Genomic DNA, 144,179 nt, shown 5'->3' with positions numbered 1-144,179 from the left:
TTCAAACACAGTAAATTATTAAAGATGTCAAATCCCTTAATCGTTTCTCCATATGTTTATCTCATCTCATTCAATATTTCTTATTTCTTTTCTCTAACTACAATATCCATATTGATCCAACTGTTTTGTGAAGACAGAAACAAAACCTTCATTGAGAACTGTACCCATAATTTGCAGTTCCACACATTCACAATAATATTGGTCTCCAACAGGACCTTCTCTTTCCTTGGTTATTCTCTTGATTTTTATATTTTTAGAAAAACACACTTTTTCTGATTGTACTTACTGATATTTTCTCAAGCACTCACTTTGGCTATTTTTTATTTCAGTTACCAATGTTGCTGTAAATTTTTATGCTTCTCCAAGCATTCTCTAACAGCGAGTCCTCAGCATCTGACATAAACTTCCTATTTCAAATTTCAAGAATCCGCAAATTTTATTTTTCATTTCTCATTTTTCTAAGCAGGAACATAACTGCTCTGAGCTTTCACTATCTCATTGAATGTCTAACTTTGATTTTGACACTGATCAGTCATTAAAAAGCAGTTTTGCAGTACATTTCTGTAGAAAGACATCTTGGCTTGGCTTGTTCCCAACTGGGAACTTTTACTCCTGGCCCATCTTTGTCTTTTTCCTTAGTTATAGCAATCTAACTGAACCACCACCAAAATAGGGTCCCACTTATAGAAACATAGAAAATAGGTGCAGGAGTAGGCCATTCGGCCCTTCGAGCCTGCACCTCCATTCATTATGATCATGGCTGATCATCCAACTCAGAACCCCGCCCCAGCCTTCCCTCCATACCCCCTGACCCCCATAGCCACAAGGGCCATATCTAACTCCCTCTTAAATATAGCCAATGAACTGGCCTCAACTGTTTCCTGTGGCACAGAATTCCACAGATTCACCACTCTCTGTGTGAAGAAGTTTTTCCTAATCTCGGTCCTAAAAGGCTTCCCCTCTATCCTCAAACTGTGGCCCCTCGTTCTGGACTTCCCCAACATCGGGAACAATCTTCCTGCATCTAGCCTGTCCAATCCCTTTAGGATCTTATACGTTTCAATCAGATTCCCCCTCAATCTTCTAAATTCCAACGAGTACAAGCCCAGTTCATCCAGTTTCTCTTCATATGAAAGTCCTGCCATCCCAGGAACCAACCTGGTGAACCTTCTTTGTACTCCCTCTATGGCAAGGATGTCTTTCCTCAGATTAGGGGACCAAAACTGCACACAATACTCCAGGTGTGGTCTCACCAAGGCCTTGTACAACTGCAGTAGTACCTCCCTGCTCCTGTACTCGAATCCTCTCGCTATAAATGCCAGCATACCATTCGCCTTTTTCACCGCCTGCTGTACCTGCATGCCCACTTTCAATGACTGGTGTATAATGACACCCAGGTCTCGTTGCACCTCCCCTTTTCCTAATCGGCCACCATTCAGATAATAATCTGTTTTCCTATTTTTGCCACCAAAGTGGATAACTTCACATTTATCCACATTAAATTGCATCTGCCATGAATTTGCCCACTCACCCAACCTATCCAAGTCACCCTGCATCCTCTTAGCATCCTCCTCACAGCTAACACTGCCACCCAGCTTCGTGTCATCCGCAAACTTGGAGATGCTGCATTTAATTCCCTCATCCAAGTCATTAATATATATTGTAAACAACTGAGGTCCCAGCACTGAGCCTTGCGGTACCCCACTAGTCACCGCCTGCCATTCTGAAAAGGTCCCGTTTATTCCCACTCTTTGCTTCCTGTCTGCTAACCAACTCTCCACCCACACCAATACCTTACCCCCAATACCGTGTGCTTTAAGTTTGCACACTAATCTCCTGTGTGGGACCTTGTCAAAAGCATTCTGAAAATCCAAATATACCACATCCACTGGTTCTCCCCTATCCACTCTACTAGTTACATCCTCAAAAAATTCTATGAGATTCGTCAGACATGATTTTCCTTTCACAAATCCATGCTGACTTTGTTCGATCATTTCACCGCTTTCCAAATGTGTTGTTATCACATCCTTGATAACTGACTCCAGCAGTTTCCCCACCACCGACGTTAGGCTAAACGGTCTATAATTCCCGGTTTCTCCCTCCCTCCTTTTTTAAAAAGTGGAGTTACATTAGCCACCCTCCAATCCTCAGGAACTAGTCCAGAATCTAACGAGTTTTGAAAAATTATCACTAATGCATCCACTATTTCTTGGGCTACTTCCTTAAGCACCCTGGGATGCAGACCATCTGGCCCTGGGGATTTACCTGCCTTCAATCCCTTCAATTTACCTAACACCACTTCCCTACTAACATGTATTTCGCTCAGTTCCTCCATCTTACTGGACCCTCTGTCCCCTACTATTTCTGGAAGATTATTTATGTCCTCCTTAGTGAAGACAGAACCAAAGTAATTATTCAATTGGTCTGCCATGTCCTTGCTCCCCATAATCAATTCACCTGTTTCTGTCTGCAGGGGACCTACAGTCTTTTCCTTTTCACATATCTATAAAAGCTTTTACAGTCCGTTTTTATGTTCCCTGCCAGTTTTCTCTCATAATCTTTTTTCCCCTTCCTAATTAAGCCCTTTGTCCTCCTCTGCTGAACTCTGAATTTCTCCCAGTCCTCAGGTGAGCCACTTTCTCTGGCTAATTTGTATGCTTCTTTCTTGGAATTGATACTATCCCTAATTTCTCTTGTCAGCCACAGGTGCACTACCTTCCTTGATTTATTCTTTTGCCAAACTGGGATGAACAATTGTTGTAGTTCATCCATGCAACCTTTAAATGCTTGCCATTGCATATCCACCATCAATCCTTTAAGTGTCATTTGCCAGTCTATCTTAGCTAATTCACGTCTCATACCTTCAAAGTTACCCCTCTTTAAGTTCAGAACCTTTGTTTCTGAATTAACTATGTCACTCTCCATCTTAATGAAGAATTCCACCATAGTATGGTCACTCTTACGCAAGGGGCCTCTCACGACAAGATTGCTGATTAACCCTACCTCATTGCTCAAAACCCAGTCCAGAATAGCCTGCTCTCTAGTTGGTTCCTCGACATGTTGGTTCAAAAAACCATCCCGCATACATTCCAAGAAATCCTCTTCCTCAGCACCTTTACCAATTTGGTTCACCCAATCTACATGTAGATTGAAGTCACCCATTATAACTGCTGTTCCTTTATTGCACACATTTCTAATTTCCTGTTTAATACCATCTCCGACCTCACTACTACTGTTAGGTGGCCTGTACACAACTCCCACCAGCGTCTTCTGCCCCTTAGTGTTACGCAGCTCTACCCATATCGATTCCACATCTTCCTGGCTTATGTCCTTCCTTTCTATTGCGTTAATATCTTCTTTAACCAGCAACGCCACCCCACCCCCCCTTCCTTCCTGTCTATCCCTCCTGAATATTGAATATCCCTGAACGTTGAGCTCCCATCCCTGGTCACCCTGGAGCCATGTCTCTGTGATCCCAACTATATCATAATCATTAATAACAAACTGCACTTTCAATTCATCCACCTTATTACGAATGCTCCTTGCATTGACACACAAAGCCTTCAGGCGCTCTTTTACAACTCTCTTAGCCCTTATACAATTATGTTGAAAACTGGCCCTTTTTAATGCTTGCCCTGGATTTGTCGGCCTGCCACTTTTACTTTTCTCCCTAGTACTTGTTGCTTCTACCCTCACTTTACACCCCTCTGTCTCTCTGCACTGGTTCCCATCCCCCTGTTGTGAACTAACCTCCTCACGCCTAGCCTCTTTAATTTGATTCCCACCCCCCAACCATTCTAGTTTAAAGTCACCTCAGTAGCCCCCGCTTATGTTCCTTTAACTTGTCCAATTTTGTCTTATAGATCTATAATAATGTGGAAACATGTGAGGTGCATTTCAATCCAGAGGAAGAACATCTGCAGTATTTGTCTGCATTTTGAGAAATTATTTGAAATTGTTTCAATTGGAATCTGAGGTGAAGACATTATGGATATCAGGAGATTGAAGGCTACCTGGACACTTGATTTTGGTGTAGTCAAGTCATTTAAGTTAACCAGCAATAACATTCTGGTTATTAGTCATACAAGCATACTGATTAGCAGAATGAATAGGCCTTGCAACCCTTCATACTGCTCTGCCACTCAATAATTTCAGAGTTAATCTGACTGTAACCCTACCTCTACAATCTTGCATATCCATAGTAAGCTTTCAAATCCTAATTTATCAAAGATCTACCTGTCTCTGGTATAACAACGTTAACTAACTCTGGTCCTACCAGCCTTCGAAGAAGAAAGTTCTAAGTACTGTACCTGATCCTATGATAAAAAGGTTTTGCCTCTTTTCTGCAACCCCTTACTTTTAAACATTCACACACAAGCAGAACCATCTTTTTCACATCCATTTGTCAAGACTCTGTGGGAGTAGCAGTAGAGCAAAGGTTAAAACAGCATCCAGGTGAGGGTGACTGTAGCAGTGTGTAGTCAAACCCACACAAGGGAGATCTTTGAAGTGAGACTGTCACAGTGAACCCTGCCCACTGCAGATGGATAGGCAGGGGTGACTGTGGCAGTATGCACTCAATCCAGACAAGTGAGGCCTCTGTCGTGAGACTTTTCTTGAAAGGTCTTTGTAAAATATGGTGCCCCTTTACACAATAGGGGGTGTTGGAGACAGATGAGATCGGAATAATAGAAGGATATGAAATACACCCAACACTGAAGAGACAATTGCTTTAATAACTACAGAATATCATCGGTTGTCAGTTTGAAATTTCGATTTATTTTTAGTACCTTTGGTGTGAATAGAGATTGATTTTTCAAGTAAGAAATTCAAAAATATTTACCAAGTGGTCAATATCCATATCTGATAAGAGAATTCTGTATAAAAATAGAGCAGTTTTCTGTCCTGACTTGAGAACTGTGTGGGTAACAGGGTCCATGTTGTTCTCCTTGTGCACCAATAGAATAAACAGTGTGTGAGTCATAAGAGTGCGTGTATTCTGGGTCTGGTAATCTTAGTTATTTTATTTTATTATTGGAAATGACGACCCCTCAGGTCATTATGAATTAACAAATTTCTTTTATTTTGAATTCCAGTAGATACAAGATTCAAATATTCAACCTTTCCTCATAAGGCAAACTGTTCAACCCAGCCACAGTATCAGTTTGTTAAAACTCTTCTAAACTGCTTCCAGTTTAGTTACATCCTTCCTTAAGTGAGCACAGTACTGCACACAGTACAAAGATGATAAGTGTCCTATATAAGTGAAGCATAACCACTTGTCAGAGAGAGAAAGGTGCAGCAGTGAGTTAGCAGTTAAAGAAGGCCCATGTGCAGTGCTGGATTCAATTTGGTCTTTGCTGCTATCCAACAGGTGCAAGATACCTGGCATCTCTCTGAATGAGGAGACAGTCGACAGCAAACTTATTGAAGCATATGATACAGGAGGCAAACAAAATGTTCTGTTCACACGCACAATAAAGGCACCTACACTGATGCTAAGCCTTAAGCTAATAAAGGTGTGAGGGAGGAACAGCATGGTTGGTGGGCAGAGAGATTAAACAATAGTAAGAGAAATTTCAAGGGTAGCCTAGGGTAGCAAATACGGGTAAAATAAGCAGTGTGGGTCAGGAAGGAGTTGGAGATTAACATAGGTAAAAGGCACTGGTAATTAGGATAGCACCAAGGAGAAATAGGAAAATGTTAAAGTAAGAGGCAAAGGGGTAGAAATTCAATCTTATTGACTTCTACCAACTGTACCATCTGGTAGGGCCTGGTGCTAGACTCTACTCCAAAATTCAGTTCCAATGAATGGGAGTTCCATTAAACTGACTCCCAGAATTAAGTGATTGTCCTGTGAGGAGGCACTATGTTGTCTCAGCCTATCCTTCCTAGGGTTTAGAAGGAAGAGCTGACCTTTCAAATTACATGCAATTTTTATAGGCCTTGAGAGGAACATTAATCAGGATATGATGCTTAGAATTAAGAGGTCACTGTCAAGGCTTTGGTCACTTAAGACTGAGATGGGTCGAAACTTCTCTGATCAAAATCATTGCACATCTTTTCAGTTTTCTGATTCGCAGGCCTATGATTGTCAGTACTTGAGAAGACTTGGATAAGAACCTGAATGATGGAGCTAAAGGAAAAGCTTGACAGGGAGCCTGGGGTTTCCATAGGCCTGATAGAGGGTTGGATAGTGGAGTTCAGCTACAAACATGCATGTGACCTTGACCACCTCCTGTGCAGCTTTGGGAATGGTGTCTTGCCTACCTTTAACTGTGATGATCTAGGTCTCGGATTCCATTGTAGTAACTGCAGAACCCACCTGTAATACTTGTGTGCTGCATTGAAAGTTCTAAGTCTTGCAATCTAGTCCACCAGTAGGAGACGAACAAGTAAGAGGAAATGAAGGCACACAATCAATTTCGCACTGTCAGCTACAACTTCAGATGCCACTTATAAATAGAGATTAGTTTAGATGTGCGATCTGCGGGCAGAGAGAGAAAGAGAGAGAGTTGTGAGAGAGGCAAGGCAGGAGAAAAGAATAGCGAAGTTGCCAGTTTACTGAAGGGTAATGCCAAATGTAAGTTCTGCTGGAGACACCTTGTATGAGGATGTCAATTAAGTTATCCACAGTAAAAAGCTGCTGTTTGTCTTGACAACCCTGTCATCAAAGCAGACCACCAGAAATCATTGTCAACATGCCTGTTGCCAGGATACGAAGCACTGGGGTCTGTACTGTGAACAGTGTGTGATTTCACATTACAAAGCACTGAGGGCATGTAACCCTTTAGTTTTAGTACATGTGAAAGCTGACATTCAACACTCTCATACTGATATGTAACAGCAGGTAGCTGCCAAGCGGTGTTTGATCGGGGGTTATTATGGTGAAGTTCCATATATTCGACCAGTGGACACCCAAGAGAGGTTTAGACCAGGTGGACCCAAGTGCAGAGGAGACCAAAGATGAGGCTGGGGTTGAACAAGGAATCCTTACTTGTTGATTGGTTACTGGAGAGAGCACGGGCTAGGTAAACTTAAGACTGAGCAAAGACAAAAAAAAAGAGCGCAAAGACAGAGGGAACTTAAACAGATAAACAAAACAAGGCATAGGTGCACTGATAACTAAAACAAAATACAGGTGAAAATAACGAACTAATAATCAGGTGAGGAGGAGTGCCAGAGCCTGAAGGTCTCTGGTGCCACGGTGATCAGACCGTAGTATGACACTGATGTGTGCGTTCCTGAGCAGAAATGGTCTCTTGCTAACAGACCGTCTCCCCATTGCACATTCGTCAGCTTGCAGGGTGAATTCTGTGTGACCCCCGCTCATTCTTCTTCGGTTACATTGCACTCATAGGTGAATACCTACTAATGGACCCATGGCTGGTTTGTGCAGAAGCTATGGAATAAAATCAAAACATCAGTTCCCAGAGAAGCACTCTTAGCAATCCTGAAAAAAGAAACAACTATGGGAAGCACCAAACACTTGCAAAATCCCAGCAGAAGTAAATAAACTAAACCCGCAAGCACTGGATGATCCTTCAAAGTAGGAAACATTCATTCCTGCTGCTTAGGACCCGTTCAACTGCAAGGGATTTATAATTGACCTTAAGCAATATGGCAACACTGGCATCAATTGGACTGATGTCACCATCCGCCTAGTTGCACATCTAAAAAGGCCTTTGTGAATATGATGTGATTTGCCACACACATTTTACAACTGATTCAGCACAAATGTTGCTCAATAACAGGACATCATAGCATCAAATTTTGCAATCTTTTATTCAATGATTCTGATTCAATGAGATATTTACATATAATATTATGAAAGGTTATCTGGAATCATGCTGTCAGACCTTTTACAAGGAACTTCAATTCTTGCTGAACCTGTAACCAGTATTCAATTTATTTATGAATGCAATTTGCCAAGAAGAGAATGAAGATGCTACTAGCCTTCATCAATATAGGGAAGAAATATGAAAGCAACTTTTGGACCAAGCATTAAAAAAATTAAATGCAGAAATCCTGAAAGTGTTGTCAGTAATCCCCTGCACCTTCACAGGGTGCTTTGTTTCCAAGCCTTCTTCAATTAAAGGATGAGATTTTTAGAAAGTGTTTTCAGCGTGAACACTCAGTAAATGAAACACTTTCATGCAAGGGGTGTAAGTGCCTTTTTATGTACACATACACAAAGCCATAATTACTGATTAACAATCCCTCTGGCTCTAAAACACCAAATGTATATGTTTTCATTCCCAGTGGTTATAGGCTCGGAATTTCTGCAGAGGTGCTTACTGTCTGTTGTGACCATATTCCAATCCACCTCCTTCTGCAGCAGACACACTCAGTAAGCCACTGAAATGCTTTGACAATCATTTGTGATTTGGCTCCTGATTGAACCATCTGCTTTTACTGTCAAAATACTTTAATATTTATGAATGCCTGAAAAATTGAAGTTACTACTTTAAAAAAGAAACAAAAACATTGGGAAATGCTTCAATACAAGCATTTAACTTAATTGAATCATGCCAAAAATCTGTTTATTTCCTTAAAAGCTATTCTTTTCCATTGAATTAAGTGGCCTAACCTGAGGTAAGTACATAGTGCAGATTTTCCAATTTAATTAGTGGGAAACTGGAGTAATGCATACCACATATCTGGACTCTATAAGCAGCCAAAACAAAAATAGTGAATTCTACTGTAATGATTAGCTATGAGGAAACTTTGGACTTCAACCAATTCACAGAACCTCTGAATTTTTGCATAACCACAAACCTGAAAGTGTGCAGTTCTGGAACTGTTAGCTTTTTTATTGAAAATTTCAAGCCAGTATTTCAAAATTGCAAGTATTTAAAATAATAAAGAATAAAATGATGTTTTGGCTTAAGCTTTTGTGTTCAAAACGTATTTCAAAATGATTCAAAATCAAAGTAGTTTAACTCCGTGGTTTGCTGAGAGAATTCTTCAGTATGATTGGCTGCTCAGCCTATTTAATGCTATTGGCTCTGTTGGATATACAAAATCCCTTGGGACAGACACCTGACAGCACCAAGTAGTAAAATTAGATAATGCAACTATGTATTATGGTACTTTGAGTAAATCTATTGCTACCACAGGAGTTCACACATCACAATACATTGCAAAAATAAAACTTCAGGCAAAATACAACTTTTTTAATCAAGTGGCAATACATCTGCAATATTTAATAAGCCAGCTGCTATGTGTGAGGCAAAAAAGATCACTTGTTCAATAATTTCAATAGTATTAATAGTCTGAATATTCTTATAACAGTGGGATAAAAGCCGTCCTCATGCCTGGTGCCATGTGCTTTCAGGGTTTTGTATCTCCTGCCAGATGGAAAGGGGGAGAATAAAGAATACTACCCCTTCCCATTTGGCAGAAGATACAAAAGCCTGACAGCACATACGATCAGGCGTAGGTAGGTGGGGGTCTTCAATTATGTTGGCTGCTTTACTGAGACAGTATGAAGTGCAGACAGAGTCCATGGAGGGGAGGCTGGTTTTTGTGATGCTCTGAGCTGCATCAGCTACTCTCTAAGGCTTGTTGTGGTCACACGCGCAGGAGAGATGCCATATCAAGCCATGGGGCATCCATAAAGATCAGTCAAAGTCATGCGAAATTTCTTTGGCCTCCTGAGGAAGTTGAAGCACCAGTGAGCTTTCTTGGCCATGGTGTCTATGTGATGGTGTCTATGACGGGAAAAAGTTTTTGGTGATGTTCAGTCCTAGGAAGTTGAAGCTCATAACCCTCCTGACCTCAGTACCGTTGATGTAGGCAGGGGCATGTGCACTGCTCACATTCCTGAAGTCAATGACCGCGTCTTTTGTTTTGAGGACATTGAGTGATTGATACCCATAAACATTATTATTTCTTGGGCACTGTGCCTTCCCTTGACATAGCGTACAAGGGTCAAATTGATTGAAGACTGGCTTTTCCTTCATGGACAAACAACCAATCATTCTCACTCCTGCACACCTCCTCACCAACATCTGAGAGTTTACTAACAAAGAGGCATCTTCTGTGAATTTACAGATTACATTTGAGCTGTGTTTAGCTACACTGCCATGGGTGTAGGAAGAGTAGAGTGTTGCACTAAGCACATATCCTTGAGGTGTGACTGTGTTGATAGCCGACAAGGAGAAATTTTTTTTTTGATCCATACTAATTGTAGTTTTCTGATGAGGAGGTCAAAGATTGAATTGAATTTATTTAAATTTTACATCCATCCCAAGATGTGAGGGAGTAAAAATCTTTGCATTATGACTCTGTTGCATGTACAGACACATGAATTTATAAGTCTAATGGCTTGCAGAAAGAAGCTGTCCCGAAGCCTTTTGGTCCTGTCTTTAATGCTCGGTACCATTTGCCAGTGGATGCAATCTCACTGGCTCTCAGTTCTGCTTTGGAGTACATAGATAACAGGAAAACAAATGTCAGGCAGCTATTTATCAATTACAGCTTGTTGTTTAATGCTTTCATTCTCTCAGTATTAATTACCAAGTTTCAAAACCTGGGCCGGTTAATGTTCGGGGTGACTAGTGTCCTTGATGATCTTCTGGGCCTCCTTTACACGCTAGTTGCTGCAAATGTCCTCATTGGAGGGAAGTTCACATCTACAGATTTGCTGCATCTGTACCACTCTCTGCAGTATCTAGCAATCAAGTTTGGTGTATTTCCTGTACCAGGTGGTGATACAGCCAGTCAGGATGCTCGCAATGGTGCCCCTGTAGAAGGTCTTGAGGATTTGGGGGCTCATGCTGAACTTCCAATTGCAGGTGGAAGTACAGAGGCTCAGGTTTTGGAGTAAGAAACTACCTCCATAAAGCTTCACCCAGTCTGTTCAGACACTAATCAAAGCCCATCAGACTTCGGCCAATATCTACAGCTTTGAGCCAAGCAATAGATACCATATTCGTGGACTTAAAGCATGTCACCCAACTTTGTAAAATTCATTCTCAGCAGGTTGATAGATGCGGCGGTAGCCCAGAAGAAGAGTGAGGATTGCACCCAAGTACCCGCATCCCACCTCTTGCCCGATGCTCTTCAGTTAGTATGCTGGCTCCCTCATGCGGCCTCAGTTTCCAAAGGCAGGTCTACTTCCTTAAGTTCAGCAGTAGCCTTTCTGCAAACAGTAGCACAGCACTACAAGGAACGATTACATAGCAGGAATGCTTTACAAGGCATTGTTGGATAGAATGTTCCATAGCATAATGCATGTTCACTGTTTTGAATAATGTAATTAATTCATGAAGTTAAAACAAATTACAGATTTCATGTTAGATATAGATCCAAAACTCAGATATGTATGATCAGGTCATCTGAATAGACAAAATATTGAACTGTTTCATTTTCTCTTTTAATCAATAAGATTACCATAAAATTCACTACTTAATGTCTTGTCATGTTAATATTATGCCTGTTGGCTATGTAGAACAGCCCATGTTCCAAGCCGTCCCTGGTAATGCTTGCCAACTCGTCCTCTACTACTTTGAAGACTACATTAACACTGCTTCGTGCACCCATGCTGAGCTCATCAATTTCATCAACTTTGCCTCCAACTTCCAACCTGCCCTAAGGTTCACTTGGTCCACTTCTGACACCTCTCTCACCTTTCTCAATATCTCTGTCTCCATCTCTGGAGCCAAACTGTTGAACAACATCTTTTATAAACTAATTGATTCCTATGATTATCTTGACTATATCTCTTCCCACCATGTCTCTTGCAAAAATGCACAATTCCAAGAATGAATGAAAGAAGACAACTATTCATGGAAATGCTGATGGATTGTCTCGTTTACCCTTGGAATGGAAAATAACTGAAAAATTTACATAAGTGGATACTGCTCTTGACATATTCTCCCTAACACAAATTGAAAGTCTCCCTATTACAGCAGAGATGATCCAAAAGGAAAGCAAAAAAGACCGTACATAGTTTCAACTTTACTTTATTCAACTTTATTCAACTTTATTGTCATTCTGCTGAGTACAGATACAAGCCAATGAAATGCATTTAGCATCTGACCAGAAATGCAAAGAAGTGTTATTCACAAAATAACTGCGAATAAAAAAAGTGCTACAGCACACAAATATAAAAGTACTGAGACAGTACAATATGGGTGCAATACTGCTTAGCGCTGTGATGCAGTATCACAGCCTCAGGGAAAAAGCTCTTCCTGTGCCTGCTGGTGTGGGACTGGAGGCTCCTATAGCACCTACCGGATGGGAGGAGAGTAAAAAGTCCATGGTTAGGGTGAGATGCATCCTTGATAATGCTTTTCTCTCTGCCCAGACGGTGTTTATGGTAGATGTTCTCAATGGTGGGCAATGGGGTGCCGATAATCTGCTGGGCAGTTTTCACCACACGCTTTGCGGTCCAATATGGGACAATTGACATACCACACTGAGATGCAGTTGGTGAGTATGCTCTCAATGGTACAGCGGTAAAAGTCCGTCAGTATCCTGGGACAGAGGTGAACTTCCTTGTTGCTCTGCAGGAAATAAAGGCGCTGTTGCACCTTTTTGATCAGAATGGAGGTTTTCAGGGACCAGGTGAGATCCTCAGAAATGTGGACACCAAGGAACTTGAAGCTTGATACACACTCCATTACAGTTCCGTTGATGTAGATGGGGACATGAGTGTGACTCCTGGCGTGCCTGAAGTCCACAATGATCTCCTTGGTCTTCTGGGTGTTAAGGGCCAGGTTGTTGTCGGCACACCATGCAGCCAGGTGCTGGACCTTGTCCCTGTAGGCCGTCTCGTCATCCCCTCTGATCAGACTAACCATCGTGGTGTCCTCTGCGAACTTGATTATGGAGTTAGAACCATGTACAGGAACGCAGTCATAGGTGAAAAGGGAGCACAGAAGAGGGCTTAGCACACAGCCTTGAGGCATGCCGGTGTTCAGGGTGAGAGTGGAGGAGGAGAGGTTGTCTAACTTAACTGATTGAGGTCTGTTAGTCAGAAAGTCCAAGGTCCAGTCGCAGAGGGATACGCTGATACCAAGCTGGCAAAGTTTGGCGATCATCTTGGAGGGGATCACAGTAATGAATGCCAAACTAAAGTCAATGAACAGCATTCTGACGTAAGAGTCAGGTCTACATGGCTGGAATGTGCGGCAGGAATTCCAGTTCCCCCCTTTTTACCAGCACCAGGATGAACTTACCCTTCACGGAGGTTGCTTTATATGGGGATTGAGAGTTGTTGTGCCATCCAACTTTTTAAGGAGCTAGTCATCAAAATAAAAATGTAGGCTCAAAGCTGGGACTTGTGGCCTGGAATAGATCAATAGATTGAGCAGCTTGCCATGCATTGTTTAAGATGCCAACACATCCAGAAGAAAGGTATCTAAAGCTATCAGAACCACTCCCTACAGTCCTAGAGTCAATTCCTACAACCACCATTGGGGAGGCCTAGGAAGCTAAAGATTGTTTCACAGCCACAAGTTGCACCTGCCAAGCAGAGTGACTTAATGTCAGGAAAGACATTATCTCACAAGAGAATGAAATCCACCACAGTGATGAAATATTTAGGACTGAATGGGACAATTTAAAATTTACTCTGCTGTGGATGTATTGTATTGTACAGTACAATATGCGTGATTATGTATATATAGCTAAGCAGGGAAGAGAGCTGTATATTTAATATTTCAGGAATATTTGAATAATATTGTGACTATATTGTTGATTAAGCACTTGTTTAAATAATTCATTACATGTTCTATGTAAGAGTACGTGAATGGCATACGTCATGACGCCACCACGTCATACGAGAGTGCCTCGGTAAAGGTAAAAACTAAGACATGCATTCCCGGCTCTGTATTTTTGCTTTTAATTAGTTTTAAAGTTTGGAGTTACAAAACATAATAGGGAACAAAACATATCATTTAACATCAGCCATATTTAGGGAAATAAATATAAATAGTAATGAGGTTTACATTGCAACTCTTCGTAGGTACCAATGTACCAGCAAAGCTTGCTAATCATAAACATACCCTACTCATGCTTGAGAAAGGTCATGTTGAGATAATTTGTCAGACGGAATATTTTCTGGAATTAATTATCTATTTATCAGGCATTAAACCGAGCTAATGAAAAATCTTTATCTTGTTTTAATTTCTGTTTGTTTGGCACAGTGCCACTTATCCAGGCACAGTGAGCTTAAGCATACATTATTTAATTGTAGAGGGATATTACTGGTTAGACAAAAGCAAATAACTACTAGTATGGAGGAACTCTTTGTTGGTGAGAAATACTCTTCATATAGTGCAGTCTTCATATACTGTAATGCTTCTCATATTTCTTCATATAATGCTGAAATCTGTTGCCTTGAGGTAGTGATTATGCCTTAAGTTCAGCTTTCAGTTCTTGTATTCTGAGCTGAATGCTGACTTTCGGGTTTACATCATCACTTATTTTATAGCTGTTCCTAAGCTTATCCAAGTTTTGCTGGTTACAATTGTATTGTACAAAAACAAATACAATTAAGAAGCCTTTATTTCTTCCAGGAAAATTGATCCCAGTATACATACTGTCAGTCAGTTAAGGATTTTGTGCTTTTACTTGAACATTTGAAACTTTCTGACTTATGTTGCATCTGATCATTTTATATGTCTTTTGTTTACTGTTGAGTTTAGGTAGTTCAATTTGCCAGGCCTGAGGGTTCAGAAGATTCTGTTCAAAATGCATTCCTCAGCCAATGATCATCTAGTGCTATTCTAAAGAGAGAAGACAATATTTTCCTTCTCAGAATGATGCACCATGAAAAGAGTTGGGACCAACAGCAACCTCAACTTCGGCTGATTATCCAACAAGCCCCACTCCTCCTCCTTGCCACGTGGCCCTGCAATATCCTTCCCTCAGTCCAGTCTCCTCAATAATGTTACTTCTGAATCTGCTTCCATCGTGCTCATTTTCTGATTATTATTTCCCCTATTATCTTGAGCTCACTTGCCGATTAATTTAAATCGGTGTCTTTTGATTATTGATCATTTTGCAGTTGGAAATGATTTATTTGCTCCATCAACGTTTTGAACACTTATTACATCACTATGTATGTAATCCTTCTTGAGGTAAATAGACCAACATTAACTGCACATACTATGTCCTTTGTGTTTGTCACCATGGACTTATCTGGGTTTTCCCTAGAATTTTGGCCAGTATTGCATCCAGGAGATAATCTCTTAAGAATTTCTTCTTCCTCTGCTCTTTGGCTCTTCCACATACCTCCTCTCAGCTTCTCACATTATCCCCCTTTTCACCCTCCCCACCTTTCTACTTTCCCTCTTCTCACCTGATCTCACTGAACACCAACCATGTTGTGCTCCTCCCCTTCCTCCACACTTTTATTCTGGCTCGTGCCCTCTTTCTGTGCAGACCTTATGAAGGGTCAATTGTTCATTTCTTTCCATAGATGTTGCCTGAGGTGTCGAGTTCCTCCAGCATTTTGTGTGCGTTGCTCCGGGTTTCCCACATCTGTAGGCTCTCTTGTGTTACTAAAACAACAGATCATTTGTCTCATAAATAGTTATTAAATTTTGCTTGGCATAATATTAATACTAGCTCCAGAATACAAAATGGTTTGATATTTTATCTCTCTTACAACACCAACTGCACTTTATTATTTCAAATTTTGTGTTGCCTTCATTATTAGTCTGGTCTGCATGTATCTCAAAATTCAGAGTAATTCTTATGATGCATAAAAACATTTACAAAATTTAGTGCATTATTAAAATATACGCCTTCATACCTTCCTGTCAAAGTATCAGATTGCTCCATCATCATCCCTGGGATTGATCTGTATACTGGCGGGTCAGAAATGCTAGAGATGGTATTAGACTGGTACACAATCAAAAGGAATTTCTGTGGGGATCTGCAACCTTGATACCAGATCTCATCAGGTCTTGTAATAGACTGTGAAATACAGCCCTCTGTGCAATCATCTCCCATTCTCCCTTGCCTACTGAATTAGTGTTGAAGATCACTCAGAAAAAAAGGTATAGAATAAGCTTTGAATAGCAGACTTCAGTGTCCCACAGCAAGAATAGGTGGTTGGCAGAATGGACTAAAGCAGGTGGTGAAAACAACACACACCCGCACCTATTCTTACCATTGTGTCCAAACATCTCCCACATCATTTGGCAGAAAACCATTGCCATTATCTCAACAGCACTTCCTACAACCTTTCTCTGTCCACCACATAAATACCTCTGGTAAGTACCTGCAATTCAACAGAACCAGCTTTGCACAATTGCTCCCTTGTATCTGGCAGTGATATATCTTTAGTAAATCCAGGGATACATGTGTCACAAATTAGCAACCTCTACCTTAAAGACAAATGACCCAGGCACAATGGCTCAGACTGGAGCACAGCAAGCCTTCTACATCCATTCAGTGGGAAAATTAAAGAATCACGTCTCTCTGGGATCAATCACATTCTCGGTAATGTCTGGTTCCATTGTATGAAAGCTAAAGTAGGGGCAACTATCTTTAGCCAGATGATTCATCTCTGCCTGCTCATGAGGTCCCTGCCAGTACAAATTCATTCACTCTGCATGATATTAAAAAATGGCTGGCCTCTCCGAACACAGCAAATGTTGAGGATCAGATCACCAATCTGGCTGCAGTGCAAACTCTTTGTGATCCAGAACCTGTTGCACTTCCGGCCGTGCCGGTTTTTCCATTTAGATACAACACTGGGACTTCTCTGAAAAAATAAATGTCCAGCTAATTAAAAAAAATCAAAACCAGACAACTGACAATTTGTAATTAACAAGTGACAGTGAGCTACTTATGGAGTGCAACACACACAAATTTCTGGAGAAACACAGCAGGCCAGGCTACTTACGGAATGCTCAGTTTGTTTTTTAATAGAACCACGTGATTCTATAAAAGCCTCCGATGGAATGTAGAAAGAAGATGAAAGTGATGATCCTGAACATAAAGGCAGCATTTGACTACGTGTGGCTTCAAGGGGTCCCGGTAAATGTTGTTGTTGTTGTTGTTGTTCGTCCATCGTACGTCGATGAGGACCTCGACACCATTATTGATGGTGTCGAGACTAGCGCATGACTTGGATTTAAGTGAGGGAGAGTTGCGCAGCGTCAGCCTCACTCTCTCTTCCCAATTCCCATCCGGATCCAGTGGCAAGACAGAGTCTAGACGGCTGGAAATGGGACTAGGCGCAGTGGATGACCAGGACGTATTCTGTGTCTTGTCCTGCTCTACACGTTCCACGACACTTGCAGAGACCGCCTTCTTGACCGTTGGACCTTCCATTGGTCTCGTCTGCTCAATCCGCCGGAGTCTGTCTTCACATGCTGGGATAGACAACTCCCTATCTCACCGAGGGTTTGAGACCCGTCAGCTACCCTCACCTGGTTTAGCCGGCTTGTTGAAGCCGTTGCCCGGGGTATGGCCGCTGTCGCATGCAAACAGCTACGGGGAGCCACAGGTCAGAGCTGAGTGCCAGGTGGGGACCAAAGGTGGACTAACCGCCTTGAAAAGGACGCGACATGTTACCCCACCAGCGGTGCTACCCCTCCCTGACACCCCATCCCCTGATGTTAGTTGGAAACAATACAGTACTCTCTATCAGTCACTGTACAAAGGTAATGGCTATTGTCTGAGGCCAAGCACTTTAGCAATTATATAGATTAAGTCACTGCAGGAATTCATCAGGGCTGTGTCCTTTGGTTCAACAAGCTCCTCTGTTTCATTAGTGACATTCCTTCTATCATAGGATTGAAATAAGAACGTTTGTTGACAGTTGTCAGTATTCAGCTTTATTTTCAACACCCCAGAAGCATTGCATCTTCACTTGCCTGAATATTATCCAGTGCTTGACTGGAGGCAGCAAATAACATGGACACCACACAAGTAGAAGGCAATGACTCTTTTCAACTTAAAGGCACCTCTGATCATTTCGTCATGGCATTATTAACGCAAATCCCCCATTTAAAACACGCTGGAAGAGATATATCAACCAGAAATTTATCCAGAGCTACACAAATACGTTGGGCCCACGTGCTCAACATTTTATTGAGCTGCTTATCTTATAACTTTTTATCGACCATTTGCAGGCAAAATACTAGATGCATGAAATGCTTACCACTTGCTGGATATGGGTAGCCCCAACAATACTCAGATATATTGAGGAGATCAAGGACAGAACAACTCTTCTAACCATCTATCAATATAATCCTTCACTTCCTCCTTTATAGGAACAATCTGATGTCAGTCCACATCACCTACAACGCCAGTCATTTAAAGCTTTTTGACACCACCTCCTAAAACAGCAAAATTCTAGCACCTGGAGAAATGAAGGCAGCGTGGGAAGTTGCTTCATGGTGATTTCGACAAAATCCTGCAATGTTTATTTAATACACAATGGACTAGAGTAGTTCAAAAATAAGAATACCCCCATCAAATTCTAAAACAGAATTAAGGCTGGACGTTAAATAAATGCTTTCTTACAAGTAATGTGCTAATCCCACAAGAAAGTGTAAAATGTAATTGGTTAGAATACATTTTTCAAGGACATGATAAAATATTAAATTTAGCAAGGAATAATTATTAGTGAGAACAAAACGTACGAATCCACTATTTCTACCAAATTGACACTAGCTATCACAATGGAACAAGTTATATGAATGTAGAAATTGGTTTTCAAAAACAAAGATCTTAGGTAAAATAGCTTCTTTCAAACACGAAAAAAATGGAATATGATTTTAAATATTCCATTAGCAGAAGGATGACATGAGGTACTAAACTAAATTGGCTGAGAACACAATGTAAATGAATTTTAATATTTATCAGATAATAGAGGGAATCAGGAAGAACCCAAGACATATTGGGGCATTAATTGTGGGGACTGAGTTCAAGAACCATGAGTTAATGTTGCAGCTTGATAAAACTCTGGTTAGACCACACTTTGAGTATTGTGTTTCATTCTGGTTGCCTCATTTTAGGAAAGATATGGAAACTTCTGTGACTGTGCAGAGGAGGTTTACCAGGATGCTGCCCAGATGGAGAACATATCTTATGAGGAAAGGTTGTGTAAACTAGGGCTCTTCTCTTTGGAGTGACAGATGATGAGAAGTGACTTGATAACATTGTACAAGATTATGAGAGGCAAAGTGTGGGCAGCCAGTAACTTTTTGCCAGGACAGCAATCGCCAATACTGGAGGACATCCATTTAAGGTGAGTGAAGGAAAGTTTAGGAGGAATGTCAGAGGAAGGCTTTTTACACAGTGGTGTGTTTCAGGAATACACTCCCAGGGGTGGTGGGAGAAGTGATACATAGGAACATTTAGAAGTGAGAAGTTCTCAGTTATTTCTTTATTTGCAGAGTTTATCTTCTTTTACATATTGGTTGCTTGTTCATCTTTGTCTGCTAATATATAGTTTATTCATAAATTCTATTGTATTTCATTTTTTCCTGTAAATGCCTGTAAGAAAATGAATCTCAGGGTAGTATTTGGTAACAATAGTTACTTTGATAATAAAATTACTTTGAACTTTGAAATAATAAATTCTAAAACTTTCAAATGAAATTTCAGAGTGCTGTGAATAATCCAGCAGACAAAACGCAAGGTGATATCAAAAAATCTGTGCTCACTTGGAACTTTATGTAACTAAACAGCACCTCATCCTAGTTACATAAGTGAGCTTATTTCATGTACGTGTCCATGTATCACCGGCTGACGTAATGTGTCTGGCGTATAAATGACGACACTTAACCATCCACTTGCTGACAAAGTTTTCTGTACTGGTATGTTGGACTTTCTCTCAGTTTCAGCCTTGGAAGCATGGCAGAGGAAGAGCTAACTGCACAAGTTTCTCCTTTACAGTGCTGCCCAATACTGATGTGTAGCAGTTATTGCAACACTTCACAGTGCCAATAATCTCTGACTGGGTGTGACAAGTGGCTGTAATGTATGCAACTGTACTAAGTGTGCCCAGAGCAGTTAAATTACATTCATTTTGATATTGAGTACTGAGTAATTGAGATTTTTAATACATTGGCAGTAGAAGTCCAGTGAATGGAAAAGTGGACGAACTACTGGTGCACATTTCAAACATGCTTTTGAAGATCAAACTCACTCAGCTTGAGAATTTGGATCATTAGACTTCTTCCTGTATTGGCTCCACGTCCTTAAAGCTACGCCTCAGAACAAGTTGCTTCCACAACCTGCAGCATACATGTCTGTACGATCATATCTTTCACCATTGCTTGCAGTTTATAGAAGTTTCACTTAGTCTTCTAATGCATTGTCAGAAATCCTTGATGTGTGCTTTGCAGGTCACTGCACGGAATCTACGCCTGCAAAATTTCCTCGAGTTACAATACACTTTCCATTTCAGAGATCTCATTGTCTGTGCATATGAAATGGTTTTCTTTTTACCTTAAATGTTGACAGCCCATTTCTCTCCATAAATGTTGCCTGACCCATCGAGTGCCTTCAGCATTTTGTTTGTTGTATTAAATACACTCACTACATCCAGTCCTTGCAGATGCCTGACAGTGCAGGGAACACTGTTTAGATGAACCAAGCACCTTAAACATCAGGGAGCACTGATTTACCAAACCACTTGCATTGCCATCATTCTGGAGTGTGAGCCTTTCTTCTATTTTCATGTGTGACACTATTTTAACTCCCATCACACACCCCTGCCTCATTTAACCACTGACTTAAAGTGTAAATTATAGCAACAATTCAATTGCCTACTTATTTTAATTATTTAGCCAAGGGAAAACAAACTTATGAAGAATAGATTTTAACAAGTTGATGCTGATACTGATATCTTCTGATAACCAGTGCAGTTAACTTCCTTTAAGTGAAAATACTTTTAAAGTTCAAATTATGATGGTGGAGTTATTATGAATAGATATGATGTCCAGGGAATAATGTTTCCTTCAGTACTTTGTTGCCCAGTCTCTGAATTTTAATTTTTGGCACCAAAAACAATGTAAACTTATAAAATAAAAATAGAAACAGCAATAATTAATTGAATCTCTTTCTGACCACTCTTCCCCTGTTCTAGCACTTCTGAATGGCAAAGTATTTAATGCAATGTTTGCTTTTATGAAACTAATTTCATATTGATGTTTGAGATGTTTAATTATTAAACATGGTCTGGTTATTTTCCATGGAGTGGTATTAAAAAGCTCACATGAATAATTATTTTGGTATAGAAACCTTAAAGCTATAAACCTGGAAAGGTGAATGATTGAATGGAAACCCAGTCAAATGAGAAGATTAAAACAGGAAAAAATGGGGCCATGATTATACCACCAAACATTACTACTGGCAGCACATTTCAAACTATAGACACATTTCATCATCTGAATAAGCCTGCCCAACACACTCCACAATCTACAAATCAAAACTTTGGGCAAACACCATGGGTGGTTTTGAGACACCTGGCTGAAGACCAGAAACTGTCAGTGTTGCTGCTCGAACAGACCTTGCTTTAGACAAAGGCATGGATACCCACAGCAGAAGTTGTTAAACTGGCTTTCTACTTGGCTTGATGTCAAAGAACTCATGGTACTAAAAGAACAAGCGACTTAACCTCAGTGGAGTTGTCTACTGTGTCCTGATTAATCCCTCAATCAACATTATTATAGCCTATTTCCCCCTTACTACCACAATACTATTTGTGGAATCTTTTAAGTATATTTTGACTGACCATATCCTTTAGCTGATTGTCTCAGTTGTATTTCACCATTCAGAGGGTGATTCCAGAATTCTTGAGAGTAACAAGAGATTTTAAGTAAATACATATATTTTTTTTCCCAATTACTTAATAACTGAGTTGCATTCACCTCAGCGGCCCCAATCAAAGAATAAAGACCAGATAGCCAAGACAATTTCTGACATCAAAAAAATAGCTTTCAGGGCAGGAAAACATGATACAAACTAGGCTGGGAAGCTTTTTTCTAGTAGAAATAAATCCTGCTGATACTAATACACCAGCTGAGGTAAACTCATGTGGAAATAAAAGGGTTTCCAATTTGGCACAGTTTGGTTCCATTGTTCAATCTGTGAATGCCCACTCTAAGCAAAAATAAGCTTTGTGAGTGCTTAAAGAACCTATTGAAGAAAATAGAGCCTATTTTGGTTTTCTCCTTCTGTATCAAAGGATGAAAGACTGATGGTACTAGAAAATACTCTTCTCAGTTTTGAATGATAAATGTCATTGTTAAACATTTTTATCACCTCCCTAACGACTTTAGTATTTTTCTACACCAGTGCTAATGTGCAAAGGAAAATGTTCAAGGCTGTTTACATATTTTTACCACAGTTGTTCAACCATTTAAAGTAGATAGTACTTAATGTAAACATGCTAAAAATAGTACATAAGGGAAATTAATGCACAAGTATTCAGCAATTTTGAAACTGTAGGAATTGATCTGATCGAAGTTAAATTTGTATGGCTGCATTTCAGCTGAACATGAAACTAAAGTTGTGGTTTTAAGCAAGATCACCCGATGGAAATGGGAGAAGTGGGAAAGGGCTGTGCAGGTGGGGGCTGATTGTCAAATATTGCTGCAGCTTGAGGGGGGGTGCTGGGATTGTTTCATTCCCATATACTGCCTTGATTCTGATGTTGTAGTAGCCACCAACTGTAGGAAACTGGGGATCAGAAGCTTAATTCAAAGATGAAAATGATGATTTGGTGATCCAGAACTACAATGCAGTTGTATGTTCTATTTGCAGGATGCACAAACCAACTTGGCAAGAGGCAGAGCAATTGTCAAATGAGACTAAGGGGCCAATGAACATTAAATTGTTGGCAGTCTTTACTGAGAGTGTGAAGGGGAAGAATGCTCTTAGTGGCAGCAAGGAACCCTCAGAGGTCTTACTTGTCTTTGTCATTCACTATCTCTAAGGAACAAAACACACAAGAAACAGTGGACCCCCTTCCTCTTCCTGCATTATTTTACCTTATGGTATGAACCTTCCCCTTGGACTAATTTCCAGTTCTCGTTCTGCCAGTGGACCTTGGCACTATTCCTGTCATCAGGGCCAGAGACAGATCTGCGATGGCTAGTAAACCATCACTGGGGTTGTTACCATAGAGATGCCTCTAGGCTGGGAAAGCTGTGTTGCTGAACAATAAGGGGGAAAGACAGCATCTTCCAATACATCCAAAAGGAGATAAGGAGAGTGGCTGTGGGATCCAGCAGTCCGTTAACATATTGACTAGTCTCTGCCAATCCCAGCAATAATCTCCACTCACCGAGTTGATCTGGGTGCAACTCTGATCTCCACTTCTACACTTGCCATCCAATTCCAGTCCTTACAGGTAGCTTCTCTACGTTGAGCCATGGATTCTTCACGGCAGGACGGCTGGCAGACGGCAGGGCTTTGTGCCAGTTTTAAAATACAGCAGCATGGAGCCTAACACAAGTAAAGCCCTACCTTCCTTTAAGTACATCTACAAGAAACACTGGCACAAGAAAGCAGCATCTATCATCAAGGACCCTACTATCCAGCCATGCTCTCTTTTTGCTGCTGCCATCAGGAAGGAGGTCCCACACTACAATTATCCATCAAACATTAGGCTCTAGAACCAGTGTGGATAAATTCACTCACCCCATCACTGATCTAATTCCACAACCCGTGCACTCACTTTCAAGGGAAATACAACTCATGCTCTAAGTATTATTTCTTATTTTTGTATTTGCACAATTTGCCCTCTTTTATGCATTTGTTGTCTGTCAGTCTTTATGTGTAGTGACATTCTTTATAGGTACTTTGCACTTTAAAGCAAAGTGGATGTCTTTAAGTTATAGAGGACACTCGCCTAAGTGTTCAGACTCTTAAAATCAAGAGCGCAATAATGAATCAGTGCTCTACGGGTTGGTCCACAGGGGGATACCAATGCATTAGCAACAAGAGAAAATCTGCAGATGCTGGAAATCTGAGCAACATATATAAAATGCTGGAGGAACTCAGCAGGCCAAGTAGCATCTATGAAAAAGAGTACAGTCGGCTAAGGACTGTCGAAGGATTTCGACCAGAAACGTTGACTGTACTCTTTTCCATAGATGCTGCCTGGCCTGCTGAATTCCTCCAGCATTTTGTGTGCGTTACCAATGCATTAGAGTGGTTTGTGCTGGAACATGTATTACATCTTGGTAAACATACATTTTCCATATGCAATTTGATGTTTTCAGAATGACCCAATTGTTCGGGCATATTTTGGACTAATAGTAAATATTATATTTAGATATATAGCAAATATTAACCACAGCAACCAAACTTTAAACCTGAACATGGATTGTTGATTAAATTTAAAATGCAGCCCCAGACAATAGTTTCCTAGAACTGTGGATATCAGTTAATTAAAAAACCAGACAATGCAGATTAACATTCATTTTGGGTGTTGGAGTGTGGGTGCAAAGAAGAAGGTTTGAAAATTAAATGTAATACAACACATTTGGATACATTGCAACTATAGAATTGTTGTTTGACATTTAGCATATAAAATGTCATGTAATATTGGGTCAATCAGGCCTCTTCCTCCAAAAGGTTATCAATATGATACCTGCCGCTCATTTTTGTTAAATAAAACACTTCTATATCCACTAATTTCAGTGTCTCTCTGGCGTCTTGGTTCACGTTACAACAGCAAGAATAGTTGAATTGGCTCAGAAGTAAGAAAAATTATCAAACTAATGTCAACTACATTTAGAGAATCAGTCATAAATCTTAATTCCACTAATAGTCACACCCTTGCTGCATCAACTTATCAAGTATCAAACCAAACATTCTTCCTTCCACAATAGTTTTAATAGAATAGACAACAATAAAGTGATGCTGCCCTAAAGGGAATTTTAAAACTCCAGCTCTATAACTTTACTTTATGATGATGCATTTTTGTAATGTTACTATTTTAAACTTTTTTCCTTGCTGTTTATTTAGTTCATTCATGCTTGACCAAAATCTGTAATGTCGATAAGGGCTGTATTTTTCACTTGATGAACCAACTTGAGACTTTAAAAGCCAAATATGAAACATAGAAACATAGAAAATAGGTGCAGGAGTAGGCCATTCGGCCCTTCGAGCCTGCACCGCCATTTATTATGATCATGGCTGATCATCCAACTCAGAACCCCGCCCCAGCCTTCCCTCCATACCCCCTGACCCCCGTAGCCACAAGGGCCATATCTAACTCCCTCTTAAATATAGCCAATGAACTGGCCTCAACTGTTTCCTGTGGCAGAGAATTCCACAGATTCACCACTCGCTGTGTGAAGAAGTTTTTCCTAATCTCGGTCCTAAAAGGCTTCCCCTCTATCCTCAAACTGTGGCCCCTCGTTCTGGACTTCCCTAACATCGGGAACAATCTTCCTGCATCTAGCCTGTCCAATCCCTTTAGGATCTTATACGTTTCAATCAGATCCCCCCTCAATCTTCTAAATTCCAACGAGTACAAGCCCAGTTCATCCAGTCTTTCTTCATATGAAAGTCCTGCCATCCCAGGAATCAATCTGGTGAACCTTCTATGTACTCCCTCTATGGCAAGGATGTCTTTCCTCAGATTAGAGGAACTAAACTGCACACAATACTCCAGGTGTGGTCTCACCAAGGCCTTGTACAACTGCAGTAGTACCTCCCTGCTCCTGTACTCGAATCCTCTCGCTATAAATGCCAGCATACCATTCGCCTTTTTCACCGCCTGCTGTACCTGCATGCCCACTTTCAATGACTGGTGTATAATGACACTCAAGTCTCGTTGCACCTCCCCTTTTCCTAATAGGCCACCATTCAGATAATGATCTGTTTTCCTATTTTTGCCACCAAAGTGGATAACTTCACATTTATCCACATTAAATTGCATCTGCCATGAATTTGCCCACTCACCCAACCTATCCAAGTCACCCTGCATCCTCTTAGCATCCTCCTCACAGCTAACACTGCCACCCAGCTTCGTGTCATCCGCAAACTTGGAGATGCTGCATTTAATTCCCTCATCCAAGTTATTAATATATATTGTAAACAACTGGGGTCCCAGCACTGAGCCTTGCGGTACCCCACTAGTCACCGCCTGCCATTCTGAAAAGGTCCCATTTATTCCCACTCTTTGCTTCCTGTCTGCTAACCAATTCTCCACCCACACCAATACCTTACCCCCAATACCGTGTGCTTTAAGTTTGCACACTAATCTCCTGTGTGGGACCTTGTCAAAAGCCTTTTGAAAATCCAAATATACCACATCCACTGGTTCTCCCCTATCCACTCTACTAGTTACATCCTCAAAAAATTCTATGAGATTCGTCAGACATGATTTTCCCTTCACAAATCCATGCTGACTTTGTCCGATCATTTCACCGCTTTCCAAATGTGCTGTTATCACATCCTTGATAACTAACTCCAGCAGTTTCCCCACCACCGACATTAGGCTAACTGGTCTATAATTCCCCGGTTTCTCTCTCCCTCCTTTTTTAAAAAGTGGAGTTACATTAGCCACCCTCCAATCCTCAGGAACTAGTTCAGAATCTAACGAGTTTTGAAAAATTATCACTAATGCATCCACTATTTCTTGGGCTACTTCCTTAAGCACTCTAGGATGCAGACCATCTGGCCCTGGGGATTTATCTGCCTTCAATCCCTTCAATTTACCTAACACCACTTCCCTACTAACATGTATTTCGCTCAGTTCCTCTATCTCACTGGACCCTCTGTCCCCTACTATTTCTGGAAGATTATTTATGTCCTCCTTAGTGAAGACAGAACCAAAGTAATTATTCAATTGGTCTGCCATGTCCTTGCTCCCCATAATCAATTCACCCGTTTCTGTCTGCAGGGGACCTACATTTGTCTTTACCAGTCTTTTCCTTTTTACATATCTATAAAAGCTTTTACAGTCCATTTTTATGTTCCCTGCCAGTTTTCTCTCATAATCTTTTTTCCCCTTCCTAATTAAGCCCTTTGTCCTCCTCTGCTGAACTCTGAATTTCTCCCAGTCCTCAGGTGAGCCACTTTCTCTGGCTAATTTGTATGCTTCTTCTTTGGAATTGATACTATCCCTAATTTCTCTTGTCAGCCACGGGTGCACTACCTTCCTTGATTTATTCTTTTGCCAAACTGGGATGAACAATTGTTGTAGTTCATCCATGCAACCTTTAAATGCTTGCCATTGCATATCCACTGTCAATCCTTTAAGTGTCATTTGCCAGTCTATCTTAGCTAATTCACGTCTCATACCTTCAAAGTTACCCCTCTATTCTATTCCATGTATTCCTCATGGAAGGTTCTCAATCTTGGTGGGACTGCTGCTATCAAACAAGGTTTGTTGAACTTTTCTTTGTACATGCAGTTTAGTGTAGTGGTAGGGTTTGTTAATGTAGGAACAAAAATATATAGAGAGAAAAAGAAAGGATAAAGCTGAGGCAAAATAGAAAAAATAAACAAAAGTGAAGATTGAAAATAGATAACTCATTAGAAAACAGCATAAAATAGAAGTTTTTGAATGCAGACTAAATAGTGAGTACATTTACTAAATTTATAAACAGCATATTATTTCCTGTTCTTTACTATTCTTTGAAATATTGACAAGAAATACTATTTTTTGAACATTTTTCTAATGACTATTTTAACTCATTCCTGTTCAATTACAATTTTTAATGTGACAATATGAAGTACACAAAAATTAATGAACAAAATGCATAATTTAACAGGTCAATGCTTTCAGCAATTCCACGCTTCATAAATATGAGACCTATTTATGGAGACTCAAAAATTAAACATCTTAATGAGCCAATCTCTGACATAGATGCCCAATACTACATTATGTTATTTCAGACTCACTTTTCCTTAACACAGACAAGAGATAATTTGTGTAGCTTGGAAGGTGGTGATAGATCAGTATTATGAAAAGAAAGTATAAAGATCAAGCTTAGCATTCAAATAAGAAAGCCCAATCTTTCTTTGGTAGCTCTTTTGCGCAGGCTAAATTAATAGCTATAATGTTTAATGATTTCAAGTCATTTCAGTGTAAATACTGTATAAATTATACACGCACATTTATTTTTAACATTGTTGAAATAAACTCCACCTCAACTCATCAGCTGATTATCAATGCCAATACTACCACTAGGTGACTATCCTAATGTAGTCATATTCATGGTCATCTTCCTTTATGCTCAGAGACCTGAAATCATGCAAATCTCTGCTGCCCATAACCACGCTTACACCAAGTCCTTTACTGCTGTATTTACAGATCTGCATTATCTCCTAGTTGAACGGAGCTCCATTTTAACAATTCTACTTCTTGGCTGTACCTTCCCTATTGGTGATATTTCTTCTGGCATTATAACCCTCCAGAGATATCAGGATTCCTTCAACTCTGGCTTCATGTTAATTCCCATTTGCAATTGCTTCAGCATTGATGGCTGCAACTTCCTCTGCCATGGCCTTGAAATTTGGAATTCATTTCCTTATCCTTTCCCTCTCTACACCTATTTTTAGGGCTACTACTTTAAGAAAGCCTTTGGCAGCTACTTCCCTTTCAGTTTGGCACAACCTTAATCGCTTTTGTTTGATTGTGTTCTGCCAAGTGCCACAGGATGATTTGTGCATTCTAAAGATGTTCACATAAATTGACAAGCTTCCCAGATCAAAAGGTAACAACAATTTCCACCTACTCTACAAGTTTAACATTGTACTATCACATTTGTGACCATCATACTTAATTCCTAAACACCTCAGAGCAATTGAATCAGAATCAGAATAAATATTTTTTTAAAAACAAAGGTTTATTTGCCAAGACAAATACATCAATGTTGCACTTACACAACATGGAAACTGCATTCACCAATTTAAATATAAACACACTCTCACACGCGCACACACACACACACACGCTCACTCACACACACACACACACACACACACACACAAAGGTATACAAACTTGTTGTTAACAAGTTTATCATTGCAACATCAAATTAGTATATAACTAATGCAACTTCTCCATGCAAACCTCAGTGTCTTTTTAAATCATTGGGGACAGAGATGGTGCTGTTTAATAGAGCAAGAGTAGAATTGTGATCACCTCCATTTAAAGAACAGGAAAATACACTTTTGGCTCTTCTTTAATAAATTTAAAAAGCACAACAAGATATTAAATAAAAAAACTGTAAGATAACCGGAATGTTTCTGAGAGAAAAAAGATACAAAAGACAATAAAGTTTTTAAACTGTAGTACAGTATAACAATATTCAAAGGCAATTATAGAAAATTAACTATATCCCTGTGCTCATTTATTTCCATTGTTTTACAACACAAGAATATCTGTTCATTCTTAGTATTTATCACTGAGATAAAAGAAATGTTAGAAATCTGACACAAAAACAGAAAATTTCATCCTTACAAAAAGTTCTTAATAAAGCTTTAACAACTTAATTTTGGTGTCATTTCCAGTATTTTCATTCACATTTCCCACTGATATCTGCTCTATTACCTATTAAGAAGCAGCACAGTTTTAATTTGTTTTGTTAGATAAAAATACATGGTGTAATTTAGTTTGGGAAAAAGTTTTTAGAAGTATTTTCCTCTTCTGAGCATGTCTAGTGACAACATTTCACTTGCTGCTTTTCTCTGATAGCACCATCTCTTTACCTTGATGCCAACTACAGTCTCTAGTCATAGCTGTGAAAGTTTAACCCCAACCCAAATTTTAATCCTTGTCCCCAAATTACCCCAACAATCAATCTTAACCAGTAACCTTAACTCATATTTTGAGTTTAACATTTATTACTAATCATACAGTCATTTGTATGATGCAGGGCCAGCTGCTTATCAATAATCATTGTGCCATCATTAATGATAATGATTGACCAGATTGTCAATAGCCAATCCATATTATTTTTAAATGCTCCTAATGGTACAAATCTTGGTAGAAATTCTGTTCACCTCCAGTTTCCCAAAAAAAAAAACAAAAAAACAAATGCAGGCATCTTATAAGAAATGGGATCTAGTAAAGGAGAGGAATTGAGATGGAAAAGAGTTGGGACAAGCATAGAAAGGTGAAGTGAGGATCAGAGAGGTAGATGGACCAATGCTTGCTGTGGAAAAGATGTGAAAATATGCTTTGTGATTACTTCAAATGGATTACTGCCTTTATTAAAACAGTGGTGAAAGCTTTTGTCAAAAAACAAATCGCACAGCTTGGCTTCATTTGATGTATTTTCAATAATTTAACTGCATGGTTCACAACACTAATTATCATATTCCTTCAATGTAAATCATTTTCCTAAAAGAGAAATATTACTGCAGTAGACATAACTCCTGTTCATCTGGAATGATCAATTTCTGGTGCTACTAGGTGCAAACAAGGGACTATTCACAGCAAAAGTCAAAACAATTAGAAAATAGGCAACAGGTATGTCTATAGTTACTAAGCAACACTGAGAATAAGTCAGTTCAAAGATGCACTGTACAATTACTCAGTTATGAAAATCATATTAGATTTTCAATAACTAGTAAGGTTATATAAACAATCAAATTTAAGTATGATAAAATTAAAGGTGAAGATTTTGAATTCTAAACTGAATGCTCTAGGGCATCAACAGATATACAGTACGGAGCAAGTGGCCAAGTGGACCTAATATAAAGGATCAACAATGATACGCAAATGTCCTTGAGAAGCCTGCACCTGTTTTACTTCTTCTAATTCGTTGGTTCACCTTAACTATTGGCAGCGCTTCTGTCAGCACTGCCAGCACTTCACCAGCAGCAAGTCCATATTTCCATACATGAGCTGCCAAATATACTGTAGAAGCTGTGGACATACATATTTGGAAAGCCCATTTTGTCAGTTTACTCTCCTGCAGAGGTGGAGACCAGTGGTGCTGTAGTTCTGGGGCATTACACTAAGGAGATTGTATCATCAATCCTGCACCAGGTTAGATCATGTTGCAGTTTCTGAGATTACTTCCATTTCATTGAGGATAAGATCAGGAGGCAACAGGAACAGCAGTTACTTTTGTAAAATTACTTTCTCTTAAGTAATTTTTAACTGTAAGTGATTTTAAGCAGAGTTACTTACTTTTATTTCTTCTGTTCTTGTTTTTAAGTTAACCACTTAATTTTATTTCATTAGTTTTTAAATGTCTCTGAGTAACAAGGGAAGGGACCACACCACTCTAGAATGTTTCAGGCCTGCGACATCGATATTTAACATCCAGACCAGACCAGACCAGTCCATGCATTGGGGGTGGGGGGCAGAGGGCAGAGGGCAAGTCTGGGCAGTGATGTGCAGACAGGCAAGATGTGGCTCATTATATTTGAATAATAAAATCTTTACTCTATCCCTTATGTGTTAGTTGATCTGTTGGCCATTGTGCAACTTAGGTGAAGAGTAAGCAGCAATAAATAGAAAGCTCTCCTAAAAAAATATGAACTGTTTTCTTCAAAAAAAAAGATTATTTTAAAACATGTTGGATCTGACGCTTTTAGAAATAACTACAAACTTCTGACTGTTCTATGAATGTACGCGATTAAAGTGACCATAGCAAGTTGAAAGAATATTGACATTGCAAGCTAGATGGCACAGTGCCACAGTGTACTGGAATAACAAGGGACTGCACCACAAAGTAGCAGGAGAGTTTACACTTGGAATTTCCACTGAGTGAGTTGCAAATCTCTAACATGTTGTTGCATGGAGGGAGATGGGGATGGGGATGGTATATAGTGGAGGTTCTGTACTTACATAGCAGAAGGAATTGAAAATCAAATTGGAGGAAAAACTGGAAAGGCTTCAACTGTACAGACCCTAGTGACTAACTCTGTAGGCACACTAACAGAAGTAGATTGAACAATTAACTCCCCTCCCAACTGTTGGCGGTATACGGAGAACCAGAAATAACAAGGAGGTATTTAAAAATAAATTGGAATGGGTGCAGGTTGGCAGGCTGGCAGGTCAGGGTGCAGAGGAGATGAAACCACAACATTCTTATATTTGTGAACAATACCAGATCACACGTACTGTATGAGAAGATACACAAAGCTTTCAGAATCCATGTACAAGCAAATGACTTACTACATATTTAGCAAATACATATAGTATGTATGAATTCTGCAGTTCTCCTTCCACAGTTGCAGAGGATAGCACATTACTAATCACATGTTAGTCAAAGATCTTGGAACTTAAACACCATATATACAATAATTAAGGGAGGGAGTAAACAATTAATGATCCAATATTTAAAAAATAGACTATCACATATGATTATTTCAGTAAGGGATCTACAAGTTTAGCACAATTGACTAGGAAAAGACCCTCAATAAAGAACTGAACCATGAAACAAAGAACTCCCTAAAAGAATGTGAAAATATCAGGGAATGACTCCTTTGATTGAAAAGGTTCCATACAAACAAAGAGATACAACATCCCAAAGGCATTGCTTGCTGCTTAGAATCAGATTCTTGATGGAGTTTAATGTAGTTAGGTGTTGGATGCTGATTAGTAACCCATTCACACCAAATACCAAAATATTTTTCATTTTAAAATGTTTGCATTGGTACTCAGTTCCAGAGGTGTAATCGTTTGATCAAAATCATACTGTAATTATGAAACATCAGACTTCAATTAATCCTCTGTTCTACATGATTAGCAGAAAATTTAACTGTTCTGTCATCTGATAAGACAATCATATAACATTATAGTTTAGTTTTGGAGATCCATTGGTATAAGTACATTATGTTGGGCATTTTGTGCATACTCATCAGAAATAACGGAGGCTTGAATGCCCAAGCTGGGGTTCTGCATCATAAATGTACAACAGGAAAGTGCTTATCCTATTTGCAGGCAGACAATGTTTTGGCCAATGTGGTTAAGGTAGTATTTTTCTAACTGAAACATCATCGCTACCTCAAAACAGCATTGTTGTCAACAGAAACTGGGGTGTTTCAACAGCACTTTGAATATATCTGGATATAACATTTCCATGTTAGGTAAAAATATTACTATTTGTGGTGCAGAATAATAAATTATTGGTTATACCCTTACAGTAAAATTATAATGAATAGGGTGAAAAAAATGGCTTTCTCTCTGCTTCCCCATTGAAGGAATTTTGCAAAGGGATTAAGGTGGTGTGGATATCTTGAAAATAATCCTCTCCCAAATTCCTACCCTAACCTGTTAAATGTGCTTTCTATACGAAAATTAATGTAAATTTTAAACAAGTGGTATCAAATCAAAAGTGGACCAAAATAAATTGATATCAATTATAATTAGTTGCCACAATTAATTTCATGTGTTTTTCTCTCATTATCACCATCCCTCTGTTTCATAGGTTATATTTCTGGTCTGTCTTCAAATATATAGAATTAGATCTTCATTTCAGTTTCCTTTAAAATATTTCACTTGATAGTGAATAGTTTGTTAAATGTTTGGTATGTTCAAAGTGGTCTTTTGACAGCAGACAATTTGGGAACATATTAGGAAAGCAGCTTCCATTTGATAAGACCACTGAATACACAGGCAAATGTCAAAAATAAAAATGGATGGTTATTATTGTAAGATGAAGGTCATTATAGTTCTATTATAATCGTTCAGACAGAATTTATCAAATGAATTGTTACCATGGTTATGTTTCAAAATTAATGGCAGTACCAGCCAGTCCTTTAAATCTTTATAGATCTGAGACAGCACCAAATGTCAAACAGACTGCTCATCATTAGTACTCAATGATTATACTCTCTCTACTAGATTTTTATTTTTGATTTTACATTCTTAAATATAGTATCAGGAATATACTGATTAATTTGCTTCATGTCTCAACAAATTTCACATTTGCTCAGATTTGCCAAAATTAAGCAAAATTTTCTGGTTTGCTTTGATGCTTGTTAAGGCTTTGGGCATTTCAGACTGTTACCTCCTGACAAGTTGGCAAGTCAGAAAAAATGTCACAGTTATATTTGGAAACAGGATTCATCTGAAGGCCAATCCATCTATATTGTGCTAGTTTTACCTTGGAATGTATAGGACAAAGCTACTTAACTATTCGGCAGTAAATAGCTGGTTACATTGTTATTCAGACTTTGATAGCAATCAATGCACCTATTCGAGTAATTAGGGCAACTTACAGACAAAATAAAAACAACCATGGTTATAAGCAGAGATTAATAAATAATATCTGACACTGGAGAAGATATGGCTGACAAGAACAAAGTTAAGCTGGATCTTCAGTTAGTCTTCTTTCTCCTCAGGTGCAGAAATAAACTGGAAGAAAGGGAGAAAAGGCACGTGAAGATATTTGAACTAGAGAAATTTGATACACTTCATTTAGTAATTGACATTTTTGATAATGCTGCTCTGCTTTTCACTTCTGATCTAGCACTTTTCAAGCACAAATTTGAACAGGCTGAGTAGCAAGTAGCTATAGGGTGTGAATAATGAGCACAGCGCCTTCTCCAGGGCACAAGGTAAATTACACTGACATTGCTACCTGTCATATCCAATGGGTTGAAATGAATAGTAAAGGCAAAAAGTGGCCACTTAAAGACAGCCAAATTATGGTCAAGGAAGAAATTTTGTCAAGTCCATGGGATGAACGCTACCAATCAGATCACTTAAAAGGGAAATCAAGAAAAAAGCCAGCAGGTATGCCACAGAGTTATTTACACTGCAAGTCTTTCTGATCACTTTCATTTTTAACATTCTTCCATCCTGGGTATCTCATTTTTACTCCTGCCAGCCATTGTGCTTACCTTCCTTCCTGATGAGTACTAATTATGGTAAGATGATTGCAATTTGTACCTGCAGGAAATGCCAGTTCAGAAAAAGTAACAAACTGAAGTGAAGAGTCAGAGAAAAGGTGCCTATGTCAACCAAGAATCTGAGATAGAAGGAGCTGTGAGAGGTAAGGTTAGATATGGCCAGATAAAGTACTGTCTTTCCTTCCAAGTTATTATCAGACACTATGCTCTGGTCAACATTACCTTGTTAAGCCTCTAATTTTCTTTATTTTTAAAGACACTGAAAAGATTCTCCCAAATCTACTTTTATACCCTCTTATGCAGGTGTCTTCCCCTTCAATAACCCCAAATTACTCTCCATTGCTCCAGAAAGTCAACTGCCTCCCATTGTTCCTTGTTTTTCAAAATCTCATAACCTCTCACTGCCTCTTTCTTCCACTGCTCCCACCAGAGAAATTCCTATGAAACTTTCCACATTTCATTGCCTCTATTGACTACCCTCACATCAGAAAACCACAGCCACATTTCTTCCATCTTTGACAAGCATAATTGCAGATCTCAGTGCTGCCAGAACTCTTTCCCACTTTGATGGGAAAATCAAAGAATCTTCTCTATGTTACTGACACATCTCAAATTCATAAAATAAGGAACCAAAATAAGAAAGACCGTTAGCCCTTTGTGCCTTCCCCAACATTCAATAATATCATGTCTCATCTTTTACTGCAGTGCTACTGTTCAGCACTAACCCATATCCCTCAATTCCCTTAATACCTAAAGATCTATCTTGAATACTGCCAGTGATTAAGTCCCCACGCTCGCCACGGGTAATTGATTATAAAGACTTCCACCATTAGGGTGATGAAATGCCTTCTTTCTAGCATGAATAGTTAATCCCTTATTTCAGTCTGTGATTACAGGTCCTAGGCATCTGCTTCAAGGGAAACATTAGTTCTCCCACTTCATGTCAAGCCTTTCTATCATCCCTGATAATCACCAGAGCTCCTAACATCAGAGTAAATGGTCCCACTTTATTACTTCTGAGTATTCTCTAGTTCTTTGCAATTAGGAACAATTTCCTTGTCATTCCCTAGAGCAATTTTGCTCAAAGAAAGTACATTTCCAACAAAAATATCAGTCCCTTTTTAATCGAACTTGTCAGAATTATTGGTGCACACCAATGATGCATTAGAAGCTAGGAAATCACACTATATGATAAAAATGATAAATATGTGCCAGCAAACAACCAGAAAATGCTGTTACATGAAACACTTTGGAGGTTGAGCTGATTGCAGGGAAAAATATGTCACATCAGATTCAGAATCTGTGGTAATTAGTGTAAAGCATGCAAAGTTATCATGTATTCCTGTAAAGGTACTCACTTATGATAACGATGATAATGAATGCACATATTGCTCCAAGTATAATCATCATCTGCAAGCATAACAAGAGAGAAATTATTTGCAGTATAAATAAACTGATGGTTCCCTGTAAGGTTATATAAAGCTACATATGGATAATGTGCCTGACTTTCCACATACAACTGTACATAAAATCATTCGTTATTCAGACATACTGATATGACAAGTAAAGCTAAATAACCACGGTTTGAATACTGTTGTGGGCTGGTGAAAAGTCCATTGGTTCCATGTAATCAGAATGTTGCAGTGGTCAGTACAAAGGTGCCAGGTAGCAGGGTAGCAGAAGAGCGCAGTCTGTCTGTTCATGGCCAATAATTTTCTCCCCACTCTAGTTTCATGCAGAAGTAGGCTTTGCTGCTGAGATTGTTGATTATTTATTTATTCAGGTACGGTGCGGATTAGGCTCTTCAGGCCTTTTGAGCCGCACCACCCAGCAACCCCCGATTTAAACCTAATCACTGGACAATTTATAATGATCAATTAACCTACCAGCCTGTAGGCCTTTGGACTGTGGGCGGAAACCAGAGCACCTGGAGGAAACCCATGCAATTACCAGAAGAACTTACAAACTCAGCAACAGCAGGAATTGAACCCCGGTTGCCCGTACGGTAAAGCGTTGTGCTAACCATTGCACTACCATGGGACCCTATGTTATGTTCCACAGAATCCCCTTGATATTCCTCTTAATCTATTCCTGTCTTTGCCTTAAAAGTTAGCCTTACAAACTCCTATTGATGTTGGTAATTTTTTTGTATTGTATGTACTTTACCCTCTGGGTAAAGAAGTGCTCCTAAGTTCTCTCAGATTAATGATCAATTCATTTTTTATGGGGCATTTTTATAGTTCTGTTCTCTTCCAAACGTGAAAACATCTTGATGAACCCCTCATAATCATTATATCATTGATCCCTCACATAATAGGACAAAAATGAACCATAAGCCATCTAGAATTTAATAGGTACATTCCTTTGATTCTTTTATCAACATTTTCTTCACTGCTTCTACATATATTTTGTTTATAATACATCCCAACCCAGCACAATTTCACATCTCCTTTCAAGACTTAAATGACAAACGCTCCACTAACTTCTCAACATTTTCAGTGAAAATTTTAAAAAATGCAGATGCTGAAAATCTGAAATAAGAACTAAAAATGCTGAAAACACAATCTGCAGGTCAGGCAGCTTGTGTGCAAAGAGAAACTGAGTTAACATTTCAGATCAAAGATCCTTCAATGGAACTGGGAAAGAGCAAAACAATTTAGTCTTATATTTTACTGAGGTTATAACCATATATAACATATAACCATATAACAATTACAGCACGGAAACAGGCCATCTTGGCCCTTCTAGTCCGTGCCGAACTCTTACTCTCACCTAGTCCCAGCGACCTGCACTCAGCCCATAACCCTCCATTCCTTTCCTGTCCATATAGTTGTCCAATTTAACTTTAAACGACAACATTGATCCTGCCTCAACCACTTCTGCTGGAAGCTCGTTCCACACAGATACCACTCTCTGAGTAAAGAAGTTCCCCCTCATGTTACCCCTAAACTTTTGCCCTTTAACTCTCAACTCATGTCCTCTTGTTTGAATCTCCCCCACTCTCAATGGAAAAAGCCTATCCACACCAACTCTATCTATCCCCCTCATAATTTTAAATACCTCTATCAAGTTCCCCCCTCAACCTTCTATGTTCCAAAGAATAAAGACCCAACTTGTTCAACCTTTCTCTGTAACTTAGGTGATGAAACCCAGGTAACAGTCTAGCAAATCTTCTCTGTACTCTTTTGTTGACATCTTTCCTATAATTTGGTGACCAAAACTGTACACAATACTCCAAATGTGGCCTCACCAATGCCTAGTACAATTTCAACATTACATCCCAAAGGTTGGAGGAAGAATTAATGGAAAGAAGGAAATTATTCTGATTAGGGGAAACCAAGTTGCCAAGGAGATATATTGTGGATGGTCTTGGTCTGTCAGAGATATTCATATCAATCCCTTCCCGACTTCTCCACAAAGTAAAACTAATTTTGTTTTCTCTTTCCCAGTTCCGATAGTCTTCAACCATGTGTCTTTCCTTTGCTGCTGCCTGACCTGTTGACTCTTTTCCTTTACTGTTCTTACTCCTGAAATATCTGGGTGGACGTAGCATAGTAGTTAGAATAATGCTTTACAGCATCAGTGATTGTTCGGGGTTCAATTCCTGCCCCTGTATGTAAGGAGTTTATACATTCTGAATTGAATTGTATTTACTTTATTTCTTACATCCTTCATTACATGAGGAGTAAAAATCTCCATGTTACGTCTCTGTCTAAATGTGCAATTTACAATTTATAGTATAATAAATAGTACGTACAACCGGACAGTCAACATAGAAATACAATTGTATCAGCATGAATTAATCAGTCTGATGGCCTAGTGGAAGAAGCTGTCCCAGAGCTTGTTGATCCTGGCTTTTATGCTGTGGTACTATTTCCCGGATGTCCTGAATAGTGGGAAGTACGCATCTACAGATGCACTTGTCTGTTCGCACCACTCTCTGCAAAGTCCTGCAATTGAGGGAAGTACAGTTTGCATACCAGGCAGTCATGCAGTCAGTCAGGATGCTCTCAATTGTGCCCTTGTAGAAAGTTCTTAGGATTTGGGGGCCCAAACCAAACTTCTTCAACTGTCTGAGGCGAAAGAGGTGGTGTTTGCCTTTTTCACCACACAGCTGGTACATACAGACCACGTGAGATCCTCGGTGACGTGCATGCCGAGGAACTTAAAGCTGTTCACCCTCTCAACCCCAGATCCATTGATATCAATAGGGGTTAGCCTGTCTCCATCCTCCTGCAATCCACAACCAGCTCCTTTGTTTTTGCGACATTGAGGAAGAGGTTGTTTTCTTGACACCACTGTGTCAGGGTGATGACTTCTTCTCTGTCAACTGCCTCATTGTTGTTAGTGATTAGGCCAATTAATGTAGTTTTGTCAGCAAAGTTAATTAGCAGATTGGAGCTGTGGGTAGTGACACAGTCATGGGTATACAGAGAGAAAATGAGAGGGCTTAGGACACAGCCCTGAGGGTGGAGGGGCAGAGGCGAGGGGGCCCACTCTTACCACCTGCCGGCGATCTGACAGGAAGTCCAGGATCCAGCTACACAACGCAGGGTGAAGGCTGAGGTCTCTGAGCTTCTTTTCAAGCCTGCCGGTAATAATGGTGTTGAATGCTGAACTGTAGTCCAAGAACCGCATTCTTACATAAGCATCCCTCTTCTCCAGATGTGCAAGGACGGTGTGTAGAGCAGCGGCCATTGCGCCATCTGTTGATCGGTTGTGTTGGTAGGCAAATTGTTGTGGGGGGTGGTCCAGTGTGGGTGGTAGCATGCTACAGGTGTAGTCCTTGACCAGCCTCTCAAAGCATTTGCTTATTATTGAGGTGAGTGTGACAGGACGCCAGTTGTTCAGGCATATTAGCTCCCCGTGACCACATGTAGTTCAACTATGTGTTCCGGTTTCCTCTCACTTTCCAAAGGTTAGTATTAGTAAGTTGTGAGTATGTAGTAGTAAGTTGATGCTAGAAACATGGTGACACTTGTGGGCAGCTCCTAGCTCACTGTGTTGGTTCTTGATACCATTGATGCATTTCACTGTATGTTTCAAAGTACATGTGGGAAATGAAGCTAATCTTTATTTTTATCTTTATCTCAGCACCAGAACATTATTCCAGATCAGCTGCTTACTTTCATTGTTTTCTGGATTTTCATAGGGTTCTATACTGCCTTCAAAAGACTAAATAAGGTAGTCAGCATTTAAAATATAACTTGTAAAAAAAAAAGATACAGCGATAACAATTCTTTGTATATTTAATATGTCAAATTCTTTTTAGTCATACTGAATTTTTAGAATTGAGGAGGTATTTTTAGGCACAGGTCTCACCTTCAATTTAAATGTAGTTAAGGGCATGAATAATTTGATCAGATCACAAAGATGACATTTGATCTCTGCTTTAAAGTGCTACATTCTGACATTGTGTAATACAGTGATAGTAAAATAGAGTAGAATTTGCTGTAAAAATATTTTTAATAGTACATAACATGCTGCTATTTTAGACAAGTGTAGATATATAGAAATGTGAAAATCCAGTAGTTTCAAAACAGCATTTTACTATCTGACTTTCCTTTTAAATATATTGAAAAATTTGAAGTTTCTGTATTGATATCTTATATACAGATTAAAGTTGCCAAATATAATTAGGGTTTATACTTTTCTGTCCAAATATTCTTCCGACAGTGTAGGCAGACTCAAATTCTGCCTAAAATGTCTGCCTGATGATTCATATTTAAAAGTGCGATGTCTCATTCCTTCAGGTTTTAAATTTAGCTGGATTTATTGCTAAAAATTTTCATGATCTCTGAATTCATTTTTCCTGTGTACTTATTTTACATATTTCTATTTCCTTATGACACAGGTGGTGGCCATTTATCTTAGTCTTATTTATGTTTATACCTCCTCCTGTGAATACTGTGGTATTTAACTAACAGTTGTTCAGTCTTATTCATTTAAGTATTCTGTTGCTTCACTTAAGTCACGGTACTACTGCAGAAGAAGGCGAATCATATCCATCTCCCATTTCAAGCAGCTTTGTGCAAATGATCAGATATTAAACAAAGAAGGGCAAGATTGATTTTTATTGTAAATTTTGGGAATTTGTTTTGTATAGTTAAATGGCAAATTGGGAACACAGATTAGTTAAAGCCATTGAATCAAAGGAGTTTGCACCTCTGTAGTAAGCCTAAAGAGGAAAAGGACCAAGTAGAACAGAATTATGGATGATGGAATAGAGATACTGAAATTTAGAATCAAAATAAAACAAAATACAATAAAAGGAAGTAAGACTTTGCAGGCAAGAAGCAGGAGTATAATTAAGATCAAAAATTTGTGAACTAAAATTTTAAACATGTTTTTTGAAAACAGTAAGGATGAATGATACTCTTTATCTGACATCATTCTTAACAATATGCTTTCAAACGCATACTGTTGAATTAGAAAAAAATCATGAGCTAGCTTGAAGGTATTTACAGAATTATGCTGATGATATATGTAATCATAATTGTTAAAATGGCCAAAGGTAAACAAAATTCTTATTTACTATATAGTTTTTTTCTAAAACCCCCATATTTTATCTTTGACAGGCTATGGGAAGGTCATCCTATCTCAATGAAACCTTGCTGTTAGCAGAATAAGTAATCACTGTAAACTGAAATTTATAACTATGGCATTGCACAGTTACTGCTTATACAATTTTAGGTTACTCTGGCAGCACATGTAAAATCATTCATTCTGTTGACACTTGATCTTCAGACTTGAAAATGTACAAGACTTTGACCTGGCATTTGAGTGGTGCAATGTTGAAAGTTTTTGCAATTTGAGGATCCAGCTGGTGGAAAATGAGTTTGCACTTGTTTTCAATTACTTCAGAGGTCACAGTTACTTCCAAGCTTCCAGTAACCTCTCTCCAATAGAATCTATTAAAGCACTGCAAGTCAGTAATATATATTTTTTAAATACTTAATAAAACACACCTTAAAAGACAAATCTGAGAAAAAACAGGTTTAAAATGATAAAAATGGAAGTGAAATAAGAGAGAGGGCAAATAGAAGAGGGCAGTAAATATAATTACATTTCTTCCATCTAAAACAAGTTTATAATTCTGTGAATTGTTGCAGAGGGGAAATATCCCCCTAAACTGTAACAGTTTTCTGTTCAATATTACATTGGGTTCTTATTAAAGGTAGTCCTGACATTTGAATAGCATTACTTTAATATTTGTATTGGTATCCACTGACTGGCTTGGGGAGTTTAATAAGATTCTGAAGCGATCATGAGGTTAGCAGTTAGTGAATTATATGTCTCCCCACTCCTTCCAGATGCATAGACTTTATCTGCCATTTATGTTAGCGCTTATGATTTTCATGAACATTTTACCAAAGGCACAGGGACTATTAATTATAATAACTGAGCCTAAAAGAATAAAAAGTGATTGCATGCTAATGCCACTAATATACAACATAGGTGTAATGTGGCACCTTCACAGCTCTATTTCCCATTTCTCATTACTAAAGGCTGATTCTGTGGTTTATGATCATTTAGTTCTTTTAAAAATATAATCCAATTGAAATTTACATCTTCCTAGGTTTAATTATATCAACTTGCCAGTAAGCAGAGAACTATAAAGATAATAATTGAAATTTTAATATTAAATCGCCACCTTAACATTCCACAAGTTTAAAAGCAACAGCTTTTTGGTAGAATTGGTCACAGTCACACTGGCAATTGTCAAGCTCATATATTTTGCTCTCTGGCATTGACCAGATTTATAGCATCCGGTACTCCATTTTATTTACAAAGGCTCACCTTGCAGTTTTTCCACCAATACTTTCTCTTCAGCTTAGCAGCGCTTGTTTCAAATTGTGATGCACCAGCCTGGAGGGCATCAGCACGATCATCCAGCTCTGACAGCTTTTGATCTCGTTCGAGAACTTTGTCCACGTTCACTCGCATGATATCCACCACCTAGGAGAAACAGACTGATGTTATGCATTTCAATTCCTGGCTTTAAACTTTAATCACTTTGAGAAATCCATAGGCAAATATATTTTCTTGATTTAAATTTAATATCTTCTGCATTCTGGATTCTTGATTAAACATAGAACATAGAATAGTACAGCACAGTGCAGGCCCTTCAGTCCACAATGTTGTGCTGACCCTCAAACCCTGCCTCCCGTATAAGTCCCCACCTTAAATTCCTCCATATACCTGTCCAGTAGTCTCTTAAACTTCACTAGTGTATCTGCCTCCACCACTGACTCAGGCAGTGCATTCCATGCACCAACCACTCTCTGAGTAAAAAACCTTCCTCTAATATCCCCCTTGAACTTCCCACCCCTTACCTTAAAGCCATGTCCTCTTGTACTGAGCAGTGGTGCCCTGGGGAAGAGGCGCTGGCTATCCACTCTATCTATTCCTCTTATTATCTTGTACACCTCTATCATATCTCCTCTCATCCTCCTTCTCTCCAAAGAGTAAAGCCCTAGCTCCCTTAATCTCTGATCATAATGCATACTTTCTAAACCAGGCAGCATCCTGGTAAATCTCCTCTGTACCCTTTCCAATGCTTCCACATTCTTCCTATAGTGAGGTGACCAGAACAGGATGCAGTACTCCAAGTGTGGCCTAACCAGAGTTTTATAGAGCTGCATCATTACATTACGACTCTTAAACTCTATCCCTCAACTTATGAAAGCTAACACCCCATAAGCTTTCATAACTACCCTACTCACCTGTAAGGCAACTTTTAGGGATCTGTGGACATGTACCCCCAGATCCCTCTGCTCCTCCACACTACCAAGTATCCTGCCATTTACTTTGTACTCTGCCTTGGAGTTTGTCCTTCCAAAGTGTACCACCTCACACTTCTCCGGGTTGAACTCCATCTGCCATTTCTCAGCCCACTCCTGCATCCTATCAATATCTCTCTGCAATCTTTGACAACACCACCAACCTTTGTGTTGTCTGCAAACTTGCCAATCCATCCTTCTACCCCAACATCCAGGTCGTTAATAAAAATCACGAAAAGTAGAGGTCCCAGGACAGATCCTTGTGGGACACCACTAGTCACAATCCTCCAGTCTGAATATACTCCCTCCACCACCACCCTCTGCCTTCTGCAGGCAAGCCAATTCTGAATCCACCTGGCCAAACTTCCCTGGATCCCATGCCTTCTGACTTTCTGAATAAACCTACCATGTGGAACCTTGTCAAATGCCTTACTAAAATCCATATAGATCACATCCACTGCACTACCCTCATCTATATGCCTGGTCACCTCCTCAAAGGACTCTATCAGGCTTGTTAGACACGATCTACCCTTCACAAAGCCATGCTGACTGTCTCTGATCAGACCATGATTCTCTAAATGCCTATAGATCCTATCTCTAAGAATCTTTTCCAACAGCTTTCCCACCACAGACGTAAGGTTCATTGGTCTATAATTACCCAGACTATCCCTACTACCTTTTTTGAAAAAGGGGACAACATTCGCCTCCCTCCAATCCTCCGGTACCATTCCCGTGGACAACGAGGGCATAAGGATCCTAGCCAAAGGCTCAGCAATCTCTTCCCTCGCCTCGTGGAGCAGCCTGGGGAATATTCCCTCAGGCCCCAGGGACTTATCTGTCCTAATGTATTTTAACAACTCCAACACCTCCTCTCCCTTAATATCAACATGCTCCAGAACATCAACCTCACCATCATCAAGTTCCCTCTCATTGGTGAATACCGAAGAGAAGTATTCATTAAGGACCTCCCTCCACAGCCTCCAGGCACATCTTCCCACCTTTATCTCTAATCGGTCCTACCTTCAACTCCTGTCATCCTTTTTTTCTTCACATAATTGAAGAATGCCTTGGGGTTTTCCTTTACCCTACTCGCCAAGGCCTTCTCATGCCCCCTTCTTGCTCTTCTCAGACCTTTCTTAAGCTCCTTTCTTGCTTCCCTATATTCCTCAATAGACCCATCTGATCCTTGCTTCCTAAACCTCATGTATGCTGCCTTCTTCCACCTGACTAGATATCCTGACCGACAGACCACAGTAAGTGTACTTGCAACACTGTGTATCCGACAGAGTGATCAGCAGCACTGGGGCTCCACAGGGGACTGTCTTGTCTCCCTTTCTCTTCACCATTTACACCTTGGACTTCAACTACTGCACAGAGTCTTGTCATCTTCAGAAGTTTTCAGATGACTCTGTCATAGTTGGATGTATCAGCAAGGGAGATGAGGCTGAGTACAGGGCTACGGTAGGAAACTTTGTCACATGGTGTGAGCAGAATTATCTGCAGCTTAATGTGAAAAAGACTAAGGAGCTGGTGGTAGACCTGAGGAGAGCTAAGGTACCGGTGACCCCTGTTTCCATCCAGGGGGTCAGTGTGGACATGGTGGAGGATTACAAATACCTGGGGATACGAATTGACAATAAACTGGACTGGTCAAAGAACACTGAGGCTGTCTACAAGAAGGGTCAGAGCCGTCTCTATTTCCTGAGGAGACTGAGGTCCTTTAACATCTGCCAGACAATGCTGAGGCTGTTCTATGAGTCTGTGGTGGCCAGTGCTATCATGTTTGCTGTTGTGTGCTGGGGCAGCAGCCTGAAGGTAGCAGAAACCAACAGAATCAACAAACTCATTCGTAAGGCCAGTGATGTTGTGGGGATGGAACTGGACTCTCTCACGGTGGTGTCTGAAAAGGGGATGCCTTCTAAGTTGCATGCCATCTTGGTCAATGTCTCCCATCCACTACATAATGTACTGGGTGGGCACAGGAGTACATTCAGTCAGAGACTCATTCCACCGAGATGCAACACAGAGCGTCATAGGAAGTCATTCCTGCCTGTGGCCATCAGACTTTACAACTCCTCCCTTGGAGGGTCAGACACCCTGAGCCAATAGGCTGGTCCTGGACGTATTTCATAATTTACTGGCATAATTTACATATTACTATTTAACTATTTATGGTTTTATTACTATTTATTATTTATGGTGCAACTGTAACGAAAACCAATTTCCCCGGGATCAATAAAGTATGACTATGACTATTTCCCATTTTGTTTGCAACAGGATATACAGTAAAACTCTGGTAATGTGTTATCCAACAATTTGAAAATCCTATTTCTTATTCCCTTATAAGCTTAACAGGGCCTATAGACAATAGGTGCAGTAGGCCATTCCGCCCTTCGAGCCAGAACCATCATTCACTGTGATCATGGCTGATCATCCACAATCAGCATCCAGTTCCTGGTTTCCCCGTAACCTTTGATTCCACTACCTTTAAGAGCTCTATCCATCTCTTTTTTGAAAGCATCCAGAGACTTGGCCTCCACAGCCTTCTGGGGCAGAGCATTCCATATATCCACCACTCTCTGAGTGAAAAAGTTTTCCCTCAACTCCGTTCTATCCCTTATTCTTAAACTGTGGCCTCTGGTTCTGGACTCACCCATCAGCGGGAACATGTTTCCTGCCTCCAGCGTGTCCAATCCCTTAATAATCTTATATGTTTCAATAAGATCCCCTCTCAGGCTTCTAAATTCCAGAGTATACAAGCCCAGTCGCTCCAATCTTTCGACATATGACAGTCCCGCCATCCCAGGAATTAACCTTGTGAACCTACGCTGCACTCCCTCAATAGCAAGAATGTCCTTCCTCAAATTTGGAACCAAAACTGCACACAGTACTCCAGGTGTGGTCTCACCAGGACCCTGTACACCTGCAGAAGGACCTCTTTGCTCTTATACTCAATTCCCCTTGTTATGAAAGCCAGCATGCCATTAGCTTTCTTCACTGCCTCTTGTACTTGCATGCTTGTTTTCAGTGACTGATGTACAAGAACACCTAGATCTCATTGTGCTTCCCCTTTCCTAACTTGACTCCATTTTGATAATAATCTGCCTTCCCGTTCTTACCACCAAAGTGGATAACCTCACATTCATCCACATTAAACTGCATCTGCTATGCATCTGCCCACTCACTCAGCCTGTCCAAGTCACCCTGTATTCTCATAATATCCTCCTCACATTTCACACTGCCACCCAGCTTTGTGTCATCGGCAAATTTGCTAAAGTTACTTTTAATTCCCTCAGCTAAATCATTAATATATATTGTAAACAGCTGCGGTCCCAGCACTGAACCCTGCGGTACCCCACTGGTCACCGCCTGCCATTCCGAAAGGGACCCATTAATCGCTACTCCTTGTTTTCTGTCAGCCAGCCAATTTTCAATCCATGTCAGTACTCTGCCCCCAATACCATGTGCCCTAATTTTTCCCACTAATCTCCTATGTGGGACTTCATCAAAGGTTTCTGAAAGTCCAGGTACACTACATCCACTGGCTCTCCCTTGTCCATTTTCATAGTTACATCCTCAAAAAATTCCAGAGGATTAGTCAAGCACGATTTCCCCTTCGTAAATCCATGCTGACTCAGACCAATCCTGTTACTGCTATCCAGATGTATCATAACTTCATCTTTTATAATTGACTCCAGCATCTTTCCCACCACCGACGTCAGGCTAACCGGTCTATAATTCCCTGTTTTCTCTCTTTCTCCCTTCTTGAAGAGAGGGATATTAGCCACCCTCCAATCCACAGGAACTGATCCTGAATCTATAGAACATTGGAAAATGATTACCAATGCGTCCATGATTTCTAAAGCCACCTCCATAAGGACCCTGGGAAGCAGACCATCAGGTCCCGGGGACTTATCAGCCTTCAGACCCAACAGCCTATCCAACACCATTTCCTGCCTAATATAAATTTCCTTCAATTCATCTATTACCCTAGGTCCTTTGGCCACGATTACATCTGTGAGATTGTTTGTGTCTTTCCTAGTGAAGACAGATCCAAAGTACCTGTTCAACTCGTCTGCCATTTCCTTGTTCCCCATAATAAATTCACCCGCTTCTATCTTCAAGGGCCCAATTTTGGTCTTAACTATTTTTTTCCTTTTCACATACCTAAAGAAGCTGTTACTATCCTCCTTTATATTCTTGGCTAGTTTACCTTCGTACCTCATTTTTTCTCTGCGTATTGCCTTTTTAGTTACCTTCTGTTGCTCTTTAAAAGTTTCCCAATCCTCCAGCTTCCCACTCGTCTTTGCTATGTTATACTTCTCTTTTATTTTTCTACTGTCCATTACTTCCCTTGTCAGCCACGGCCTCCCCTTAGGATCTTTCTTCCTCTTTGGAATGAACTGATCCCGCACCTTCCGCATTATTCCCAGAAACACTTGCCGTTGCTGTTCCACTGTCATCCCTGCTAGGGTATTGTTCCATTGAACTTTGGCCAGCTCCTCCCTCATAGCACCATAGTTCCCTTTGTTCAACTGTGATACTGACACTTCCCATTTTTCCTTCTCCCTCTCAATTTGTAGATTAAAACTTATCATATTATGGTCACTACCTCCTAATGGCTCCTTTACCTTGAGGTCCCTGATCAAATCCGGTTCATTGCACAACACGTTCTCTCTGGTAGGCTCCAGTACAAGCTGTTCAAGCTGGCCTAGTTCCTCTGCTCCTTATAAAATCATTGGGCCAGTGCCTGTTGTCTTTATAAATTTACTGTTCCCATGTTTTTTTGTAAACTCACCATGGCCCAGATCCCATGCATCACTGGTGTCCTGTTTCTTGTGCTCTCTTTAAAGACACCCCATTCATTGAAAAGGTATTTTATACTCATGTTTAGCATCTACAGATTATGACTTCAAAGAGGGCCAGTGTATTCATAGAAGTTCTGGCAGTCAGTCCAACAGGAGAATGAGTGAGTCAGTGAGTGAGTGAGTGAGTGTGTACACATGTACGTGTGAGGTGGGACAGGCAATAGGATTGTATGTGGTGGGGGGGGAACTTTCATGGAGCCCCGTGTTGTGGTGGGAGGGGCAGATTTCATAGAGCCCCATGTTCTGTTGTAAAGCCCATGGTTTGAATGTACCTGCCACTATATTACTGACCACAGATAGTATTACAAATTTAATAAGGAGTGTGGAAGCTGTTGTGTATTTATTATTTCAATAATATTTGAGTATTCTTTTTACATATATAGTTTAATTAAGCAGTCTTGTTTGTTTCAATAATTATTATATGTAAAAATATACAATTGCACACATCATCACGCTGCCACGTGATATGTGTGCACCTTGCTAAAAGTAAAGATGAAGTTACACCCACATTTCGCACTCCTGTCTTCATTCGAATTAGTCTAATATCTTTGAAGTTACAAAACATAACAGCAGTGAACTTCTAAGGAGCTTGGGAATAAGCTCTTAGTGAGAGAACATGCCCCATTAAGTTTATAAGGAGCCAACTACATAACCAAAGTGGAACAGAATTTTGCCATTCTGAATGAGATAATTGAATCTCTGCTATCCCAGCCCCCTGGTCTGGTGGCTACTCTTGTCTAAATGGTTCCAGTCCATCCCTATATTCCAGGCTATCTGACCTACAGATGAGTTGATAAACAAAGGCTGCACCTGCCTTCTCAGTGGGAACTCTGGGGCATTGAAGTTCAACTGATAACTATTTCTTAACCAACAGTAGTGCAACAGTTTAATGGATCATTTATCTCATGGCTATTTGTGAGACCTGCTGCATCTCATTTATTGCAGCAATGATCTCTCCTTTAACATTTTTGTTTGGACATAAGATACTTCAGAATATCATAAGGTCAAATAATGAATGTTTTTGCTCATACCAAGATTTTTTCTCTCCACCAGGATGCTCAACTGTTGATCTACCTAATACTTGCAAAATACAGCAGTAGAATGTTGAAAGATCCCATCTTTTTTTCATCTGATATAAGTGGGCTTATGTATTTGATGCAACCGTTGCTGGTATCTCACTGCGCTCAAATGGTCTCCCTCTTTCCCTTGATGCTGTCGAGGATGGCCTGTGGTTGTTGGATTGAAGTATAGTTCGATTGGATCCTTTCTATTTTGTGTTTTTTGGGTTTTGTGTTTTCACTTGTTCTTTCTTGATGCTGTTTGTACAATTTGTTTTTTGGCACGTGGGGTGGGGGGGCTTGATGTTCTTGTTGCGGTTTGCACGATTTGTTTTTGGGCATGGGGAGGGGTTGATGTTTTTCCTTGAATGGGTTCCATGGTTTTCTTTGTTTTGTGTCTGTCTGTGGAGAAGATGAATCTCAGGGCTGTATACTACATACATACTTTGATAACGAACGTACTGCCAATTTCTAACTGTGCTACAAGATTATCTGATTGTGTGTGTGCACGCATTCAAATATAATACCTTCAGTCATGTATTCATTACCCTTTTCAATTTTGTCTCTATATGGCCTGACGTTGAATTCTTTTCTTTTTCTGAACTTTTTGTCTTATTCTTTATTCTGGAGACTTCTGTAATCTCTCCTGCACTCCTCTTCCCTTTTACTATACCTTCCCAATCTGTTGAACCCATCCTCCTACTGCTTAGTTTCAAGCCCTATCCCAGCCCTATTTATGAGATTTGCCAGGACCCTGGCCCCAGCATAGCTCAGGTGTAGCACGTTCCATTGTAACAGCTCCCTCCTTCCCCATTATTTGTGCCACTTTCCCACAAATGCAAACCTGCTTCTCACAACAATCTTTTTAAGCCACACATTTAACTCTCCAATCTTATTAGCCCTGTGTCAATTTGCACATGGCTCAGGTAGTAATCCAGAGATTATTACTTTTTTGGTTCTGCATTTCAATGTTGTTCTCTAGCTGCTCAAAATCCCTCAGCAGAACCACTTTCCTTTGTCTTCCTATGTTGTTGATAACCACATGCACCACAACAACTGGATCTCTCTCCTCCCACTCCAAATTCCTCTGCAGGTCAGATGAGATGTCCTGAACTCAGGCACCAGGCAAACAACAGTCTTCAAGACCCTTGAACCTTACAACAGAGAATTGTGTCTATTCCCCTGACTATATCATCTCCAATTACAACCATATTTTTCTTCTCTTCTCCCCCAGCACCCCACCCGTTGAATGGCTCGCTGAACCACAGTGCCTGATTTGGTTGTTCATCCTTCCTCAGCTGCAACGCTCATCTTCTCAAGGAGCGTCAATCTCAAACCTGCTGAGGCTTGTCTGGTATTACCGTTTGAATCCTCCTACCTGCTTCATGTGCAGTCACATCCTCTTAATTATTGCCACAGACCAAATTTGAAGTAGTTAATCCAGTTAGCGTGACTGCCTGCTGAAACACAGCGTCCAGGTAATTGATCCTCTCCCTGGTCCACCAGCTGCAATATCTTGTAGTTACAACACATCACCTGATCCTGACTTTATTTAATTAGTTGTAATTTGATACCTTTTTTTAGTTAGTTGCTAAAAAAAACCCTAGCCGTTCTTACCTGCTGCCTGTCTGTTCCACCTTGTTGAAGCCTCCCAAGTGAAAGGCTTAGACCTCACATTCCTACACAGGGCCACTCACCAGTGGCTGATCCAAAATGGCCTCCAGAACCTTGGCTTTTGCACCTCTTCTTGTCAAAGCCTTTTCAGCCAAAGCCTCAGTTCCCCACTCTAACTCTGCCCACTCACACTGTGGCTGTTCTGTTTAAACCTGGTTTCTTTTTATTGGCCCAAGTGAAACTCACATTCAACGAGAATTGCCCTTTGCATTGGTTTCCACTCATGCACAGATCTCGATCTTGCTACTCCAAAGTGAAATTCACACACAAGGCTTCTGCTTTTCAATAGTTCCCAGTCTTGTATTTGTGTCTCTGTATTTTAGCTGAGGCAGTTCTAAACAGGAATACTCAATCATTCCATTCTCGCTGTTATGAGACTCAATGATTTTTTGTGTGCAGCTGCCATCAGGGGCGGCTTCCTAACACAAGAGGATAGTGTGTATTTGGAATGAGCTGTCAGAAATAGCACGAGGTGACCACATAAGCAACATTTAAAAGTCACCTACATGGAAAGGAGAGGTTTAGAGGGCTATAGCCCAAATACAGACAGATGGGACTAGCTTGCTGGACAACACAATTGGCATTGATGATTTCGGCCAAAGGGACTGTTTCCATTGCTGAATGATGGAGTACAGCGGTTAGAGAGAGTTCAAGTACTGTCAGATAATTTTCAGTTTTTAAGTGAAATTCACACACAACAAGGCTTCTGCTTTTCAACAGTTCCCAGTCTTGTATTTGTGTCTCTGTATTTTAGCTGAGGCAGTTCTAAACAGGAATACTCGATCATTCCATTCTCTCTTTTATGAGACACAATGATTTTTTTGTGTGCAGCTGCCATCAGGGGCAGCTTTTGCGTTCAACACCATCCGCCCTGCTCTGCTGGGGGAGAAGCTGACAGCGATGCAGGTGGATGCTTCCCTGGTATCATGGATTCTTGATTACCTGACTGGCAGACCACAGTACGTGTGCTTGCAACACTGTGTGTCCGACAGAGTGATCAGCAGCACTGGGGCTCCACAGGGGACTGTCTTGTCTCCCTTTCTCTTCACCATTTACACCTCAGACTTCAACTACTGCACAGAGTCTTGTCATCTTCAGAAGTTTTCAGATGACTCTGCCATAGTTGGATGCATCAGCAAGGGAGATGAGGTTGAGTACAGGGCTACGGTAGGAAACTTTGTCACATGGTGTGAGCAGAATTATCTGCAGCTTAATGTGAAAAAGACTAAGGAGCTGGTGGTAGACCTGAGGAGAGCTAAGGTACCGGTGACCCCTGTTTCCATCCAGGGGGTCAGTATGGACATGGTGGAGGATTACAAATACCTGGGGATACGAATTGACAATAAACTGGACTGGTCAAAGAACACTGAGGCTGTCTACAAGAAGGGTCAGAGCCGTCTCTATTTCCTGAGGAGACTAAGGTCCTTTAACATCTGCCGGACGATGCTGAGGATGTTCTACGAGTCTGTGGTGGCCAGTGCTATCATGTTTGCTGTTGTGTGCTGGGGCAGCAGGCTGAGGGTATCAAACACCAACAGAATCAACAAACTCATTCATAGGGCCAGTGATCTTGTGGGGATGGAACTGTACTCTGTCACAGTGGTATCTGAAAAGAGGATGCTGTCCAAGTTGCATGCCATCTTGGACAATGTCTCCCATCCACTACATAATGTGCTGGGTGGGCACAGGAGTACATTCAGCCAGAGACTCATTCCACCAAGATGCAGCACAGAGCGTCATAGGAAGTCATTCCTGCCTGTGGCCATCAAACTTTACAACTCCTCCCTTGGAGGGTCAGACACCCTGAGCCAATAGGCTGGTCCTGGACTTACTTCATAATTTACGGGCATAATTTACATACTACTATTTAGCTATTTATGGTTCTATTACTATTTATTATTTATGGTGCAACTGTAACGAAAACCAATTTCCCCCGGGATCAATAAAGTATGACTATGACTAAGTTATCTGAGTTTATTTAATTTTGTTTCACATTTCCTGGTGTTTTAATGTTTCTTTATATTAATAGCATTCTAAGATTTTAATTATTTTAGAATGTTTATCTTTGCAATATCAGGGTGCTACCAATGCATTCAATTCGCATGACAGCATTGACAGCTGGATCAATCTGAGTCCGTGACTTAACTGCTTATGAAAACATTTCCCTCGGACTTATGACCAGGCCAAAGCTGAAATTCATTCCCTAGGTTCTATCCTGGTGATCAAGTCATGGCACGAGCCAATTTAGTAAACTGGCATGAAGCCAGTCCTCAGGAATTCCCAGGTCCCTGCTATCTAAAGAAGTGTAGGAAAGATATTGTTTTGCTTAAATACGTGCTGGAAGTGAGTACTTTCAAACATTTCAGGAGGAATCTAGATGAGGATTTGAATCTACAAGGCATAGAATCTATTTTATTATTACTGACATATGTCATGAAATTGTTACTTTGAGCAGCAGTACAGTGCAAGCCATAAAAATTACTATATTAGAAATTAATAAAAAATACTATAAAGGAGCAAAAGCTATGAAGGTAGTGTTCATAGGTTCATGGACTGTTCAGAGATTTGACGGTGGAGGAGAAGTTGTTCCTAAAACATTGAGTGTTGGTCTGAAGGCTCCTGAAGATAATAATAAGAGGGTTGGATGATGAGGGTCATTAATGAGGCATCACCTTCTGAAGATATCCTCGATATCTTAAAGATTGTGCTTGTGACTTATCCGGCTGAATCTTCAACTGTCTGCAGCATCTTTAAATCCTATTTATTGGAGCCTCCAATCCAGCTGGTGATGCAACTAATCAGAATGCTCTCCACTGTACATCTATAGAGACTTGCTTGAGTCTGGCTCCATACCAAACCACCTCACGCTCCTAATGAAGGATAGCCACTGGCATGCGTTTTTAACAACTGCATCAATATGTTGGGTGCAGGATAGATCCTTTGAGATGTTGATGCCCAGAAACTTGAAGCTGTTCACCCTTTCCACTGCTGACCCCTCAATAAGCTGTACCTAGCCACACAGTCATAATTGCAGAGAGCAGATCAGTGGCCTAAGCATGCAGCCTTGAGGTGCACCTGCGTTGACTATCAATGAGGAGAGGAAGCTATTACCAAGCTGCACTGACCGTGATGTCCTGATGAGGAAGTCAATGATCCAGTTGTAGAGGAAGGTACAAAGAACCAGGTTCTAAAACTTATTAATATTGAGGGGATGATGGTGTTGATTGCTGAGCTGAAATTGATAAACAGCAGCCTGGGGTATGTATTGCTGAGGCTGAGTGGAGAGCCACCTAGATTGTGTTCTCTGTAGACATGATGTAAAAAATTGCAGCAGGTCTAGGTCCAGGCTAGAGTTAATTCTAGCTATGGACAACTTTGCAGAAACACTTCACATGCAGTGCCTGTGCCTGTACATTTAAGCTATAGTAGTTCTATGCAGGAATACTTGATGATTTCCTTGGGAATTGTACCCAAAAAGTGCTGCTCTCTGGTGCCATCTTCCAAAAACATAGTAGGCTATGGACAAAGTTCCAGTACAATGTAGATAATTGAGGGTCAGCGTAGACAAGATGGCCTGAAGAGTCTATTTCAGTATGTGCGACACTACGGCTGACCATTGTCAGCTTTACCAGCTGAGGAGGAAATGCAAGAAAATCTATTAGTCAACAATGAAAAACACAGGTTTCAGTAGGAAAGACAGCACACTCAGGAGATTTCATCACTCTAAGTACTCCTCATTGTGTATGTAGTGGGCCGCGGGAAACCTGCTTCTCATTTTCATGAGAGATGGAAAGCACACTCAGGATAAAGTTAATTCATTCCTACATTTTAGCAGACATGTTTAGTTTCTAAATTCCATAATCCTTTTTGAAGGGCAAGACAGAATATGTAGAGGGAGGGATGAACCTTTCTCCAAATGTGATGAGGTGACCTATTTCTAAAGTGCACATTAAAAAATTGGGAATGCTCATATTCAAATAATTTCTACAACTTCTCTTTTCTACTGAAGAAAGCAGTCACCTGAGAACATCAATTTTATTTTCCACAAAAGAAACATACTTTCAAGAAACATGTCCCATATTTCCTATCATTTTGATCAAATGCCATTGGGTTTATGCTTTCTTTTCCTGACTTCATACCTCATCAACTTGAGCCTGTGTTTGCTGCAGCCTTCTGTTGCTGGTTGTGTTAACCGGTGGGGCTGGTGCTCCATCTCCAGGTGCCCCAGGAGGTCCTCCTGCAGCAGGAGCAGCAGCTTGGGTTGGGGCTGACCTAAATGCCAAAGTAAAACAAAGAAAAACTTCTATTAACAAAACAAAAACTTGTATTAACAGTATAATGCAGCAGCAAGCATATCAAATGTACATCAAAGTCCCACTTTGCGCACTGCATAGTCCAAAAATGGTGAACATGTGGGATAACTGGGAGGCGCAGTGCAGGTTAGAGTAAGGAGAAAACCTAAAGAGAGAGTTATACCAGTTCCTCTATGATTTCACCTATGTTGGGAAGGATGAGGATGAGGATGGAGGACAGAGGATGAGGAGAAGGAGGAAGTTGTTGGGGGAAGAGAAGAAGAGGGAGGGGGAGGGGTGGAGGAAGAGAGAGGAAAAAGGGTCTTGGCCCAAAATTTCAACTGTTTATTCATTTCTATAGATGATGCCTGACGTGTCGAGTTTCTCCAGTATTTTCTATGTGTTTCAATGGTATTGTAGATATTTTTGCAGTTATTGCTATTATGTGGTTAGAGACATAAAAGTTATTCTTGGAGTCCCACAGTCTTTTTTGTATTAGTGAAATACAACTCACTGACAAAACATGTTTAGACATAAATCAGCTTAAGGATGGAAACACTCGTTTATACAAATCAACTATGTATGAAAAAATAAACTATTCACAGACCTGACTCATCAGTCCGGATTTTGTTATTGGTGGTGGTGTGCTCGATTTGAGACTGATTTGCACATTCCTTTGTGTAAAGAATGTCAGAAGATGATATTTGCTTAATTTTGAGTCTTCAGGGATGTAGAGACCCCTGGCACAACCAACACCTACTGTCTTTCCTTAATTGCCTCTAATTAAAGAGGCAGTGTGGAGACAACCATTTTATTGGATCAGGAACTATTTTTGTGCTAGACAGTATAAAATGGCTGCCTTCCTTCCCTGGTGGTCATTAGTGACAGATGGGTTCTTAATGACAAACAGTAATAATATGATTAGAGTAAGTGTTTCTTTTCAAAATTCTCATTCATTTAATTAGCTGAATTTCAATTCCCCAGCTTTTAATTGCAATTTGAACTCATGTCACTGCATCAATAATCCAGAACTTTGCATGTTAGTTTAATAACTTAACCCCTACATGCATGATGCAAAACTTATGAAACCACCATGGAAGAAAGATTGCTCATTTATTATCAACAATTTTCCCCCCCTCCCACAAAAGAGAGGTAAATATTAGCACCCATTGTGCAGCAGATTGTTTTACGAAATGACATGCTTTAATCATCTCGTTGAGGATTGCAGCATCTCATAAGATTTGGCGCAGAATACAAATTCTGAGCACACTACTCCAGTCCAGAGAGATGCAAAATTAATCTCCTTCTGCTCTATCTAACAATGCAGTAAATCTCAATCCTGAACAACAGCATGAGGCAAGACTGCTGGTTTCAAAAAAACCATATCTCTTAGATGTTTTATCCAATTGTTTCTCCCTTGCAGGCACAGACACTGATGTCATAATTTTTTTTTCTGTTTTCTCAAGCACAGCTCAAATCAAACCAGATCAAATTTCGATCTTTCCACATATCTTAATTTTCACGACTCTGCGTGGTGTTCAACCTGTCATATTATGTCACAACAAAGTGTTATTAGCTGCAGCTAATATTTTGACCAACTAATGGATTAGTGTTTTTTAAAAAATAATACGTAGTTTATAATTAAATTCTCTCTCTCCTATTTTATTTACAGGAGACTGATTTCTCTTAAAACTAACTTTAATTCAGTTGGGATGGATGGACTGAAGATTGTCTCGTGCCTAAATGTCTTTACAAACTCTATGGTAGTTTTACTTCAAATATATGAAAAATATAATACTCCAAATGATCATCATCAGGCACACCACTCGAGGATTCTCTAACATCATGGGGATTCACAGACATACACGGTTCTACAGATGCTGGAAATCTCGAGCAACACACACAACATTCTGGAGGAACTCAGCAGGTCAGGCAACATCTGTGGAAGGAAATAAACAGCTGATGTTTCAGGCCGAGGCCCTTCAGCAAGACTGGAAAGGAAGGGGGCAGATGTCAGAATAAGCAAATGGGGGAAAATGGGGAGCAGTGCAAGTTGGCAGGTGATAGGCAAATCCAGGTGAGGGGAAAAGTGGGCAGGTGGGGGATGATGTTAAAATAGGGAGGTAATAGGTTGAAGAGGGCTGAAGAAGGACAGATTTGGGAGGAGCAGAAATGAGGACCATAGTCCCCCATCTTCTGGCTTCTGACCTCTTCCTTTCCAATCCTTTTCCCACACTATTTATTATAAATTACTATAAACTGCACATTGCATATTTAGATGGAGACATAATGTAAATATTTTTACTCCTTATGTTTATGAAGGATGTAAGAAATAAAGTCAATTCAATTCTATTAGAGTCTCAACCCAAAACATTGGCTATTTATTTCCTTTCATAGATGCTGCCTATTGACTGAGTTCCTCCAGCATTTTGTATGTGTTTCTTATAGAGGCTCGCAATGTGGCACATGGGAATTGGGAATTAAGAGACAGAAAATCATTTGAGCAAGATTACAGAAAACAAGATTTTGTACAAATTGGCTGACCCTTCCTTCAATAATTTTGAATGTTGGTGAAACCATTCCCATTACTATGGCAATCAATAATTTGATTTGCAAATTGTAAAATATCAGTCAAAATATGAAGCTAAATCTGAGGTGCTTTATGTAAAGGATTGATGGTTCTTTCTTTAGGTATCCATTCTGGCAGCAATTCTTGAAATATTCCTCTTAAACCCAGGGACAACATGGATACACAGCAGTTAGCACAACACTTGACAGCGTGCTAGCTGTAAGATCAGATTAGATTTTCTACATTTTCCCTGGGTTTCCCCTGGGTACATTGATTTTCTACCACTTTCCAAACACCAACAGTAAGGCTCAGAGAGCTGTGGGCAAACAATGTTGGCACCGGATATATGCCAACACTTGCATGCTGCCCAGCACAACCCTTGCTGATTTTATTTAACCCAAATTGAAAACACTTCACTGTATGTTTCGAAGTACACATAGCAAATAAAGCCAATCTTTAATCCTTAAATGTTGGCCTCCAAGATTTTCTGGGAACAATTAGAGCAATATAAAGTACACCACCAGAGGTCACTCAAGCCACAAAGTCAGCATTTTAAAATATATTTTTGCTTAATTTATTCAAGATACGAAAACAATCGTGGAGGATACCAAATTCCATTGTAAATTGTTTTCAACAGCTCCATCCAAAATGAGTACTGGAGAATCGACCAGGAGAACAATTATTTATGTTCGCAATCTGTGTTTCTTCTCGGTTGATCATCTTAAAATCTGCATATTTCTTTGGCTTGCCTTTCCCTATGTCTGAACCCTCCTTTGGCTTTCTAACCTTGAGATATCAGTCCTCCTATAACTCTGGCCTCACGGGAATGTTCTAGTTTTACTGCTGCTGATTAGGTTACCTAGGTTAGATGCTCTTTAAATCTTGCCTCCTTACATCTCAAATATTCAATATTCATTATTCAGATATCCAAGATAGTTTATTGTCATTCTTCAGTATACAAGTGTAAAGGGAAATTAAATAAATAATTATTACTCCAGATGTGATGTAGCATAAAAATAAATAAAAACACAAGCAATACAAATATAAAAACAATCTAATAAAACACAATGTACAAGTAACTATTCCATACATAGACTGATTGTATGCACATAGAGTGATGTGGATGCAGTGATGGTGGGGGAGAGAGGTAGGTTAGCAGATGGAGATATTGATCAGCCTAATGATTTGGGGAAGTAACTGTTTTGAGTCCAGGTGTGGATGCCATGTAGCCTCTTACCTGATGGAAGTGGGACAAACAGTCCATAACAGGGTGACAGGGGTCCTTCATGATGTTGCTGCCCTTTCTCTGGCAGCTTTCTGTATGTATGTTCTTGATGGCAGGTAGGCTGGTGCCAGTGATGCATTGGCAGTTTTAGCATCTTGTCAAGGATGGCTCATGTTTAAGCAATGCCTAATTTTAAAATCCTCAACATTTTCAAATTTATGGCCATAGCTTTGACTCTTCCAGGTGTATAACCCCATGAGATACATGAAACTCCCTAATTCTCACCAGTTAGACATTAAGTATAATTGGCCACCAGTGACAGCCTCTACAGCTGTCAGTGTCCTCTGCTCTAGACTTCCTGGACAATATGTCCTTGCCTCACCTTCCTCCTATAGATTGCTACTTTAAACATGTGATTTTGACAAAGCTTTTAATCATACTCCTTCTGTAGCTAAGGCGACAGTTGGTAATTCTTTTGTCCATGGATTCCTTCTCTCCAATATCCCACACAATAGATGTGTAATTTTCCTCAAGGACTTTATGAAAATCTTAAGGAGATAGCCCAACAGCAGTGTAGTGCCCTGTCAATATTTTCGTCCTTTCTAATGTGGCAAAAAAGCGCCCCATATGATGCCTTTTACCAAATGCACAATGATTGCTATTGTGCTCTGTCAATAACTTGAATTCCAATAATTAGCTGTTGACTCACTGACCAAAATATCCTCTCATGTAAATGATCTACTCATGCAAATCCATCTGATCTAATTTACCAGTATTTAACTATCATGCAAAGCAACAGAACTATTTTTGTGAATTACTGGGCAGGCACAGTGGACAGCAAATTTCCTCATTTTCATTTCATTTTCTAGCAAACATTAGTCCAATTCTAATGGTGGAATACATTGGCCATCTGGGCCCCTGCAGGGAATCTCCATCTTTGGACGTTGTTTATATTGTGGGCTCGAGATCAGAAAGATTTGTTCTCCCAGGAAACAGTTGAACAAGTGGTTCGAAGCAACATTTTCTGAGAAGACCCCATTTAGCTATAAAACTTGCTACATTTATCACTACACAAAGGAAGCAACGGTCCTTCAGTTAACAGCCGGTATCTGCTCCCTGCTTGTTCACACCCGCGTGGGGATAACTTAAAAGGATTGTTACACAATTTCAGTACGTGCAACAAGGAAAATAATTATCTGGCTTGGTTATATTTTAGAGTGAGAACATTGCAAATCTCCCCTGCTTGTGGGTTCCAGCAGAAGGTAGTCTCAGAAAAGTGATCCAGTGAAGCTCCACCCACACATTACTTCATGAAAACTGGCACTCCAGATGCTCAAAGCAGCAATGTAGTAAGGAGTGGAAACCAAAGTGAGATTTTAATCTTCATTTATGCCAAAGCCCTTTTTGACAAGCAGGCAGCTGAGGCGATGAAACACTCTCAACCCACACAACACCTTTTCCAGGATATTCCATATTCTTCAAAATGCCCTAATTACCACATCAAGGGCTTGTGGCAGTTTGTTTGGATGAATTAATTAATCTGGAAAATATATTAAAACATTTAAAATATTTCTGCAGTTGGTTACTTTTTTTTTATTAATTTGATTGGCCTTAACACACGTAGCTTTGACAGTGTTGTCATCAGCAAATTTAAATATGGCATTGGAGCTGTGGTTAGCTTCACAGTCACAAGCATTAAGGGAATAGAGCAGGGGGCTTGTGGTGCCCCTGTGCTGATGGTGATTGTGGAGATGTTGTTGCCAATCCAAACTGACTAGGGTCTGCAAGTGAGGAATTCAAGGATCCAGTTGTACAAGCAGGTACTGAGGCCCAGGCCTTGAAGCTGATTGACCTCAGCTGGCTTCTTCCAATTTCTTGTTCAACTGGGGTGGTGGGGGGCCTAGACTGAATACTATGTGGTGAGATGGAATAAAGAACATTCTCCTTAATGACAGAATCTCTGTTAAAGAGTTCTGGAAAATTTGGCTATTTCTGTCACCCCCCCCCACCATCCTCAACCCACTGTAGTCTTGCCACTCATTTCAAGTTTTAGGTATCTGTAGAGTTACTTTATTTCCCCCTTGAGGCATGGTAAAATGGTCATGAATAAATGAATTAGGATCACAGTTAATTAGCTCCTGTATCCCTTGCCTGTTCTTATCAAAACAATAACTGGCGTTTTCCAGTAGTGATATCAAGAGGCTCTCCAAAGGTGCGAGAAATGGTAGTTTCCAATGATGTTCAGTTCCTCTGGATGCACAAAGGCTCCTTTTGGCCTGGAGTTATGAGATTCTCTGTGAGCATTGTCCGAGAAGAGTTTCCTTTTGAGGCCCTTGAGACAGTTGACATTTACTTTTAGAAATATTACTGTTGCAGCCACAGATGGGTGTGCCAGGTTGATGGAGATAACAGAGGTCATTAGGCTGTGACTGGACCAGTGGTCATTTCTATACCAGTCAGGCATGGTGATCTGGGCATCCTTGTGCTCTCTCCTTCAAATGATTATGTAATCTAACAAGTGTCAATGCCCGGGTCAGAGGGATTACAATGACATCTTGTGTGTATGGCAACCCTGTGCTCTCTGTCTCAGAGGTTCACATCAGAGCATCTTTCAAGAGGGTGAACCCTGAACCCTCAAGGCATTGGGGCCCTGATAAGTGTATCTGGTAGAGTACTGAAAACCTGCGCAACCAACCGGCTCGTGTTCAAGGACACCTTCAACCTCTCACTGCTGCTGTGACAAGTTTCCACTTGCTTCAAAAGGGCATCAATTATTACAGTACCCAAAAAGAGTAGGGCCAGCTGCCATCAATGACTATCACCCAGCAGCACTCACATCTACTATGATGAAGGCATGGAAGGTTGTTCATGACTGCCATTAACTCCAGCCTGAGCCAGGGCCTGGGTTTGCTGCAATTTGCCTACCACCACAGTAGGTCTACAGCAGGTCTCACTGGCTCTTCACTTGGTCTTAGACTGACTACATTTATGTGAGTCTGCTGTTTATTGATACAACTTGGCAATCAATGCCATCATCCCCTCAGAACTAATCAACAAGCTTCAAATCCTGGGTCTCTGTACCTCCCTCTGCAAATGGATCCAAGAATTCCTTTTTGGGGAGCACAGTCAGTGCAGATTGGTAATAACATCTCCTCCTCACTGGTTAGTCAACACAGGAGCACCTCAAGGATTCGAACTTAGCCAATGCCCTGCTCTCTCTACACTCATAACTATGTGGCTAGGCACAGCTCAAACTTCATCTACAAATTTGCTGAAAACATCACTGTGTTGACGGAATCTTAGATGGCGATGAGGTGGTGTACAGCAGTGAGATAGGTAGGCTGGTTGAGTTTGAACTCCACATCAGAATTTGTACTCCACGTCAGCAAGACCAAAGAATTGATTGCAGAGGGCTTCTCTTTGCCTTCTGATTGCATTTTCGCTGCACGTTCTTCCTATTTGCTCATCTAGTATGAGGTGGGGCATGGTGGGAGGAGGATGTCCTAGTAAACTTACCCCTGGGGTTTGGCCAAGTTAGCTATCCTTGGGTCCTGGAAACAGACAGCAGAAGGCCCCACCTTGGGCTGACTGTCTGGCAATTTTTTAGAGGCACGTCTGTGTCTAAATAACCATGGTGAAAGTACACAGGTAGCAAGGTGGTGCTCTGGGACTGTTGGACACTGCAAGGGACAAATGGCATCCTACACTCAGTGGCTGCTTTGTCAGGTACACCTGCTCCTTAATGCAGATATTTAATCAGCCAATCATGTGGCAGTAACTCAATGCATGAAAACATGCAGACACTGTCAAAAGGTTCAGACATTTTTCATCAGAACGGGGAAGAAATATGATCTAAGTGACTTTGACTGTGGAACGATTGTTGGTGCCAAATGGGTTGATTTGTGTATCTCGGAAATTTTGGCTCTGCTGGGATCTTAAAGCAGCACAATCTCTAGAGTTTTCAGAGAATGGTGCAAAAACAAGAAAATATCTACTTAGTGGCAGTTCTGTGGGTGAAAATGCCTTGCTAATGAGAGAGGTCAGAGGAGACTAGACAGACTGGTTCAAGCTGATAGGAAGACAGCAGTAACTCAAATAACGTGCATTACAGAAGGTATAGCAAAGGCACTCACATGGGTCCCAGCTATGCCTGCCTGTTTGTTGGGTAAATCAAACAGTCTATGTTCCAAGCCTACACTGCTACCACTGCCCAACTTTTCCTGTGCTACATCACTGACAGCATTGATGCTGCTTCCTGCACTCCTGTGGAGCTCGTCGACTTTGTCTCCAACCTCCACCTTGCCCTCTAATTTACCTGGTCCATTTCCAACACGTCGCTCCCCTTTCTCAATCTCTCTGTCTCTATCCCTGGAGACAGCTTATCTACTGATGACTGTTATAAACTCACTGACTCTCACAGTTACCTGGACTATACCTCTTTCCACCCTGTTACTTGTAAAAATGCCATCCCCTTCTCTCAATTCCTCCGTCTCCGCCACATCTGCCCTCAGGATGAAGTTTTTCATTCCAGAATGGAGCAGATGTCCTCCATCTTCAAAGAAAGGGGCTTCCCTTCCTCCAGCATCAATGTTGTCCTCAACCACATCCCTTCCATTTTGCACAGTTCTTCCCTCAACCCATCCTTCCATCACCCCACAAAGGATAGGGGTCCTCTTGTCCTCACTTACCACTCCACCAGCCTCCACATCCAGCACACAATTCCTCGTAACATCCGCCATCTCCAACGGGATCCCACCACTAAGCACAACTTCCCCTCCCCCCACAACTTTCTCCTTTCTGTAGGGATTGCTCCTCACGTGACTTCCTTGTCCATTCATCCCACCCCACTGATCTCCTTCCTGGCACTTATCCTTGCAAGTGGATCAAGTGCTACACCTGCTCCTACACCTCCTCCCACACTACCATCCAGGGCCCCAAACAGTCCTTCCAGGTGAGGAGACACTTCACCTGTGAGTCTGATAGGGCCATATATTGTATCCGGTGCTCCCAGCGTGGCCTCCTGTATATTGCGGAGACCTGAAACAGATTGGGAGACCGCTTCAATGAGCACCTATGCTCTGACTGTCAGATTACTCCTTTTAATTCCACTTCCCATTTCGACATGTCAGTCCATGGCCTCCTCTACTGTCGTGAAGAGGCCACACTCAGGTTGGAGGAGCAACACCTTATACAGTATTCTGTCTCGGTAGCTTCCAACCTGATGGCATGAACATCGATTTCTCAAACTTCTGGTTATGCCCCCACCCGCACCCATTCCCCTTTACCACTCTCACCTTTTCTCATCTGCCTATCACCCCCCTCCGGTGCTTTTCCCCCTTTTCTTTCTTCCATGGCCTTCTGTCCTCTCCTATTAGATTCCCCCTTCTCCAGTCCTGTATCTCTTTCACCAATCAACCTCCCAGTTCTTTACTTCATCCCTCCCTCCATTTTCTTACTCTGACTCCATCTTTTTTTCTCCAGTCCTCATGAAGGGTCTCAGCCCGAAACCTTGACTGTACTCTTTTCCTTAGATGCTGCCTGGCCTGCTGAGCTCCTCCAGCATTTTGTGTGTGTTGCATTGCAACAGTGGTGTGCAGAAGACCAGCTCTGAACACACAACACATCAAACCTTGAAGAGGATTATTACGGCAGCAGAAGACCATGAACATATAGTATTCTGCGGCCACTGTATTAGGGACCTCGTGTACCTAATAAAGTGGCCACTAAGGGCAGATGAAGATGGGAACATTTTAATTTAGTTCATGTTAGTTATTGTTGTTGTCCTTTGTGTTTTTGTTGTATTGTAATGATGATAGTAGTTAAAATATCATATTTTTGTAAAAAAAAAATTGTGGATTTCAGAAAGGGAAAGTGTGGAGAACACGTACCAGTCCTGATTGAGGGGTCAGCAGTGGAAAGTGTGAGCAGCTGTGAGTTCCTGGGCATCAACTTCTCAGAGGATCTCCCTGGGACTAATATATTGATGCAATCATGAAGAAGGCACACCATTTTCTATACTTCATAAGGAGTTAGGAGATTTGGTTAGTCACCAAAGACTCCAGCAAATTTCTACAGATGTACCAGGTAGAGTATTGTGACTGGTTTCATCACCACCTGATATGGAGCCTCCAATGCACAGGATTGTAGACTCAGCCACTTCCTTCACAGGTACAAGCCTCCCTGTTGTCGAGGATATCTTCAACAGCTAGTGCCTCAAAGTAGCTGGCATCCATCGTTTAGGACCCTCACCGTGCAGGGCATGCCCTCTTCTCATTACCTTCACCAGGTAGGAGGTGCAGAAGCCAAAGGATGCACACTCAAATCTTTTAGGAGCAGTTCCTTCCTCTCCTTTAAAGACACCTTTATGAGAATGAAGAGTATACTGACCAATACTAAACCAGGCATGACAACCCGCCTCAGAGTATTGAAATGTTACGTTTATCCAGTTATGTTATATGGCTCAGAATGTTGGACAATATCTGGTAACATGAGGAAACGAATTGTAGCAGCAGAGATGTGGTTTCTGAGGAAGATGCAAAGAATATTATGGATGAAACGAATATCTAACGAGGATGTCATGAACAGAACAAACACAGAAAGAGAAGTAATGTATGAGTTCATGAAAAGGCAACGTAACTTCATTGGACATGTGATTAGGAAAGAGGAGTTAGAATACATGGTAATTATGGGAAAGATTGAAGGGAAGAAAGCAAGAGAAAGACAAAGACAAATGATGATGGAGATAGCAGCCAGAGAACTGGAAATGAATACCAATGAATTGATCCACTTGACCCGAAACAGGAGTGTGTGGGCCATGGCAGTCAAAGCTCAAACTGGGCACAGCACCTGATGATGATGATGATTCTTCATCTCCACCATCACATTTCTGAACAGTTCATGAACATGTGAACACTGTCTCACTATTCCTCATTTGCAATATTTATTTTAGTTATTATTTTAACTAATAGTTTTTTTAATGTCTTTCACTGCGGCGCTGCCATAAGACAATAAATTTCACGACCTATGTCAGTGATAATAAACTTGATTTTGAGTCCCATCTAATAACCTCTTAAACGCTACTGTTGTATCAGCTTTGATCACCATTCCTGGCAGAGAAGCTCTCACTCTGTGTGTAAGAAAAATATGCCCTGCACGTCCCCTTTAAACTTTCCTTCTCTCACCTTAAATGCACATCGTCTTGCATTTGACTCTTACCTTGTAGTTTCTGGCCTTTGAATGTAAAGCTGCCTATCTGTCATCTTAAAAAATGTATATTTTATTGTGTTACTAAAATTATTTGTGGCAGAAGGAGTTATTTATTTATGGTATTACTTGGTAATGACAGAATAATTTCCAGTTAAAATCTAAGTGAGGCGTAGATAAGATGCAAGGACAGATGGCTGAAGGGGAATCTTGTGCATTAAATCCTATCTAAGAAAATTATTATTTTTTGCCCATTCTGTCCAAACAAAAAGAATCATTGACAAAATTGAATGTGTTATTCACAGTAATAAATAGCACCATCTAATTACCTGTGAATGCTGGTACTTGTGCTTCATAAAACTATTTCATAGGGGAAGAGATTTGCAACATTCTTTTTCTCCCCCTTCTATCTGGATCTTCCCTCAGAGCCAAGTACAACAGCACTTCTGTGGGTTCTGTGAAGGTCAATGTGACCAGAACGGAATCACAGGTGGGGTAGGAGGGTGGGTCCATTTATGAGTCAATGAACTCCTTCAATTGACACTGGCTTCTTTCTGTACCTGATGAAGGGATTCAAGGTTGTCAGCAGCTGCCTGAAAGCTCCTTCTCCATTTCAAGTGGTTGTGGGGCAGTGATCACCAGAACTGGCAAGAATGTTACACTTTTTCCCAAGGAGACTTTGAGAATATGTTTGAATTGTTCCATCTGTCTATGTGGTTACAGTAAGCATGGAGTAGAATGCCTGCTTTGAGAGTCTAGTTTGGGTTACCGGTATTGACTCACTGTGATGTTGGGTATGTTGGCTTATAAGATGCTGCTAATGTTGCTTACATGTTCTGTCAATAGATTTGGAGGATTTTGCAATTGATGATCTCTCTGTGGTACTTTGAGTTGCATATTGCAGATGGTTCAGATCTCAAAAGCAATCAACCTCTACCCGATAGACCATAGGCTTTATGTCAGAGTTAAGGTCTTGACCTTCAAACACTCTGCCTCAGGTGGCAAAGACTGTGCCGGTACCACTGAAGGCAGTGGTGATTCTCCATCACTGAAGTCAAGTCAAGTCACTTTTTATTGTCATTTCGACCATAACAGCTGGTACAGTACACAGTAAAAACGAGACAATGTTTTTCAGGACCATGGTGCTACATGAACAATACAAAAGCTACACTGAACTACATAAAACAACACAAAACTACACTAGACTACAGACCTACCCAGGACTGCATAAACTGCACAAAACAGTGCAGGCATTACAATAAATAATAAACAAGACAATATGCACAGTAGAGGGCAGTAGGTTGGTGTCAGTCCAGGCTCTGGGTATTGAGGAGTCTGATGGCTTGGGGTAAGAAACTGTTACATAGTCTGGTCATGAGAGCCCAAATACTTAGGTGCCTTTTGCCAGATAGCAGTAGAGTTTGTAAGAGGAGTGCGTGGGGTCCTTCATAATGCTGTTTGCTTTGCGGAAGCAGCATGTGGTGTAAATGTCTGTAATGGCGGGAAGAGAGACCCCGATGATCTGCTCAGATGACCTCACTATCCGCTTCAGGGCCTTGTGATCCGAGATGGTGCAATTTCCGAACCAGGCAGTGATGCAGCTGCTCAGGATGCTCTCAATACAACCTCTGTAGAATGTAGTGAGGATGGGGGGTGGGAGATGGGCTTTTCTCAGCCTTCGCAGAAAGTAGAGATGCTGCTGGGCTTTCTTTGCTATGGAGCTGGTCTTGAGGGACCAGGTGAGATTCTCCGCCAGGTGAACACCGAGAAATTTGGTGCTGTTAACGATCTCTATGGAGAAGTCGTCGATGTTCAGTGGAAAGTGGTTGTTCTGTGTCCTCCTGAAGTCAACAACCAACTCTTTTGTTTTGTTCACATTCAGAGACAGGTTGTTGGTTCTGCACCTGTTCGTTAGCTGCTGCACCTCCTCTCTGTATGCTGACTCATCATTCTTGCTGATGAGACCCACCACGGCCGTGTCATCAGCGAACTTGATGACGTGGTTCGAGCTGTGTGTTGCAGCATAGTTGTGGGTCAGCAGAGTGAACAGCAGTGGACTGAGCACACAGCCCTGGGGGACCTCGTGCTCAGTGTGGTGGTGTTGGAGATGCTGCTTCCAATCCGGACTGACTGAGGTCTCCCAGTCAGGAAGTCTAGGATCCAGTTGCAGAGGGGAGGTGTTCGGGCCCAGTAGGCTCAGCTTTCCAATCTGCCTCATTCAGAGATGGTCCCAAGATACGAGAAACAGACTGCATATTCCAGGGTTTTATCATGGACCTTATTAGAGGGCTGGAAGAGGGCTTAGTTTCAGGAATGTTTGGTATCAGCCCATTCTCTTGTTTGCTTAGTGAATGAGTCTTCAGTGACTTGGAGTTCATCCTTTGAAAGTGCATCCGTGCAAGCATCATCTGTGTCCTACAGCTTGAAGACTGTGATTGGAAGAACCCACATTTTGGAGTGGAGGCGGCGGAGACACATTAATTTTATAGATTAGCTTCTTTGAAATGAAAAATTTGTTAGACCATATGACATAGGCGCAGAAATAGGCCATTTGGCCCATTGAATATGCTTCGCTATTCCGTCATGGTTGATTTATTCTCCCTGTCAAACCCTTTCTACTGCATTCTCTCTGTAATTTTCATTTGAATGGGAACTGAAAGGTTGAGTGAAAAGTTACATTTTACTTGATTGTGTTTTCTTTTAATATTTTTCGTCAAAATAGGCCTTCTGCCCATAACCTTTGATGCCTTGACTAATCAGGAACCTATCAACCTCCACTTGAAATATACCCCATTGTCTTGGCCTCCGTAGCTATCTGTGGCTTTGAATTCCACAGATTCCCTACCCTCTGGCTAAAGAAATACCCTACATCTCCTATAGGAAATACCCTCTCCACATTCATTCTATCTTGGCCTTTCAATATTCGATAGGTTTCAATGAGATTTTCCCCCTTGTTCTTCTAAACTCCACCAAGTAACCAAGTACAAGCCCAGAGTGATCAAACACTCCTCATATGTTAATCCTTTCATTCCTAGAATTGTTCCTGTGAACTTCCTCTGGACCCTCTCCAATGCCAGCACATCTTGTCTTAGGTAAGGGGCCACAAAAATATTCATAGTACTCAAATTGTGATCTGTCCAAATTCTTATAAAGCCTCAGAATTACATCCCTGCACTTGGATTCTAGCTCTCTCAAAATTAATGCCAACATTGAATTTGCCTTACTGACTTATTCTGCCATTTAACCTCTATGGAATCCTACACAAGGTCTCCTAAGTCCCTCTGCACCACAGAAAATAGTCTACACTTCTATTCTTTCTTATAAAGTGCATGACCAGACACTTCCCTGCACTATATTCCATCTGACACTTCCTTGCCCATTCTCCCAATCTAAGTTCTTCTGTAGACTCCCTGCTTTCTCAACGCTACGTTCCCCTTCACTCAGCTTTGTATTGTCTAAAAACTTAGCCATAAAGCATTCTATTCCATTAACCAAATTATTGATATATAATGTTAAAAGAAGTGGTCCCAACACAGACCTCTGTGGAATACCACTAGACACTGGCAGTAAATCAAAAATGCCCCCTTTATTCCCATTCTTTGGCTGACTGGCAGGAGGCAGTCTCCTATCCATGCTAGTATCTTTCCTGTAATACCATGGGCTCTTATTTTGTTAATCATCCTCATATGCAGCACCTTGTCAAAGGCCTTCTGAAAATCCAAGTAAACAATATCCACTCACCCTCCTTTGTCTCCTGCTTGTTGTTCCTTCAAAGAATTCCAAAAGATTTATAAGGCAAGATTTCCCCTTAAGGAAACAATGTTGACTTTGGCCTATTTTATCACATGCTTCCAAATATCCTGAAACCTCATGCTTAATAATGGACTCCAACATTTTCCCAACTACTGAAGGCAGGCTAACTGGCCTATAATTTCATTTTTTGTCTTCCCCCTACTTAAAGTGTGGAATGATATTTGCAATATTTTAGTCCTCTGGAATCATTACAGAATCCAGTAATTTCTGAAAGATCATTACTAATGCCTCCACAATCTCTTCAGCTACCCTTTTCAGAACCCTGGGGTGTAGTCCATCTGGTCCAGGTAACTCACATACCTTCAGACCTTTCAGCTCCCCAAGCACTTTCTCCTTGGTAATAGCAACCACACTCATTCTGTCCCCTGACATTCTCAAATTTCTAGCATACTGCTAATGTCTCCCACAGTGAACACAAATGCAAAATATTTATTAAGTTCATCTGCCATTTCTTTGTCCCGCATTACTACCTCTCTAGTGCCATTTTCTAATGGTTCAATATTCACTCCTGCCCCCCTTTCTCTCTTTACATAGATGAAAAACCACTTTTGGTATCCTCTTTTGTATTATTGGCTAGCTTACCTTCATATTTCATCTTTTCCCCTATGGCTTTTTTAGTTGCCTTCTGTTGGTTTTTAAATGCCTCCCAATCCACTAACTTTCTACTAAATTTTGGCTGTATTATATGCCCTCTCTTTTGCTTGTATGCTGTCTTTGACTTTTCTTATCATCCTCCCTTTTGAACACCTCTTCATCTTTAGGATGCATCTATCCTGTGCCTTCCAAGTTGCCCACAGAAACTCCACCATTGCTGTTCTGCCATCATCCCTGATAGTGCCCAATAATTAATTTGGCCAGCTCCTTTCACACCCCTGTAACTCCCTTTACTCTACTGCTAGACTGAAACATCCGTCTTTAGCTTCTCCCTCTCAAACTGCAGGGAGAATTCTATCATATTATGATTATTGTCTAATAAGAGTTCCTTTACCTTAAGCTCGCTTTTCACATCTTGTTTATCACACACACCCAATCCAGAATTGCCTTTCCCCAAGTGGGCTCAACCACTGGCTGCTCTAAAAAGCCATCTCATAGGCATTGTACAAACTCCCTCGTACTCTACCACCAACCTGGTTTTATCAATCTACCCACAGACTGAAATTCCCCACGACTATCATAATATTGCCTTATTTATATGCTTTTTCTATCTCACATTGTAATTTATATCCCATATCCTAGCTATTGTTTGAAGGCCTGCCTACAGAACTGCAAAAACAGTTTGAGTCAGTGTGTGTCTACTGGACCGACATATTGAGAAGAGTGTTGGTGGTTGTGAAGTTTTTGGTCGAGAGGGGACTGGCTGTCTGAGGCTCCAGTGACATGTTTGGCAGGCCTGATAATGGCAACTACATGGGCTCAGATCCACAATGGACAGGCCAGGCTGAGTCATCTTACTCTGATGTCACTTGAAAGTGACCTTGTTCTGAAACTGGATTTTAGTGATCTGATCAAGGGGTTTGCAGCAAAGAAATCCAGAAGAACTAGGTTTTAATTTTGAAAAACAAGCTTTGTAAATATCTAGGTTTGTGTGTCAGTGCTGTTCCTGTTTTTGTGGCAATAGGCTAACAGTTGACTGTTTACAAACCTAGTAAGTAATAAGTGGTCTTTACTCTGCAAGCCGCACAGTACAGCAATAGCAAACATGAGGAAATCTGCAGACGCTGGAAATTCAAGCAACACACAAAGTTGCTGCATTCACCAGCAACTTTGATGTGCAGTACAGCAATAGGTTAGTATGTGCTAGATCTCATTTTTCAAAAAGATTTTTGGAGTACTGTCAAGTTTCCTAGTTTGCCATACTGCCATCTCTCTTGGCCTTTTTGTCTCTCATTTCCATTTTACTTTCTCAGAACACACGGTTGAGAAAAATACCTGGGAAAAAAATGCTTTGGCATTGTTAGAGACATAAGGCCTATGGTATGTGCAGCAATAGCTAAATAAAGATTTAAGATTGGGTACATCATGCTTCGACTCCCTCATAACATTACTAAGACAACTAAGCCTAGATCAATTTTTTAGTGTTTAGATGCTGTCCTTCAAACTAAGAATCTGCATTACTTTCTGTCCTCCTTCTTAAGCTTATAGCCTACATATTGTACTAAACCAATGTCTCGGTCCACAGCTTTGATATTTACTCCAGTACGACCTTTGTTCTTGTTCTTGCCTTTTTTCCCTTGGTACAGCAGCATTTTATGGTGTCAGCAGGGGCCCATCAAAGCCTCCAGCCCAGGGGCCCAGGCCCCACTAAATCTGGCCTTGGATATCAGTATGCATCGGATGTGTTGTAGATCTAGCCATGTTAGAATCACACTTGAATGGCACCTTGCAGATGTTCAATAAGGACAAACATCTGCAGCCCCTAGAGGAGGCTCCTCATAATTTTTACTCAACACACTTGGCCAAGATCTCCCTCAATGCCAATCAATGAATCACCTATGTCCGCCATCTGTCCTGGCAGGAAAGACCCATGCAAACACCATGAAACTTCCACTGATCCCCAGCTATTGGTTATGTGCTTTCCACCTACTGACCCCTTGTCCTCCCACCTCAGATAACAAGCCTCTGTCTCACTACTCTCTATCATTAACCAAAACTGACCAAAAATGTACTTCCTACTTGTATTCTTATCCCTAAACAATGCAAAACACCAGGTTATAAAATCTTTCCTTTTACATCTTCTTATTAATTTTCCAAAATTATGAACAGAATAACATTATTGATACAGAGAGATTGGAATAATCTTATTGTTGATAAACATGTACAAAAAAGACATCAAATAATACAGGTGTAATAGACTTTCAAACTCTTAATATAGTTAATCATAGAGAAAAAAGAAATAAAAAGAAAAAAATAATACAAAGAAAACCCCCCCAAAAAACAAAAAAAAAACTAAATACTAAACCCAAAAAGAAAGCAAACGGAACAAGACAAGGCTAGACCAATATCTTAAATCGAATACATTCAATAATATCATCAACTCTGCTCCTCTATATAAAATCAAACAAATATTTACCGATGTGACATAATACACTTTGCACAAAGGGGATTGTGACTTTTACCATAAATATTTTCACCATCCACAAATCATTGGATATCTTCCCAAAAACTATTAGGATAAAACCTAAACATGGTCTGACATCAGGTCAATATTTAGGACAATTTCTATCATTTTAATGGAGATAAATTTGATTGCTGTTGCTACTAATTTTGAAATATTGCCATGAATTTATCTCAAAGGCATTCTACTTTAATATTAGCAGAAATACAGCTTATTTGTAAGACAATATAATATGGACAAACTTTGCCAGTTTATCTTTAAAATTGATGACATGAAAAAAATCGCAATATCAGTTAATAATTACAGTAGTGAAAATATGCCTGCAATTGACAACTTTAAGGTTCACTCTGATGTCTTTGTAAAATCTGTCACATCTGAAAGCATCTGTCATAAATCCTTAGCAACCTGACAACCAATAACCTGCAGCTAATGGCTCACATGATAGTCTGTTGAGCCAGATGCAATTTACCATCAAAATACAATGATCACTTCTTGTATATGTAAGAAGTGTTTGAAAAATCTGATGTCTGATTGAGCATATGAAGCATTGATCAGTGAAACGCAGAACACATACAGTAGTCTTGTCAGGAAGTAGTTGAAATCTTTCATGTTTGTCCTGGCAAAAGAGTGATTATTCAACCCAGCAGCAAGTCTTCCAGTAATGTAATCCTTTTTGCAGAAAAGAATGATGCTATGATTAGGGCCAGAATAGGCTAACAGGCAGTGATGAACGCCATTTTGACTTTCTCGAGATAATAATGAATAACAAAGGAAGAGTGCATTTTAGTCCATCCTTGCAGACCTGACATGTTAAAATCAAATAAACATTCTTTATTTCCCCATCACAACTCATTAAGGGCTTTCATAGGTTGTGTTAGAGGAAAAATAATCCTTGGTATTAATCTCTTTTGTTCTTTGACTAGGTTCAATTTTGTGTCCTTAGTCTTATTCTCACAATTCAAGTAACTTTCTGGCCTTTTCCATCTTAATCAATTTCTTTATCACCTTTGTTAATTTATCTCACAAATATCACCTTCTCAGTCTGCAAATCCAAAGTTTGTTAGTCCTTTTCATAATCAGACATGTGAGACACAAATGAGCCTGTGGCTTTACTTCCTGAGTTGGAATTTTTCCTCATCTCTTAGCAACCAGAAGTGAGTGCTGAACAGAGGTGACCTCACTAATGAGCTGAACAAATTATTCACAATTTCCTTCAGCTAATGTTTGAGATATGTGGTTAACAAAGATTTTACTGTGTTGGTGTCTGCTACACATTTAGACAGAATACGTTTAACATCAAGCCCTCCCCTCCCCCACCTGGCTCCATCTTACTTTTTGCTGTCTGGCTCCCACATCATCTCCTTGCCTCTGTCTTGCAACTCCACCTATCCTTACCCCACCCCCCACCCCCATCTCACCACACCCCTCTCCTCTCTACACTGGATATCTACCTTTGCCACACAGTCCTTGCAGCACACACAAAATGCTGGTTCAACTCAGCAGGCCAGGCAACATCTATGGAAAAAAGTATAGTCAACGTTTCAGCAGGAGTCTGCTGAAGGGTTTCAGCCGAAAACATCAACTGTACGTTTTTTTTTTCTCCATAGATGCTGCCTGGCCTGCTGAGTTCCTCCAGTATTTTGTGTGTGTTGCTCGGATTTCCAGCAACTAAAGATTTTCTCTTGTTTGTGACCATCAGTTCCTTTCCTCACCACAGAAGCTGCTTGGCCTACATCAGATGCTTACATCAAATTGTAACAGCCATCATTACTTAGACTTACTTTGTAGGATGAATTCTTATTTCCAGGTTCATCAGAAACACTAATGACAGGAACAGGACATTCAATGCCTCTGACTCCTCTGCCACTCATTTGGAGCACTGCTGATTTTTCTTTTTCCCCCACCATTCCTGCACTTCCCTGTACGATATGTACAGAATCCACACAAAGGTTTCTAGCGCTTTTAAAATTATCATCGTGTGCTGTGTTGTATGACGTGGGTGATCACCGTCTTTGACCATGATTGTTCTTGGCAAATTTCTACAGAATTGGTTTGCCACTGCCTTCTTCTGGACAATGTCTTTACAAGACAGGTGACCCCAGCCATTACCAAAACTCTTCAGAGATTGTCTGCCTGGCATTAGTGGTGGCAAATGCACCAGCTGCTCATACGCCATTCATCACCTGCTCCCTGACGTCTTCATGTGACCCTGATCGGGGGCTAAGCGGTGCTACACCTTGCTCAATGGTGACCTGTAGGCTAGTGAAGAGAAGGAACGCCTTATACCTTTTTTGGTAGAGACATATTTCCACTGTGCCACCTGTTTAAAATTATAAATCCTATTAAAAATTTCCCAAACCTCCAGAGAAAGTATGCCTTTGAAATGGAGACAGTAGCACACTGGTATATTTTACCAGAGTTAGGAAATTGTATACATCTCCAGTAGAAGAATGATGAATCTAGCAAGGACTTCTTGAATTGATGAGCATTTTTCTCCACTGACATAAAGTGGCTTATTATTGCTCTGAATGTCTGGTTATAGAGGAACTGTCAGTATGAGAGAAGCTATTGAATGTCACTGAAATGGATATCATAACTTTGAGACATGGAGTTAAAGCAAAACTTAGTTTTTTTTTGTTTTCGAAACAAGATCTACTTGGCACTTCCAATATTGTTTGAAAATTAAATCCTTTGATTGCTGGTACTCTGGTTCAAAGCCTTAAATTGGTCTTGCTTTTTCTAATTACAGAGTACATTGCATAAATTAAGGAGGAAAATAATTAGGTGTTTATTACTGCTTATAAATGCAAATTGTGAATCCATTTTTGTAACAATATAGATGTCAGGCTATGAATTATTTCCTTATGCTTGTACTTGAAGTTTTGCACCTACAAGATATGCATTTATTAAGTAGTGACCTAGTTTTATTTTAAGCTTGTTCCCATAATGCCAGAGTCATCAGTAATCTGCATGTCTGATAAAATGAATAAAATTACTATTGCTGCTTTAATAACTTTTAGGATTGCGATAGAAAAGACAGCAAAATGTCCATAATCATTTGCCTTCATGAAAACATTTCATTCAGGAACCGCTCATTGACCCCATAATACTAAGGTGGCTATGACCAACTGGAACAAAATATACAGTCACCTAGTTTTCCTTTATCTTATATAAAAACATGCAACTATGTGCGTTTCACTGACATTAAGACGCAGATCCAAGTTAAGCTGAATACAGAGATTTGTATACTATCGTATCAGATTTCAGAACGTTATAAACTTTAAAAAAAAAGTTTGAATTGAAAAGAACTGTAGATTGTGTCTGTAGGAATATTGGCTTATTTAAGAATGTTACGTTTTCAAATAAAAGGCTTTAAAGGCAAATATAATCAAATTCCTTTAAAGATTTTGTTTTGATAGAATAAAAATCCTTCTCCTTTCATTGTCATTGGTGGCAATGCTTTGGGCTTTTAAACTGCAATTCTCTTCCTAACTCCATCCAACTTGTTATCAATCTTCATTAACAACTCTAACACGTTGGATCACCAAGCCTGATTTGGTCAGTTTATTTTGCAGCTAGTGTAGCTTGGGTACTTATCCAGTATTACAAGTTCTAGATTCACAATTCAATGCAGCAAGAACCAATTTCCCAGGGGCTGCTTTCACTCTATCGTACTTCCAGAAACTATATTCTGGTGGAGTGAAAGTACAAATAAGAACATGGAATTTCCTTTGTGGTGCTTGTGTCTCTGGTGTTAATCACCAATAAAGGTGACTGTGAACAGCTGCATTAAAAGTTTGGTATTCACACTAACCAAGCTATCAAATCTTTAGCAACACACACAGAATGCCGGATCATTAAATAACTCATAAAGAGCATAGATAGGATGAATGGTTATTGTTATTTTTTCCCCCAGGGAACAGGAATCAAAAAAAAACGTGAGGGCATAGGTTTAAGGCAAGAGGAAGGGGAAATAAAAGAGACCTGAGAGGCAACTTCTCCACATGGAAAGTGGTATATAATATGGTACGAGTTGCCAGAGGATGTGGTTGAGGCAGGCACAATAACAACATTTAAAAGTGGACAGGTTTATGGGTAGGAAAGGATTGAAGGGATATGGGCCAAACACAGGATAATGGGACTAGCTTAGATGAGTATCTTGGTCTCCACGCTGTTTAATTCTATGAGTCACTGGCAGAAAACATCTCCCCCCCCCCCCCCCCCCTTCATCTTGGCTACACCTGGCCACAGAGGGAGAGACAAAATGCAAGATCTCTTAAATTCTAATTTCTATATACAATGATGCAAACAAACTATAATTACACCTTGACTCATCCCTGGAAAACTCAAAAATACCATTAATTTCATTTGCAGAAGGCTAACACAAAGCTTTTTCTTTTACATCAAACTCCTTTAGAGATTTCAAAAATATTAATTGCTTATGAAGTGATTTGATAAACTTGTATTTCACCCTGAAATACTGTTTAAAATAAGAAAATCTGAAAGAATTGGATACTTAATTAAAATAATGTTTCATTGATAATTTCTTCAAAGTATCCATTACCTTGGTTAAAAGGTAGGAGGTTACCTTTGTTACCTTGTATTTTCTTAACTTCCATCTTCGGGTGACGTGCATGTGAAACATGTTTGTAACATGGTGTACTTTCTATGAACATGCACTTTCTTTAAAACTTCTATTAAGACAAGTCTCTGTCATTTAACTGTCTTTACACTGGTACTATTGTTTTAAAGGTCTCTCACACAAAGCACTTAGTGATGCAATTTTTTTTAAGGTCACTCACAATGCTTCCTGTTGTTAGGGCTGTTTTCCTGTGCAAACTCTGCACTGTTACAATGTAAAATAGAAACTTAGAAAGAGGTGACATAGGATAGGAAGATTTAGACTCCTTGTGGGTAGAGTGAAGAAACTGCAAAGGTATAAAGAACCTGATGAAAGTTACACTGAGGCCTCCGAACAGTAGCTAGAATGTGGGGTACAAATTAACTAGGAGATAGAAAAAAGCTTGTAAAAAGGCATGTACAATAGTCCTGGGAAATGTCAATTTGTAGATAGATTGAGAAAAATCAGGTTGGTGCTGGATTGCAAGAGATAGAATAAATGGAATGCCTACAATATGGCTTTTTAGAACAGACTCTGCTTGAGCCCACTGGGTGAAAAGACAATTCTGGATTGGGTTTGTGTGATGGACCAGATGATTAGGGAGCTGAAGGTAAAGGAACACTTAAGAGACAGCAATCAGAATATTATAGTATTCATCCTGCAGTTTGAGCAGGAGATGTTAAAGTCCAATGTAACAGTATTACAGTTGAGTAATGGGGAATACAGAGGCATTACATAGGTGCTACCCAAAGTTTATTCAGAGGAGACACCAGCAGGGATGATGGCGGAAGAGCAATAGCTGGGGTTTCTGGTGGCAAATTGGAAGACACAAAACAGATACATTCCAAAGATGAGGAAGTATTCTAAAGGCAGATTGGGGAAACCATAGCCTACAAGGGAAGTTAAAGTCACCATAATAGCAAAAGAGAGTGTAAATAATATAGCCAAAATTAGTGAGAAGTTAGAGGATTGTGAAGCTTTTAAAAAAACAAGTGAAGACAATTAAAAAAAGCCATAAGGTAAGAAAAGATGAAATATGAAGGTAAGCTAGCCAATAATATAAAAGAGGATACCAACAGTTTTTCTTCAGATAAAATGCACATGCTTGGAGAAACACTGGCAGTTTGAAATGGATTCCAGCACAGTCTGGATTGCCATCATTCATCTGAAAAGGAGACTACACCAGCATGCTGTACCATCATATTTCACACATCAGAATAGCTTGCAATAGGTTTTAGGGTGATGAGATAGTGCACCAATAGATTTAATGACAATGTGATTTGGATAGGTATAAGAAAAAAGATTAATATACCAATGATCCTAACAATTGTCACTGTTGCTCTCTCATGTTGCACTTCTTATCATCCTCTCTGATAAAAAAAAATACATTCTGTCATAGGCTGGTGTGTTCAGGCTTTACCTGATGGAAAATTGGAAATTTATTGCACAAAAGCAGATGCACATAGAAATCAGTAGCATTAAATCAACTATAAAAATCCAGATAGGTAGTATAGCTCCTGCAAGATCTGATAAATGGAAAACTCTGCTCACATATGACTGCATGGCCAAACACCAATAACAATGAAACAGCCTACAGAGAGGACGTGGAAGAGATTGAAGCCTGGTGCCAGGCAAATAACCTCTTCCTCAATGTCAATGTAACAAAGGAGATGGTTATCAACTTAGGGACAGCTTGCACCATTCAAACTCCTCTTTACACCGCTAGCACAGTACAGGAAATTGCGAGCATATTCAAACCTTTGGAAGGGTACATCTTATTCTAACTCTTATGGTTCTAGGACACATACTACACAATCAGGCAAGCTCACCAACATCTCTCTTTTCTGAGGAGGCTGAAGAGAGCTGGACTATGAACACCTTACTCATATCCTTCTACTGATGTGCAGTAGAGGACATCTTAACATGCTGCATCATTGCATGGTAGGAAACTTTTACTGTGGTGGACTGGAAGGGTCTATAATAGGTAATCAAAACTGCCCAATGCATCACTGGCACCAGCTTACTTGCGATCAAGGACTATCAGAGTTCAAAGTTCAAAGAAAAGCGTATTATCAATGTTACTGTATACAACCCTGAGATTCATTTTCTTGTGAGCGTACTCAACAAGACTATAGAATAGTAACTCTATTATAAATAAACAGCGATATATAATGAGAACATGACATGAAGAGTCCTTGGAACTATACACACAGATCAATGGAAAAGGGCTATGAATGATCCCACCCACCATGTTCATGGACTGTTTGTTCCACTCTCATGGGCATAACATCCACACTAGGACCAGACTTATAAAAACAGTTACTTTCCCTTAAGTATTAAAGCTGATCAACACCTCCACCCATTAACCTATCCCTCCACACCTACTTATTTTTGGATAAATATTTATATCACATTCATTTTTGGATAAATATTCAGTAAATTGCTCTGCAGTTGACATGCCATTGATGATAAATTTTGAAGGTGGGAATAGACAAGGGCCATGCAGAGATAACCTATTATTCCAGAGGGGACACATTTTGCAGGGAAGTTAAAAAGATGCATACTACTAAAGGCAATTTATAAAAATATAAGTTTGTAAGAACAAACAGTACAAAATATGTTAACTTAATCATTAGGGAGCACCTTGATAGTTATTGCACCATAGGAATAATTTTAATTAAGTTAACTGCAAGACTTGACATTTGCATCAGCATCTATATCTACATGCTCCAGGCCACCATGTGTCAGACAATCATTTTTTAGCAGTAGGATGTGCTTCTTGAACTAAATGCACTGAGTCATCTCACTTATTACACAAAACTGTTCCAACCTTCCACAACTACAGGGCCAAAATTCTTGGCTAGAGAAACCAATTTCTCTCTTCCATAGAATCAGAAATGTGACTGAGAACTTGATACCTGCTGTACTTGGATTAATTCCTGTTATCAAAGATATATTTTTCCAAATCAAATTGTCAAATGCCAAAAACATATGAAACAAATAAGCCTGCATCCAGAATATTTGCCGCAGTCACAGAAAATGGCTTCACTAATGCAAGACAGGAAATCTTTCAGAGTTGAATAAGATTTGGACTTGCACATTTCTCAGCCACCTACATTTTTTGGTTTTAACAAATTTCCATTACTAGAGAAATATAAGTTCATTCAATATTAATGATACAAAAATTGACTTGATTAAAATTGATTCTGTGAAGGAATTTGAATGATTGAAATAAAGGCTAAAGATGAGTTAGTGTCATGAATGATAGATCAATGTTTGCAGTAGGAAATATTTCTACTAATGAGCCTGGGCTGGTGTGACCTTTAGTGTGGCACTCTTTCAACTTGAATTTGATGCATACAATGCAATCATAGGTTATATTAAACATCATTAGTTTAGCCATTATGAATATGCATTAGAAACAGTATCTATGTGTATTTATAGAGTTAAACACATGGGTTGTTAGTGAGAAACTGGCTGATTTCATCCTGAACAATTTCTCAAGTCCTCTCCCCTCCCTGGTGCTACTGCAGCAATGTTCCCTGCTGTACATCCCTGCAGTTTATATAATCTTGCTACAAACCACTGAAAATTTTTGTTAAGGCATTAGAACATCAATTCCCTTGATCTATTGGAATACTGAACTCTCTGTTTGAGTATGTCAGATGTGCATTTCACAGAATTTTGATGGAGCTGGGAGTTTCAGTACAACTATGTTCAGATATTCTTGCAGCCTGAGCTGGCATGCTTTTTCTCGATGAATGCAGAGAGATGCAAAACAAAGGAATTATGATTACTGCAAGGGTACTGTGTGGCTGCATGGTGCCTCCCTGAAACAATCATCAGGTTATTGAACAAGTACTATTCCGGTTTATATTTTATATTTGATATTTGATACACAATCATAATGATCATATGCCCATCATAAAAGAGAACTTCTACTTTAGAAAGCCACTATTGAAAGCCTTGATTTCATGGGGACAATAATGATGAAAGTGATGCCCTTTGGCAAATCGAGCCCAAGTAATTTATTCTGTGTGTTAGTTCTTGGCTGATTTATTAGTAAGTTTGCTTGTAAAGATAAAACTGCATGCAAACCTGCCTTTATGTGGGTTGGTCCCAATGGTAGATCTCCATTGTTAGTTGACGTAGATGACATTATGTAAATTCAAGACCATCTACTCCACACAGCAAACAAGAGAACCCGATCTCTTTTGCCATTCTTGAGTAAGCATGTCAGAGACTGAAGCTTGACTCTTGGAATGAGGGCAAGAGACGGCCACGTGCCTGAAAGGCACGCACATCCGCTTTTGATACCTTGCCAGAGCTTTTCTTCTCCTTTCAAATCCATCACTGCCATAAGAACTTACATGAAGACTGAAGATGGTTCAAGATTCAGAATAGTATAATGTAATTTAAGACCATAAGATATAGAAGCAGAATTAGGCCATTTGGCCCATTGAGTCTGCTCCACCATTTCATCATGGCTGATCCAATTCTCCTCTTCTCAGTTCCAACCTCCTGCCTTCTCCCTGTATCACTTCATGCCCTGACCAGTGGAGAATCTATCAACCTCTGCCTTAAATATACATAAATACTTGGCCTCCACAGTTGTCTGTGGCAAGGAATTCCACAGATTCACCACACTTTGGCTAAAGAAATTCCTTATCTCCATTCTAAAAGGACATCTCTCTATTCTGAGGCAGTGTCCTCTGGTCTTAGAAACATTCACTCCACATTCACTCTATCAAGGCCTTTCTCTATTCACCATTTGATAGGTTTCAATTATGTCACTCCTCATTCTTCTGAATTCTAGTGAATACAGGCGCAGTGCCATCAGATGCTCTTCATATGACAAACCAATCAATACTGGAATCATTTTCATTTCATTTCCAGTACACAAGTGTAAAGGAGAACAAAGCTATTTTTTCTACTCTGAATCTGATGCAGCACAAAAAACACAATAAGATAAAGAATTCAAAAAATATAAATACATCAGATAGCTTATACTGTATTGATAGATTGATTATTTGTCCACAAAGTGGTAGTAGGCACAGGAAATAATAACGTCGTGGTGGTGGTGGTGGGAAGTGGGGTTGAGTGTGGAGGGCTGGGTTAGTGAAGGTCTTACTGCTTACTGATGGAGGAAAGTAACTGTGGCTAATAAAGTAGCTCTTACTAGACGAGGTAGTGAAGAAAAAGAGCTCTCTGCTGAAGCATTGCTGCAGTGTAAAGCGCACACAGACAAGCACTTTGTGTATTACAGATAATGCAGGTACAGGCACACACAAAAATAATTTGAAAAAACAAGCAAAAGAATGCTAAAGGACCTAGAGAAATCAGAATACTAAAATTCAAGTATTGGCCATTTTTATTAAGTTATCTGGACCACTATTTTTAAAGAAGGCCTTTGTAATATCAGGGGGTAAACTCAACAGTACAACATATTAATTTGTATCGAGTGGGAGGAATGGGATTTGATTTACTGTACATTTAATTATATTACTTTTTAATCTTGTTTAGAGGATGCAGACTTAATTACAAATGAATGAATTGTTGATTTGAGAATATTAGCCTGGGATTTGTTTTTGACATGTATTATCAAGGCAGTCAAGGCAGTTTTGTAGAGGACTTCATAGAATGCATCCGTGATGGCTTACTTGAACAGCATGTTACTGAACCTACGAGGGAATGTGCTATCTTAGATCTGGTCCTGTGCAATGAGGCAGGTAAAATTAGTGATCTTGCAGTTAAGGATCCTCTTGGAAAGAGTGATCACAGTATGACTGAGTTTCTCATACAAATGCAGGGTGCAATAGTTTGTTCTAAAACCAGTGTATTATGCCTAAACAAGGGAGACTACAATGGGATGAGAGGATTTGGCTAGTGTAGACTGGGAACACAGGCCATATGGTGGGACAGATGAGGAGCAGTGGAAAACTTTCAAAGAGATTTTTCACAGTGCTCAACAAAAGTATAATCCAGTTAAAAATAAGGACAGTAAGGGTGGGGAGAGCCAGCCTTGGATAACTAAGGAAATAAAAGAAGGCATCAAACTAAAGCTCATGCATACCAAGTCACCAAGAGTAGTGGGAAACTAAGACTTTAAAAAGCTACAAAGAACCACAAAGCGAGCAATAAAGAAAGGGAAGATAAATTAGGAAAATAAACTAGCACAAAATATAAAAGCGGATCTTAACATTTTTTATAATCATATAAAATGGAAAAGGGTGGCTAAAGTGAATGTAAGTCCCTTGGAGGATGAGAAGGGGGAATTGACATTGGATAGTGAGGAAATGGCAAAGGCTTTGAATGACTATTTTGTGTTGGTCTTCATGGTGGAGTACACATCTAACATGCCAAAGAGTGATGTTATGGATGCGATGGGAGGTGAGGACCCTGATACAACAGCTATCACTAAAGAGGTAGTGTTGAGCAAACTTGTGGGCCTAAAGATAGGCAAGTCCCCTGGGCCAGATGGAATGAATCCCAGGGCATTGAAATAAATGGCAGAAGTTATAGTAGAGGCTTTCATGATAATCTACCAAAATTCCCTGGATTCTGGGCAGGTTGTTGCGGATTGGAAGATGGCGAATGTCACGCCACTGTTCAAAAAAGGATGTAGGCAAAAGGCAGTTAACTATAGGTCAGTTAGTTTAACAGCTGTAGTTGTGAAAATGCTTGAAGCTATCATTAAAGAAGAAATAGCAAAACATCTGGAAAGAAATGGATCCATCATGCAGATGCGGCATGGATTCAGCAAAGAGAAGTCCTGTTTGACAAACTTACTGGAGTTCTTTGAGGATATAACGAGCACAGAGGATAGAGGGGAACAGATGGATTTCCAGAAGGCGTTCGACAAGGTGCCACGTAAAAGACTTATCCATAAGATAAGGATGCATAGAGCTGCGGGTGATGTATTAGCATGGATAGAGGATTGGTTAACTAATAGAAAGCAGAGAGCTGGGATCATGGGTGTTGCTCTGGTTGGCAATCAGTGGTGAGTGGTGTGCCGCGGGGTCATGCTGGGCCTGCAACTGTTCACAATATACATTAACAATCTGGAAGAGGGGACCAAGTGTAGTGTATCTAAGTTTGCTCATGATACTAAATTGAGTGGAAAAGCAAATTGTTCAAAAGATATAGACAGTCTTCAGAGATATAGATAGGTTAAGTGAGTGGGCAAGGGTCTGGCAGATGGAGTACAATGTTGGTAAATGTGAGTTCACTTTGGAAGAAAAAAATGAAAGAGCAGATTATTATTTAAATGGTAAAAAATTGCAGCGTGCTGCTGTGCAAAGGAGTGCTTGTGCATGCATCACAAAAGGTTGGTTTGCTGGTGCGGCAAGCTGTCAAGATGGCAAGTGGAATGTTAACCTTCATTACTAGAGGAATTGAACTTAACAGCAGGGTGGTTATGCTGCAACTGTACAGGGTACTGGTAAGGTCGCACCTGGAGTGCTGCGTGCAGTTCTGGTCTCCTTACTTAAAGAAGGATATACTGGCTTTGGAGGTGGTGCAGAGGAGGTTCACCAGATTGATTCCAGAGATGAGGAGGTTAGACTATCAGGAGAGATTGAGTTGCCTAGGACTGTACTCACTGGAATTCAGAACAATGAGAGGAGAGCTTATAGAAACATTAAATTATGAAAGGGATTGATAAGATAGAAGCAGGAAAGTTGTTTCCACTGGTAGGCAAGACTAGAACTAAGGGACATAGCCTCAAGATTCCGGACAGTAGATTTAGGACAGAGATGAGGAGAAACTGCTTTTCCCAGAGTAGTGAATCTGTGGAATTCTCTGTCCAATGAAGCAGTGGAGGCCATCCCAGTAAATATATTTAAGACAAGGCTGGATAGATCTTTGCATAGTAGGGGAATTAAGGGTTATGGGGAAAAGGCAGGTAGGTCGAGATGAGTCCATGGTCAGATCAGCCATGATCTTATTGAATGGCAGAGCAGGCTCGACAGGCCAGATGGCCGACTCCTGCTCCTACTTTTTATGTTCTTATGTTACAAATTTGGCATTTTCTATCATAATAAGCAAGAAACCTGCTTCCATAAATACAAATATTTCAATACCCTTTATTTCCCTATCTGTTGTTAAGAACTTCTGTTTTTTTTTAAATGCCTATAGATTCCTCACTGATCTCCATTCTTTTGTCTTCTATAAGCAAGCTCATTCAGCGTCCTGTTACTACATCTGAATGAAATCCCATACCTTAATGCCTTTTGACTACAGGAATATATACATTTTGGGGAGCTATGATTGACATAATTAAAGCAATGAAATAACATGATATTTGGATCTTAAAAGTGTTTATTTCTATCTAATATGTGGTTATAAAGACAGACAGGGAGAGACACTCTTAAGGGTTGAAATCTTTCATCAGTCCTGATACAGGGTTTCAACCTGAAACCTTGATGTGTCTTTTCCCTTCACAGATGCCGCTTGACCCATTGAGATCCACCAGCAAATTGTTTATTGCTCCAGATTTCAGCATCTGCAGTCTCTTGTGTATCCATTTTCACAAAAATAGAGCATAGCACATGACAAGATCATGTTCCATGCATTTTATTAGGAGTTTCAACGGAGTTAGCTTTCCCTACTCCTATTTTGTCAGTTGCATGCTCCGAAAGGGTTTGTCCCCCTTTAGGACATGGCAATGAAGCTGTTAGCAATACCATTTTGTCTGGCCTGAGATTCAGGTTTGGACTTTTCAGGATTGGAGCAGAATTCTATGGAGAATTCCACTGCTTCCAGGTCTGGCTGGATAGACTGATGGCTGAAGAACACAAGTCAAGAATGACCAAGATGGCCTAAAATATAAGACTTCTGGTAGAAGTGTTCACTAAAATTAGATATTAGAAAACGATTGTCTTGCAAAAGAGACCAAATGGACTAACAGGTAGTTGAACAAAATTTCAATAAGATATTACAGATTTAAAAACTGACAGTAAATCAGAATTGATTGATCCATTTATTAATGTTAGGAATTCCCCACAAATATTTAATAAATTTCATTCTGCCTTGATCGAAGCATGCAACAGAGTACTATTTAAATATTAGAGTTTTATCCTTAATTATTAAAATTCAAAAACAATTTATTATGGCATCAGGTTTGAACCCTGCTTCTAATCTCAGATTTCCTGCAATTCTATTACCCAGGATCCTCTGTTTGAAATAGCACTGTTTTCACTGCCATCAATATAGCATACTGGTTTCATAAATGCATCATTTCAAACTGGACTCTCTCACAGTGGTGTCTGAAAAGAGGATGCTGTCTAAGTTGCATGCCATCTTGGTCAATGTCTCCCATCCATTACATAATGTACTAGGTGGGCACAGGAGTACATTCAGCCAGAGACTCATTCCACCGAGATGCAGCACAGAGCGTCATAGGAAGTCATTCCTGCCTGTGGCCATCGAACTCCTCCCTTGGAGGGTCAGACACCCTGAGCCGATAGGCTGGTCCTGGACTTATTTCATAATTTACTGGCATAATTTACATATTACTATTTAACTATTTATTACTATTCTATTACTATTTATTATTTCTATGACTATTACTATTTACTAATAGTAATATTACTATTACTATTTCTATTACTATTATTTATGGTGCAACTGTAATGAAAACCAATCTCCCCCGGGATCAATAAAGTATGAATATGACTATGACTAGAAATGAAGACATCTTTTAACGATTTCTCTAGAGACTTGTAATTCTTTATTCATTTCGCTCATTGCAGCAACCAAACAATTCATGTGATTAAAGATGTAACCAATGGCAACTGTACTTTCACAGTAACACAGCAAAAGGAAAAGGACAACATTTATGAAGACAGCTGGAGAAACAATAAAAATAAAAGTGCCAACATTGCAGGTCCAGTCTTGGTTCACTAAAATGATTCCAGTGTCGAAGGAGATATCATGTAAGGAGAAAGAAGCGGTCAGGAGTCCAGTGTATTCTCAATAGAAGATCTCAATGAAACAATGGGAAGGGTTAAGGTGACAAGCCTTATAAACTAATGACTGGATTTGAGGACTAAAATTGTGGGCATGTTCAGTCAGCGAGCACCAAGGAGAGGCTAAATTCTTAATTAACTAAGACTTGAGAATCCAGAACTGAGTTAAGTCACTAAACTTTTCCAAGGCTGAAAGTGATATAATTTTAGATATTAAGGGAATCAAGAGATACTGGAGTCAGTTGATGAAAGCAGATTGAGGTCAGGGCTCAGCCATGATATTAGTGAATGGTAAGGCAGTATTCTGGGGTCCATTCCTGCTCATCTTATGTGGCATCTACAGTGTACCCTATTATTGACAATAACTCAGACACATAGTCCTCAAATTAGTTTTTTTATGTTGTGACTCAGTATTAGAAAACGTTGCATTTATAGTGTCTTAACATAGCAAGACTTTCATAACAGCAGCTCTAGTAGAATTGGACACTTCTGTAGCTACACAAGGAGGTAGAAAGGTAGTTAATCAGTAGCTTAATGAAAAAGCATAACTAATACATACAACCAAATGAAGGGTCACAGTGTTCTCTGACAGTATATCTTACGCTTGCTATCGATCCATTAGTGATCACATTGAAATTTATTTTTCTTTCATGGCATCTCAAAGACCCAACACTACCTGGGTACAGATTTAACTTGCAACATACATTTGAAGATCTTGAAGCACTGACATTCTTCAAAGTCTTTAAACACTAAATCATCGTTATGCATTCTTTCAACATAATTCATATGCACTTGCTAACATGTTAGATCACGGGTTCCCAAACTGGGATCGAGTGATGGTACAAAGTATTAGCCGTTCGGTATATATTTAATGACCCGATGAGCAGCTTCAAATCCACCATTGATTCTTTGCAATAAATATGCTGCTGAGGAAATTTGTAGATCAGACAGCATCTACAGAGGGAAATACTGTCAACGTGTGTACCGAGTGATGGTACAAAGTATTAGCCGTTCGGTATATATTTAATGACCCGATGAGCAGCTTCAAATCCACCATTGATTCTTTGCAATAAATATGCTGCTGAGGAAATTTGTAGATCAGACAGCATCTACAGAGGGAAATACTGTCAACGTGTGTGCCTTTTACACTTGATGGCAAAAGCAAAACTGATAAAACTATTTGTTGACTCTTTTTAAGACCTGAAAATGGAACTGGATAAAATGCCAAGAGAAAATCGGAACCAAATTCTACTACAACTTCGTAAAGACACAATAATCTGTAGATGCTGGAAATCTTGAGCAAACACACACAAAATTCTAAAGGCACTCAGCAAGTCAGGCAGCATCTATAGAAAGGGATAAACAGTTGACCTGAAGAAGGGCCTCAGCCCAAAACATCAATTGTTTACTCTTTTCCTTAGATTCTGCCTGAATGGTTGAGTTCCTCTGGCATTTTGTGTCTGTTGCAAAATCAAACCATTTTGTAAGCGGACAGTAGATATTAACTTGCTGAACTTCATAAACTGCACAGGAGTCTTTCCACCTGTTCATTTTAAGAACAGAAAGCCTTATGGTCAGACAATTTCTGACTATTTATCATAACATTCCTTGATTCAAGACCTGGGGAGGAACCTAGACCTTTGTTATTGTAATGGAATAGATGGAGACTATCAAAACAGAATTTCATCTCATAGCCTAGTCCATCTCAACATTTTTCCCCCTTTTATTTTGCCTATTCTTTGCAGACAAAAATCAAATCCAATTAACTTGGAAATTACGCATGTAATAATTGTTTCAGTAACAGAGGACACTGATTTAACCCAAACTCCTTTATAGCATTATATTTTACTATATTAACTTCAACTCATATTTACAAAGTTCTTTAAATGCAGTACCCCAATACACAACACACATAAAATTCTGGAGGAACTCAGCAGGCCAGGCAGCATCTATGAAAAAAAGAGTACAGTTGACGTTTTGGGGCAAGATCCTTCTTCAGGACCCCAGTACACTACATCACTTTTTCAAATCACTCTAGTGGCATCTTAACCTATCCCTTTCAAGTGTGCTTATCAGCACCACGGTGCATCTCTTTCCGTTCCACTGAAGTTTCACTCATTACTAAAACCTGAATTTTTATGCAACACTGTACTGGAGGGATTCAACGGGTCATGCAGTTTCTGCAGCCTAAAAGAAACTGTTGATGTTTTGGGCTGTGACCCTGCATCAAGACTGAGAATGGAGAGATGGGATTGTCAGGATAGAAAACAAAGGGGAGCCGCATTCTCTCAAGTGATGCTATGTCTTAGTTTGGAGAAAATTAGAAGTCGAACCTTTGAACCTATATTTGATTTTAAGAAAAGATGGGGTTCATTTGCTCGATATCATTTGAGTTAATTGATAGATTTCCTCCACGATCTAATTGTAAATTTTTGGTACATTTTTTTTCTTGCTGGCTGTTTGATATTTATCTTTAGAAGCTTTTTGTATGACGCATGACTCCGGGGTTGAACACCTAATGGGGTGTTTTTTTTCCCCACTTTTTCTTGCTTAGAAGGGTTTTTTTTAAACTATCACCAAAAATTTTTCAATCTTTAAAATAATGATTTTTTTTCTTGGGACATTGTAGGTGTTGCTTACTTTGATGTACTTGTGTTAATTTTGGATAATAATAATAATAAAAAGATTTGAAAAGAAAGAAAGTGGAGCAACAAGAACTCCAAGCTGACTGATGGACTAAGGAGGGGTGTGAGATGACTGGTAGATCAGGGAGGTGAGCAGGGGTGGATTTGGAAGACTGTGGCAACTGAGTAATAGTTGGAGGCAGATGAAGAATGTATACAGATGGAGTAGGAAGAGGGAAGAGGGAAGTGGAAAGATAGCCACTGGAGGGAGATAAGCAGGAATACAATGCACCACCAGTGCTGGACTCAAATAAGGAAGTGAACCTGATGCTGGATGGAGGGGGGTTAGAATGTGTGTGTGAAGTGGGTGGATGGAGCCAGGAGGGGGAAGGAGGTAAAGATATGTGAAGGAAGCTGGGGTGGTGGGGGAGGCTGGGAATGGGACAAGAATAAGAGGATTAGAGGATGAGAAGGAGAGGGGGAGTAGGGAAAAGAGGTGGGGAAGGGCATTAAAGATTGGAAAACTTAATATTCATGCCATTGGGGGTAGATTACCCAGCTGCTTGAAGGTGATGTCGAAGAAGACATTGTCGGTAAAGTCTTGGATGCAATAGATGTCTTTTACCTCAAACTTGCTGCACTCCAGCAAGATTTTCCAAATGAAGAGGTCCCTGTTGAAGTAGTTTCCCTCACTGAGATTCTTCACTGCCACCCTGACTGTGTTCTGGATCTCAGTAAATCATGCCAATTCACTGGTAGTTGCAGCCATTCTGAATGGGTGTTGATTGCTGGAAAGGGGTGTTAAATTGGTTTCCCAATCATCATGAGGATCCACCCCTATGTCAAAAGTCACTGATATAATGGGAAGCCTGAGGAAGCAAAGCCTAGATCCATCTAATACCATCTGAGAAAATTGAAGCCCACATATGTGTTAAGAATTTGTTTCACACATAAGTACTGTATGTTATTTTACAAAACATGAGCTGTTACAACACTTGGGGACAAATTTACGTAATGAGATTCAAATGAAAGATAAAGTACATGACATTTCAACTGTAGAAGGGTTGTTTTCAAGGGAAGAGAAGGGTGTAAGACATGGTATAACTGTTAAACAGTAGAAACTGCAACTCATTTTCTCCCGCCAGAAATATTATTAACGGTCTTAATTTCTAGGTTGTTCACAGTCCATTACTCAAAGTACATGATATATTTTCTTCTGCACAGAATTTCACATAGTAACAAATATGACCAGCACAGTTACGTCAGGATTAAACTGCTAATTTTTTTTCCAGTAGTTATTATTGCCTTGTGATTCAGTCACAAGTACTGAACATGCTTTAGCACTTAGCACTCGCATTAACATCTGCTGTGGTCTGAGATCACAGCTAATTTGAATTTAAAATAGCTGCAAAATGGTGCAAATTAAGTGAATGACATATGAAGATGCAAAAAAAGATAGAATGTTTGTCTCCAAATAAAATGATCGGAGGAGACAAAAAAAAATGGTCTCGATCACCAGCAAAATTTCAGAAGAAGCGTTAAACAGAGCGATTTCTTCAAGTCAGTCTTGAGCCATTTCATGGATAATCAGGCCACATGACCCAGCTCCAAGAGGGCAACAAGACAGGGAGGAAGCAGGAAAACTATCTCTAGAAGAAATTCTGGATAAACAACCCGATTGCGGAATGTACAAGTTACAAACTGACTGATAAGTCTCTGACACAAAGGCAATTTTTTTTTGTTGGGAATGCACGCCTTTCCGATCCCATTTAAAATAATCAAAGCAGCTCCCTCCGACTGATCAGCCAGACTGCTTGTATGCACTATGGAGTACAATCACATAGTGTCCATCAGTTTGATTGAAATTTTTTGTGAACTGTCAGTAGGTTCAGCAGGACACTAGTTGCTTCAATTATGCAGTATTTTTTTTTAAACTGGCTCTGTCATGCGTTTTAATTTAAGCAATCTGAGTGGGCATTTACTCCCAAAGGGAAGTACAATTAATTTGAAGACTTCCATTGGTCTTGTGCAATAGTACAACACCATAAATTTCAGGACTTGAGGAATGGGACCAATATATACACATGCTCTTAATGCAAATATCTAATCAGCTAATCATGTGGCAGCAACTCAATGCACGGATCGAGGTCATTTTATTGGGTATAGGAGGTACCTACTGCAAGGTTGATAAAGATTTAAGAGAGGGAGAGCAAGATTTTATCAGATATTTGTGTGATTCTGGAATACAGTACAGCTCATCTCTAGCTAATAAACCTGTTCCATTTTTACAGACAGCTAAAAGTTGATTTTGTCCAAAAGTCAGAAAATAAACAAAAAAAATCATTCAAAGCATTGTAATGAATGACATCAAAAGGAGGTCAGATTGATAGGAAAAACAAAAAGAACAATTAATAAAAGTGGAGACAGAAAGAAAACCAGATCTTACATTTGTAGGAACAAATGAGTGTACCCAAGTCAGACTTTTGAATTCAGTGATATTTTAGAAGCTCAGTCATATGCTGGAGTGCCCTCAAGTCAGGTCTGCACGTTTGCAAAATTCATGAATGAAATAAAGACAAGACCAATACAGTGCCTTGAAAAAGTTTTCAGCCCCCACAACTATTTCCACATTTTATTGTCTCATTTTCTAAATTTAAAATACATTGAAGTAGAATTTTTTTGAGTTAATGTACAAAACATTGTGCATCATGTCAAAAACTCAGCCAATTTGTTGATGTAGAAAATTGGAGGATCATCTAAATAAATACCCACCCTCTCTGTAAGGCCCAAAAGTATGGTAGGTTTTCAACAGACCAAACCAAAATGAAGAACCAAAATTCTCATAGATTTTTTTTGAGGGTGGAACTAGTAGAATGGATAGGGGAGAACCAATGGATGTGGTATATTTGGATTTTCAAAAGGCTTTTGACAAGGTCCCACACAGGAGATTAGTGTGCAAACTTAAAGCACACGGTATTGGGGGTAAGGTATTGGTGTGGGTGGAGGATTGGTTAGCAGACAGGAAGCAAAGAGTGGGAATAAATGGGACCTTTTCAGAATGGCAGGCGGTGACTAGTGGGGTACCGCAAGGCTCAGTGCTGGGATCCCAGTTGTTTACAATATATATTAATAACTTGGATGAGGGAATTAAATGCAGCATCTCCAAGTTTGCGGATGACACGAAGCTGGGTGGCAGTGTTAGCTGTGAGGAGGATGCTAAGAGGATGCAGGATGACTTGGGATAGGTTAGGTGAGTGGGCAAATGCATGGCAGGTGCAATTTAATGTGGATAAATGTGAGGTTATCCACTTTGGTGGCAAGAACAGGAAAACAGATTATTATCTGAATAGTGGCCGATTAGGAAAAGGGGAGGTGCAATGAGACCTGGGTGTCATTGTACACCAGTCATTGAAAGTGGGCATACAGGTACAGCAGGCGGTGAAAAAGGCTAATGGTATGCTGGCATTCATAGCAAGAGGATTTGAGCACAGGAGCAGGAAGGTACTACTGCAGTTGTACAAGGCCTTGGTGAGACCACACCTGGAGTATTGTGTGCAGTTTTGGTCCCCTAATCTGAGGAAAGACATTCTTGCCATAGAGGGAGTACAAAGAAGGTTCACCAGATTGATTCCTGGGATGGCAGGACTTTCATATGATGAAAGAGTGGATCAACTAGGCTTATCCTCTCTGGAATTTAGAAGATTGAGAGCGGATCTTATTGAAATGTATAAAATTCTAAAGGGATTGGACAGGCTAGATGTGGGAAGAGTGTTCCCGATGTTGGGGAAGTCCAGAACAAGGGGTCACAGTTTGAGGATAAAGGGGAAGCCTTTTAGGACCCAGATGAGGAAAAACTTCTTCACACAGAGAGTGGTGAATTTGTGGAATTCTCTGCCACAGGAAACAGTTGAGGCCAGTTCATTGGCTATATTTAAGAGGGAGTTAGATATGGCCCTTGTGGCTAAAGGGATCAGGGGGTATGGAGAGAAGGCAGGTGCAGGGTTCTGAGTTGGATGATCAGCCATGATCATACAGAATGGCAGTGCAGGCTCAAAGGGCCAAATGGCCTACTCCTGCACCTATTTTCTATGTTTCTATGAAGACAAGAAAATTCAAGTCAAGTCAGCGAAATGACAATAGAGAAGCACAAATCTGGGGGAAGGGTACAAGATCAGCTCAAAAGGCACTGAACATATCTCACAGCTCAGTGCAGTCCATTGTGAAAAAGTGCAAAAAAATATGAAACCAGAGCCACACTGCTTAGGTCAAGGCACCCCTCTAAATTTAGTTACTGGAGAAGATTGGCACTTGTAAGCGAGGTACCGATGATGTCAAAAGTCATTGAGTGAGCTGCAGAAGTCAATGACTGCAAATGGAGACAAAGTTCATGGTCCCCAATCCCTTGCAGGAAAATGGTGTTTATGGATGAGAGGCAAGGAAAAAGCTCTGGCTGAAAAAAAAACATATCCTTCCCCATAACTCTGCAAAGTGTCACTGAGAAGATACTGTAAAGACGTGAAAGAAGGTCTTCTAGTCAGATGAGATTAAAACTGAACTCTTTGGCCTCAACATTAAGTGGTACATGCAAAGCTAATACTGCACATCACCCATGTAACATCATCCCTACGGTTAAAGTATGGTATAGGTAACATCATGCACTGGGGATGCTTCTCAGCAGCAGGGACTAGAAACACAGTCTGGATTGATGGGAAAATGAACACTGCTAAATACAGAGAAATCCTGGATAAAAACCTGCTCGCCTTTGCCAGAAATCTTAAACTGGGAGGAAGTTAGTCTTTCAGCAGGACAATGACTCAAAGCGCATTACCAGGGCAACCATGGAGTGACTTCAAATGAAGAAAATTGATGTCCTTGAGTGGCCCATTCAGAGTCCTAACCTTAACCTGATCGAACGTATCTGCAAGACCTCAAGGTTGCTGTTCATTACTGCTCTGCAAGTAACCTGGAACAGCTTCAGCAATTTTGCAAAGAGGAATTGGCGAATCTTGCTTCATCACATTGTGCAAAGCCAATAGACTACTGGCTGTAATGGCTATGAGAGGTGGTTCAACAAAGTACTGAGCAAAAGGGGGGATAAACACTTTTGAACTGCTGACATTTTAATTTTAGAATTTTTAATTTTTCATAGAGTCCAAAAAAAAAACCCAGGGAAAATTGTATTGTGAAAACTAGGTGCATGTGATTCACAAATAAAAATTTTCAGTTAAATTGATTAAAATCCCTGATTGAAATACTTATTTATGTGAACAAAGGATTGGGGGCAAAATACTTTTACAAGGCACTGCAGATAGGGATATGTCATCAGATAAGTTATTAAAGAAATATTATAAAAGGAATACTGAATACCCCCAGACCTGAAACATTAAATTTTCCATAGAGCTGCCTGAACTGCTGAGTGTTTCTAGCATTTTCTGTTCGTATTTGAGATTTCCATCAACTGCAGGTTGATTTTCACCCCACAGATTGAAATGAGCTATTTACCCCAACCTAAGTTGTAATTTTAATGTAATTCTAAATATACTTAAATTGATTGAAATTGACAATAAGAAAACTCTTTTGAGATTAGCTCAAATGATCTGAAAGACAGGATTGTAATTATTGAAATGAAATCAAATATGGCTCTGACATCCTGAGAAACATCACACATTGCAAACTTCAATTAGCATTTTGTTTTTAAACCGGGGCTTCAAAATATCTGTAGCGTAGAATTGATTATCTTTTTGGGGGCAGGGGTGAAACAAACTCCATTTACCAAAAAGCACAGAACTAATTGGAAGAAGGTTTAGATCTTGTTATCATTGCTACAAAGTAAAGTAAAAGCATCCGTTAGTCTTGCGAGGCCATGGATCTGCGCCTGGAAAGTCTTCACTCTTCAGGGCACCGGCCTGGGTAAGGTTGTATGGAAGACCAGCAGCTACCCATGCTGCAGGTCTCCCCTCTCCACAACACCAATGTTGTCCAAGGGAAGGGCATTAGGACCCATACAGTTTGGCACCAGTGTCATCGCAGAGCAACGTGTGATTAAGTGCCTTGCTCAAGGACACAACACGTTCCCTCGGCTGGGGCTCGAATTCATGACCTTCAGGTAGCTAGTCCAATGCCTTAACCACTTGGCCACGTGCCCACAGCTACACAGATATACATTTTAAACTACATCAACTTTATTTTTCCCCTTGACAGCCACCCATCAACGCTTTGCTTGCACACTGATATAAGCTTAATATTGATAAAGGATAATGGAAAAAGGATGAGTCATTTGCTGTTTAACGTGGGTGTTACATCGACTGGTGATTAGCAGATTTTATGTCATCCAGTTGACTGAGCAACCAAATCAGTATAACAAACAACTGAGTGACCATGCCAGTTATAACTGCTGCTGCAATGCGAATCATCCCAGTAACTGGGAAAAACAAGAGAGTGTGCCCAAGGGACCACTGCCCAGTGTCTCTGACATCTACTATCATGAAGTGCTTCAAGAGACTGGTCATGGCACACCGGCTTTCCAGACAATCTTGACTCACTGCAATTTTCTGAACACCAAAACAATTCTATGGTGGACACTCCTTCCCTGCTCCACTCATCTCTGGAGCATCTGGACAGTAAAGACTCCTGCATCAGACTAGTGTTGACTGATTCCATCTTCAATACTATTATTCCAAGCAAAATATTCCAAGGCTCATCACCAAACTCCACACCCATGGGATCAGCACCTCCTTCTGTAACTGGATCCATGATTTGCTGACTAACAGATGCAGTTAGTATGGATAGGCTGCAACACCTCAGTCATGATTATTCTCAACAGTGGTGCTCTACGAGGCTGCATCCTCAGTCTCTTTACTCCTGGTACACTCATGACAATGTGACTATATTCTGCTCTAACTACATCTATAAGTTTGCAGATGATACTACTGAAGTGGGCTACATCTCAAATGATGACGAAAGGAGTACAGGAAGAAGATAGAGAGTTTAGCGACACGGTATCATGGCCTCAACCTTTCCCTCAATGTCAGCAAAACAAAAGAGTTGGTCACTGACTTCAGGAAGGGGAGGAGGTGCACATGCTCTGGTCTTCATCAATGGTGTTGAGGTTCAGAGCTTCAAGTTTCTAGAACTGAAAATCACCAATACTGTACCCTGTTGTGGTCCAACCAGGTAGATGCCATGGCTAACAGAGCTCTTCTACGCTTCCATTTCCTCAGGAAGCTACAGGGATTTTGTCCCTGTTGAATATTACCAATTTTTATAGAAAGCATCCAATCTTCATGCATAATGGCTTGATATTGTAAATCCACTATACGTGCAAGGGAGTTATGGACACAGCTCGACACATCAAGGAAACCAGATTCTCCTCCAAGGACTCTGACTACAGCTCTCACAGCCTCAGTAAAGCAGCCAGTGTAATAAACAACCCCTCCAGCCCTGGACATCTCTTTTCTGCCCTCTTCCATCAGGCAGAAGCTGAAAAAGTCTGAAAGTGAGTATCACCAGGCCCATGAACAGTTTCTACCCCACTGTTATGTCTATTGAATGGTACCCGAGTACGATAGGATAGACTCTTGACCTCACAGCCTACCTCATTATGACCCTGCACCTTATTAATTGTCTCCACTGTACTTTCTCTAGTAGTTGTTACATTTTGTTTGTTTTTACTGTTTTATCTTGTTCTAGCTCAATGTACTGTGCAATGATTTGATCTGTATAAACAGTGTGCAAGACAAGCTTTTCATGGTAGATCAGTACATGTGTCAACAATAAACCATTTCCAAATTAAAACCCTTATCTGATTTGGTTATGTAAAATTCCATGTGGATTGCATTTTGCATTTTAGCAGAACAATTTATCCTGGCAAATTTCAGTTGTGAACAACCTGAGGTGCTTCATTTTATCATTAGCCAGAGTTAAAGCAGTGAGCTACAAATATTAATGGGTCAAAGGATACAGCCACGTAGAATTATCTCTGTTATCCATCTCCTCCCATTATTACACTTTTTACATCTATTATTGAAAGGCACAAGCTAGAAAGATTTCTGGAGAAAGGTCCTTCCAATGTCAATAAGAGTAGCAAAATTCTCTAGCTGAAATGACTGAACCTGCCAGTTTTAATTGACAGTTTTGACAATACTTTGAATACTGAGGGATATGCAGAGAGGGTACAGTCTCAGGAAAGAAGGATGTCCCTTCAGACAGAGATGAGGACTAATTTCTTTAGCCAGAAGGTGGCAAATAATTGCCACAGACAGCTGTGGAGATCAAGTCATTGGTTATATTTAAAGTGCAGGTTGATAGGTTCTTGATTTGTAAGGGTGTCAAAGATTATGGGAAGGCGGCAAGAGAGTGGGGTTGAAAGGGAAAATGAATCAGCCATGATGGAATAGTGGAGCAGAATTGTTGGGCTGAATGCTCCTATGTCTTATGATCTTTTAGATAGCATTTTTAATTCATAAAAAACACAAAGCGAGGGAAATATTAACAGTTTACTATTACAGTTAAGTCCCCTCCCTGACTCATTTAATGACTATTCTCAGGTTGTAGCTGCAGATGGAGATGAGAGGGTGTACAGGAGCGAGATATATCAACAAGTGGAGTGGTGTCGCAGCAACAATCTTGCACTCAAAGTCAGTAAGATGAAAGAGCTGATTGTGGACTTCAGGAAGGGTAAGACAAGGGAACACATACCAATCCTCATCGAGGGATCACAAGTAGAGAGAGTGAGTAGTTTCAAGTTTCTGAATGTCAAGATCTCTGAGGATCTAAACTGGTGCCAACATATCGATGCAGCTATAAAGAGAGCAAGACAGCAACTATGCTTCATTAGGAGCTTGAAGAGATTTGGTTATGTCAACAAAAACACTCAAAAATTTCTATAAATGTACCACGGAGAGCATCCTGACAGGCTGCATCACTGTCTGGTATGGGGGGGTGGGGGGCCACTGCACAGGACCAAAACAAGCTGCAGAGGGTTGTAAACTTAGTTGGCTCCATCTTGGGTACTAGCCTATAAAGTACTCAGTATATCTTCAAGGAGCGGTGTCTCAGAAAGGCAGTGCCCATTATTAAGGACGCCCAGCACCCAGGTCATGCCCTTTTCTCATTGTTACCATTATGTAGGAGGTACAGAAGCCTGAAAGCACACTGTCAGTGATTCAGGAACAGCTTCTTCCCCTCTGCCATCTGATTTCTAAATGGGCATTGAACCCATGAACACTACCTCATATTTAAAATACTGTATATATTATTTCTATGTGTATGATTTTTGGAATATTCAATATACATATACCATAATTGACTTATTTATTTATTTTCTTCTATATTATGTATTGCATTGAACTGCTGCTGCTAAGTTAACAAATTTCACGACACATGCCAGTGATAATAAACCTGATTCTGACTCGGATTCTGGTTAGTTGGTATGGAACAATTTGTTCCTCTGAATATTAGCAATCTGATGCAAATACCCATCTTGAGAATTCTTTAAAGTGTTTTGAAGAGAAGCAGAACAGTTTGTGGTGAAATGGAACCAGTCGATCTAAAAGTGTGAAGTGGAGAGTGACTTTCCAGTATTTCCATCTATACAGACAGCAGCAACATGGTGGACGAGACTCTAGTTTTGTACAACTGTATATTTTTATTATGACAGGCAATGGCACAGTGTTCTTGTAGTCCACATATGATAGGATACAAGTTTAAAATTCTATCATCCTGCCGTCTGTTGCTTTATTGCCATTAGTGATAGTGCCTTTTTTGCTAACTTGCTACCAGATGCCAGCCCACACCACAGACTTCAATGCATAATCAAATACATGATACACTGCAGCACAAAGCCACCCTGCAACATTGTCAGAGGTGCTGTATTTTGCTTAACATGTTTAAGTCACCAGCCTTTTTCTGGAAGTATTTTGAAGAAAACTCAAGACAACCTATAATGTCTTTATTTCCTGCGGAGCATCAAGAAAGCTCACCTCTGTCCCAGGATACTGACGGACTTTTACTGCTGTACCATTGAGAGCATACTCACCAACTGCATCTCAGTGTGGTATGGCAATTGTGCCATATCGGACCGCAAAGCACTCCAGCGTGTGGTGAAAGCTGCCCAGTGGATTATTGGCACCCAATTGCCCACCATTGAGAACATCTACCATAAACGCTAGCTGGGCAGGGCGAAACCTGCCAAGGATGGCATATTATCAAGGATGCATCTCACCTTAACCATGGACATTTTCTCTCCTCCCATCTGGTAGGTACTATAGGAGCCTCCGCTCCCACACCAGCAGGCACAGGAAGAGCTTCTTCCCTGAGGCTGTGACCCTGCTGAACCTCACATCACAGCACTAAGCAGTATTGCACCCATATTGTACTGTCTCAGTACTTTTGTATTTGTGTGCTGTAGCACTTACTTTTATTTGCAGTTATTTTGTAAATAACACTATTCTTTGCATTTCTGGTTAGATGCTAACTGCACTTCATTGGCTTTGTATCTGTACTCGGCACAATGACAATAAAGTTGAATCTAATCTAATGTTTTATCTAATCTAATGGCCAACGTTTTTTCATCAACCATAATAATCTGGCTCTATATTTAAAGTCCCTTTGCAGTACAGCTGGTGTTAATTGGTTATTTTTCTTACATTTCAAATAGCATTCCATTTGGCTATTTGTGGATCTGGTATATTCTAAATATAAAGGCTATGCAATATGAATGCAAGCTCCCTCACAGTTATTTTCATATACAAGCTAATCAAAATTTAGACAGTTTCCTATCTAAATAACATTTTTATTGTTGAATGGCAAACCAGACTTTAAAGCAGTATTTGTATAATGTCACTCCCAGGTTGCCTGAAAAGTATTAATTTGTAATATTCATATCATTGATATTTTAAAAAGTACTCTTATGCTGCATTCTACTCTGAAGATGCAACCATCAAGAAAGAACATGCACTGTCCTCCAAGCAAAGGCAACTGGCAACAGGGGGTCTTGACAACTATTTGCATGACTAATATAGCCACCTTATCTTTCATAATATATTCTGTTCCCATTTTCAAGTCTGTTGGTTCATGACCAAAGTGAACATAGAGCACTGGAGAACTTTGGAGACATCAATCAAGAACAGAGAGGCTCTGTACAAGTGAAGGAACAGATCATTTTACAAACTATATATCCATCCGCTTCCTGCCGATTTCTGAAAAGGAATTTGGTATTCCCATATTGGCCTCATTAGCCAATTTGGAAACTCAAACAAACTGGAAGTAAGCTATCATTAACCCGAGGGAATGTCCAAGTGGTAGAGTAGTTCTGGAATTGACTAAGATTCTATGTGAAAAAAATATTCAGACCTTGGCAATGTTTTTATTGGATCACAGAATCATGTTAGTCAGTCATGTTTGTGTATATTTTGCTTCTAATTATTTTTGGCTATAGTTTTTTTGGAATGTGAACTGATAATACTATAATACATTATGGACCTTGGTAACCAGCAGTGTAGTTCCTCCACCAATAAACATTGAGAAGGATAACTGATAGCTTGGATAAAATATAGAGTGAATTCAATGTCACATCAAATAAAGAAGGAGTTGCTCCTTCGGATTTTGCATTTATATTTAAGTACATTTCAGAAAGTTTAGCATTTTGATGTTGCAATTAGACCCCATTTTAACTGAATGCACTAACTGAAGCCTAACGGTATGTCAATCTTGTTAAGATAGGTCCTTCTCTGAGAGAAGAGACTGCAGATGCTGGAGTCAGAGGAACAAAACAATCTACTGGAGCAACTCTGTCTCACACAGCACCTGTGGGAGGAAAGAAAATGTCGACATTTCAGCTCCAAATCATGCAATAAGACTAAGGCACAAGAGGCAAGATGGCCAGGATAGCAATCACAAGTGAGAGAAGATCTCACAAAACTCACTTTGGAGAGATAAGTCCTACAAAGTCAAGTCTCTGGAAGTTATGGTGATTTTTGAAGACGCTCCCTTCTCTCTCCATGATACTGTAATGACATTGTTACCAACTCCCTCTTGAGGTCAGATGGCAAAATGAAGTAGCTTTTCTCAGAGAGCACATTATTAAAACTGCTTGACTGATAGTACTGTCTTTCCTTGATTGCATGCTCTGAACAGTGTTGGTCAATAAACAAAAATGGCTAAGTATCAATAATATGTCATTTGCTTATGCAAAGATGCTGTATTCGGTATGCAAAATAACATGGACAGTGGCTCATATTAAATTTGAATTTTTAACTAAGAATTTCAAAATAAAAGCTATTTGTTACACCTCATCATTTGAAAATAAAGCACTGATTGTTTCCTTCTTGTTAGAATAAGAATTATATTTGCCATCCTCATGCTGAGGAAGCTCACTTCAACAGCTGCTAGTTCTGCTAATCGTGTAGGAAAGCTTGTTATTAAATCATTATCCAAAGAAACAGTGACCTTCATTTCACTCCCCTGTATCCCAGCGAGGAAGCATCTGGCACCTACCGAATGTTATCACCACAAAAATATTGATAGGTACATGCAAGCTGAATAATATGAGATAGATCTACTGGACTGAAGCACCTTCAATTACTCCAAAAGACTGAGGTTTGGTAAAAATACTGAAAGGCTTTTATTCGCTGTACAATACGACCTCCACAGTGTGTGTCTGCCCCCGGACTGAGGGGGAGGGGCAAGGCGAACACCTTTATACAGGACTCTGTGGGAGGAGCCACAGGGGCAGTCAGCAGAGGGCTGTGTCCAGACAGGTAACCGAGTTACAACATATATACATAGTTTACCACATTCACCCCTCCTTTTTTTTTTAAAAAAAGAGTCCCGCGGGGTGAAGTGACTGACAATATTTACAAGTATATTTACAGGTTAAGTCTATCAGGCGGTCGAGTCCGTCGCTGTGATCTACGTAGCACTGGCGATGGCGGTTGTGCTGGCTCCGGCCTGACTTCAGATGCCAGCACGTTAGGTATCGGTAATCCCTCGTGCGTGTGCGTCGCGCCTGGTATGGGAGTGTGGTGTGGTGTCTGTATAGGGTTTGGGGTGCACGGTGTCTCGTAAGTACATATATTGGTGGGTACGGGGTCAATAGTCACCACAGAGTGTTCAGTGTAGGGGCCCGGAGCTCCTGCAGGCGCCAGGTCGCGGATGGAGACCGTGTCCTCCCACCCATCAGGTAAAACCACGTAGGCATACTGGGGGTTCGCATGAAGTAAGTGAACCCTCTTGACTATCGGGGAGTATTTATTGCTCCTCGCATGTTTCCGGAGCAGCACTGGCCCCAGGGACGTCAGCCAAGATGGTAGGGTGGTCCCAGTGGTCGATTTTCTGGGAAAAGAAAAGAGCTACTCATGAGGGGTGGCATTGGTGGCTGTGCATAACAGGGAGCGGATGGAGTGGAGTGCCTCGGGAAGGATCTCCTGCCAGCGGAAGACCGGCAGTCCCTTTGACCTGAGGGCTAAGAGTGTGGCTTTCCACACTGTGCCATTCTTCTTCTCTACCTGTCCATTCCCGCGGGGATTATAGCTCGTGGTCCTACTGGTTGCAATTCCCCTAGCCAGTAGATATTGGCGCAGCTCGTCACTCATAAACGAGGGCCCTCTGTCACTGTGGATATAGCATGGGTATCCGAACAGAGTGAAGAGCTTGCGCAGGGCTTTTATAACTGACGTGGTAGTGGTGTCGGGGCAGGGGATGGCGAAGGGGAACCGCGAGTACTGGTCAATTACGTTAAGAAAGTACACATTGCGGTCGGTGGAGGGAAGGGGGCCCTTAAAGTCAACACTCAGTCGCTCAAAGGGGCGGGTGGCCTTGATGAGTGGTGCCTTTTCGGGTCTGTAGAAGTGCGGTTTGCACTCTGCGCAGACTTGGCAGTCCCTGGTCATCATCCTGATCTCCTCAAGGGAGTAAGGCAGGTTCCGGGCTTTCACGAAGTGGAAAAGCCGGGTGACTCCCGGGTGGCAAAGGTCTACATGTAGGGCATATAGCCAGTCGATCTGCGCGCTGGCGCATGTTCCCCGGGATAGGACATCGGAGGGCTCGTTGAGCTTCCCAGGCCTGTACATGATGTCATAGTTGTAGGTGGAGAGTTCGATTCTCCACCTCAGAATTTTATCATTTTTGATTTTGCTCCGCTGCTGATTATTAAACATGAATGCGACTGAGCGCTGGTCAGTAGCAGGGTGAACCTTTTGCCGGCAAGATAGTGCCTCCAGTGCCTTATAGCTTCCACTATGGCCTGGGCCTCTTTCTCTACCGCAGAGTGCCGAATTTCAGGGCCTTGAAGGGTACGGGAGAAGAACGCCACTGGTCTTCCTGCCTGGCTGAGGGTAGCAGCCAGCGCAAAGTCGGAGGCGTCACTCTCTACTTGGAAGGGGATGGACTCATCCACTGCATGCATTGCTGCTTTGGCAATGTCCCCTTTTATGCGGTTGAAGGCCGCGTGGGCCTCGGCAGAGAGGGGGAATGTGGTGGACTTGACCAGGGGGCGGGTCTTGTCTGCGTAGTTAGAGACCCATTGGGCATAATACAAAAAGAAGCCCAGGCACCTTTTGAGGGCTCTGAGGGTATTGGGAAGAGGGAGTTCCAACAAGGGGCGCATACAGTCGGGGTCAGGGCCAATGACTCCATTCTCCACAACACACCCAAGGATAGCAAGTCGGGTGGTCCCAAATACACACTTGTCCTTGTTATAGGTGAGGTTGAAAGACTTGGCCACTTGGAGAAATTTTTGGAGGTTGTTGTCGTGATCCTGCTGGTCGTGACCGCAGATGGCGATGTTATCCAGATATGGGAACGTGGCCTTCAGTTGGCACTGGTCCACCATCCGGTCCGTTGCCCTCTGGAAGACAGATACACCATTCCTGACACCAAAGGGGACGCGCAGGAATTGATAAAGCCTGCCGTCCGCCTCGAAGGCAGTGTAAGGGCGGTCCTCCCGGCGGATGGGGAGCTGATGGTAAGCGGATTTTAGGTCTATGGTCGAGTACACCTTGTACTGTGCTATTTGATTGACCATATCCGCGATGCGGGGTAGAGGGTACGCGTCCAGCTGCGTGAACCTATTGATGGTCTGGCTATAGTCCACGACCATCCTATTCTTCTCCCCGTTCCGAACAACCACCACCTGCGCCCTCCAAGGACTTGTGCTTGCCTCAATGTACCCCTCCCTGAGCAGCCGCTGCACCTCCGACTTAATGAAAGCTCTGTCCCCGGCGCTGTACCTCCTGCTTTTAGTTGCCATGGGTTTACAGTCAGGGGTCAGGTTGGCGAACAGCGGTGGGGGAGGGATCCTGAGGGTGGAGAGGCTGCAAGTGGCGTTGGTAGTGTGGCAGTTGGCATGATGTTGGGTGGGATGCGCGGGTCGGTGTGTGTGTGTGGTCAGTAGCGGGGTACGTGACATATCTCTACAAAACAGGGGATTTATGACAGTAATTGGTGGGAGGGGCCCATCATACTTCATTGTCACGCTTTTCAGGTGGCTCTGGAAGTCCAACGCCAACAGCACAGGGGAACACAGTTGAGGCAAGACCAGTAACGTAAAGTCCCGATATTCTGTGCCCTGCACCACTAGTGTCGCTACACAACCCCCCCCCCCCCGGATGTCTGTTGTATGCGACCCGGAGGCCATGGTGACCCTCCGACTTACCAGCCGTATCATGAGTCCACAATGCTGTACCGTGGCCGGGTGGATAAAGCTCTCCGTGCTGCATGTGTCAAACAGGCAGCTTGTCCTGTTCCCCTCCACCAGGATGTCCATCATTGACCTTGTGAACTGGTGGGGAGCACTTTGGTCGAGGGTCACGGAAGCCAGGGTGGGGTCGCTGTCTTGGCCGGCATGGTGGGGTGCCCCGTGAGCACCCGTTGGTCGTAGGTGGTGGGAGGTGGCGCCGATCAAGATGGCCGGCCCCATGTCTCGCACGTGGTGGTGGTGTGCAGGGAAGAAGGCGGCAGGCAAGATGGCGACCCCCACGTCTCGCACGCGGCGCTGCTCGATCCCGCTCGCGTTTTTGACTTACAGACTTTGGCGAAGTGGCCCTTATTTCCGCAGCTGGAGCAGGTAGCTTGTCGGGCCAGGCAGCGTTTCCGGGGATGCTTCTCCAGTCCGCAGAAGTAGCACATCGCGGACTCACGACTGGTGGCAGCCGAGGTTGATTCGCCGGCGGGTTGCGGGGTCTGCGGCACCCACGAGGCCGTCGGGGGATCGCGTGCCTGGAGAGCCTCGGAGTTATGCAGAGCAGCCTCCAACGTATCAGTCAGCTCCATCGCTGAACTTAGGGTAGGATCGGTTTTTTCCAGCAGCTGCTGGCGCACGTACACTGACCTGGTCCCCGTGACGAAGGCGTCTCTCACTAGGAGTTCTGTATGCTGCTCCGCTGTCAGCTCCTGGCAATTGCAGGCTCGCACGAGTGTCCATAGGGCCTGGACGAACTCAGCACTCGATTCCCCGGGGCGTTGTTGCCGTGTCGCTAAACGGTGCCGAGCATAGACGCTGTTTATCAGCCGCAGGTATTGTCTTTTGAGTGCGTTCATTGTGCCATCGTAGTTCGGCTGGTCTCTGATCAGCGAATAGACCCGTGGACTGACCCTGGAGAGTAGAACTCTGCGCTTCGCTACGGGGTCGGTCGCTTTAATCTCCTCTAGATACGCTTCGAAGCAGGCCAGCCAGAGATTGAAAGCGTTTCCAGCTTCAGGTGTTTGCGGATTGAGGTCTAATTTTTCTGGTCTCAGGGACTGTTCCATGTTTTAAAACGTACAGCGAATAAAATTGAAGCACCTTCAATTACTCCAAAAGACTGAGGTTTGGTAAAATACTGAAAGGCTTTTATTCGCTGTACAATACGACTTCCACAGTGAGTGTCTGCCCCCGGACTGAGGGGGAGGGGCAAGGCGAACACCTTTATACAGGACTCTGTGGGAGGAGCCACAGGGGCAGTCAGCAGAGGGGTGTGTCCAGACAGGTAACCGAGTTACAACATATATACATGGTTTACCACATGGACATTTTCACCTTCTTGTTTAGTGCTGCTGAAGAATAATGACCAAGTAAAATGCATATATATTATATGCTCCTGCTTCCACCATCCTTTGAAAACATGGGGCTGGAATTTCCTCAAAAATGACACCTTCTCTTGATGAATTCCCTACATTTACTATACTGAAATGTCAGCATGTTCTGGATTCCCACACAAACCTGGGAGTTTCAATTTAACAAGTTGAGTTCTGAGATAATTTCCAAGCCATGTAACATGCATAGGATCCATTGGAACGCCACAGCTGACTGGAGGAAATATAAGGTAAGCTCATATTATTAATGTTTGCTTTAATGTTCCCAATTATTTAGAGGTGATTTACTTTGAATTTATTTTGAGTATTAAATTATTTTACTTGTTTATTGAACTTCAAAGGCAATTGAATACCTCTTCGTATGAGGACTATTCAGGACCATTGAAAGCCCTTGGCAGATTTCACAGCTATCATTTGCATACGTTACTCCCAGAAGTTAGGAGCTGGCTATGGGAGTGTGTGAGCATTAAGGCTGATTTATACTTGTGTGTGATAGCTTGCGCTGTTGCCTACGCAAGTGGGCTACGCTGTTGCGAGCATTTATACTTGTGCGTTGGTGTGTCTGCATCGTGCTGCAATTCACTGCCAAGACGCTAGTTGGTGGTGGGGTTTCTATGCCACTGTATTGAGTCTCTGCATGCTGAAACTCAACAGTGGGAATAAACGGGACCTTTTCAGAATGGCAGACGGTGACTAGTGGGGTACCGCAAGGCTCAGTGCTGGGACCTCAGTTGTTTACAATATATATTAATGACTTGGATGAGGGAATTAAATGCAGCATCTCCAAGTTTGCGGATGACACGAAGCTGGGTGGCAGTGTTAGCTGTGAGGAGGATGCTAAGAGGATGCAGGGTGACTTGGATAGGTTGGGTGAGTGGGCAAATTCATGGCAGATGCAATTTAATGTGGATAAATGTGAAGTTATCTACTTTGGTGGCAAAAATAGGAAAACAGATTATCTGAATGGTGGCCGATAGGAAAAGGGGAGGTGCAACGAGACCTGGCTGTCATTATACACCAGTCATTGAAAGTGGGCATGCAGGTACAGCAGGCGGTGAAAAAGGCGAATGGTATGCTGGCATTTATAGCGAGAGGATTCGAGTACAGGAGCAGGGAGGTACTACTGCAGTTGTACAAGGCCTTGGTGAGACCACACCTGGAGTATTGTGTGCAGTTTTGGTCCCCTAATCTGAGGAAAGACATCCTTGCCATAGAGGGAGTACAAAGAAGGTTCACCAGATTGATTCCTGGGATGGCAGGACTTTCATATGAAGAAAGACTGGATGAACTGGGCTTGTACTCGTTGGAATTTAGAAGATTGAGGGGGGATCTGATTGAAACGTATAAAATCCTAAAGGGATTGGACAGACTAGATGCAGGAAGATTGTTCCCGATGTTGGGGAAGTCCAGAACGAGGGGCCACAGTTTGAGGATAGAGGGGAAGCCTTTTAGGACCGAGATTAGGAAAAACTTCTTCACACAGAGAGTGGTGAATCTGTGGAATTCTCTGCCACAGGAAACAGTTGAGGTCAGTTCATTGGCTATATTTAAGAGGGAGTTAGATATGGCCCTTGCGGCTATGGGGGTCAGGGGGTATGTAGGGAAGGCTGGGGCGGGGTTCTGAGTTGGATGATCAGCCATGATCATAATAAATGGTGGTGCAGGCTCGAAGGGCCGAATGGCCTACTCCTGCACCTATTTTCTATGTATGTTTCTATGTATGTTTCTAACATGAAGAAACTCCAACTTCAAACAATGGCGACTGAAACTGAGGGAGGGCGAATTTTCTGTGCTTGTCCGGCCACTGAGAGACATGGTCAAGGAAATGCATTTCAAATATTTTCGGATGTCGGCAGGTAGATTTGACGATTTGGTTCATCATCTCCAACCATTAATATTGCATCAGTGTACGCACAGTATACTCAGAGACTGGCAATCACCGTTCGAGTTTTAGCTTCAGGTGGAAGTCCACAGGCTGTAGCAGCTAGCTACAAACTGGCGTCAAGCACAGGGTCCTCCATAATTTCAGAGGTCTGTAAAGCTTTATGGAAAGCATTGCAGCCAGAGTTCCTTCCCTGCACTTCAGTCGCCCAATGGGAAGCTATTGCAGCGTATGAGGAAATGCGATGCTACCAAGTGGACCAATCACAGTTGTTGCAGTCTGCGTCGCCATGATGCGTAGTTACATTTTGGGGGAGGTGTGCGTTAGGCCACAGCGTAGGGTTTGCAGAGAGTACAGCGTAGGGTGCGCCGCTACGCCATACCTATGGCATACACTTGACACACAAGTATAAATCAGCCTTTAGTTCTAGTTATTCTAGTTACCATCTGATGATATTAAGTCAAATATGGCCCTATAGCCACTGGGAGCTTCGTCATTTTGGATCCAGATTCATCTTCTCCAAGTCTAAATTTAGGAAAAGATACCTTGATGCTGAATGATATAACCATAACCATATAACAACTACAGCATGGAAACAGGCCATCTCGGCCCTTGTAGTCCATGCCGAATGCTTACTCTCACCTAGTTCCATCAACATGCACTCAGCCCATAACCCTCCATTCCTTTCCTGTCCACATACCTATCCAATTTTTTTTTAAATGACAAAAATCAAATCTGCCTCTGTCACTTCCACTGGAAGCTCATTCCACACAGCTACCATTCTCTGAGTAAAGAAGTTCTCCCTTGTGTTACCCCTAAACTTTTGCCCCTTAACTCTCAACTCACGTCCTCTTGTTTGAATCTCCCCTACTCTCAATGGAAAAAGCCTATCCATGTCAACTCTATCTATCCCCCTCATAATTTTAAATACCTCTATCAAGTCCCCCCTCAACCCTCTATGCTCCAAAGAATAAAGACCAAACTTGGTCAACCTTTTTCTGTAACTTAGGTGATGAAACCCAGGTAACATTCTAGTAAATCTCCTCTGTACTCTCTATTTTGTTGACATCTTTCCTATAATTCGGTGACCAGAACTGTACACAATTCTCCAAATTTGGCCTCACCAATGCCTTGTACAATTTTAACCTTACATCCCAACTCCTATACTCAATGCTCTGATTTATAAAGGACAGCATACCAAAAGCTTTATTCACCACCCTATCCATATGAGATTCCACCTTCGGGGAACTATACACCATTATTCTTAGATCACTCTGTTCTACTGCATTCCTCAATGCCCTACCATTTACCATGTATGTCCTATTTTGATTAGTTCTACCAAAATGTAGCACCTCACACTTATCAGCATTAAACTCCATCTGCCATCTTTCAGCCCACTCTTCTAACTGGCCTAAATCTTTCTGCAAGCTTTGAAAACCTACTTTATTATCCACAACGCCACCTATCATAGTATCATCTGCATACTTACTAATCCAATTTACCACCCCATCATCCAGATCATTAATGTATATACAAACAACATTGGACCCAGTACAGATCCGTGAGGCACACCACTAGACACCGGCCTCCAACCTGACAGACAGTTACCCACCACTACTCTCCGGCATCGCCAATCCAGCCACTGCTGAATCCATTTTACTACTTCAATATTAATACCTAACGATTGAAACTTCCTAACCTTCCACGTGGAAACTTGTCAAAGGCCTTAATGAAGTCCATATAGACAACATCCACCGCTTTACCATGGTTAATTTTCCTAGTAACCTCTTCAAAAAATTCAATAAGATTTGTCAAACATGACGTTCCATGCACAAATCCATGTTGACTGTTCCTAATCAGACCCTGTCTATCCGGATAATTATAAATACCATCTCTGAGAATACTTTCTATTAATTTACCCACCACTGACATCAAACTTACAGGCTGATAATTGCTAGGTTTACTCTTAGAACCCTTTTAAAACAATGGAACCACATGAGCAATACGCCAATCCTCCGGCACCATCCTTGTTTCTAATGATATTTGAAATATTTCTGTCAGAGCCCCTGCTATTTCTACACTAACTTCCCTCAAGGTCCTAGGGAATATCCTGTCAGGACCCAGAGACTTATCCAGTTTTATATTCCTTAAAAGCTCCAGTACCTCCTCTTCTTCAATCTTCATAGCTTGCATAACTACCCTACCTGTTTCCCTTACCTTACACAATTCAATATCCTTCTCTTTAGTGAATTTTGAAGAGCAGAAATTGTTCAAAATCTCCCCATCTCTTTTGGCTCCACACATAGCTGTCCACTCTGATTCACTGAGGGACCAATTTTATCCCTCACTAATCCTTTTGCTATTAATATAACTGTAGAAACCCTTGGGATTTATTTTCACCTTACTTGCCAAAGCAACCTCATATCTTCTTATAGCTTTACTAATTTCTTTCTTAAAATTCTTTTTACATTCTATATATTCCTCGAGCACCTCATTTACTCCAGGTTGCCTATATTTATTGTAGATCCCTCTCTTTTTCTGAATCAAGTTTCCAATATCCCTTGAAAACCATGGCTCTCTCAAACTTTTAACCTTTCCTTTCAACCTATCAGGAACAAAGATTCTGTATCCTCAAAATTTCACCTTTTAATGACCTCCATTTCTCTATTACATCCTTCCCATAAAACAAATTGTCCCAATTCATTCCTTCTAAATCCTTTTGCATCTCCTCAAAGTTAGCCTTTCTCCAATCAAAAATCTCAACCCTGGGTCCAGTCCTATCCTTCTCCATAATTATATTGAAACTAATGGCATTGTGATCACTGGACCCGAAGTGCTCCCCAGCACATACCTCCGTCACCTGACCTCTCTCATTCCCTAATAGGAGATCCAACACTGCCCCTTCTCTAGTTGGTACCTCTATGTATTGCTGCAAAAAACTATCCCGCACACATTTTACAAACTCCAAACCATCCAGCCCTTTTACCGAATGGGTTTCCCAGTCTATGTGTAGAAAATTTAAATCTCCCACAATCACAACCTTGTGCTTACTACAAATATCTGGTATCTCCTTACAAATTTGCTCCTCCAATTCTCGCTCCCCATTACGTGGTCTATTATACACCCCTATAAGTGTTACTACACCTTTCCCATTCCTCAGTTCCACCCAAATAGCCTCCCTGGATAAGCCCTCTAATCTAACCTACCAAAGCACTGCTGTAATATTTTCTCTGACAAGCATTGCAACACCTCCCCCTTTTGCCCCTCCGATTCTATCACACCTGAAGCAACGAAATCCAGGAATATTTAGTTGCCAATCACACCCCTCCTGCAACCACGTTTCACTAATAGCTACAACATCATATTTCCAGGTATCAGTCCGTGCTCTAAGCTCGTCCACCTTTCTTACAATGCTCCTAGCATTAAAATAGATGCATTTAAGAAACTCTCCATCTCTTACTCTCGGTTTATCCCTAATGGTGCAAACAACTTTATTATCCTTTTCTTCCTTCTCCCCTACATCTTTGGTCTGAGCGCTCCCCTTCTCTGTCACCTGCTTATCCTCCCTCAAACACTGTCTACTAGCTTTCTCTATTTGTGAACTAACCTCCTCTCTCTTAGTGTCTTCAATTTGATTCCCACCCCCAACCATTTTAGTTTAAAGTCTCCCCAGTAGCCTTCACAAATCTCCCCGCCAAGATATTGGTCCCCCTAGGATTCAAGTGCAACCTGTCCTTTTTGTACAGGTCACACCTGCCCCAAAAGAGGTCCCAATGAATCAGAAACTTGAATCCCTGCCCCTGCTCCAATCCCTCAGCCACGCATTTATCCTCCACCTCATTCCATTCCTACTCTCACCGTCGCATGGCACAGGCAGCAATCCCGAGATTACTACCTTTGCGGTCCTTCTTCTCAAATCCCTTCCTAACTCCCTATATTCTCTTTTCAGGATCTCTTCCCTTTTACTACCTATGTCATTGGTACCTATATGTACCATGACCTCTGGCTCCTCTCCCTCCCACTTTAGGATATCTTGGATGTGATCAGAAACATCCCAGACCCTGACACCAGGGAGGCAAACTACCATCCGGGTCGCCTGACTGAGTCCACAGAATCGCCTATCTGACCCCCTAACTATCGAGTCCTCTATTACTACTGCCCTCCTCTTCCTTTCCCTACCCTTCTGAGCTACAGGGCTGGACTCTGTACTGGAGGCACGGCCACTGTTGCTTCCCCCAGATAGGCTGTGTCCCCCCCCAACAGTACTCAAACAGGAGTAGTTATTGTCAAGGGGTACAGCCACCGGGGTACTCTCTAGTACCTGACTCTTCCCCTTCCTAACCGTGACCCACTTGTCTGCCTCCTGTGGCCCCGGTGTGATCACCTGCCTGTAACTCCTCTCTATCAACTTCTCACTCTCCCTGACCAGACGAAGGTCATCGAGCTGCAGCTCTAGTTCCCTAACATGGTCCCTTAGGAGCTGCAGCTCGGTGCACCTGGTGCAGATCTGGACATCTGGGAGACTAGGAAACTCCAGGACCTCCCACATCCGACACCGAGAACAACAAGCTGCCCTCACATTCATACTTCCCCCTTTCCTCAAATAACAGGAAAAATTGAAAACCAAACCTACTTTGCTTCACCCATTTCCACCTAAGCCCGTTGAGCCAAAGCCCTTAAGCCTTCACTCTGCTCCCGGCTCACTCCACTGCCCGCAGAACGACGCTGCCTGCTGTATATGGCTGTGTTGCTTTTAAATTGATTTCAATAGTTCTGTCTAACAAAATCATAAATGTTATTATTTATTTTTAACCCCATTGTTAACATTGTGGATGTTTTGGGTGGTTTTGGTCAGTAAAATCACAAACTGGGTATTCTTCTGAAATTTGTGTAAATGGCAGGACACTGTACATAGGACAAAGCTAAGGCAACGTAACACTGACCTACCCCTGTCTGAAAATCAATGTATGGAAAATGTCTTGCGGCTTACAGCACTATTACGTGGCATCACATGGCAATTTGCTTACATTTAAAGATTAGCAACATAGGAGAAATACTATGTTAACAACTAACACATTCCAAGGATGTGCTGGGGTAGTCCACAAGTACTGTCACACTTTCAGGTTAAACCAGACTCTGTTTGTCAACTGCTTACAGATTCATTCATCTATGACCCATCACATATGTATATCCAAGGACACAAGTCTGGAGTTCTTATGATAAAACTTTAGTTCTTATAAACAACAAGATTTTGTCATTCCTAATAATTTTAACTTCAGTAAATGTCCTAGTGCTTGACAGGAGGGATAGCGAATAAAAAACTATGCTGGATCACAGTCAGATGCAGCAGGTCAGACAATTAAAAGCTTGTTCAAAGAGGTTTTATGGAGCACTTTAAAAGAAAAAAAATAAATAGGTGGAGATATAGAAAAGGAGAAGAAAATCTTATTTCGCAATTTATAATTGGAATAATATTTTCAGAGATACACATTCCTACAAATTTTAATGTGTCATTAAATAGAAAGATAACTGCATATTGTTACGTACCCCGTAACTGGGTTGCCAAACCAGCAGAAATGGACCACTTAGTTGGAGTCTGGATTACTGGAACTAAGAAAGTTTTATTAAAGAAATAAGTAACACAGTATTCTAATAGTAAGGATATAAATGCAACAGGTTAGCAATGAATAAACACACATGTACACAGACGTAGGATAATAGGATCAATCAAGCTCTATCGCAGTCTAGGGGTAAAATGATCAGTCTCAAGTGACGCAGAGTTCAGTTCAGTTCGCAGTAATCGCTGTTGGGGGGGTGGAGAGAGGGGTTGGAATGAATGATGATATTCAAATCGGATTCAAACAGACCTTTGATATTCCTCGCAGTTAGCTTTCGGGCGAGCCCTTTGTAATGTCTTCTGAGGTCACCGACTGTGACCTCTCCGTTCCGGATACGATCGTTCTTCTGCGGTGAACCCGGCACCCAGGCAAGGGCAGACACACACACCAGGTTCCCGCCAATCATACCTTTCCACCCTGTGCATCTATGGTCAGTCCTGTGACCACACCTCCAAAACTCCCACCAACTTGTGGGGAGGGGGCACATCGCACTTCCAGGGTCTCGTTATCTCATGGTGTGTCTTGCCTTAGCGAACCTGTTCCTTTTATCCCCCTGCTGGGGTATCGCCTGTCCATCAAACTTCAAACAATTCAGGTTCAAAGCAACCGGTCTGACAATACTCGGAACGGTGTCTCTTTTCGTTCATCTCTCTCGTCTCTCATATTAGCATTTTGAATGTTTCCCCATTGTCTCTCTTATCGGCATCAATCTTCTGATAACTAGGTCTTTTGTCACAATATTTTTTATTAATAAATTGGGGTCATTTTATACTTGCTTGTTGACTAAAATTATCATTCAAGTAAGTGTTATTACAAATCAATGGTATTACACATTCCTCATACCCCACTGAATCTCATTGATCTTCCTTTATGGCAGTGAGGGTGAGAAAATAAAAGCAATCAATCTGGGTTCCATCGTGTAAATAGTGTTCCTGTTTATAAACAATAAGATTAATGTAAAGACTGCGTGGGATTACTATACTAATTTCTTAGTGGATAGACAGGATTACAATTAATTTCAATGAACCACAAAAAAAACTTCGTAATATTATGCTACTCATAATTCTTTCCAAACGTACACAAGGTACTAAGCATCAAACTGAAATTCTGCTACATTCAATTGTCAAGTAGATTAATACAAATAAGCATTAAATAAACATTAATATACCCACCTCTGATCTAGAAACAAAGATACAGATATATACCTTATGGCAAGAGAAAGAAAAAATGATGATGCTATTTATATCTTGCAAAAGAAGCCTTTAGCAATTAGTTTACAAATTACCCTGCTTGTTTTATTATCAGGAACTCAATTCATTCATCCAATACAAATACATTTTTAAACCAGTTAGTTCTCAGACATTTTTTCCTCCTTGAAATCCAAAACATATTCATCATAGGGTGTAGCAGTTAGCAAAACACTATTTAAGTTCAAAATACATTTATTATCAAGTATCTATATGTCACCATATACAACCCTGAGATACAGTTCCTTGCGGGCATACCAATAAATTCATAATAGAATAATAACCATGAGAATCAATGAAAGACCGCACCAACTTGGCATTCAACCAGTATGCAAGAGACAACAAACTGCAAATACAAAAAGAAATAATGAAGAAATAAGCAATAATTGAGAACATGGAGGTGAAAGTGAATCCATAGGTTGTGGGAACACAACCTATATTACAGCATTAGTGTTAAAAGTTGGTTTCCTCTGGGTGCTCCTCCCACATTCCAAAGACATATTGGTTAGTAGGTTAACTGGTCATTGTAAATTGTTCTATGAATAGGTTAGAGTTAAGTAGGTGGGTTGCTGAGTGGCACAGCTGTAAGTCTACATAAACAAATGAATAAATAAATAAAACCTATTTGTTACACATCACATTTTTCATTAATAGGCAACTTAGGTGTGTGGACTTGGGTGGTAGGGTATGGCTGGAAGAGAAGAAAAATTAACAGATAAAAGGATAACTTCAGTTTACATAGGAGGATAAAAGAGCCAGGACTGCACTTCAGAGACCTGATAAGAGACACAGAAGGGTAGGACAGAACTTCTTCATTCACCTTGACATCATTTAGGCCTAGGCACTTCATCAGGCCCATGAACACTGAGGCACAATAAGATCTTGTGGTTGATATATAGTTCATCACCTGTATTTATACTACTTAGTTTCTTAGCAGCCACTCTTTGTCTGTCATTATTATATGCCAATAAAGAGCCATTTTGTTTATTATTTCTCAAGGATTGCATGTTTTTGTGTTCTAAAATGAAGCCGATGAGGGATTCGGATTGCTTCCTTCCCGCTGGCTTTCAATAGCATCTTTATCCCTGTTACTGATTTCGGTGATGAAAAAATATCAGAATTCATAATCAATTCCAAAATAATAGCACCTGGACTGTAAAGGGAATTTGCCAAGTCTTGTTTTCATCCTTCAAGTTGAAAATAATTTGTAACCGGTTGTGGTTTGGTTTTAGTGATCATGAGTAGCTGATAAGGCTAATTTCCATGTTTTGGACAGATTGAAAACAAGGACGTGACCCAAGTAGGTGTATTCATCAATGGTTTAATAAACAAAGTGGAATAAAGAGCTGTCTCTGGCTTGGAGCAAGTCTGCTCTTAGAAAAACTCAATAACCCCCATGTCACAATTGAACTACTTTAACCAAAAATTCATGCACTTGATCTCCAGAGAAACCTTCAATCCCCTGGAGTTGACCACCTAATTGTCACCATGGAACTTGCTTCTGCTCCAATGAGCTCACGTTCTCAGACCTCAACTCAATTCTATCCCCCTTGGTTCAGTCTCTTCCCACCTACATCCGTGACATTTCTCATGCTCTCGATCCCCTCAGTAAATTTCAATTTTTTTTTTTTTTTTTTTTTAGCTCTGACCACTTCATTTTCACCGTGGATGTTTGGTCCCTATATATTTCTATCCCCCATCAAGAAAGCCTTATGGCTCTCCAGTTCTTTCTTAATAAAAGAACCAATGAGTTCCCCCTCCCCACCCCACCAACCTCCTCCTTCTGGCAGAACAGGTCCTCATCTTTAAAAAATTTTTTCCTTCAGTTCTTGCACTTTCCCCAGATTCAAGAGGTAGTCATGGGTACCTGCATGGGCCCCACCTATACCTGACTTTTCCTTGGCTATGCAGAACAGTCCACGTTCAAAGTCTTTCCCAGTAATGCTCCCCAGCTCTTCTTCCACTACATTGTTGATGGCATTGCTACTGCTTCAAGCACCCATGCTGAGCTCATCAATTTCATCAACTTTGTCGCCAACTTCCACCCTGCCCTTAAATTCACTTAGCCCATTTCTGACACCTCCCTCTCCTTTCACAATCTCTGGAGACAAACTGTCAACAGACATCATTTATAAACCTACCTACTTCCACAGTAATCTTGACTATACCTCTTACCACCTCAGCCCTGTAAAAATACTATTCTCTTTTCTCAGTTCCCTCACCTCTGCTGCATCTGTTCATTGGATGCAACTTTCTTTTCCAGGACATCAAAGATGTCCTCCTCCTTCAAAGAAAGAGATTTCCCTTCCTCCACTATTGGTGTCGCCCTCACCCGATCTCCTCATTTCCTGAACATCTGCACTCACTCCATCTTCCCACCACCTTAACAGCAACAGAGTTCCTTTTGTCCTTATCTACTACCCCATGAGCCTTCGCATCCAACACACCATCCTCTGCAACTTCTGCCATCACCGTGTAGATCCTACCATGAAACATATCATTACTTCTCCCTCTGCTTTCCACAGTGACATTACTTGTCCCTCTGCTTTCCACAGTGACGTTACTTCTCCCTCCACTTTCCACAGTGATCATTACTTCTCCCTCCGCTTTCCACAGTGACATTACTTCTCCCTCCGCTTTCCACAGTGACATTCCCTCTGTGATTGACTTGTCTGTCTGTCCTTCCTCACCAGTCTCCCTCCCGGTTCTTATCCCTGCAAGTGGCCCCAAGTGCTACGACTGCCCACTTCCCTCCCCCAGGTTTTTATTCTAGTATCTTCCCCCACCCATTTCAGTCTTGATGAAGGGTCTTGGCCCAAACATCAGTTGTTTGTTCCCCTCCATAGATGCTGCCTGACCTGCTGAGTTCCTCCAGCATTTGGTGTGTGTTGTTTTAACGAAGGGTTCTTGAGATGTTCTCCACCCCCCAACCTCCATGAATGCGGTTTCCCTCTCTCTGGCAATTGGTTACCTGGTAACATGGTCTCCCATCTCGCCAAAGATTTTGCTGGCAGAGTGTGGACATTTGGATTGTGTACCAATATGAAAACTTATGATTTAGGGCCTTATAATCTTTGTGCCCTGAATGCACAGGCTTGCTCTTACTTCACTCTCTGAAACATGTATCATGGAGACAAATGGCACTGCATCACTAAGACAGGGCAGCAGATTCTCAGCCTCTTCCTTACCGATTAGATACATGAGAGCAGTGTTAAAGCAAAATAGAACAGTGCAGAAAAGCAACGGTGACCACAGTGACACAAGACTCAGTCATATTCAGAATTTTGTTGATTAAGAAGTTGATTTTATTGTGGATGAAGTAATTTTCCTATTGAATCTTGCAAAACAACATTTAAACACATAAAAGGACATGGGCCTATCTCCTAACAGAACTGATCAACTTTTGAATCTAAAACACAGAGAGAAAACTATACCAATCAACTTAACTCGGATTGGAACTTGTACTGAATAGAACAACAAATTATTTAACCAATCAAACATACTTTAGGTGCTATTTCTTATACCATTGTTTGCTGCCAGATTTACTTAGCTCACAGTTTGGGCACAAGCCTGATTAAAACTGGCCTTACATATGCAATAGGTGCACAAACTATTAAAATTGTCCAGTTACATCCTTTGGTACAGCTGAAATTTATCAAAAGGATGCAGGAAATTGAAAAGCATTAGGTTATTCTTTTAAACTAACCTAGCATACTAATAAGGAAAGCGTACTGACGTAGCATCCTAACTATTTACCAAGTTGATAATTAAAACCCCATGACTGACATCTGTTGATATTTTATTTTTAAATTTGTCACCAAGACAGACTGAGCTTCTGTTACTTACACTGATACAGAAAAGATATCGCTGCCCTGTTGCCATGGTTCTTTTTTATTAACAATAATTAAGTTGCGACTTTTCCCACAAGTGGAATTTTACCTGTGGAATAGGGCATTTACACACTAGGAATAAAAGATTGCATCATGACTGAAAGAGAGAGAGAAAAAACTAGGACGTTACATATACAGAAGATTATATTAATTTGTCAGAAAATAAACCTTATACATTGTAACACTAGGTGAATGAAACAACACCATCACCTATCATGCGAAATGGTATCAAGCTCACACAATCAGCAACAGCAACTGTGCAGAAATACTGGCAGTGGTAAAGGAACATATGATAACACATCTAAACAAAGCACAGAAAACACTTGCAGAACACCCAATTCCACTGTTCAAAGCCTTTGTTTTTCATTTTAAAATATCACTAAAGTCTCTCAAATGCACTACAAACTTATTATACTGTCCTAACCATATTATATTAATTGTAAACCAATAACTTGTTGCCAAATAATTAAACTTTCTATCAATTCTTTTTATATGACGTATTGTATGAATAAATATCATACCTACTGTTCCTTGTTTCATTATCATTTCATTTCATGCACAATATAACAGTTCTATGAAACAAATGCTATAACGTACACTGCATTAGGAGATGGAAAAGTAGAAAAGAAATTTGAATTTTCATTTAATAACATATTTACACAAGACAGCAGAGAATTTAAGCTGAGCCCTAGGCACTATTTCAGTCACATGGTTCTGCAGCATTTCATCTGTCCATTCTCCATAGGTGGCCTTCAAGAAGCACTGCTGGTAGCATTTCGCTAAATTCTACTCCCAAGGTTGAGCCACAAGGACTTACATACTTTTCTTTTTAAATGTGTGCCTTTTCATATTGTGATTTTCTCCGCTAATATTTGTTGTTGTTCAGTCGTCAGTCCAGTCCGACTCTTTGTGACCTCATGCACTCCTGCACACCAAGCCTTCTTGCTGGAAACTGCCTAAGATGCCCCAAGGTCATATGTATAGTCTGAGTAATATTATCTATACACCTTAGCCTCTGTTGCCCTCTCCTTCTTTTCCTTCTGTTTTACCAAACATAGGAGACTTCTCCAAGGGATCCTGCCTTCTTATGTATAAGGTACAAAATCATTGATTTAATAAGGATGTATGTTTGTCGAACAGAATGCAGCTGTAATAGTCTTTATTGAAAGAAATTAGGCCAGTTTTCCTCATCCCTTGAGCAACCATGATTTTCTCCTCAGTAAACACAGGAGAAATATACATTGAAGCCTCACCCATTTTCTGTGGCTTGAGACATAGGTGGCATTGCCAATCTGAAAGAGGAATTACTCTCTCTCTCACTAGCCACCCATTTGCTCTTAATGTAGCTATAGAACCTCCTGGGATTTTCCTCAAACTTACTTACCAGATCCATCTCAAACCCTCACTCTGACTTTCTGATTGCCCTCTATTCCTTTCATAGTCATCAAGGGACACACTCATCCCCAATGTACACTTCCTTTTTTTTTCTTGACCAGAACCTCAATTATCTCTTAAACTTGCCTGAGCAGCAACAAGCTGCCCCTGGACTCTTGAGATCACATTCTTAAAGATTATTTGTTCTTTTCCCTTCCACCTAAGTTTCCCAATTGACCTCTGCTACATCCTGCCTAATTCCCTCAGAATAAGCTCCAGTTTAGGAACCCAACATGTAGACCTGTCCTATCCTTTCTTATCATTATCTTAAAGCTTTTCGAATTATTGTTAACTTGATACCTGCCCTATCTTGTTCCGCAGGAGATGGTCCTCTACTGCATCATCCCAAGGAAGTCCCTCTAAAAACTAACTCAGGAAACTTTCTTGGACATGCTTCACAAACTCCACCCTGTCCTGCCCCTAACACAGTGTGAGATCCAGTCAACACCAGGGAAATCAAAATCTCCCACTAATACCACCTTTACAACTATGAGCAATTTATCTACACACCTGCTTCTCAAGTTCCCTCTGCCTATGGGGGGGGGGGTGGGGGGGGGTGGGACTGATAATACTGTCCCATGAGAGTAACCCTCCCCTTGTTTCCTAGTTGTACCCATACAGTCTCACCAGATGATTATTTACATCCTCCTTTTTCAAAAAATCAACAATTCCTCCTTGTTTACCTGCACTTGTGTCATACCTGTAGCATCTGTATCCTGAACACTGAGCTACCAATTTTGTCCTTCTCTTAGCCATGTTTCTGTTAGGTCTGTAACTTCCCAGTCCCCAGATTTAATCCATGCTCCAAGTTCATCTACTTCGCCTGTTAATTCCCATGCATTAAAATAAGTGCAGTTTAATTGAGTATTTCTTTCTCTCCCTTTGCTGTGCCCCTAGTAGATCCTAGGCATCTACTTGATCCTATGACTTGTTCCTGCTTGGTGTCCCTTTCTTATTGTAAGCCCAGAAGTGAAGATGTCTGGTAATAGTTGTGCAACATTCAATTCCCTTTGCAATGTCTCAGGAAATGAAACCATCCACGGCTGCATGCAGAAAAACACAGATGCTGTACAGGGTGGGACGATAAGTGAAAAGTAATATTTGTTCTACACAAATGTCAGGCATTGACTACCCCAATCAGAACAGAATCAAACATTGGTCTTGATACTTATTAGCGTAATCACCATTAAGTCTTCAAACATCAACTCCCTGGGACAAGAGAGATTGCAGGTGCTGGAGGCTGGAACACATGACCAGAGCACCGAAAGAACTCAGTGGTCAGATGGCATCTGTGGCTGAAAAGGTGTAAATTGGAAATAACTCTGATAGTTGATGGTTTGGTTGAGCTGTTCTCAGATCTGGGCAATCAATTTGCAAATGCTTTGTCCCCACACAAGGAGACAACATCAGTGCGCACTGATGATGTGTCCTTGTACAGTGATGAAACATTTGCAAATGGATTGCCAAGATCGGAGAACAATTCAACCCAACCGAGGTGTAAATTAATGTTTCAAGTCAAGATCCTGCATTGGAATTGAATGGGAATAGGAAAGTCTACCACAATACAATAGTATGGGGGAAGGCAAGATGATGGCTGGGTTTATAGGTGGAATCAGATGGGGATAGGATGATGGGCAGGTGGAGCCAGGTGTGGGAAGGTGATAGAAGGATGAACAAAGGCAGAAGAAAACCAGGTGGACAGGTGAGTACATGGAAGGAAGAGAGCACTAGGTGTATGGGTTACCTGAAATTGAAATATTCAGTGTTCATACCATTGGGTTTTAAGATGCCCCGGTAGAATATGGGATATTGTTCATCCAAGTTGTGTTTGCCCTTCCTGTACTAACAGAGAAGGTTGATGATAGACAGATCAGTGTGGAAGTGGAGGGAGAGTTAATACGACATGCAATCAGAAGTTCAAGCTGCCTATTGCAGACAGAGCAGAGGTGCTCTGCAGAACATTCACCTCGTCTATATTTGATTTCACCAATAGAGAGAAGGTCATATTACAAGCACTGAATTCAGTGGACCAGGTTGGACATGGAACCTCTGTCTCAACTGGAAGGACTGTTTGAAATCACTGGATGGTGATGGAGGTGGACTTGTAGGGTATCACTCTTCCTACTATTGCAGGGGAAAGTGCCATATAATGGAAAGGATCAGCAGACCAGGGAGTCACAGAGAACAGAACGCGGATGGACAGAAGGGAAGGTGTGAGCAGTGGGAGTATTATGTCAGGTGCAGGATGGCATGTTAGATGTGTGAGAAGTGTGGATCAAACGAGCTCTACTGCTGTTCTGTCATGGACAGATTGGGATTGGGTGGGGTGAGGTGGTTGCAGAGAATAGACACGTGGAAAATAAAAGGAAATGTGCATAAGAGTTCCTTTAACTATGGTGGGGGGGAGGGGGTTTTAAGAGGAACTATTCAGAAGCCCCAGGAGCAGAATACTTCATCTTGAAAATAGATATAGCAGAGACAGAGAAATTGAGAACAATGGATGGGATTCTCATAGGAGATGGGGGAGGAGAAGGAGGGACAGTCAAGGTAGCTTTGGAAATCAGATTATAGAAGATGTCAGTGGCAAGTCTGACTCCTGAGAAGGAGACTTTAGGGTCAGAAAACGAAGTGTCAGATGAAATCCAGGTGAATTTGAGGGCGGGGTTGAAGCTGGTGGTGAAGGTGTTGAAATTATGAAGTTTCATACAAGTCCAGGAAGTTGCAACAATGCAGTCATCAAAGTAGCGGAGAAGGAGTTGCAGATGTGCCAAAGTAGGTTTGGAATAAGGGCTGTTCCATGTAGACAACAAAAGACTGGCATGATAGGAGCCTATGTTTGTACTTATAGCTAGATCTTTAAACTGCTGAAAGTGGAAGGGCAAGAATAAGTTCTGCTATGTGGATGAGAGTGAAGAATGTTAGGTTGGGTCTTTGTTCAAGAAAGAAGTACTTCCAAAGAACTCCAAGAAAGAAGCCCAAGACCATCGTAATGGGGGATGGAGATATAGAGAAACCAGGCACCCACAGCGGAGACCAACAAACTTGAAGTTACTAAAACGAAGAGCACAAGAGATGTCTTAGATGTGAATTGAAAGGGTCTGGACAAGTGGAGATAGGATCAAATCCAAGAGATCCCCTAATTCAATGAGATCTGTAACAGTCCAGGAGACCGTGGACTGGTGTTTGTTAGTGGGATCATGGTCTAGAGGAAGGTATGGCGAGGTATTAGAAAGCTACCATCTGGTCTCTGTAAGGTAGAGGTCATTGTGACAGACTACTATAGCACCTCCCTTGCCAGACACTCTGGGAGTCACTGTTGGCCAGAAATTACTGAACTTTGTAAAAATCAGGTTGCAAGTGAAGTGAATCATCTTCTGACACTCTATTTTCAATAGTTGTTAGGAACAACTTAGAGTGTTATGGTATTCTCATCACTTGCTTGGATGAGTGCAATTGCCACAATGCTCAAGAAATACAACACCATCAGGACAAAGCAGCCTACATGATCAAGATTCTATCTACCATATGTAGTCACATTTTCAATGTACAATTAGAAAATGCACTACAGGTTCTCAAAATTACTTTGATTTTACCTTCCAAACCTTCATCTTCTACCAAAAGTGAAAAGAACATCAGGTGCTTGGACACATCACCATATACAGATATGCTGTGCATTTACTATTTCAGTAATATTTGAACAATATTATAAATGTATTGTTTGATTAAGCATTATTTTTTTGTTTAAATAATTCATTGAGTTATATGTAAAACTACATGAATGCAGATGTCATCTCACCATGTCATACGTACATGACTCGCTTAATGAAACTATGACCCATTCTCATAGGGGCCCATCCTTTTCTTGCAATTAGATTTGTAACTGCTAAACATTACAGTATCATCTTTTCCCATGATAATGGTACTGTCCTTTGCTTTCAAACATCCACCTGAAGAACAGAGGGGCTTTTTACCAGTGATATTCTTGATATACCCTTTTTGCATCAATAATAGGGATTCTTTCTAGTTGTTCACATTCCTGGTTTAACCATTCTTCTTTGGCTTTTTGACATAAGCTTTTAACTTTTTTTTTACTCTAAGAACATATATTCTATAGGATTTGTTTTCCTCAGTCTCCTTTCTTCCATTAGATTTTTGATTTCATCTGCCATCCATTTATTCTTTGTGCTTTTTTTTTCTTTTTTAGGAATCACTGACTTACCAAGCCATCCTTCAGAGTTAAACTTCATTTCAACATGATTGCTATCATCTTCAACAGATTCTATTTCTAGACTTTGAAATCTATTCCTTACTTCAATTGTAAATTCCCATACATCAGACCAATGCAGATTTAAAAGTGAAGCTTTCAGAAAATGCAACAAATTGTGACACAGACAAAGAGCAATGTCAGCAATACACACTACACTGACACTGAATCAGAAGGTCATCAATTTCCTCCAAAACCAACAACTCACCAGCTATGCTGTTCCACGATCATCCCTTCAATTTACATTTGGATCTCCTCATATACAATCTCAGAAGGAGTATGCAGGACATACAGCTGAGTCAAATTGAAGGCTCCTCAGAGAAGGAAGTCCGATGTTTCAGTCCTGGACAAGAATTTCTGGTGGGGGTGATCACAAGTGGGTACTTGAAAAGATTAAGGACAGATCTGGACTACTCCACTACACAGTGGAGATTGCAACCAATACAGTCTGGAGATGACACATCAATCAGCTGAGGAGAGCAGAGGCAAATGTTAGAGAAGAAAGGTGTCCAGAGCTGTCAGAACCACTTCCTGCAGTGCCAGAGTCAACTCCTACAACCATCACAGAGGAGGCCTGAGAACCTGAGATTGTTTCACAGCCAGAAGCCAAGAAGAATGATCCTCCTTATCAGGAAAGACATTATCCCACAAGAGTATCCCACAACCTCGAGGACAGTGAGGAAATGGTCAGAGGCTTATGAGGTGCTCCAGGGTTGTTTTGAGGTGACAGACTGGCAGGCACTCTGTGAGCCACATGGAGAGGATATTGATGGGCTCACAGAATGCATCACTGATTACATTAACTTCTGTGTGGACTGCAATGTTCCGACAAGAACTGTCCTTTGTTATTCAAATAACAAGCCATGGGTAACAAAGGACATTAACGACATCCTCAACGCTAAAAAGAGGGCGTTTAGAGATGGAAATAGGGAGGAGCTGAGGGCAATACAAAGGGATCTGAAAGCCAGGATCAGGGAGACTAAAGACAGGTACAGGAGGAAGCTTGAGTGGAAACTCCAGCAGAACAACATGAGAGGGGTCTGGAGGGGGATGAGGACCATCACTGGGTTTTGGCAAACTAGCAACAGAGGAGCCGAAGGCAGCATGGACAGGGCCAACAAACTTAACCTGTTCTTTAACAGATTTGACATTGTGACCCCTGCCCATCCCCCACATGAGCCATCTGTTGTCAGCCCCCAACCAACATATATTCCACTCTCCCCTCCTACCCCTCCTCACAGTCCGCCACCCTGCTCTTATGACTATACCCCTTCCCCACACGAAACCACCACGGTGGGCTTCATGGCTGAACAGTGAGAAGACAGCTGAAACGTCTCAACCCAAGCAAGGCTGCAGGACCGGATGGTGTCAGTACCAGGGTGCTCAAAGCCTGTGCCCCTCAGCTATGTGGAGTACTTCGCCATGTATTCAACATGAGCCTGAGGCTCCGGAGGGTTCCTGTACTGTGGAAGACATCCTGCCTCATTCCTGTGCCGAAGATGCCGCGCCCCAGCGGCCTCAATGACTACAGATCAGTGGCATTGACCTCCCACATCATGAAGACCCTGGAGAGACTTGTTCTGGAGCTGCTCCGGCCTATGGTCAGGCCATACTTAAATCCCCTCCAGTTCACCTACCAGCCCCGACTAGGAGTTGAGGATGCCATCGTCTACCTGCTGAACCGTGTCTACGCCCACCTGGACAAGCCAGCGAGCACTGTGAGGGTCATGTTTTTTGACTTCTCCAGTATGTTCAACACCATCCGCCCTGCTCTGCTGGGGGAGAAGCTGACAGCGATGCAGGTGGATGCTTCCCTGGTATCACGGATTCTTGATTACCTGACTGGCAGACCACAGCACGTGTGCTTGCAACACTGTGTGTCCGACAGAGTGATCAGCAGCACTGGGGCTCCACAGGGGACTGTCTTGTCTCCCTTTCTCTTCACCATTTACACCTCAGACTTCAACTACTGCACAGAGTCTTGTCATCTTCAGAAGTTTTCAGATGACTCTGCCATAGTTGGATGCATCAGCAAGGGAGATGAGGTTGAGTACAAGGGTACGGTAGGAAACTTTGTCACATGGTGTGAGCAGAATTATCTGCAGCTTAATGTGAAAAAGACTAAGGAGCTGGTGGTAGACCTGAGGAGAGCTAAGGTACCGGTGACCCCTGTTTCCATCCAGGGGGTCAGTGTGGACATGGTGGAGGATTACAAATACCTGGGGATACAAATTGACAATAAACTGGACTGGTCTAAGAACACTGAGGCTGTCTACAAGAAGGGTCAGGGCCGTCTCTATTTCCTGAGGAGACTGAGGTCCTTTAACATCTGCCGGACAATGCTGAGGATGTTCTACGAGTCTGTGGTGGCCAGTGCTATCATGTTTGTTGTTGTGTGCTGGGGCAGCAGGCTGAGGGTAGCAGACACCAACAGCATTAATAAACTCATTCGTAAGGCCAGTGATGTTGTAGGAATGGAATTGGACTCTCTCACGGTGGTGTCTGAAAAGAGGATGCTGTCTAAGTTGCATGCCATCTTGGTCAATGTCTCCTATCCACTACATAATGTACTGGGTGGGCACAGGAGTACATTCAGCCAAAGACTCATTCCTCCGAGATGCAGCACACTAGCGTCATAGGAAGTCATTCCTGCCTGTGGCCATCAAACTTTACAACTCCTCCCTTGGAGGGTCAGACACCCGGAGCCGATAGGCTGGTCCTGGACTTATTTCATAATTTACTGGCACGATTTACGTATTACTATTTATGGTTCTATTACTATTTATTATTTATGGTGTAACTGTAACCAAAACCAATTTCTCCCGGGATCAATAAAGTATGACTTTGACTATAAGGAAGTTTCCACTAGATTAAATCTTTAGACCTGAATGGGACAATTTGAAATTTATTGTGCTCTGGCTGGCTGTGTAGTAGTTGTGTAACATCACATCATATAAAAGTGCCTATAGTTGAGATGCGTTCTGTATTGAGTTGGAGCTTACAGGTAAGCAGGGAGGACAGTTGTGTATTGAATGTATCAGTAATATTTGAGTAATATTGTAAATGTATTGTTTAAGCATTCTTTGTTGTTTAAATAATTCATTGAGTTGTGTGTAAAAGAACATGCATGGCATACGTCATCACACAACATGACTCGTACACAACTTAAAGTAAAAATTAAAATAAGACCTGTTCTCTTGGGCTCCTGTCCTTTTCTTGCAATTAGTTCAATGTTTTGGAGTTACAAAACATAATCTACAGTTTTGATTTTAGGACACGTAGCACCCTGACTTCCCCGTTCCTTCATCGTCACTGCATTTACCGCTCTAGTATTCTTAACTAACAACATGTGAGTACTTTCACCTTGGGGGGTGTATTAATTCAATGTGACAGGTCACTACCATGAGCTATTAAAAAAAAAACAGATAAGGCCAGTAAATGCTTGTCAGTATTTTCCATGTCCCTTAAATGAATAAAAATAAGTTATGTAGACGTGAAGGAAAACTGTGTCAGATTACACAAAAAATGTCGACCATTGGGAATTCACAACAATCAATCAGCACCTTGAAAACAAAGGGGCAAGGGAGCATACAATCCATCTGAGGAATTCAGCAGGTCAAGCAGCATGTGATGCAGGGTTTTGACCCAAAATGTTGACAATTCCTTCCCCTACCACAGATGTTGCTCAACCCACTGAGTTCCTCCAGCAGATTGTTCGTTGATCCTAATTCCAGCATCTGCAGCCTCTTCGTCTCCAGACAGAGTGGGATTAGGTGAAGATGGGTGATCAGAATTCTAACTAAAACATTAACCAGGAATTTTTTTCTTTGCAAACATCAACTGACCTGTGGCACATTTCCAGCATTTCAACAGCTGTGTTTATACTATATTGAATAGTGTTATTGAACTCCAATAAAAAGAGCGGTTCAACCTTCAGGAATTCAAATCTCCTTCAGAATGTTGAGTGCTGGGTAAAAGGGGTTTAAAATCATGCTGTAACATAATTTGGCAGCAAGTTAGCTATGAGATTAAGGTCCCAAATTATATCGGGTTCTGAAATTATAAAGCGCTGTCAGATATAATCTTCTATAAGGGTAGCTCCTTTATAGAGTTAATGTACAAATTAAGCTTGAAATATATTTTTGTTCCAATTTCTCAAACCTAAATAATTTATAATCAATGTAAATGCAGTCAAAAGATTAAAGTATTAAAGACAATTTAATGTAATTTATTCTTTTATTAGTGTTTAATTATTTAAATTATGTAATGTAAGTGGTATATTAATAACAATAAACAGTAAATCTGCTGGTTTTGAATGACTCACTGAATTTTAATTAATTACTTGTGCAAGATTAGCTGCAGTTTTCATTTTAATTACTCACCTCCTTACATATAATTAAAAGTCCCCCTTACACTTAATGATTAAGAATGCATTGCCATCTCAGGAAGATTTAAACATTTCTTTAGAATACAGGCAAGTTAAGAGACAGATGATAGGCAGGCAGACCAGACAGTCTCTCAATCTTAAATGCACCCCGTCATACCCTTTTTGGTAGCTTGTTATTAGAGGACAGACAAGGTTCTATTAATATCACATTAAAACCGAGCTGAGGAAACAAATTGTTTTTAGCCTGGATGTAGAAGTAATCTTTCCCTGTACTTATTCCTCTCTATCCTTCTTTTCTCTCTTTAAGTTGCTTTCTCCACATCAATTCATGATCAACATTACGATTAGACTGTCTTCAAAGAACTGAAGGGCAGTCATTCAAAATGACTCCTCCTGAACTTGGCTTCTTGTAGTTAAAGTCCCTTCAGAATTTAGATGTTATTGGTGTCACCAGGAACAACTCACAAGTGGATTTACAAAGGCTCCTTCACTATCATTCTATCAGTGAATACATTTGCTGAATAATATGCTGTACTATTCATAGTCATGGAGAATTTTGCGAATGCCAACTACAGAAGGCATTCATACCATGCAATGGTTCCTCAACACTTCTAATTATTCAAATGCTTGCTAAATAACTGCATATACTGGTACCATTTCGCTAATGATTAAATCAAGACCTATCTTAAAGACTTAATGTTTAGCTACTCGTACTCCAGATATAAAAGGAAAAGATGGTATAATATCCCTAAGGTAAAAATCATTACTTAGACGTACTTAAATTGTTTATATTTCTCCTATTTCCCTATGACCTTTGGCCTATGGCATCTATGCCAACTCTCTAAATAATCTCATCAATCCTATTCCTGCACTATTTCCCTGTAATTTATTTTCTCACAAGCGCACATCAGCCCCCACCCTGATTCTCCTACTACATACTTACAGTAGGAATAATTCACAGTAACTAATTAATCCACTAACCAGCACATTTCTAGAGCATGGTAAGAAACTTGAGCACACAAGGAAAACCAGTGTAGTCACAGGGTCATTGTGTAAACTCCACACAGTTTCACTTTCATAAGCATGGGAGTATAATTAAAGATCTTCTTTATTTGTCATCTGTACATTGAAGCACAAGTTGAAATGCCTCATTTGTGTCAAATCAAATTAAGCCAGTGAGGATTATGCCTGGCAGCCAGCAAGTGTTGCCAGTTTATAGTGCCAACTTATCATGCTCAAAATTCACTAACCCTAACTGCATGTCTTTGAAATGTGGGAGGAAACCAGAGTAGCCAGAGGAAATACACACAGTCGTAGGGGCATGTTAGCGTAGTGGTTAGCACAACGCTTTACAGCACAGGGACCTGGGTTCAATTCCCACTGCTGTCTGTAAGGAGTTTGTACATTCTCCTCATGACCACGTGGGTTTCCTTCAGGTGTTTTAGTTTCCTCTCACAGTCCAAAGATGCACTGACTGGTAAATTAATTGGTCATTGTAAATGGTCCCGTGATAGGCTCAGATTAAATTAGGGGATTTGTCAGGGCTTGAAGGACCAGAATGGTCTATTCCTATCTATCTTATCTTTCCATCTAAATAAATAAATAAACAAATCTTATAGACAGCAATAGGAATCAAATCCTGATCTTACAGCTGGCACTGTGAAACGTCACATGAACAGCTATGTCATATTGACTTCCATGTGATTATCACCATGTGAATTTCCAATTGATTATCAGTAATTATGCTAACAAAATTTGCATTTAAATAGTGATTATCATGCAACAAAATGCCAGGTTCTTTCACAGAATTCTGAAGCAAAATATGACACTGAGTTTTAAAAGGAGATGTTGTATGAGATTGTGACAAGGTTTTAGAACATAACAAGTGCTAAGGAACACTGTTCGAGAAAAGAGGAGAGGCACTCTTAACCTTGACAGAAGGCATAGTTACCAATACTGATCAAGTAATATCAGGGTGCGTTCAAAATCAGAACTGCAGAAGATGGTTTAAGTCAGAGTTAGGAGACTGCAAAGTCAAGGAGTATTTCAGCAAACTATTAAATGGAGCTATTATCAGTTCAACAGCAAAAACGATAGCAAGGATAGATTAGACAGATAGATACAGAATAGGGTAAGACCAGAAGAGCTTTTTCACAGCTTCTGAACATCCTCTGGCTTCACTATATTGATGTTATTTTCCCAGATTTGTTATTCTGTTTACAATGTTTGTGAAGTGCAAAGTTAAAATAAAATTGTAAACACGTTATGTTGTGATTTCTCAAACATTTCTTCCAATAGTGATTATCATGGAACAAAATGCCACAAGTTCTTTCACAGAATTCTGAAGCAAAATATGACACTGAGTTTTAAAAGGAAATGTATGAGATGTTCTAAAACCTTGTCAACGTGACAAGTGCTAAGGAACACTGTTCGAGAAAAGAAAATTGATAAATTCTTATCAACTAACGTATGCCATTTTCAAAAAAATATCAAGAATTGCGAAGGCAAACCTTGTAGCAGCTTAACTAACCAAATTCTGAGTTAGGAAGGGCCTTCAAATTAGAGCAGGTGATCTTTTTAAAAAATATGTACCAAGTTAAATTTTATGTTGGAATTTTGTTACTTTGGATTCCTTATGTATCCTAACAATGGCAATGAAAAATCTGAATGGAGTGTTGTATTATAAAGTTTCTACAAAGTTTATTTTGAACATCTCATTTTAAAAATCACCATACAATGGCTACATAAATGATACTTATTTTCTCAAAATCTATATTATCAATAAACACCTCATAAAACATACAAATCACAACATATTTCATACTCATTTCCCTTATTAATGGTTAATTGCACAGATCTGAAACAAGATTCCACCATTTGTGAGTAACTATTTGAGTGATAATTGAAATTCATTTTCAAACTTTTTGCAAAACTGTTTTCTTTATACATGCAGTTGTCATTAAATTAAAACAAAAACCACACAAGGTATTGAAAATGCACCTTTTACTGTTGTGCCCAAAAGAATTGTTATTTTTTAAAACTCTTTATAACTGCAATTTGTGAAAATATGAACACTTAGCAAAAATCCTAAATCGCAATTAAATCTGCAGACAGTTTCAGGATAGGTTTTGCAGATTTGCTTTAAAATTTTGTAACTTTTTGTATGAGTTACACTGATTTCATTGAAAATACACCAATAACTGCAACTACTGTATACAGAAACTCCAGCCATATTTTCTGCAGAGTAACATTTTAAGATAGGTATTCTCAGCAGCAAAAATGACAAGAGGAAAGCTTGATTCAAAGAAACATACATAAAGTACTACATCTAATAATTAATTGAATGGTCTTAGGTGTATCAGATTTTCTGGTATCTTAGACTGGATAGTTTTATCTAACACAGCCAAGAAATATGCCATACTTAAATTCAATTGGATTTTTAAAAACATTTTAATTATGCACTTAGACTTACTATGGTGACAAATGCATCAACTTGAAAAAACATTTAAAAAATTCAAATGTTGCATTCGCCTCATGCACTTTAACTTTTTGAAGCTCTTTTAAATAGAATGACTCACAAACCACTCACCCACCTTTTCGTGTTTTGGGCTACCATCAGCTCTCCAATGCAAAGTAAAAGAGTCCAGGTTTATTTGATACATTTTCCCAAAGGTGGAAATATCTAATGTAATCCTTGATGGTTACATGCTCCGTCCAGTAGATCAAAGTTAAACTTTGAATTTAATCATTTGTAAGCAATCAGTATTTAGTGATGTTCAATATTTCAGCTTTCAAAATGCAAAAAGCTTTTAAGGAATTTAATTTATTAAAAAGGTGTTCATTTGGAAGATTAACATAACAACAAATAAACCAATACAATATATTCTGATGATCAGAATCTTAACAGTTATTGGTTCAGAATTAGCTTGAATGTGCTGGCACTTCTGTGGTGAACTGTGGGCAGTTACCCTTGATAGCCAGTTTGGGACTTTACCACTCGAGTGTCCACAGTGGAAGTTCTGAAATTACTAGCCCCTGGCCTGTTCTCGTTCATGAACTCCTGCTGTTTCCCCAGCATTTGAATAAAGTTTTAATAGTTGTAAGACCAAAGGGAAATTATAAGGTGCCATACTGTGCATTTAACCTTTTATTTTTTTTTTTATTATTATGTTAACCAGGTGAAATTTTAGTTTTCTTTTAATAGTTTTGTTTTAAACTATTGAAGTAGCAATACAGGTGACAAGGCATTACTGTTCGTCAAAAGGCTTTTCAGCACATTTGTATTACAGGTATGTTCTGGACTACCCGGTGTGACCTACCTCCAAGGCACAACATCCTAGTGTCATTCAAGGGGTTACAGATATGTTGACAGAAAATGTAGTCTGGCAGGTACATTCAAAAGAAACACATGTGAAGCAACTGTATATCTTAGCAGCAACATGGATGACAATGCTCTCAGCAAATGCCAGGCATTAAATCAGATCTTTCTCCAACATGTTCCACTGAAGATATATCCACTTTGAAGGATGATGACCAGGACTTTTAAATAAAATTTTACAAATATCTAGTTGGGTTTATGAGAATTTAAGAAAGATCTTCAGGTTAATTTTTTAGATTTTTTTTTGGAGGATTTATTACTTTATTTTCAGCAAGTCATTTTTTCTGTTGAGCCACAATGAACAAAGGACAATGGAGATATCTTCATAAAAGAAAATGTTTTCTAAACTCACTGCAGTAATTGTTATCAAAAGTCACATGCTTGACAGTAGTCTATGATGAATGAATCACTTGTCCTCCCCTTGCTTTTTAAAGTACCGGCATGTACTAGCTACCTATTCAACGACACTGGTAGTCTTGTGTGTTTTGTCCAAATTGCCTCCATTTGAACATAGTTGGTTAACAAACCGCGAAAAACTCATGTTTTAGCATGCTTACGTATATTTCATAATGCATCTTTTCCTCACATTAACTATACAGTATAATCAGCAAAAGTATGAATCTACATGATTCTTCCTTTCTCGATCCAGCAACAGGATAGTTAACTAGGATTCTGCCAATTTTAGCCAACTCAGTGTGCATCAAGGATTGCATCCAAAATGTATCTGATCACAATTTTAAACTGGACGATGCTTAATAACTTGAATAATTCAGTGCACTGTATAATATTGACATACATAGAAATATTATATGGTTATAAAGCATTTGTCATCATTCCCTTCAAGTCTCATTATTTGCATCAAGGTTCAAAGTAAATTTATTATCAAAGTACATATATGTCACCATATACAACCCTGAGATTCATTTTCTTGAGGGCATCCACAGTAAGTACAAGAAACACAATGGAATTAATAAAAAGACCACCCCTAACAGGATGGTATGATACATGGAACACTCTTGTTACCCAGCAGCATGTATAGATTAATGTTTTAAAGTTAGAAAACAAAACTAATTCAAAGGAAAACACAGGAGTCTGAAATGCCGATCTAACTTCGAGGTTACTTTTCGCAAGGTGGGCATGCATCATGTAGTCCCGTGATAACTTAGGTAATTCTTGAACTTGTACATACAGCGTCATTAATTATTCTTTTTCATTTATATACTTAATTAAACTATAATTTTATATATATGTTTGATTAAGTGTTCTTGTCCATTTATATAATTAATTTATAATCATTTATATAATCATTATATAATCCATATATTCATATATGGTTGTGGTCTGCGGTGAATTGATGATGAATTAGCACTACACGCACTTGCTCTTCATATTGGTTATGATTCTCTGCACTTATCCATGTCACCTAGAGTGTGCATTCGAGATCGGTATTATGCAATATGGGGCTAATGCTCAGATTGGGTGTCTTGGAGACATCTATTGGGCATTAAATGCAGGCACATTGTGCTTGCTCCACTAAATTTTCCCGGGGGCATCTGAACTGAACCAACAGCTCCTAAAGGAACCATAGGATGTGTTTTGAACAAATACTAAATTCAACCTTTTGCATCTCTAAATCTAGAACATGGAGCAGGTAGTCTCCTTCTCCCAGCTTCACAATGAAACTGCAGACCAATAACATTCCATGCTCTCTCTCTTTCCAATCACACTCATCTCCCAACCTTCAAACTGCAAATGTGTCTCAGACATCAAAGCTCAAATGAATTGAGGCCAGTCCTGACATTGGCTTCTGCAGGAACTGTACTGCATAGTGCACTACCAAGGCCAATTTATGAAACCTCTTCTCGGACTAAGTGAAACAACATTGCATAATGGTGCTCATGATATAAAGAATTAATAGCATTGGAAAAAATGTTTAAGTTTTACATTCATACATCAAGGATTTTGTTTATGCAGAACAGGATGCTGAATATCCTTACAGAGTAGGAAGTATTTTATTCACTTTTGTCACTCTTCAGGTTAGGCACATCATGTGAAAGTAAAACAACATAATTTGAGTCAATTTCAGAAAAATAAAAGCGTGCTTGTACTCACCAGATTGATAATTCCTAAGTAAATTCTTTAACTTTAGATGGAATTGTCTGTTCTGTGCTCAGTATTTGTTGCACGTTTCCTTCATATATATTTCAAGATAACAGGTAGGAGACTTATGGTTGATCAGTAATGGATTTTACTAATGGATTCAGAAATGGATTTTAGACATAAGACAGCGGCCAAAAGATCATGCCACCAAGTGCCCTTTAGAGTTCGTATATATCAATGCATTTAAGATGTATGATACTGATCTCATGTTGGCTTCACAGCCTTGGAGAGGAGCCAGGGATTTACAATCAGCTCCATTCCTTAAAGAAATAACCACCTTTCTCAAAATTAATCTCTAACTGTACTAAAAGAGTCATATTTACATTAAGTAAATGTTAAATTATTATGAGACAGAACTATATCTTAGCAGTGACAAAAATTGCTGAACATGATTATGGTAGATTACATTTGTCTTTAGATATCAGAATTTCTCTTACATGACTGTGACTAACGTCACACTGGGCTTACTGTCAGAGATTTTAAAACCAACCTCAGGGGCATAACATACACTAAGGTTTCACATTCATGAAATATATTAAACAAAAATATCCAAGCTGTTCCTCAACTTTTGAAGTCCTGTTGAATAGGCTTTTAATGTGTTGCCAAATTTTAACAGCAAAGTTGGAACAGCTTGTTTATTCAGTTCTACATTAAAGCAGCAAAGAAAACACCAACATACGGTAGATAATCAAAGAAAGCTGAATATTCACCCATGTTGTGACTCTTACACAGAAAAAAATATTATTGATCTGGATGCTAAGTCTTCCTCTGAAAAATCTGAAGTTATTTAAGTTATTTCAATTCTATATATAGGTTTATTACTGAAAGAAATCTGGAGGAAGCAAACACAATCCTTAAAAATAAACTTCATAAAATCTTCAAACTTATGATTGTCAACCAGTATATTTGTCAAATGATGTAATAAATTGAGGTCTACTGAAGAAAATATGAGCTGTGTCTTCAATTTGCCAAATATGTAAAAATAGCACTAAAAATCCTCAATACAAACATGCATAGAAATATTAGACCAATAAAACCTATAGGGGAAATGTACTGGCTGATATGGTTCACAAGTCATTTTACTTGCAGTCTATGTTGAGTTAACAGGTATCAATGAACAGAATGATAAGGTAGATTATGTAGTTACTTAGAGTGACACAGGAGGCTATACAGCCCATCGAATCCATGCTGGCTCCTAGTTTAACAATCCCCATCAATCCTATTCCTTTGCAAACTTAAAATTTATTCTTACAAATGCCCATTAATAGCACATTAATTAATTGTCATTCACCAGCATTTGGGTAATTTGCAGTACCATTTAAATTACCCCCACATCCTTGGGACCTAGAAGGAACCAGAGTATTTGGGGAAACCCACATGGTCACAGGGAAAATGGACAAACGCCACATAGGCATCACTGGTAATCAGGATTGGATCTGGGTCAAGCAGGCTTCAATTATACCAGTGCCACAGAAGAACATGATAACTGGCCTCAATGACTATTGTCCAGTAGCACTTACATCCACTGTGATGGAGTGCTTTGAGAGGTTAGTGATGAAATACAACAACTCCTGCCTGAGAAGCAACTTGGTTCCACTCCAATATCCTACCATCACTACAGGTCTATTGGCTCTTCGCTCAACATGGAACTTCTGGACAGTGGAGATACATACGTCAGGATATTCTTCATCCAATACAGCTCAGCATTCAATACTATCATCCCCTCAAAACTAATCAAAAAGCTTCAAGACCTTGGCCTCAATACTTCCTTGTGCATTTGGATCTTTGATCTCCTCACTTGCAGACTCCAGTCAGTTCGGATTGGCAAACAAAATCTCCTCTATGTTCTCCATCAACACAGGTGCATCACAAGGCTGTGATTAGCCCCCTGCTCTACTCAATATATTCTTATAACTGTGAGACTAAGTACAGCTCAGGTGGCATATTTAGCTGATGACACCAGTGGTGTTGGCTGAATCAACAAATAGGAGGGAGACGGAAAATCTGGCTGAGTGGTGCCACAACATCTTCTCACTCAACGTCACTAAGACTAAGGAGCTGATTATTGACTTCATGAAGAGAAACCAGAGGTCCATGAGTCCGTGCTCATCTGAGGATCAGAGGTGGAGTGTCAGAAACTTAAAATTTCTCAGTGTTATCATTTCAGTGATCTAGCAGGTAAGTGCAATCACAAAGAAAGCATGGCAGGGTCTCTACTTCCTTAGAAGTTGGCTAAGATTTCGATAGGCATCTAAAACTTTGACAAACTTCTATAGATGTGTGGTTCAGAATATATTGATTGGCTGAATCATGGACTGATGCAGAAACACCAATGCCCTGAAATGGGAAAGCCTACAAAATGTACTGGATACGGCCCAGTCCATCATGGGTAAAGGCCCTCCGCACGACTCAACACATCTACATGGAGCACTTTCACAAGAAAGCAGCATCCATCATCAAGGCCCCCACCAGCCAGTCTATGCTCTCTTCTAGCTGATGTCATCAGGAAGGCTGTATAGGATCCTCAGGACTTACACCACCAGGTTCAGAAACAATTATTAATTGCTTCAGTCATCAGGCTCTAGGACCAGAGAGGATAGCTTCACTGAACCCATCACTAAACTGTTCACACAATCTATGGACTCACTTTCAAGGACTCTTCCTCTCACGTAGTTGATATTTATTGCTTATTTATTATTATTATTTCATTTTGTATTTGCAGAGTTTGTTGTCCTTTGCACATTGATTGACCGTCCTGTTGGAGGAAGCCTTTCATTGATTCTTCTGTGTTTCTTATATTTGCTGTGAATGCCCACAAGAAAACAAATCTTAGTTGTGGACATAGAGACACATGTAGTGTACTTTGATAATAAATCTATTTTGTCATTCGAGTTGTGAAATAGCAGCACTAACTGCTGTATCACTGTGCCACCCAATAAATGGGCCTTCAATTAGCAGCTTCAATTCCCTGCTACTTTCAATGCTGAAATTACCATGTGCATTATAACATGCAAGGTAACTACACAACTTAGCAGGCCCATCTTAAAACTGAACATTTGGAAAAAAATACAAATTTAGATTCAACTTCAATGATTTATAATCAATTTTTCTATGACTTTTTACCCATGTTTACAAGTGGAACTAGTGCAAGCTACCACTAAAGTGCTACAGCCTGCGGAATGACAATGTAATGTTGCTGAGTTCTTATTAACAGTCACCCATCTGAAATGCTTTCACCTTTCATATATCCTTACTACACAGAAAGAGACTATTTTGTCTCATTTTTCTATGTCCACACCCAGATCAACCCCATCCATTCAGTGATTTTTGCTCTAATCCTTTTCTCTCTTTGCAGCTGCTGCCTAACTTGCAGTGTATTTCCAGTATTTTCCAATATTATACCAACAGGAGTCATCTCCTGTTGGAGACAACAAAATGACAAGAAAAATAAAAGCATCAGGACGGGGGAAGGGAATCATAATCAAGATTAATAACCCTGTAGATGATCTAATTGTATTTGATAAAACAATCTAGATCACAAAATCAACTGAAAGGCTGATTTTGTTTTTCCACCATATCTTATGATCAATAAATTATTATTCACATTGAAACAATTGTTTCTTTCTGAAGTTGCTTCTATAGAGCAACAGGGAATGATTGCATATTAGGCTCCACACAACACAAATAATGATAAGCCCCTTGATTAGAAATAGTAAAGCACTGTCAGGGGGAAAAACAAAGGATCACAGGATTTCTGCTGGGCTGCTATTTTTAGTGATGACATAATTTGTCTCCCAATGCATTCATATATCATATGCCAACTCAAATCAGTACCAAATTGTAATATTACTAAACATCCAATAATATTAAAAGCTTCAGTACAAGTCAACTTACCTTAATGCACCCTTGATTTTATTTTTTAAAGTGATTTCGTAAAGTGGTCAATATCAGACCTGTAGCACAGTGCTCACTCACTGCACATTTACTGGAACTAAATTATGGGAGAGCAGAAGCGGTGTATGGATGTGTATATGCAGTAGATTATGATAATTAAACAACAAATCATATTGACTGCTTAAGTGTTTCTCATCACATGCATTGGTGGTGCACTTATCTTGCATTATGGAATAATTGCTGCAGGATGCACTACACAAAGAACATTAGAGTCTTTAGTGTGAAGGACAACAGATTGACATTATCTTTCTGCTATTTTAGATTGAATTTATCATTTGCCTATTCTTTTCACTTCCAGTTCTTTAACTAATCCACTGTTTTCTTTGCTTAGTGTTAAGTAAACTCCTGGGACAAATAACCAGGTAGCAAAATGACAAGGTCTTTCCATTCCATTTATATGAAGTTTTCCAGCTTGTATGCTGCTGCCTCTATTGCTTATGGTTTATTTTATAGGTCATCTGTGGTATTGATACGTCCAAGCAACTATCCATGAGTGGTAAATATAGACTGCACTGTTTCATAGTTAACTTCCTAGGATTTCAATGGTCATGGGTATCTTTGTTCTATGCATTCTAATAGTTTACACCAACCAGCATTAAGATTATACAGGCTGATAGGTATTACGTTGCAGCCAGTACTATAGCTCCGAGTTATGATAGTTTATCTGGAATGATAGCCAACAATTCTATTCATTGTTTGCCTTCCATTCTTATGAGACAAACGACGATTTTTTTTGTTTTCCTGCTTCATTAAATAATGTTATAAGCATTAAATAATTAATGTTGCATTTCAAACTTTTCTAATTTGAGTCTTTTCCAATAATTAGGTTGGGTAAACTATGATTAGAAAACTGTTGGATCTGGTAGGTTATTTTACACAACCCCTAACAATAGCAGTTGCTATTTCAAGCAACGTGGTGTATTTCCGGTTAGGCAAACATGTTAAATCACCCAAACTTTAACTGTTGATTGAAGGGTGGCGGGGGGGGGGGGGGGGGGGAGAGAATTACAGGTTGAAGCCCAAGCCCGGTTATCAAAAGATTGCTGTTTTGGAACTATAGCTAGAATAACACATATAACTTTAATTTGCAAAATTATGCATTTAAGAGAGTATTTTAAATACTTGGATCTTTTGATGATGGAAAAGAAAAAAATGCCCCAAAAATTACATTTTTAGATCAGAAACAGAACTCAAATCAACCGTTCTATTGTGTGTTTTAAAAAGTATGGGGTTTAATAAAGTATCGGGAATTTTAAACGGCCGGAACTATATTTGTAGCAATTACGCCTGTTAATCCTTAAAATTATATTTCGGGGAAAGTAAATATAACTAATTTTCTTTTTAAACGTTATAAATGTGGTCTTCAGATAAAATCTCAAGGCATTAAATTGCTTTAATTATATAGTGATTGTAGTCAGTAGAGAAAAGGATCCCAAAGTCAACTGGTCATGGAAACATGCCACTTTTTATATACTGTGTAATATTAATGTTTATTGAGCTGAAGCTTAACATATAGATTCCTTACACCCCAATAATCAGGGATGGGGTTGTATCTCGAAACGGCATGGATTTAAGAGACCACTAACAATTGAATCAAATTCTTTAATCACACATATTAGTACAAGCCGACTTACGCTTTTAAAATTTTGCTGTCAATAAGGACTTATTCCTAATGTCTTGTTATAGATGCCTGGAACAAAATTTCACATTTAGATTGTGGAGAGGATACATCTCTACAGAAACGGCGTTCTTTATTTTCTGAAGTTAAGCCCAATTCCTCTGGGCTCCAACACACGGTTAAACCGTTCCACCACGCTAAAAAAAAAAATTGGAGACCAATTTCCGCTTCCCCTCCAGTGTACATCGCGATTACCCACAGCCGAAACTGGAGCTGGCAAGTTCCCGAGAACGCCCCTTGTCTATGCAGATTGTACGACGCCATGCAATATTGCCCAGGGTGTCAGTGATACCATATTAAACATTTATTCTGCCTGGGCCCGTGTGCAATGTAGCAAGTCCAAACTAAAACGAAGCAGCAACATTTAGCTCAAAAATAAGCGCAAGCCATTTCAAATTTGCTTTACGTTTCATTTTACCCTCTCCCACTTTGACCGCCGTGTTAATAGGTCCAGGGAAAGAGGGATAACAACAAATTTTCGCAGCACCCACCCAATCAGGTCACCAATCCTCTCGCCCGGGAACTAGTGGGGAAAGTACTTCGGCAGCCCAATTTTTCAGCACTAACGCAACAGGACAGCGGCTTCTCCCGTAAACTCGACCAATCCCTATGCTAAGCACCGTGAAGCAGACTAAACCGTGTAAATATCCGCACTGATATTACCAGGATGTTTGGTTAGAAGCCGCCTCCCTCCCCCTCGCATGGCCCCCTCGTCTTTCCTTTATTCTACTCACATTTTGTTTTGCTCTTTCTCGAGTTTTAGGTATTCAACAGGATTCTCCCGACTGCTCCGTCAGTCAGCTTTGGAACAAAGATGGCTCTTCAGCAGCTTCCTGACGTCAGTGATCCGGGTAGTTCGCTTCCCGGAGGCAGAGCCAAAAATAAAACGCAGAAGCTGTTAGTTACACGGTCATTCGGAGGCAAGCGGAAACTGAGCGAGGAACTGAAGAACGATGAAAGAATCGAAGGGACAAGGGAACAGGGAACTCAGCCACGCTAGTCAAGGAAAATTACTCCGAAAAAAAGACGGGGTGACACAAAAAGGGGCCGTTTTAAAATAAGAATCAGGGAAAACCAATCAGAGAGCGGAAGGCAAATACATGATGACAGAGTTAAGTAAGGAGATAGGGATAGAGTCATTGAGCATAGAATAAAACATAGGAGGAACTATATAGGTGTAAATAAAAGTATACCATTCCAGAACGATATTAAAAACCTAGTAATCGGCAAAACTCCGCAAATAGACTTTATTGCAATCCAGCTACTTTGGACTAAGATCAATATATTTAAATGATGAAAAACTAAAAACACTTCCATCACAACCTACAACTATTAACTCTATGAGCACCAAATGAAATCCTTATTCAGCTGCATTCACTAACTGTGATATCAGGAAATTACTAATAGCATAAGTCGACAGTCCTATTGCCAAGTGTTTGTACTCTTGGGAGCCATGCCTTAGCTAAGTTAACCCAGGACAGTTGCAACAATGCATTCCCCCTGGGTTACTGTGGGAAGTAGCCTAACTGGGTCCTATCCAGAAAAAAAAGTTTAAGATTAAAAAAGAGGAGGTGTTAGATGGCATGAAATGAGAAATCCCTGGTGAGAACTACCCCAAGTTTCTCTTGGAAGCAAGGTAGGGGA

General features: G+C 40.5%; 1 protein-coding gene across 1 annotated transcript; it reads right to left on the bottom strand.

The window, feature by feature from the left end:
- Window positions 1-28,802: 28,802 nt before the first annotated feature.
- vamp2 (vesicle-associated membrane protein 2) lies at window positions 28,803-143,355 on the bottom strand. The gene is made up of 5 exons (XM_072255506.1): window positions 143,270-143,355; window positions 55,283-55,415; window positions 42,561-42,719; window positions 36,119-36,170; window positions 28,803-34,263 (listed from the first exon to the last, which is right to left on the bottom strand). Coding segments are annotated over exons 1-5 (363 nt in total). The 5' UTR covers window positions 143,272-143,355; the 3' UTR covers window positions 28,803-34,246.
- Between the last annotated feature and the right edge of the window lie 824 nt (window positions 143,356-144,179).

The sequence above is a fragment of the Mobula birostris genome, chromosome 4, assembly GCF_030028105.1.
Source record: "Mobula birostris isolate sMobBir1 chromosome 4, sMobBir1.hap1, whole genome shotgun sequence".
NCBI lineage: Eukaryota > Metazoa > Chordata > Chondrichthyes > Myliobatiformes > Myliobatidae > Mobula > Mobula birostris.
This window is presented reverse-complemented; position numbering and strand designations above follow the sequence as displayed.

Bases quoted from the DNA above. Each gene is read 5' to 3' on its own strand.
- vamp2 (XM_072255506.1), bottom strand. The intron at 42,720-55,282 runs GTATGAAGTCAG...TGTTTCTCCTAG, and splicing joins CACAGGCTCAAGTTGATGAG to GTGGTGGATATCATGCGAGT. The intron at 36,171-42,560 runs GTGAGCCTTTGT...TTATGCTTGCAG, and splicing joins ATTGGTGGAAAAACTGCAAG to ATGATGATTATACTTGGAGC.